Source organism: Lepisosteus oculatus, chromosome 4, assembly GCF_040954835.1.
Source record: "Lepisosteus oculatus isolate fLepOcu1 chromosome 4, fLepOcu1.hap2, whole genome shotgun sequence".
NCBI classification, from domain to species: Eukaryota; Metazoa; Chordata; class Actinopteri; order Semionotiformes; family Lepisosteidae; genus Lepisosteus; species Lepisosteus oculatus.
In genome coordinates, this window is record NC_090699.1 from 63,079,385 (window position 1) to 63,198,186 (window position 118,802).

The 118,802-nt window shown below is 38.5% G+C and overlaps 2 protein-coding genes, 1 long non-coding RNA gene and 1 other non-coding gene across 5 annotated transcripts; 1 reads left to right on the forward strand and 3 right to left on the reverse strand.

The window, feature by feature from the left end:
- Positions 1-6,523: 6,523 nt before the first annotated feature.
- Positions 6,524-60,266, forward strand: LOC138238445 (uncharacterized). Its single transcript, XR_011189493.1, has 4 exons — positions 6,524-6,600; positions 22,297-22,436; positions 58,449-58,929; positions 59,761-60,266. It is a non-coding gene; the product is annotated as an uncharacterized lncRNA (long non-coding RNA).
- On the reverse strand, positions 52,238-91,704 carry phf2 (PHD finger protein 2). Of its 2 annotated transcripts, none has more exons than XM_015348276.2 (22): positions 91,103-91,704; positions 79,193-79,278; positions 76,470-76,584; positions 73,648-73,808; positions 72,525-72,666; positions 72,112-72,298; positions 70,539-70,701; positions 69,797-69,884; positions 68,678-68,784; positions 66,636-66,727; positions 65,961-66,050; positions 63,821-64,135; positions 63,432-63,551; positions 62,259-62,374; positions 61,806-61,984; positions 61,484-61,551; positions 60,265-60,431; positions 58,653-58,906; positions 56,881-56,976; positions 56,583-56,692; positions 55,813-56,059; positions 52,238-55,207 (listed from the first exon to the last, which is right to left on the reverse strand). In XM_015348276.2, exons 1-22 carry the CDS (start codon positions 91,198-91,200, stop codon positions 55,119-55,121), a joined length of 3,090 nt encoding a protein of 1,029 aa, XP_015203762.1. In that variant the 5' UTR covers positions 91,201-91,704; the 3' UTR covers positions 52,238-55,118. The 2 variants fall into 2 exon arrangements, with proteins under 2 accessions (XP_015203762.1, XP_006631107.1); XM_006631044.3 differs by having other exon boundaries at positions 58,653-58,927.
- On the reverse strand, positions 86,403-86,473 carry trnag-ccc (transfer RNA glycine (anticodon CCC)). Its single transcript has one exon. It is a non-coding gene; the product is annotated as a tRNA-Gly (tRNA).
- A 3,325-nt stretch (positions 91,705-95,029) lies between the features above and the next one.
- On the reverse strand, positions 95,030-117,405 carry LOC102694743 (constitutive coactivator of PPAR-gamma-like protein 1). The gene is made up of 17 exons (XM_015348261.2): positions 116,450-117,405; positions 113,642-113,888; positions 109,895-109,977; positions 107,930-108,058; positions 107,005-107,095; positions 105,699-105,796; positions 104,590-104,858; positions 103,736-103,823; positions 103,396-103,617; positions 102,876-103,047; positions 102,159-102,408; positions 101,450-101,564; positions 100,775-100,984; positions 99,442-99,616; positions 98,696-98,834; positions 98,167-98,263; positions 95,030-96,934 (listed from the first exon to the last, which is right to left on the reverse strand). The coding sequence occupies exons 1-17, from the start codon at positions 116,921-116,923 to the stop codon at positions 96,626-96,628; spliced, it is 3,168 nt and encodes a 1,055-aa protein (XP_015203747.1). The 5' UTR covers positions 116,924-117,405; the 3' UTR covers positions 95,030-96,625.
- Positions 117,406-118,802: the final 1,397 nt, after the last annotated feature.

A 118,802-nucleotide genomic window follows, 5' to 3' on the forward strand; every position in this document is an offset into this window, starting at 1 on the left:
TGTGCTCTCTCTTAAAATTACTGAGAGGCCACATTGCAATTAGTGGTTTGTTTCTTTTAGACTGAAATATGGCCATAATTCATTGCTTTCAAACCATTTTGCTGAAAAAATATATAGGTTGGCCAGACTGGAGAAATAATTGTAACAAGTGATATGGCAATTTATTGCTCACGTATCTAGTGCGCAAGTTATTTGAATTATATTGAATAAAACAGGAACGACCATTTTCTCCTCTGTTTTAATAGCCCATGTGAATTTGAATGTAAGTCTTTTCCAGTTTCTTCAGTTATTTATTAGAGAAAGAAAAACAGACTTTTTCTGTATTCCTGTTTTCTACAAGGTAATATATTCTACGGAAATATCTCAAACTATAATACTATTCAAAGTGTTTCTGGTTGGAAGGAAAATTCTAATCACACTAGAGACTTCGGCATTCTGAAATAGTCAGCCTGAGGCTGTATTAAACATATATTATTTCACAGGTGTTATCATTACATAATTCCTGTTAATGGCATTCAAATCTATGCATGTTTTATTCTTAATGATGATGTATCTAGAACGAAACCATATGGAAAGAATTCATTAGTAGCCATAGTACCTATGACATCCGAGGTTTGATAACTCAGGGTTTTTTGGGTTAATTAGGTTAACTACTATAGGTTATGAAAACCATGAGGTTTTCATAACCCTGAAATATGTTATTGTGTTCTTCATCTAAGAATTAAAAATGGGAAGATTTATTTTCTGGGTAACAGTACTTCCATTCATACAAAAGAGGAAAACTGTTTTAATTTCTAGAATGTTTATAAGGACAATGATACAGCCCTATGGCATGCAGAAGATGAGAGAGAGTTCCATTGTAGTGATGTCTGCTCTTGAGCCCAAAGAGGAGATTTCAACAGTAGTGTCTAACTATCATCACTAGCAATGGTGTTCTGCAAATCCAAATCTGCAAATTTAAGTGTCAGGTTCTAGACTGTCAGGAATGTTAACGGCTCTCTGGAATTTGGCAGCTGAAGGAGGAATTTAAGGTTTTCCACCCTGGCAACGGGATCTGACAGAAGTACTGACCTCATGTGGTAAAACTTGAAGCTGCCTTGGTGTGTTCCTTACTGTTCACAGAGCAGCCACACTCCTGGAATTTTGTTGGCACAGCCTCTGGGTTTCTGTTAGGACAAAACCCGTGGGGTAACTCCATTTGAGGGGGCTACTGAAAAAAATCAGAAACTCGTTCAAAGTCTGAGCTTTCTTTGGAAAGAAAAAAAAATGGCATACAAATTAGACATGAATGACATGAAGGTTCACGAGTCCAAAGATGTTTTAATATCGGGGGGACAATAGTGAATTCATTAAATTAAAATTGATACCGCACTTATAAAATTTCTTGGCTAATATCTGTGTGTTCTGTTGCTTTAGAATTCATATCTGATACACAATAGTAAACTGCACAAAATGCTTTGAAAAAAAAGTTTTTGAGTGAGAGTTCCTGCATTCTCTTCCTTTTCAGAACCTCTAACTGTAGCAGGCATAAGGAAACAAATTTGCTTCTAAATAACTAAAGTATGTTTTTGGAGTCAAGCAAATGTCTCAAAGTTACCACTATGTTAAGTTCACTATTTAGCATAGTTTAACACTCTTGGGATTTTGCCCTTTGCTTCATGCTACAGGCCAAATATAGTTTTAATTTGACAGAAAATTAACAACCTCATTTATAAGATGCTATTAATTGTAATGGAAGCAAATCTGTATTATTTGTTGGATTATGGGTTTTATGTCAACTTTGTAATAACCCACTTTTGTCTTGAGATCTGGGTCATTGATATTTTGTTGATGGGATCTTAGCCTCTCAAACCCCATCTATCACATTTCCTATTTACTAAATTAACTAAATGTGAGTTACTGTAAGTATGTTTTGGTTAGCTACTCTTATTAATGCTGCAACACCAAGTGACTAATAGAAAGTGTCAGCTGAAATGTACACCTATAGGAAACTGAGTCCAGAAAAACAGCCAATCAGTGATGAACTAACAGGCTGGATACGTACCAACTGTACCAACTCTGAACTAGACTTAACGTGATTAATACAGCTAGATTCATGGCACTAGAAAGTAGTCTCTAAATAATTCTGCATTTGAAAATATTAAATCATATCATCTTGGGCTATAGGACGTCAAAAACGACAATGTCAGTAATATGGTTAATGTAGGAAATTGTTGCCCTGTATTTGGTTTTATTAAATTAAACTACATTATAAAAACAATCAAATGTATAGTTTTAACAGATGAAGCCTCATTCTCTAAAGGACACGGAACAATTTATTATGAATTTACTGTATTTATAAACTCCTTAGTTTTCAAACAAAAAACTCCTTAGTTTAAAATTTTTATGCAACGCATTTGCAACAACAGATTCCTCCTTGGCTGTTGCAACTTGGTGTAAGACAATGTATACAAGGTTTCCAGATTTGTCAAATCAAGATTCCAATATGGAACTAGTTAGGATGATAAGCAGATTAGCAATTAGTCGCGTCATTGAATTTCTAAAGGATGAGTATACTTTCTAACTGTATAACATTAACATCTCTTAAAAGACTTGGCAAAAACTATCTTCCTGAGCATCTGGCAGGCTTTACTGTTACCAGTGATAAATGGAAAACTACACTTAACGTTTTCAATAGAAGTTCATAAGGTTTTCATACCAAGGCAGAGTTTACAAGTGGTCTGCAATAAATAAGGACCCAAAAGCACTTAGGATGACAGAGGAGTCTATTTAAATGCTTGTATGGCAACCTGAAATGTTGGTAACTGCTGAATAATAACCACATCTTCTAACAGTAATTTTAGGAGGGTTTAAACTTACAAAGCGCAATGCTTCACAGATGCCCTAGAAAGGCAAAAATTATCTCATACAATGTACAGTTACAGTATCATGTCTTTTTTATAATGCTTGTTTAAGCAATTATGGGACGGTTGGCAAATTGAAATGCTTTTCATCAAATTAATTAGCTATTTTTGAAGTGTGGTCTATTTAAAGTGACAATGTTTTGTACGCTTTGGTAGTTCTTAAAAGAAGCGGTCTTTTATGTTGTAGTGTTTTTTTTTAGTTTTAATGTTTTAATTCGACTTCAAGAAAGGTTACAAAGAAGAGGAGGAAATTTGGCCTTGTCAGCTCATTTAGTTGACAATAACTAATTAATCCGGAGATCTCGTCCAGCTGTTTCTTGAAGGAAGCCAAGGTATCAATGTGTTGTCTTGACAACATGGCTGGCTATCTTGCTCCAGGCTCCCACAACCCTTTGTGTAAGAAAGTGCCTCATGTTCTCCTTTTTCAAGTCACTTACCCATGACTTTTATTTGGGCTGACTTTTCCAGGGTCTTTGAGGATTTGTGACACTTCTGGTTTCTGTAAATCTAGTTGTCCTTTACTGATCTGATTCCAGAGGAGGCATACCTGTTTCAAAAGGGTAATATAAAACACACATAATATTTGAATCAAGTATTTACTACACCCATAAAATCCCTTTAATTAAATTCTGCTATTGTACACTTTTAACATATATACCTAAATTGAACTTCTGGGTCTTTTAGAAATGCCACCTAAAAATTTGTTTACTGCTTTTTGCTTCCCCAATTTGTCTGTAAGATGAAACATAAAGTACATTTCTCTCCAGTTTTAGATTTCTAGCTTATGTTTATGCTTCTACCTGCCCCTAACACTCTGCAGCGGTCTACATTTAAACGACATCTTCCAGGTCTGTGTCCAGTCCTGATGTTTGTCTAACTCCTTTGGGTTTCCATTGCAATTCCCACATTATTTGCTGATCGCGGCATACCAGTTTTCAGAAAAAAAATCTGTAACTTATATAAACGCATTTATTTCTTTAGATGTCTTAATTCGGTTTTTGGTATCATACCTTGAATAGATGGGAACCTAGAGTGCTGTCTACAGGGAACACAAATGACACTATTCCTCTTTAATTGTTACTGCACAGCATCAAATGAAATGACCATTTTAAAATATTTTTATTTATCAATGTGAGTACATGCAGGTGAAAAGAGTAAAGAAGTTCTAACGTTCTTGCCATCAATCATCAATAGACAAGAACAAAAAGGTCCATTGAGAATTGAGGGCTCTCTTGTCGTAATCTTTGGTTGGCACCTGGTGTGTTCTTGAGTCACTTGTTTTATTTGAGTGGTACTGTACCTCTGAGCAAACTTTGCGCTGCTGACACACTCAATGGTGTTTCTGCACCAGTTATTCCTGACAAAGGACATTCAGATCCTCATCTGGGGATGTCTATTTAAGTACAAAATCCCACATCCCTCTGAAATACTCTTCAACATTCTCGAAAATAATTACACACAGCTTTTCCTTTCCTTTGAAGCTGGATAAAATGGCTTTTAAAAAAGTCTCAGCATGAGGAAATGCAGACACCTTGATGAAATATGTATTGTGTACATAAGAGATGTTATCATTTGGTCATTCTGTAAATCCTTTCTCATATTGCTGTTTGCAATTTCTCAGCTAATGCAAGTTCCTTTGGCATCAGTGTTTATAGTTCTATAGAAGGCAATTAATTAAATTACAGCAAAAGTGTTTCATATTGGAGAAAATAAGTTGTGCAAATTATTTTTTATTTTATCCATGTGGTAAAGAAAACAAAGATGCAAATAAGTGCATTTATTTAATATATTCTCAAAATTTCCCTGGTTGCAGTAGACATTATATACAGTAATCACCCATTATTTAGTCAGCATTTCATTGAAAAGCAAACTCACTTTTCATACTCATTTACATGAACAAACATCAGTCTTCTGTAGCAGTGAAATATAGAGGTAAGACAATGAGATATTTAATCAATGATAATAAAGCACTTTGCACATACAGTACCTGTTCCATAAAGGCCTGGACTGCTTAGCAAAGAACCTGACCTTCCTTGTTTGACTTTTTGGACTCTGTTGGCAATTTGAACTAGCTGCCTGACACTTGACCCTCCTGTTAAGTGTCAAAGGCAACTACATCTTGCTCTTACCATTTAAAGACAGGTTAGAAATTAACTCCAAATGAATTTCATTTTGATGAATGAATATTTGAGTATGCATACCCTAATCAGCATTAGTTGAGGTACAATTACGGATACAGCATGTATATTAGCCATTTTAAGAAATATGATTACTTTATTATGTACTGTAGTTCTAAAATTGTGTTAATATATCAGTGGTTTTGTGTGTTGACTTACTGCTCTACTGACTGTAAAAAAACAAATTCATGCTTAAAAATAATGAATGTGCATTCCTTCATAAGTTCGAACCAGTGAGAACTGTCCCTTGGGGTACAGTGCATAATGTTGTAACAGTATCGCGCCGTGTCACTAAGAGGGCAAGGTATTGGAATAATAATGTGCAAAGCCAGTTTACCAGCATAGACCAAGCAGTGTCTAATAAAGGATGACAATAGGCTGTTGAAAGATGACTGGAATGCTAATTTCCAAACTCTAAAACTGAAATGTAGCAGAACGGGTATGCTGAATCTTAGTAGGTCAGCTGTGTCTCTAGGAGACATCTACAGCGAAGCAAAATAACATCTGATCTTTACAAGCATTTGACAGGCCTGACATATTTGGACCTTAATTGCTTTTCCGTAAAGACATTTTAACACCTATTCAGAGACAGAATAACAGCGTGCCATTCTACCATCAACACTCACACATTCATTAGCATACTGGATTGAAAGTGCAAAATAGATCTTTTATTATTTATGTAAACACTTCTCCAATGAGCTTTAAAAAATCCATGCAGATGCTAAACAGGTTGATTGTCCGCAGAGAATTATTAATTGCTCTCCTCCTTTATCATTGTTGTGTGTTTGGAGTGTCCGATGTTAATCAGTACCTGGTAAAGATTTTAAACACTATTGCTGCTGAAACTGTAACAGGTAGATGTGAGAAAATATTTACAGATAACGGCTTCGCAAATGCAATAAGTAGATTTTGAATGGAGCATGATAATTGTTGTTATCACTATGGCAAATAGGGCACAAATATTTCCTTTTCTTGCTGGTTAAGTGACCCATTTACTGTGAGTCTACATACTACTGTGGTCAATGCCAAAGCAGACGTGGTAGAGGGCACACTTGGGAGAGTGCCTCTTTTACATGTACTTTTCTTTGATAATAGTTTGAAACTACTTTTTAACTGCAGCAATCAAAGATCATTGAATATAATTTATTTTTTAAATGCGCTAACTGGGAAAGAGATGATAATCATTTAACTGCCGTTCATCTAGAACTGTGATTTAAAACGGAAGTGACTAAGACATTCAGTTAAGCTCCAGGATCGTGTTTTAACGAAATCGCGGGTTTGGAAAAGGTGTTATCTCGCTAGCCGACTAGGACCGCATGCAAATCAACACTGTTAGTGAAGGACGCGCCTCTCCTCCAATCGGCGCTGAAGCTTTCGAGCGTCGACGAATAATCTGTGACGTTTCAAATCATGAGTGGTCCAAAAGTGGGCGGGCCAGAGGTAGCGGTTTATACTTCCTTATTCTTTGTCACGCATGTGGTTACAGCCTGCCAAACTCTGGATTTAGGATTTTAACTCGGGTAGGTATGCAATCCAAAAATGGCCATTCAGATTCTTAGATGAATAATAGGCTTGCAGTAATTGTGTGATTAGTGAGTAGGTCGATGTTTAGGTTCAAACGTAAGGCAAGATATTTTTAATTATCTTTTCATTTTGTATCTTTTTTTTTTCCAGCGGCGGCATTGAAGCAAACATATGGACTCACTTGTTTGTTCTTTGACTAGGCTCTGACAAACAGAAATAAGCAACAATGAAAGAAAGTATTTTATGTTCACCTAGTCGCCATGTGCAAACCTAATTACTGTACATTAAGCCGGGCCAAAGCCCATTTTCATTGTTTTTCTCTTAGACAAGTAAATATTCTTTTATGATCTGACTCACAGACATTGTACAGTGGAGAACCCACTGATAATTAAATTATTTTGTTCCCTTTGCCTTAAAAATTTTGCAATCACTTTTGGACTTTTACAAAAACAAGATAACCTTGAGCCCTGCTTTGTCTAAGCAATGATATAAATTTGTGTAACTCCCTTAAGTTCAAGTAAAAATACATTCTGCTTACAATTCTACCCACCAGGCTACATGTTAGAATATTCTAGAGGAATTGTGGGGGATTTCATATATATATATAAACACAGTAAATGGTTGTTACTAATATATCACGTAATTTGATGAAGAAAAAAAACTCAAGGATCTTCATGTCCTTAAATGGAAGTTATGAATGAAATTAATTTAGACGTCTTTCTGGTCATGTTTTTTCACCTACATTGGGTTAAGAAGGTTACAAATGAGAGGAAGCCGTTTGGTAGTTTGCAGTTTATCGATCCAAGGACCACATTTAACTGTTTGTTTATCGAAGAAAGTCAGGTTGTCAACTTCAACAACATGGTTTGGTAGCTTGTTTCATGTAGTAAACAGCCTTTTGTGTAAAGAAGTGCCTCCTGATAAGAACATCATTGCATTTATTCTTCAGTTAATGTGGTAGCAACTTCAGTCTTTTCTAAAATGGTTTAAGTAAACATAATGTAGAAGTAGAGGAGTAAACTTAAAACATCTCTTTTTTTCTTTTTCTTAACAATGCAGTACGCGTACTGTAACTGGGATCGGCTCAAACCAAGGTCTTTGACAGCTGTGTGAAATGCTCTTGATTCCCTATTCTGCAGTTGTATCTGTATTCTGTTAACCCACATGCTGTTGCATTACTGCTGCTGCTGATAAGTGAACTTATGCTGAGAACTGTCAACAATATGTTAAAAAAACGTATAATCAGCACGCAGACAAGAGGATGGGAAGCTCTTAATGTACTAAAACAAGACAAATCACCCAAGTTGCCCAAAATGCCAAGAGTTTTCCAGGAACTGAAAATTGGAGTGTCTTTAGAAATCTCTTATAGTAATTATGTATATTTATATATAAATTATACAGAATTCCATAAATCCCTGATTTTGGTTCCTTATAAGATGACTCAGAATTTAAACTTACCTCAAAGAGTGTTTTTAATTTAGTTTGAACTGTTGGAACCATGCATCCTTTCTTGTGTTTTCACAAGACAAGCTGATTTGCTTTCATCAATCATATTTATGCATTTTGATTTGCTTTCTGGATTGCTTTATTTGGATTGGTAGAACTACCCAAATGCATGAGCAGATACACATTTTGAGAACAATATTTTAATGAAAAATAATAGAGGGATCTGATGTTTTTTGATTAAGTTTGGTTACAGTCTTCAGGTCCTAGCACTGAAACATAATAGATTTGCTACAATGGAGTTTTTGAGAATTAGAGGAACATTTTAAAGAGATGCCATTTACCACAATACAGCTATATGATAGCTGCCCAGCTATGTTATCAAAGCCAATTGCTTGTTCCAAGAAACAGCCAGAAGAGATCCTTCAGTCAATTAGATACTGGCAACCAAATGACCTACTGTAGATAGGACAGACTCTTGCATAAGAGCATAAGAAAAGATGCAAACAAGGGAAAGCTATTTTGCCCATTTAGTTCATGTGGAAGGAGCAAAGTGAAATTAAATTTTGTTCAGTCATTTTTTAAAGGTTTGGACCTCAGCAATCTGATTGCAAAGCCTGTTCTGGGTAACCAGTACTCTTTGTGTAAAAAGTGCTTGTAAACTTTGACCTGTTGATTATGTGACCAATGGGCAGTCCTTTTGCATTCGAGATCTGATTCTGTCCCTGTCTGAGGAGCAGAAGGATTTTCACAGATGAGCATTGTGATTAATCCATGAATAAACTTCATTGTGTGCTCTAAAATGTGCAAGCGTTTGGCATATCACAGAACCCATCAGGAGCATCTTCAGGTTAAATAAATGTCTCAAGCTCTTGGTACTCGGCTTAAAGGATCCACTCATGTCTGCAATTAAGCACTCCAGGTAAAATGTAAACCTGCAAGTGGACTGGTCTTTAAAAAGGAGAGTGCAAAGAGAAGCTTCTGCTGTAAGCATTTGTGAAATAATCCAGAGAGATAAAAGTGATCTGTGGCTGCTCATTTGGGTTGATATTTAAATAATTTAGGAACAAAACAATGCTGTAGATCCCACAAGTGTACTTGCAAGACTATGGAATACAGTATCCTGTGCCCAATCTCAGGTTGTTGAATTACAGCCATGCTCATCAAAACCAAAAAAATATGTGTCTTTATTTTTAATGTGTTAATAGAGCTGTAGCCCAGTTCCCAGGGATTCTAAAAATGAAACTTGAATACTGCTGAGGACTAATATGCACTCATTTTGAAGTACGTTTTGCAGTACATTTTCTGGAAGTTGGTTCCATTGTTCTTTAATTAATGTATGCATATTAAACAAAAATGTAATCTAAAATTTCTCATGTAATGCCTGTGTTTTTTAAGTTTTGTATTGCAAAACACTGGAGTTTCAAAAACTTTGGTCATAGTAAATTAATTACCCTGACAATCAAGACACCTTTTATGTTTGACATTAAAGATCTACATTTTTTCAGGTTCAGCTGTACTTATAGATTTAAAGGGGTAGAAAGATCTTTATCAATAAATCAGCTCATGTCAGGCATTCAAAAGCTGTCTCTGAAAATTGTATCCTGCAATCAAGATGGGTTCTGAGTTTTGGAAAATTAAAAATGACTAATTGTGGAATCTTATAGCTATGTAGGAAAAACTAATGCCTAAGAGCAATCTGTAGAAATATTTATGTGTATCATGTTCTTTAAAATCCATGCAGTGCCAAAATATTTGCAGTCACTTGATCTTTTTCAGGGCCATACAATTTTCCCACTTTCTCACAAGATCGGCTGTTTCGGTATCTTTCATAATAAATAAGAAAAACTACTGGACTTCATATTTGATGTAGTTATAATTAACAGAAATGCTAAAAGTGTAAGAAAATAATGCATGCTCGTGAATCCCAGAGTTCTGATTGATCTTCAAATAAGTGATTCTTATAAAGACTGTTTTTAGAGAGCTCTGTGGGCGCGCTTATTCAGTTTCAAAAAGCTGCAAAACGTTATGACTATCTTTTTAGTGGTGAACTGTTTAATCTTATTTATTCTTTGTATCATTTAGCTCCAGTAACTCATACCTATTGTATGAATCAAGCGTATATAATCCGATTATACTTGAGGTCTGTAAGTAGTATCATAGATCATACAAGGCCTGCTAAAGGGAGGAAAATTCTTGGGAATGTCTTGTGTTGTGCTGCAATCTTACGGAAAGCAGAAGATTGAACACTGAAGAGGGTTAGTTGTATATGGCAAATGGCCCACAGCAAAGCTTGAACACCAGTGTGTGCATTAAATTAGTTTGTACTGTATATCTTCAAGATCTGAGATGCCACACTCTGTGAAAGTGCATTCATAGTTCACATTCAAATTCTAACTTCTGTTTTCAGACACAAAATAACTGGCAGTTATCTGACCAGTGTGGTTGATCAATACACAGCTGACTGTCTTTAGAAAGGCTTTGGAAAAGGCAATTCCTTTGCAAACTGCAATAATGTTTTACCTAACAGCATCTTCTTCAAAAAGATAATTGTTTTGCAGACACTTTTCTTTCTGTATATCATGCTGTTTGATTATTCAATGAGGTATCTCAAAGAGAGAGGTTATGATGATTATTAGAAAAGGGAGAAAGTAAAAAAGCCAAAAACTCACATTATTCAGTATGCTGAGCCGTTCCAGACTATTACATATGTAAATACAACCACAATTGGTACCATTAAAACAAAGCTCATTTTGAAAACTATCTGCATTAGGAATGAAAGCTATGCTCATTTTAAACAGATACACAGTGAGGTGTTAGCTAGATAATCCACTGTTATCCCATTTTCTATGCCTATAGGTATATCTAGGAAGAAATCACTAATCAAAAGTAATAATTAATAAATCCAATAAGTTATGAAATTAAAATTGTAATCAAAATTGAAAATAATTTTCGCTTTTCAGAAACAAAGTAGTTGTGATTTTTTAAAAAGTTGTGTTGTTTGATTTTCATTCTTATCTGCGGGTGTTCTATAGGCAAACAATTGTTTTACCACACATAGTCTTAAAAAAACATTTGTAGGTTGTAGGAAGGAAATGTTTTTAAGATCATGCCATATGTCTTTAATTGCCTGTCTGCAATTCTTTTACACTAATAAGTGTAACGATCATAAAACTGTTAAAAAATAAAAATAATCAGCTGTTAAAAATTGAGTGCCACAGCAGTATGTAATGCGCTTTTCATAAAAAGGCAAAAAAAATGTAACCAAGGGGGTGGGAAAAAATGTGAAACCTTTTCTGTGTTTATCTCCAGTGGAATTTCAGATTTTCGTCTCTTAAGCTGAGGTGTCAACTGTGTTACTGCAGCTTTGTCGAAGTCTTAAAGGCTGTTTGTAACTAGTTTTACGGGCAGGTGTGTGGCTCCTATTGATTGAAATCGCTTAAGAGCTCGAATGACATTGGTATCCTAGAGCATTCAAAAGGAGAAAGTGTCATCAGTCATTGCAGAGCTAATGCCATAATAACATTTTTTTTAATTCCATTTCTTAGCAAGTGGCAAAACAGCTCGAATGTTTTGAAGCAGAATTTGCACAGTTCAGAAGCCGGAGCACTGAAACAGAAATACTTAACTCCATGTTCTAAGTAGGTGGCCATTCATCACCCTGATGTGGAAAGTGAAATAGCTCAGAGCCAATTATGCCAAAGAACTGGAAACATTTTTTACCTTCCAAGATTTTGCTTAATATAGAGATGTAATAACACACTTCAAGCTTTTGGAGTGTTGTTTTATCAAATAACTTATAACTGACAATTATTACCCATTAGAGCTAATGGTTAGGCTAATTACTATAATTCTATAAATGTCACGGAATATAGCTGAAACTATTGAAGAACATTAGCTTAATTATGAGACTGTTCTCCAACACTGCTAACCTAATGTGTGACATCAGTCATTTTCCATTCGCATTGTCACAAGTTATAAATACACAGGACTAAATATTTAGTAAAGAATGTAAGCCCGAGAAGTAGTCACAACAGTATTTTTTCCTGTTCCTCAAGTATAGTCTATTGAGAGTTAGGTATTAGGCTGTTTTGAAATGTTAAATATCTTATACCTACTATAAATGTTGGAGTCCAGCTAATGTATATAAATAACTGGAGTGGCTGACCTTTGAAAAATGTCATATATCTGTTCAGGTTTTGGGCAAAAATGGATATTCCATAAAATATTTTTAAAATACTAATATATTTTCAAGAGTGTTTGTCGCCATTTGTGCAGAAAAGTAAACTGGGATGACTGGGTTTGCTGTAAGGTTGAACAATTGTTGATTTTTGAATAACTCCTGTCCTATGTTTGCTGTTAACCAGGGATTCTTCCATTCAGCAGCCAGTTTTCAGCTCGGCACATTCTCTTGGAATGGGTTGTGAAGTCTTTAAATGCCGTGATGGTATTTAAGAAGCTCTCGGTACTTATACAAAGATATATCGTATCTATTCACTCATACGATAAGATGATTAGAGACCAGCTAGCTTATTTTGTTCCTTTTAACTACGTGATCTAAAGGTTATCCATCTGTTTCTTGAAGGGGTTTCAGTTTCAAAAGACTGAAGTGGTAGTTTGTTCCATATAGCCTCAACCTTCTGTGCAAAGAACTCGAACTGCGCTTTCCTCTAGTTGTGTTCCACTGTTGATTCTGAAGTGTATTGGGTTGAGTAGGTCAGTGCTATAGAAGATGTAGAATACTTGTATCCAGTCCCCCTATGGTCCTCTCTATTCAAGGCTAAAAAAATCTAGTTATTTTTATCTGTTGCTCACCAGATGTACTTTTCTCACACTCTGTAAACATACAGAGTTTTGTGAAGCATGTTGTCTCTTGATATCTGGCTGTAATAAGTTGTGTCGAGAGTAATTTGGACTTGTTTCATGTAGGGCACTGAAACATACATGAGCTGGACAACTGCCTTAAAGGAATAGTGTCATCATTGAGTGCTCATTTTCACCCGCTCCGTTCAAGCTCCGTTCATGTGTTTAAATTTCTGTTTAAGCTGTGCGTTCTGCCTCTTTAATAACACAGTTCTTCTGAGGCTCTGTGGTTTTCACATAAGGGCTTCTCATGGGCTGAAACAAGCGCTGGATCTTTGAGACTGTAAACGTCTTTTCCCTTTAGAGTGCAACTGCAAACTTGACACCAAAGGAATGCCTTAAGAATTAAAGTAAATGTTGTTTGGCTATGGTTTACTGCCTGATCGTCTCAGTGTATACAGTAAGAATCTGTTTGGCGAATGAGATAGAATATGATTACAGCTGTACCTGTGCCAATCTCTGGCTTTCGGGCATGTTCTCAGTTCAGTATGTAAAGGCTCCGCAGTATTTTGGAGCTCTCGCCTGGCACCGTTGTGAAATACTGGGCGTTGGAAAGTGTGGCCAAGGCTAAATGAGATTTCAGATGGTGTGGCAAAATCTGTCAGCTTGGAATCACCTTGTTTTTCACAATTATCTAATCCTCCTGAAATCAGTCTGGAATCTTCATTCATGGAATCTGTCACTCGAAAAGTACAGCTTCACTGTGACATTTGCCTGTAATACAGCCAGATAACTCCCTGAGCATTTTTGTTTTTATTGGAAAGTGTATGAAATTGTATTTTTTGCATAAAATCAGCATAAAATAAAGCAGAACATTAAGTAGTTTATTATTACCAGTAATTAGCATAAGTAGTAAAATGGGTAGTGTTGTATTATTCTAAGAACATAAGATAGCTTGCAATATTATTATAAGAACATTAGAGGCAATGATCTCCTCTCATTGGTAAACTATCTTTCTCATTTGGGAGTTGCTAAGTGAATCTAAAATTGTATTAAGCAACTTATTGAAGAAGCCCAGAGTTTGGAAAGCCTGTCCCAGATATCCACACCACTGCATAAAGAAGGGTTGGATCTTCTCTGTCCGTTTCCCTTGCAGTTTGTAAAAGTAGCCTCATGTCCTTGTTTCATTACTGAGTGCAAATTGAAAATACACTTCCCTGTTGTCTATGCCCCGTTATGCTGTGTAAAATAATTTATCAGTTGTGCTGGATCTTAAAATAAACCATAATTGATCTTTTGGGGGGCTTTTCAGATTCTCTCAGAGAAAAAGCCATGCAGAACTACATGGAATTTTTTAGTGATGTGTAATTAGTCATTTTTAGTAATTGTGTCTTTACTGAATGTGAAAGTTTCCTGGTGGGATCCTATTTTTTTACCAGTTAGAATTTTATATACCTTGGTCTCCCCTCAATCTCCGTTGTTTGAGATGGAATAGACTTAGCTCTCTTATATGATAATTCCCTGATACAAAGAGGATTCCACATATTAAAGTATTAGCAACTTATTAACTTAAGTTATATGGCATATCAGAAGAATTATACTGCTGATTTCATTTTCATTTAATTTTTAAGTTGCAGTTATATGGACACTCACATCAATTAAAAAAGAGGGGTGGACAGAAAAATTGAAACTTACTGTAAATGCCATAATTTTTTCAGTACCGTGGCTAAAAGGAATTGAAGATGGGAACTTGTTCCAATAATTACATGACAACGTGTCTTCCTCCCCTTTAAAGGCTATTTAAAGTTGCCCACAATCATTTGTTGAGCACAGCTCTCTCATCTGTATCATTACCCAGACCCATCGAGAAGTAGCCATATAATTTTGAAACGTATATATGTTTTATGTATAGATTTTGAAGGCAAGTACTGGTGTTTATGTTGAATATATTTCCTAAATGACTGGCTTTTAAAATGTTTCATATGGCTCTTGCCTTCTGACTGGTGATTTGTTGAGAAAAAGGGTATTTCTACTTGTAACAGACGCAGACCTTCATAATAGACTGTGTCATTGTAGTTGATCAGGGAACATTCTGTAATGTGGTACCATGTTTATTTTTATTCTACTGTTATTTAATTTCTTACATTTCCTATTCTGAGTTCAAAGCTGAAAGGTTCTTAGGCAATAATGAACACATACAGCCTGTATAATATGTTTTCCCTCCTTCACTATCTCTCTTTACGATTTTTGGAATTTGTGTATATTTATTATTATTTCTGTTTTTCATTGTCTTCACACGGTGTTAGTTTTCTAATAGTTCAGGTGCGTCAGCATGCGTAGGCTGCAAAGGAACAAGTTTCAGGTTTATTCCCTGCTGTGGGTTAGTTAGTTAGTTTTCTATTTCCCTTCTATACTTCAACATTTTCACTTTGGGAATATTTTTAAGTGGAATTATCATTGTAAGCAATGACTTAACAGAAAACATACAGAATTATGCAGCACACGTTTCAGGAGGTCTGTAACAACATGAAAGGAAAGGCACTGGTGACACACTCTACTGTAAATATAGCTGATGATGATGTTTTTCCATGAAATAATTTTCACGCTGTCCACAGACTGCCAGCGTACTGCTTAAGAAAGATTTAAGGAGTAATTTGAAAATACACTTCCCCGTTTCAATGCCCCATTGTGCATTATAATAGACTTTATCAGTTCTGCTGGATTTTAGAGAAAACCATAGTTGTTATTTTTCAGGTTGTTCATTCCCTTGGAGAAAAGGCCACACAGAAATGCATGGACTTGCTTTTTAGTAATGTGTAATTACTAATTTTTAGTAAATGTTTACAATAATTTTAAAACAAATTTACATTTATAGTAAAATAAGTTGTAAATATAAATGACAGCAATTCAAAATTTACAACAAAAGCTGTTTTCTAGCCTGTCTAGAAGAGCTATGTTAGTCTATAAGAAAATAATTATTGACCAGAATCCTCCTCCTAAGGAGCTTATTTAAAAAAATAATACCACTTTCAACAAATGACTCAGAAACATAGTTATGTTTGTTTTAAGAGCAGTTACAACTTTTTCAATTATGTGGCTTGCCAGGGTTTTTTAAACACCCTATATATCTTGCCATTACCACTAATGTTCACTCCATGATACATTTTCTAAGGTTGATTCTGAGTTACAGCAGACACGCTTGTAAACAAGTAGTTGAGCTAAATTTCTCAGTTGATCATCCTGGCATTAAATTCAGAAAGTATGACGGTTTTAAAGAGTTCATTACATTCCTCCTCCTTGTGATTTTTTTACAGTTTTACAGTTTTTTGAAGACGTGTGTCGCAACAAATAGGATTAAATGTATAGCTGTGTCTGATTTATATGCTGGATGTACTGATACAATAAATCACTTTGTGCTACAGTGCCGTGAAAGCTGTTTGGTTTAGTCATATGGTGATCTATGCACTTATCGTATATACAGTAAGTGGCTATATATACGGCAACATAAGTGACAGACTACCAACATTTTACGTAGTATCTCATATGATGAATCTCTTTAAGTGTATCTGTATGATCGGCTTTGTTGATTAGATACTTTTGCCATAGGGTGTTATTTTTGTATTTGAATTTATGAATGCATTATATTGACACTTTTTGTTCCTGATCATCTGGAGTTGGAACTACTTTGTATCTACTTTTTGTGAGGTACAGTTGAAGATTTAAGGTGTGAAGTCATCAGTAGTAAAAGCCGGTACTAAGCTTATAACTAAATATTTTTGTGTAGCCCTTTACAAATTCTTCTGCAGTCCTTCAGGTAATTAAAGGGACTTTCTCAAACTGTAATGCAAGCCTTTTACTCACGTTTCAGTGACTACATAACTGTTTTAAGTTCTATAATGTACCATGTTAAAGACCAGCCCATTCTGATATTGATCGTATTCATACAAGAGAGGCCATTGGCAAGAATGCATGGCTGCTGATTAATACCCCACTTGGAACATAATATGTGGTCCCAGGTGCACAATGTTTAAAAAGAGCAGTGTTCCAATACCACATATTTCTCAGAAGAAATCTCTAAAACGGGGGAGTGAAGATTTAACCTTTTTTAGTGTTGTTGTTTATTTATTGACGATAATCACAGCAACAGAATGGTTGCAAATCAACAAAGGGGCCCTCCACAAAGAATTAAACTCTTACGGCACTTCAGCAATCATCATTATTTTTGTTTAGTATTGCTCATCCGTCTGTAAGAGCTTAATTTCTAGAATTTATATTCATGGTTTACTTGACTGAACTTTTGATAATACAAGATTCAGCTGTTAGTTGTCAGTCCGGTGAATGAAAGTACAGACTTTTAACCAGACCCCCATAATACACTATTGTCACTAAAGGGTTTCTCTGGTCTCAACTAATAGTAATTGATACAGACAAAAGTTAATAGTCTATACATGGTTTTCAGGAGTATAGCCAACAACTAGTTAAACGACAACTAAAACATTAGAGTTAAAAGAAATTAAGGCTTGAGGACATCTGACTTTAATCAGCTTGGTCTAAGGGCAATGGCCTGCCTCATGCAGATGAGGCAATCAGAGCCAAAGCAATGCTTTAACAAAGAAAGCTGGAAAGGAAAGTCTGCAGTCTTGCATTTGTACGCTAATGAGCATCTTATTGGCAGGAGATGCACTATTGTTTTTTATCACAATCTGCTGATATGAACATTATTTATTAATTAAATGAAATGTAAATGCAAATCATGCTTGTGCAAGGTTTGTGTAAACCTGGCCGTTATTTTTTATTTTCATCCTTTATCCTGTTGTATGTTTTGTGACCAAAGTCTTGCTCTTCAGGATATGACACAGTTTGAATTAATTTGGCATGAAATTAGAGGTGTGAGTTATCTTTTAGACTGGTGGGTATTTGGCCTTCAAAAATGATCTTTTCACAATTTCCATCTGGACTGCAGTCAGGATTTTAATGAAATTGGCACTAATCCATTGGCATAATTTAAAATGAATGTGATCATCCTGGACTGTGGATTTATAAATGGCTAACAGTAAAAATCAAGTGGTCTTGAGTTAACTGAATATTCAGCTACAGTATCTAGGTTGAGCTATCTGGGGTATATTAAATGGTGTTGATTAAGGCAATTTAGGTATTCAGGAGGGGAACAGCTGCTTCAATTTCAACTGATTGCCTTAAGCGGGAAGAAATTAGGAAAAGTAATCATTGTCAAGAACTGTTTGGCCCTTTTCACATTCATATAAGCAAAGATTTATATCCAGATATTTTTTTAATGTTACAGTCGAAAGAAGACTAAGTGAGTAATACCCGCGCTCAGATGAGTCCTTTTTTCAGCTCCTATAATACCACTGCTGGTGATCTGCCACCTAGTCAATCACCCGATGGGCCATCTTGTACTTCCTACTTCTCCAGAAAACTTTCCCCGGAGGAGAGAAGCCACGACTTAGGCAAATGGAAACTCTTGGTGGTGAAACTGGCTTTGGAAGTATAGAGGCATCTCCTGGAAGGAGCAATACATCTGTTTCTTGTGCTCACTGATCCTAAGAACTTGGCATACATTGAGAAAGCCCAACGTTTCGTTTGAACCAAATTCATGCATGTTGGGCCCTATTCTTCTCCCACTTTGACTTTGTCATATCCTGCAGGCCTGGGTTAAAGACTGCCAAAGCCAGCACTCTGTCTAGGATCCGTGCCAACAAGCTCTGGTGATAAATGATGAGGGATGAAGTTCCCTACTTTTTTGTAGCCTGTCACACATACAACTGGGCCAAGGATTCTTGCTCTCTCTTTGCAGTCCTGTTGCAGCCTCTCCCAATTCCCCTATACCCCTGGACGTCTAGATCTACAGAGTTCGTCACGGGCATTTCACACTCTTGAAGGGTGTTCAGTGATCCTAGTTACTGTGGACCATTTTTCGAAGGCTGCCCTTTTCGTCCTCCTGCTCAAACTACCATACGCTTCCTGGATGGCAGATCCTTTGTCTTCATGAAGGAAGTATTCAGACTCCTTCTGGTATCCAGACTGGTTTTCCATCTGACATTACTTCTGACTGGGGGTCCCATTTCATCGCCAGATTTTGGCAGGTGTTTTGCAGATGACTGGGGATCAAGGTGAACCTCTCCTCTGGACACCACCTGGAAAGTAATGAGCAGACTGAGTGTGTCAACCAGGACCTGGAAACCCACCTTCTTCACCTTTCAAGAAGAATGGGCTCAGCTGCTTCCTTGGGGTGCAGCTTTCGAAAACCACCCTACTCAATACATCTACGGGAACATCACCCTTTAAGGAGGTATATGGCTACCAACCTCCTCTCCTGACCCTACAGACTTGAGCTACTGACGTCTCTGCCCCTGGAGCCACTCGTAACTTTCAGGAAGTCTGGAATATGCCGTAACTAAGTGAATGCTACCCAAGGGCACAAGTTTGTGGGTCGCCGCAGATGCACCATACCTCCTTTCTTGCTGGGGCAGAAGTTGTGGTTATTGTCCATGTACCAGAACCTATGGGTTTTATTGTTGAAGCTGGCTCCTCTCTGCTCTCCCCCTAGTCCTGAAAGGATTCAGCGCAGTAACCTAACAGCCATAGGTTGCATTGGAAGGTACCTCTCCATTACTTACCATGTGTCTCTCCTCAAGCCCATTGCATGGAAGCCATGCTCCTTGTCACCCTCTCAGCAAGACCATGAGTTCCCCCTCTGGATGTTTTTCGGGAGCCAGTTCCCCAGTGGATCCTGGATTCTTGCCGGGGTCAGGGCAATGTGCAGTACCTGACCCACTGGAAGGGCCTTTAAATCTAAGAAAGATCCTGGGCGCCTGGCTGAGCGCTCAGACCCCCTTCTCGGTGCTGCCGTTCCCCAAGCAAGCCACGTCCAGCACCCTGAGGTCCCCCTTTGAAGGCGGACACTGTAATGCCTGAGCTTGGCAACATGGCCGGGGAGGTTGTCAATACATTTGGCTTATAATTAAAGATACAGGTTTGCCTCTTTATCACTGTGATGGAGTGTACCTTGCCTTGCACTTGTTGCTTGCCAGGTAGGATCTGGCTTCCTGCAACACTGCCGGTATTTCAATGCTTGGTCTCATCCTTTGGTCTATGACCCAGTTTTTCTCCCTCCCTTGCTTGTGCGGAAGAGATTTTCTCTCCCATGTTTTGTACGTGATTTCCTGCTTGTTCTCTCGGCCCCGGGTTCCCGGATCTCCCTCTGGCCTTGCTGAAATGTTCGGACCTCTTGCCTGCCTGACCATTCTGCTTGGATTTCTCTTTGTGCACCTTTGCCTGTCATTGCCGTGGTGTGGCCCAGGGATGGCTGTTTCACTGACTGGCTGCACAACTGCGTCCTGCCTTCTGTACGTCTCTGCTAGCCTGCCTTCCTGCAGGTCCGTCTGTCATGGCCTTCCCTGAGCTCAGCACCTGTTTTCTCCTGCACTAGTTCCCTCTTCCAACACGGACTGCTGCCCCTTCAGGTGCATTCAATGGTCCATTACAAAGTGATGTTGAAATAATTGGAATCGGTTTTTAGTTCTTGACTTATTCTTTAATAATGTGATTACTAATGTTTGAATCAGACTTAAGATAATTTGATAGTTTGCGTTGCACTTTTTATTGTGAATTAATAGAATTTACACTTTAAAATGAAATTTACACTTTAAATTGAAAATACTTTCTAGGAAAAAAAGAACTGCTTTACATATATTTTAGGGAACAGTAATTAGTAAATTAAGACATTTTATCCAACCAACTGTGACCTTCTGTTGGTCTAAATGGTTATTGGAAGGATGGCTGTCTAATCATTTCGTCATCAAAACAGATGTAAAGTACTGTATAAGGCTGTTATGTTTGATATTTATGAAATGATCATATTCACATACATCTTGCACAGCAGTTTCTGCTGAGATGTAAATGGTTTTAACAATTTGGTAAATCGTGCTCCTAATATTTTCTTAGGAGCCTTGTCCTTCAGTCTGGTAAGATTGTGCAGAAATTGGTGGTAACCTCAGAAAGGTTGCTGGGTACAAACTGTTAAACCATTCAGAACTGACATTTTCTCCCGGTTTAGCCGTATCGGTAATTAATGAGAAACATTAATAGCTGTAATTAGGAAATTCCGTCGTTTGAAAATTTAATGGAAGATTCAGAATTTAAAATGAAAAAGGCGGTCATTTGAAGCAATACTTAATTTATTTAATTTTTCTGAAAAAAAGTTCTTTGAGGCTTGGCAAATTGGCCACAGGGGCTATTTTCTCATGGCTTTTAATAACAGGCTTCCTATCCTTGTACATATTTGCAAAACTATGAAAATCTGTAATAAGCAGAACCAGCTGCTTGTTGGTAGAAGTGAACGGGATGTTTAGAAAGGAAAGCAGCTGGATTGAACATGAAGCTCGCACACCTCATTTTTCTGGTTTTCGTCTGCCATGCTTTGGGCTGAGCACTGCTGAATGAGTGACACAAGTCAGGGCTGTGGGCTGTGAGTATCTCTTAGTCTGTGGTTTTTTGTGACTGGCCAGAAAGAAAATTCATCCAGTTCTTTTTTTTCTCCTCTTCTTCTCTCATTTATTTTTTCTTTTGCTTAAGTGATGATTGATTGGTTTCCATTAGGCCAGCTATAACAGAGCACAGTCTGTGAACTTGCACATGAAATGGCACTAAAATGTTATTCTTAAAGTGTGATAAATCATAAGCTGAAGTTAATTTGCAGAGCTACTTTAAAACAGTATAGATTCATCTTTCGTGGCTGTTAAAATATAGATAAGGAGCATCATCTATAAATTGGGATTTTCTGAATCTTAGCTCAGGAACATTTTAATGCGATACCCCCCAAAACAAAAAGCTTTTTGACTGTTCCATAAGGATGTTAATGCAAATGTAATGGATTTTTATGTATATACAGTGCATGAAATCCATAGCCGAGGGGGTTAAAGTGGATATTCTTACAATCAGCCCACAGATTTAAGTAGGCTATAGAATGCCACTTTCTTGCACAGATACACCACAAGCATTACCAAGTATAAACACATGTCCACTGTGTTCTGAAGGCTACTGGCGATCCACTCACTGCCCCTCACTGGTGTTGAAGTATGAATGATCTGTAAATGTACTTTAGGCCACGTTCCAAAAATATACTTTCGTCCTTCAGGCCCAGTTGCAGCTCATTGTGCATCACTTACAGTAACGGACAGCAAAACAAGCCATATTTATTCCAGTTTACTAACAGTACACGGAGCAATATTTACTGGTAGGATGGGGGAAAAAAAGCCTGATGTGAGCTGTAGTCCAGAGGGCAGACAAACTGAGTGTTGAGGATCCAAGCTGCACAAACAAGTTAAAGAACCGTGTGTGACTGTATAATGCTTAATTGTTTTTTTAATATTTTCTGAAATGGAAAAAGGAAGCAGCATTTTCTCACTTCTGTTCCTCCCGTTCAGTAGGTAATGCTGTGAGTCAGATATCAGGCTGGGAAAGGTGCAGGAGAAACTGGAACACATGACAAGAAGGGTGATGAGCAGAGATCACGTGAGAGGAGGCAGGAGGAGAGAAGACGTGGAGAAGAGTCATGGATTTAGAGGTTTGTCATCACAAAAATTCTTACACAGATGTGATTGCGCGATATTCTCCCATTTTGGTCTAAAAATGATAAACCTTACATAGAGTATGTAGACTGATGTTTTGAATCATTACAATAGTGTATATTTATACAGGATTAATACTGATTTTTCAATTCATTATTTTAATAATTCAAAGAGCGGTTGATAAAGCTTTTAAACTATGCCTGTGGGTCAGCTAAAATCGCATCTTGACTTGTGTTTGAGATGAACACAGAGAAGCAATGCTGTTATCCATGCAGCTGCCTTTTGTTCTCGGTAATTTCCAGAATGCAAAGCTTAGTTTTAGGATTTAACGATACAGAAATGAACTATCAATTTTGTCTGAAAAAGGGGAAAAAGTGCTGACTTGGCTACAGATTTTAAAAAGAATGTATATTTATATACTGAATGCAGTATCATGAAACATGTTTAAATCTTTCCCAGTATGGGCAGTTTTCCTTTCAAATGTGGAAACAGTTTTAGTATCAATCCAAAAGCAGGCTAAAGAAAATTGTTCTATAGAAATCGATAATATAATTATATGATACTATTATTTCTATATACAAATATCAATAATGTCTTTTCTTGGACTGAATTGGGAGGAGGCTTTAAAAGGATCCTTATAGATAGGTGGTGATTGTCAGTCTATTCTGTGTGCCAAGCAGCATTAAGTTAAAGGTTTCCTTCTCTTCGGTTATTACATACATATCAAGTACATAGTAACAGTTGTAATTTATGCAATTAAGGACAACTTTATTGCTTCCTTCACTCAAATTAGGAATCTAAACTACTAGCCTAAATGCAACCACGACTTGCTTCCAGAACATTTGGAACTGATCTGCAAGGAAGGCCTATTAAGCTAACAGCTGAATGTATGTTTTGTAGCTGAACACTAGTAGGATTACATACACTGCAATGTCTTATACGTGTCTTTATATTGTCCATGGTGTGTTTAGCTGAGTTCTTGTCAGATATTTAAAGCAGGACCGCATAGGTTAAGCAACACATGAGTGACAAATGATGTATTTTCTATCTAAACACAGTTGGCTAGCCACATGTGAAGAGATTGTTTTTCAGTGCATTGTTAAAATCCTGTATGTCTTGGTTTGCTTGTGTCCATTAGAGTTCTAGGTCTATACATAATGCAAACATGATGTATGATAAAAACAGAATAATCCAGTGCTGGGTGATGCACATGATGGCATTTTGTGCCAGAGTAGCTCACTGTGTTCAGTTTAATGCTTTTATTCATACTTGTAATAATATTTCTGAGACAGTAATGTCTTGTCAGGTAGCTATGCCTTATGAAACAGCACCCTCTGTGGGCACAACATATATTTTTAGCATGAATACATACCTTTATGTCATCCATCCCTATAATTTCAGGCTTCACAGATTAGAAAAATGCTGTTTTTGTTGTTTATTAGAGCCTTGAATCCTTCAAATATCCCCATCTTGAATTTTTTGTAAAGGGTCTGTTGTGTTGATAGAATATCCTTGAATCCTAGGATTCCATAGTATTTGATTTAGATTCACATTGTGAAATGTAATGTGCTTGCATGTCTAATTTATGGTTTACAACGGAGGGGGGGAAATGGTTTTAAGAAATGCACTCGAATGTCTGACCCAAAGTAATTCTGCTCATCCACTTTTTTTTTAATACTTTAAAGCTCTTAGTAACCACAAGTGGTTTATAAAGATCTTTGTGTCAGACACTAAGGCATAATAATTCTACTGTGAATCAGTGCTTGCCTGCCATGATGCATCAGCTTGTGGAGAAACTCTGATAAACTTGTCCAGTTAAGTAAAGGAATGAAAAGGGGCACTGGAGTGCCAGCAGAGGAGGAGAAACATATGAGAGCAATCCAACTGCATGACAAAGTGCAGACATAACAGTCTGCTCAGGCACTTGTTACAAGCACATAAACACTTGCCTTGCTGAGATACGAGAGCAGGGCAACAGCAGCTGAAAGCCAGCTAATTCATCGGGCTTGTGCAGATCTGTCATTTATCAACCACTAATTAACTGTTAATTTGCCAGCCTTTGGGTTAAAGCATACAGCCAATTTATCACTCACAACAAACATGCTGTCAAATTCTCCTGAGGGCGTGTTGTCAATGAGCTTACCTTGGAGCAGTTTAAATATCTTGAGTTTGCGCTGATAACTTACCTGGTGCTTATTTGTATTGTTTAATTTGTGTAGGTCCAAGGAAACCTGAGTTCCTGTCCCTAGGTTACTGAAGCAGGTTGATTTTTGGATTTGTTTCCAGCTTGAGCGGTATTAATTGAAGAACAGCTTCCGAAAATCTGATTTAAATTGCAACACTGCTATTTCTCATCTCAAAGAGAATAAATGGGATTTTCTTGTATCATGATTGTAATGTAACTTAGTTATACTCTATGTATATGACACGGTTTGGGGTTGAAAACCTTCGGCACACATCTAACAAAGTCAAACAAGTTTTCACACATTTCTCTAGTACTCATTTGATGTTATCAGATTTTACAACCTTAGAAATAGAGTTGGGTAGCCAGTTGTGGAAGAATAATTCTGCGTTACATGCTTGTGTAATATCCTATAATTACTGCTCGTCTGATGTGCTAATTAAAACAAGTGATCTCCTTTAGAACAGTGGATACTTTACTTAAGAGGGGGTCCAAGCCATTGTACTGTATCTGCTAGATGCCCTTCTGTGAAAGTGAGGGGCTGGGGATGAGCTGTAGACAGAGAACAACAGTTTTCATGGCCAGACAGGTTTCCCTTATGTGCTGATAACAGTAGCTGTCACTTGAAAGGGAGGAGTTCATGTAAAATGGGATTGCTGACAGCTGAAAGCCTGTGATTTTGACACAAAACAACTATCTCTGTGTTTAAATGCTCAGTATCTGCTAACAGATTTATCACATTGCTCTTTGTTCAGATCAACTCATCTGGGTTTAAATGGCTGGAAATTTAACAAGAGACGTTAATGGGAGGAAAAAAAGAAAAATATACAATATACATTGTTTTCATAACACAATATCTGCCACCTTTACACATAGAGAAAAATATGCAGCATGAAGTCACTGGAATCAGTGCCCAGACAGGCAATGGTTTTCTAAGGAATAAAAGAATTAGCGGGTCAGAGCTGTTAAGTGGTTCACACTGGGTTTAACGTAATCTCTTTCATAATGGAAATATTGAAAAATGAAGTGATACTGTTCAAATAAGAAGGTGACTAAGAAATCAGGAGGTTTTTAACATTCCAAAAGAACAAAAAAATACTTTATCAAAAATTACACTTTGGGTGAACTGGCGAAAACCTGACTTGTTACCTATTGCTACCATGGGCCATACGATGTCAATTAAAAGTATTTTATCAAAAGAGAAAGAATTTTAGTATTGCTTATATATTTCATTTACATACTCAATAATGCTTTAAAATCATTAGACATCCAAAGCATTAGATGATTCAAGGCACACTTTAATCTTGATAAATGTACTAAAAGAAAGTTAATAGTGGAAATTACAGAAACAGAAAATGAGTGGGAGGCCAATTTCCTCTTAACAGATCTATAATCTTGAGTAATGCTAGTGTCAGTACTTCTTTATGAAATATAAGTGCTTTATTTTTTAAAACTCACGACTCAAGAATAAACTCTGATGTCCTGGAAATGAATATTATCTGATGTCTATGACACATGGCAAAGTCTGAGGCATTGTTCTCTTTTCATTATGATCTTAAACATTCACCCCAGGCTACAGGCAGTCTTTTATAGAAACAGAAAACATTGTCTTGACAAGTATATAGAATGAATCAAGGTAGTGATACTGCACAAAATCACAAATTATATACTAATTTTTTCCATGTCATCTGCCAGAAATAAAAGGAACCCTCTGACCATTTTGCTTTTTTTTTTGGCACTCTTCTGTTTTGTACCATTGCACAAAACCTGAACGCAGCTAATCCCCACAAAATCGTCATCAATTTCACAATAAATCAGAAACAAATGTAAATAACACTTTTGCAATTATGGCTGTTTAAATTCCAAATTTCTCAGGCTAATCACTTTAAGAAACAAACAAGAGATTGAATTTATATCGCCTCCAGTTGTTGCTAGAAAAGGTATGTCCAAAGATTGCTAAATGAAGTCAGGTCCCACTGCAATTATGATCACTCAAGCATACATTCAATGTATCATGCCAAATTAGGTAGTTCTGGAGCAATTTGACTTCCTTGAGCAAATCTCAGGGGGACTTTTGAGAAAGTACAGACTGTTTACAAACATTCTCAGATTTCACGTGTAACTCTGTGGAGCAGAATGCCACCAGCACACAACTGCACACCTGTCAAATCAGTTCCTTAGTTTAAGCTTTTTATTCCACATTCATCAGTTAAAACTGTGATTTACTGCAATGGGGAAAATGAAGCAAAGTGTTTTTATATCGTTGTCATGCAGAAGTAGATACTGCGATATTGTAGTCTGTCAAACGTTTCCACGTATTATACCATTGAAAAAATAAATAGCAAACGAACAGGAAACGATGATGTAAGGTGTCTGATATAAATGGGAAGCTTTGACACAATAAAAAGTAAATATCCTGATATGCTAAATTAATATTTTACTTGGAAAGATAAAATTCCATCTTAAATGGTATTAATGTAGACGTGTTACAGATACTAGAAGCACTTAAGGTAAACATTTTTTCCGGGGTTTGATGGTATTCTACTAATTGTACTAAAAAAAAAAGCTAGAGATGATTTTGACAGGCCATCAGCAGAACTCCTCCACCAGTCTGGGGTAAAAATCTGGGGTAATGCATTCGCAGTCAATAGGTATCACCCATCCATCAAAAAGGTGACAAAACCAAAGTCAAAACAAAATGAGACTTACTTTGGTTACATGTAAGGTGTAGGTGGAAAAGAGAATTAGAACTAAACTAGAGGCTCATCTGTATGGAAATAGACTGCCAGGGAATGGGCTGCATGAATTTAGAATTCTTTGAACAAACAGCAGTGATGATTTTTTAAGTACTTGCTTTAAAGGTGTTATATAAAAATTGTTTATTGTTATTAATACAATCAGAGCACAGGATAAGGTATAGGGTACAAGATTTCTCAAGGCGTTAAAGAAAATGCATGTCTTTGGATAGAGAACTGGTTAAAGGATTTTAAAAAGGCTAGTGGTGCCTCAGGGCTCTGTATTAGGACCACTGCTCTTTCTAATTTATATCTAGGTTCTTCATCTAGCTTCTGGCATAATCAGTAAATAATACCAAAACAGTGGGATAAACAAACATTGTGAAGCTACAGCACCATATGAGGATATGTAGTTAAAAGTGTATATTTTTTAAGTGTGCAGTGTTAAAATTGTGCAGCGCACTAGTAAGATCTCATTAACTTTGTACTGTTTGTAATTTTGGTCACCAAAACAAAATACTGTTGCTCATAGCTGTGTCTGGAGGACATTTACAAGTTACGTTTCTGGACTTAAATGTCCTACTCTAACTAAAAAATAGTAAATATTTTTAGTCTCAAACAAAGATGAGTGTTAGTGGACTTGGTTCTAATATTCATTATCCTCAAAGGCTATTGTCCCATGTAATTTAATTTGTTCTTACAGTATGTACTAGGCTGTACATCAGGCAGATTATTCTCTATTTGGACCCCACTGATCATACTTCATGTATTTTTGTCAACATTGTCTTCTTTTTTAATGTACTGTATTAATTTGAGCTGAACATGGTGGAGGGGGTGTGCACTGCATTAAATCATTTAGGGTATTTGCATGTCAGATGTAGTAAATGGGTTTCTTTGAACACAAAATAGTTATTTCCAGGTTTTTATACATTGAAAAAAGGCATTAAGATTTTAAGTAGTTGCTCAAATATGGACCCTCCTAGAATTTGCCTGACAACACGCTCTCATTTTCTAGATGAACAGGGTTGCTGATATAAGGTAATTATAAATACACGGTTAGCTGCTCAAATATCTTAGTGATCCACACTGAAATGGAACCATTAACATATTCCCCAGATTCTCTGTAGGTATAGTTTCCACACCTTTATAATAAGAAGAATAAGTTAACTGTATTTGCACAAAGCACATTCGTATCCTAATAATCTTAATTATGCTATTGTATCTTATTTGGTGACACACATACCCTCTCCAGTCGTATCATTTTTGTAGTTAAAAGAGGTGTGTTGCCTTCAGATCACCTCTATATCCATGTCCATAGACATTTGTGTTATATTATAAAAGAGAAGACATTTATGAGTTTTGCCATTGCATTTTCAAACTGTAAAAGGAGTAGCTTAAGATCATGCTTTCCCACTGATGAGTTTCCAATAATGATTTTAAAAGTTAGTTATTTTATGACAACAGTATTGTATCGAATATATATTTTGGGATTCACATTTCATATATTTGGGTTTTGATATTTCATACCAATGAATCTAGAGCCCCAGAAAAGTGAGAAAGTGATATGGTTTCTGCATTGTTAAGTGTCTAATCCCCCAAAGTCCCCTGCTTCCCTTGAAAATCATTTTAAAGCCTTGGTAATCTTTTTTCAACGGTGATACAATATTTATATTTTGTAGGATTAAACTAAAACACTTTGGTCCTGTGAAGTACAGCATTGCATATTGCTAAAGCAGCTGTTTGTCTATGGGCTGGTGTTGGTCAGCATAATGCGTTCTGATCGTCCCAGCAGAGTATTTCCTTACACTACCCAAGGCTCCGAGCATTTGATCAGACCCAGGACTACGTGTGTTCATTCATCCGTTGCCCTGCACACGTGTGTCAGTGTGTGTGGGTCCATGTGTGTGAGTTTAGCCTACGCTAAAAGGAGTCCTCAGGACGGCGAGACCTAGACCAATGTCTGTTACTGCAATCTTTTCAAGATGCCTGCAATCAAGAACGCCTGGCCATTCTTCCCGTTTGCTCTCGTGCCCTAGTTCAGGTTTGAAAGAATGGGCTGCGTTTCTTCACAGAGTGCTTGGCTAACACTTCCTCCACTTCCAAACCATGAAGTGGGATTGGAAATTCTTGAGTGAAGAGTGAAAAAATGAGCTAACGGCATCTAAAAATGTATATCGGCGCTGGTACATTTATTCCAAATGTCTAAGATATCCCTTACAAAAATAACCTACAATTCACCTATAGGTTATTTTCATAAAGGCAATAGATTTTTTTTATTGCTTCAAGCTGCAGATAGTGTGGGGGTTTTAGGTTGTTATTGATGGCGGCGTTTTATAGATTAACATGTCTTTGTAAGTTTTATACTTTCTGCAGACTTAATAAAACCATTTATTTTTATGCCGGTGGTTTCTAATATTTCTCAAGTTCGTGCTGTAATACACGGTCTTTTGCAAAGTAAAAATCAGGAGTGAAAGATCATTAAAATTATTGCATAAATGTGTTCTGAGTTTGAATCAGGCTAAGAAATATGAATACAATTCTTTGATATATATTATAATAACAGTTGGAACTGACTTGCAGACTGGAATAGAAAAGTTTTCCTGTTTTTTAATGAAATCTGCTAAAGACAGTAAGATATTCAGTTCTCATGATGTGCTAGGAAACAAATAATTTATAACCCCCCGTTACAAGCAGGTCTGTGTAATCACAGGACAGAGAACAAACTGTAATGTTTATGCCAAATGTTGGAAAAACACCATTCAATCAAGCACTTTAATTTTAATTATTCTGGTTTCCTTTTAAGTCTGGTGCCCAGGCTTTGAAATTGAAGAAACAAAAAATAAACACTGCTCCTGGTAAAGAAAACATCAGGGCTTTTTCTGTTTGAGGAATGCATTTGGTCTGCATTGTAGTGCAAAGCAGATGAAGCAGTCTTAAAGGTGTCGAGCTGAAAAACGAATGTACATGAAACATTAATATACCTATGCAAATCAAAACAGCGCAGGCTGATGTCTGTTCTCGCCAAAAAGTGTTCCTTTCATATTATCACAGCTGTAAGCGTGCCAGGAGAGTAAATGTGTCTGCAATTCACCTGAATTAGAATTGCTTAACTGCGTCACCTCCCAGTTCCTACTATAATGGCCTGTTTATTTTTACATTTTTGCCTCTAGCAAATCATTCCTTATCTGTCATCCAGCTATTGTCCCTTTGGGTCACTGTTAAAGAAATTAACCACATGTTCCTGCAATTGCAAAGTTCTCCAGCAAACTTAAAAAAACAGCAAGTCTTTGTAATAATGCAGTATAAACCTGCCATTCTTTATTACTTTTTGTTATGTGTATTTATGTTCTATTAATTATTTCTTAACACCTATTAACCTCTCTGTTATTTTGAATGAAAGATGGCTTTGTAATTAGAGTATTATTTGTACATGTGAACAACAGTGGCTAAGTGGCTAACATACTAATATGGCCTTTCATCACTGAGAGATAAAATATTTAAGCATTCCACTCTGTAAAGCTGGTGTGTTTTTGGCATGGAATTAACCTCCATTTGTTCTAATATATGAATACAGTTTTAGATGGTTGGTATCTGAAATGCCTATTAATCTGTTCTATTCACTATATTAAGATTTAGTAATGTCATAAAGAGGACCCTCATCTTCATTTGCCTTTGAGGTTAGACTTATGTTTTCTAGCACTAATTGTAACATTTTCAAATGTTAACAAGTCAAGATGTTATCTTGAAAATATAGAAAGCATTCTGCCCAAGAAACAAATTGTAGATGTTTGGAGAAGAATAATGAAGTAGAGCGATTTTGCATTATTTAAGATAATGTTCTGTATTCAGCTTTTGTGTTATATTATTTAACTTTCTGTATTATAGGAGCACAAAAAAAGAGATGCACGCAGAATCAAGAACTTACATAATGGTTAGCTTCAGATCTAAATTGTCAAAGTCTCTTTGTCTTTTCTGTCAGTAAAATAGAATTGCCTTTTGTTTTCTAAACTGCCTTGATAGTCTTGGTAGTCTTCAGAGATGGCTAAAAAACAGACATTCTGCCATTTAAAATCAGCATGTTACACTGAAATTGGCCTCTGCTAGAATTGTATCTGCTACCACTTACCCAGAAATGCAACAAATTTTGTTATAATTAGTTTAATTTTCCATGCTTGTAAATACTTGAGCTACAATCCAGGATCCTGACAGTTAATTTATTTTATTTGATTGCTGCAGACTATTTATAGAAAGAAGTGGCAATGAATGCCACAAATATGAAAAATGTGTGCCATTCATATTCAGCACTAAGACAAAAGAGCTGAGATTAGAATTCGTCTGTTTATTTACAAAGCTTGTGAAGAATGAACATAGAACTGTGCTGTTTTAAAAGTGGTGCCAGTCTGTATGTACTTCTTGGGCATAGTCTTGTCAACTGGCATCAGGAAAGAGCTAATTACTTTTAATTACCTTAAATGTATTTAGACCTTTACTTTTATTGAAAAGCACTCTTAAATTGCAGTTATAGTATTATATACTATTCTTTTGCCCACAAAATAATTTTCTTCTTTTTAAATAGAACATTTATATATTTCATATCTTTAATTTCTTTGATTTAAAATCTGCTTGGTCGGTGTTCGGTTTTGATGTTTAGTAGTTTAATATCATATGCCTCACAAGCAAAAGTGTTTTTTATTTTATGGAAAACTGAGAAAAGAGAAATTTGAAGGTTTGCATGAAGTCTTTTGTTTTATATTATACTGTAGCAACCTGTGCTGGAAAGACACATACCTGCAAACGTGTTAATTAATTGAGACTGCTGAGACATAGGTTTTAGAAAGGAATAGGCTGTAACAAACCGAAGCAATTCCAAAACCTATTATGATGATGTGCTATCTGAAGGGGATTTTTTAGAGCCAAACTTAAGCCCTTGATAAATTAGTAAAGTAAAAAAAAAAATCAGTCCTGAGTGCAGCTATGGAAGAGACCACTCAGCAAAACTAGGCAGCCAGCAGCTCGGTGGAAACCCAACACTGCAGACTGGAGCAATAGAGTTATGTGACCAAGAAGGATTGGCTTTGTGCTTGCTGTCAAAATTTTAAATCATTCTGGGTTCATTTCTGCTCAAAGATGGATCTGTTTATTTTACTGGAGCCGGCAGGTGGTACCAGGAGGGAGCACACAGCTCCGGGACATGTGCTGTTTGTTCTGCCAGTATCGGCCCAAGTTGACCACACAGACAGTAATTACACACCATCCCTCACCTCTGCCCGATAACATCTGTATAATTAAATACAATGGGTGACAATGCACCCATCATCTGTTTTCTGGCTTCTCTTTTTTCAAGTGCTGGCATCACTGGTCATGCTCCATTTAATTTTAACAATCGCCAAGGGATGTTTTCTTGATTAAAGGCATGATAACATGACTTGGATAAATGCACCATTAAGAGCCAGTTGGTCACAGGTTGTTAAATCCTCTTTGTAACAAGTGTTGAAAAGATTCTATTTTTTTAAGCAAATGGCAGCATTTTTTGTTTCCTTTTCTGCTGCGTATCTGTGAAGAACTTCATGCAGGTACATAAGCCTTCTCCTACACTTTTTTCTTTAGCAGTTTTTTTTTTTAAAAAGGGTGGAAGATGATGGACTTGTGTGTAGCACAATGATTAGATCTTGAGTCTGATTTTCATATTCAAAGTAAAGGCACCGTAAATGTAAAATAAACCATATTAATCAAGGCTGATCAGAGGCTTTAGAAACATTTATCAGAACGGATTCTCAATAACCAACGAGCAGGGGATTTTTAATTCATTAGCATTACCCTTTGTGATGTGACAAGCCATGGGGTGCCTCATGTCTTCACCAGGTCACATTCATGCAGGCGTGTTCCTGCATGCTGTGTGAGTGCGGCTGTGAAGACTGACAGATTTAGCAAACACACTGCACAGCAATTATCCACAAAAGAGTAGGAGGTGAAACCGATACTTTGTAATCAGAGCTGCGGTCAGCTGCAGTTACCCGTACTAATTAATATTATATTTACCAACGGCTGGCCATTTTAATTGAAATTAATTACCTGTCAGAGTAATATACTTGACAATAACCATGCTTGCAGGATTCAACATTGGCTCAAGAGCTGGTCAAGTTCTCCGAACTGCCAGCGTCTTCGGTACGCCGAATGGCTCGTGTCAGCAGAGGGCACTGTGAGCAGCAGGACTGTGAGTATGAAGGGGCAATCAGAGCTGAAAGACAACAGATGTCCCAACAAGTTTCACAGTTGATCTTGAAGCAGTCCGCTGGATTGACTTTCTCAGTACCTTCCAGGACCTGAATACTTTTCTCAAGTTCCCTTTAGATTCTAAATCGTAAGTGATTCGTAAGAATTAAACTTATTTGAACTGGAACAGAACAGCAATATCGTTTTTGTAAAGTGTTTACCAGAATTCTGTACAATATTCTAAACAGGGTCTGGCATAGGAACTGTATAACAGATTAATAGGGTATATTTCAAGATATATTCCAGCATTTTGCTGGTTTTTTAGCATTTACCTGTTTTGTCTGAATGAAGGCAATGATTAGTCCTCATAAACACCTGAATTTCTTGCATTTACGGTGCACATTCTTGCTATATAGTACTTCTCTGCCCAGTTCTAAATAGAATTGTGAAATTAGTCCTCTATTCTTATTTCCAGCTAGGCTCTAGCCATGAAGCAAAGTAACGCTGGTCACTTCCTGGATCAGTACGCTAAAAGCCACCAGATCCAATGGCCTCGTCTCATTTTTAACTTTCTTCTTTCCTAAGAATTTTTGTAAAAAAAAAAAAAGTTTGTCCTTCATCGGGACCATGAACAAGTGATCAATGGAAGGTTTTTTTTTTTTTTAAATTCCCCAGGAAAAACAAATCTGCACCAAGTCACACACACTGAAAAGTAATTCCGAAGTAATTCAGGAAATACGCTTTGCATGTAGGTCTGATGAAATGCAATTAAGGGCATGGAATTTGGCTCACTCTTACTTGAAGAGTTAAGTTATAAAAGAATTAATGTGCATATTAAGAGGCCCCACTATACGTGGCACAAGAAACTTGAAGCTCCTGATTTTCCTTATGTGGGAGCCAAAGTAGAAAAATGAAGCACAGAAGAGAGAAATGGGAGATGAAGAGTCAATAGAGATTTATCCCACAGATTCAATTTATAAAGTATATTCCCGAAACATTTTGAATGTGTTTTATATTCTTTTAAATTTTAAATACACTTAAACTGTCTTTGACATTATAATGCTGTACAGTTTGTATTAATTTAATTAAGCATGCAACAGACACTGCAGTATGTCCAACTGATATCTAAAATATATGTATATATTTTCTTTCAAAATGCATTTTAGGACTTTTTCAATTATATATTAATGGTTAACCTTAAAGCAATCTATAATGCACTGTCAGTATGAGTGTATGTTCAGTGGTGGTCTGTCCACTTTCCTGTGTGCGTTCATGCATCATGCAAGGTGTAAATAATAATAAATAATTAATATTGTGTAAATGATTGTGTTTAGTAAAGTAGTAGAAACTTTATAGTCGAATTGCTTAATGTCTGTTTTCCCTGGGTAGTGGATACTCCTTCGGTTCAGGGAGCTGAGTAATGATGACAGGAGCCAAAGGCAGTTTCCTCTTTTTTTTCCATGCTTTGTTTAAAGAAAAAGGTCCCCAATTAATTATGCTTACAGAGGTCAAATGTCAAATGGTTGGGATCCACAAGTGGGCACCTTGCGCTTGGTGCACAGTCCTGGGTGGAGTTGTTGACATTTGTGATTTTTCCCACACGCTAACTGTTGGTACTAGATAAAATCAGGGCAGGCTATAGGGGCATAGTGTTTGCAAAAAGTTAGTCCCGAGAGGCCTTCAGTTGCAGAAAGCCTAGCAAGGTGCTGCAGATAGCCACACATGGAAGCCAGCAGGCTGAATCCTTCATCTATACTTTCTAGTTCTGAGCTTTACTAAAGACGGTGTGTGCAGTAAATTTAGTGACTGATCCTCCTCCACTGAAAATGTACACTCAATCTCTGATATCAAACATTAGCTCCCATAAGTAAGTGTTCAGTCTGTTATCTGATACTTTAACTTTTAGCTTTGCAAAAATCAGTCTTTATAAACAGAAAATGTAGTGCTGGTTGCTCTTTTACAGCGCATTAAGAATGTAAATCAGCTCATTAATTCCAGAAATAAGTGTACCCAGACTGTTTGTTTAACGTTAAGATCAAAAGCCTGCTTCCCAACAGGGGTATTTTTTCCATGTGAAAGGTTTCACTGTGGATCGTTTCTGTACTCAGTGTATTATTTCTTTACACTTTATTGGGGGTTTAGCGCTTAGAGGTTCAGTAGAATTTAATTTTCACAGTTCTGCATCAATGCATCTTGGCTCCGAACTTCAGAAAATCCCTTTTAATGGCAAAAACTGTCTTAACATGTTAAAATGTTCTCCTTTGCAACACTGTTTTCTTCTAAAATGTAATCCTTACATCTCTATCCTGTAAGAAGTAAGAACGTGATGTAGAAGGGTTTAGGAAAGCATTAAATCTAGCAAGCATGTGACCACATAATTTCTGTCAGGAAAGCATGTGTTTCCTATACACTGTCATTACACTCTCAGCAGGCCACATAAAAAGCCCCACCATCTTTTAAAGATCATTGCACACTTCAGTGTTTGGGCTGATTGGCTATTATCTAAATGAATACATGTTCTATATCAGGACTTTTGACTACATAACTACCCTGTTAATATTCAGAGGAAGTGCTCTGGGTCAAGGAGCTTTCAGCCAGTTGACCCCTGGGTCGTATGAAATTGAACTGAGAGGTGGCATATGGCAATGAATAAGCTCTAATGATTTAGATGGTATCTATTACACACCCAGGAGAAAGGTAATCTTTCAGGGTAATCTTAAAACAGAGAAAAAGCAGAATACCACCTCTCAAAATAAATATACCTGTTTCTGTGCAGAGAAAATGAGCACATTACTTAAAAAACAAGAACCTGCCTATGTTCTTTTTTAAAAAGCCAAATTGTAGTTTAAAAAAACAGATGGCTTTATGACAATATTAACGTTTTTGTTTATAATTGTTAGAAATTAGACTTTTTTTTTTAGCAGACTTCACTTTTTTTAGTGCCATCTTGTTTTTATCTCCACTTACATCTAGCAGGGATTTGAGCCGTCACAGAAGCCTTGTTACCATGGGGATTAGCCAGCCATTTGGTTTAGTTTTGCTGCAAATGTGTCTTTTGTGTAGTCATCTAAGACACTTGCTGATGCGTAGCATAGCTTTGAATTTCCTTCAGATGCCCTGTAAACTTCAGGCTTATGTACTGCAACAAACACCATTCCCTTAAAGAACACTTTCAAAAGCAATTTCCTTTCTTGACTACTGCATGCAAACATAGTAATTGTACTTGGGTCACTCCCAGTCCCATCTGAACACAATTTATTCTCACAGTTTATCAAGTATGAAAAGAACAATGCTATGGTTTGAAACTAGGTTAACTAGGCCAAATCCTAACCATTTTGTTCCACAAAAAATAGTTTGTTAAGTCCGATAATGTTAGTTACTGTATGATTTTTTTTTACATTTCCTTTTAAAATTAGTATTAAGGGATTGTTTTTTTTCCCCAATTAAAGCAGCACTGAAAAGACATTTTCAATGCTTTCTACTATCTGGTTTAAGCATTAGATAAACTAATGGGTCTAATTCAGAAAATTCTGCATTGATGCATAGGCACTCATATAAGGTAATTAACTGTTCTTTTCAGAATTCTTTGCTCATCCTAAAATATTAATTCCATGTGTGCAATTCCAGAGAGTGATTTGGAACTTCTTGCATTATTAGATGTGGCTATTTCACTATTGTTAAACTTAATCTTTTGTTTCTAATTTATAAATGAATTTAAACAATGCATTTATTATGAACTAAGCCACAGTATGCTAAGACCCTTAAACACTAAGAAAACTTGAAATAGCACAAATAAAGATGCCGAACCTGGGAATTACAGTATGTTTTCATATTGTAAATCAAATTCTGATTAATTCTAATGAGCTTGGTTCAATCAATGCAAGATCTGGAAAAAGAGCAAATCCCAGTAACTGATAGTAACATAGTTTGATTAGCTACAGGTTAGTTTCTTTTCACAATGATCGTCTTTGCACTGTACACTGAGGAGAGCATATTCCAAAATGGCAGACTGAAAAGGGTTTATAGCAAAGTGAATTTGAATATTCTTTCCCCGTTATTGTGTTGTCACTGAGCATCTGAAAAAAGATGGTCAAGATCACTAAGCAGTAAGATAACTGCAGAGCAGCAGAGTTAATCGGTTACAAACATTTCTACTTCCCCACAAATCTAAATATGTTTTAAAGTAGTACATTTGGTTAGTGTTTCCAAGTGATTGCTGAATATAATAAAGCTGTCAAAAACACATTTTAACACAGTCTCAAGTTTAAACAATTGAGGACTGTGAAATTTAATGTTTTTGTTATTTTAAATGCCTAACTTTAAATTTGTGAGTAAATATTTTTTGCAAGACTTGAAGTTTAGCATGCCTTGATAAGTATTTTTGCCACTATTTCAAGTATGTTGCTTTTTTTTATTCAGATTGGCTATATTTAGCAAACCTTGAACCATGACTTTAAAGTTATTGCTTTACTGTTTCCCTGAGGAAATTATAGTCACATATCCAGAAAACAGCCTGTTTGTGATATCTATGTTAATATGCCAGATGTGTTCATACAGTATGCGTGCCTTGTAACATGTAAAATATGTTACATCTGTTGCTTACTCTCAGTATATGTAGAGCAAGCCAATAAAAAATAACTATTACACCAAGTTATTTATGCAGAAGATCATGAATATTTGATTTTTCTGCGGCATGAAACTACTTACGAAATAACTCAATCAGCACATGGCTACTGTTTTTAACTCTGCAGCTGTACTATTTTCGTTCCTTGTCATGTTTTTGTTTAAATTTGGGGTCTGGTTAAAGTAGGGTAGAGGGGATATAACTGCACACATTATGTGTGTTATACTTTAGTAAAAATAACATCTCTTTGGGATTATCCTTTTTTTAAAACACACTAAGTGCAGAAAAAGAGAACTTGACATTTGCCATTAGATCCTGACAACTAAGCAACTTTTCATTTACAAAAAAGACATTAACATGTTTCTTGAGCTATTGCATTTGGGTGCCATCTCAAATGTTTTGCTAAAAATGAATGAATAAAATCAATCATAGGCAGATGTATCTTTAAGAGTCACTGGTTGCTAATTAGTACAGCCAAGTGATTGATTTTAAAGTTGATTACTAGAATGCTTAGTGAAATGGAACCCTCAAATAAGATACTTTAATAAATTAAAAAAGTAAACGTCTGTAATAAAGTTCTAAGTGAGGATTATTGATCCTGAATTTTGAAATAAACTTTCCAAAATACTGCTGACTTTATGTTCAAAGAGTCATGCCACATAATCGTTTTTTTTTTTGTTTGAAAATTTGAGAGTATTACATATATACAAAGGTTTCTCGGATCTCATTTTGTTACTAGTTTCCTGCGTACTTACAGTGTGATCTGCAACTGGATAGCTGCACACATACTGTAGACCCATAGATTTGTTCATGCTCCAAGGTACAAAAACAGACTTATGCTTTTAATAAGTACTATAATCAACAAAGGTGTTGCTACAGCCAATACTTTGTTCATTTTAGTGACTAGTAAAACAGTAATGTTAAACAAAATTCATTCTCCAACAGCTTCAAAGATTCTTGAATGATTAAAGGCTGTTTTGTATTAAGAGGCAAATTGTAAAAAAAAAGGCAGTGGCAGCTGGTTCTTGCTAAATTATTTCATGTTCTCTTTCCTCAAAAATAAAATGTTACAGGCTTAGTTTTGCAATGTCATTTATATTTGTTCAGAAGCAGGCCTATTTAACAATTTGAATTTATTACTATAGAGTACACAGGAAATTATGGGACATGCACTCTGTAAGTAAACTGTGTAAAAAAGGAAGGTCAATATACAGCCTACAAAAGCATACAAATCAGGAAAAAAATCTGTGTATGTTTTCAGAAAACTAACATTAAGAAATTCTTGGGGAAAAATAGGCATTCATGGAAGATCAAGTTAAATAAACATTATGGTGTAACATGTTTAAAAGGATATAGTGATTTCAGGGATATAAGCACATATACTAAAAAAATCAGATAGCTTTTTTAACAGTTCTGCGTGTCAAGAGTCCTGTTTTTCCAAGTGTTTGAATCTAAGCGCAACAATGGATAGCAGCCTAATCCCTACCAGATATAGAGAGAGACAGAGACTGAATATCGCATTTCAGTAGTCTCAGTTTCGCCATTGTTAAAACGTTGACAGATTTTTTTATTTTTTGAAGAAGTGTGAGTTCTCTTCACATTGAACATTTTAGGTATAGTGGTCGTACTGTCTGCAGTCTTGAAAACTATTTCTAAAAGCAATCTGTGGTAATGTTACATCATTTAAAGTAAAATTCAAAACACCTATCCGTATTTAATTTTTAATTCCATATTGGATTATATCATAATATTATTTATTTTGTCCGAAAATTATTATACTAAAACAGACTGATTTGATTTATGTAGAACACGTGTCTTGTCTTTTTTTAGGATGCTTTCCTGCATTCTTTTCTAAAATATCTGCAGAAATTCTGAAAACATGGCTGCACAAGTGATTATCCTCCTCTCCAAGTCAGGCTGTCAGACAGTTAAATGTGCTGTAAGATCTAGGGAACACTTAAACCAACTTTATTCCACTTGTAATTAAATGGTAATTATTACTGTACATTCCCCACAGTGATGAACCTGTTAATGGTGTCCAAAATAAAATACAAAAGGCTCCACTTCCGAGATCTATTATTAGCAACCGGAGTGTTCAGTGTCAGATAGTTCACAGTCTCACCAGTTTATTTGCTGAGCATGCAGGCAACCAGAGTAAAACTGCTAGTAATTAAAATAATGTGACATTCTCTGCTTTTCTCATCTGGCATTACAGAAAAGAAAATGAGGTTTCCATACTTGAGAAGTGAATCATTTCCTGGAATGTCTCCACTCAAAGCGTTATGCCATACCATACACAAATAATAATACTAACAATAATAATTATAATTGGTATATTCTACTCTGAATTGAACACCGTTTTCATTAGGATTCTTATTCAATAGGCATTCGTTAGATTTTAGAAAGCTAAATTGTGTTTGATCTTTTTTAAAGCAGTGCCTTCCCACAAGGACCTCCAAACTATGCTAATGGCTGCACATGTTTTCTTCCTACATGGACTCACAGCATAGCTTTAGCTTTTCATTATTCCAATGAAAAACAAATTCCTGTATCTGCTGTTACTTATCCTTCTGTAATGAATGAAATCAGATGATTGGTTGCAGTCCTTCCTCTACTATTGTAATGAAATCTGCCTTTTCAGTGGGTCTTAAGGACTAATGCGCATAAAGACACAGACAGTAGGAGATTGGAGACTTAGGGTGTGTAACACAAGCAGGCAATGTATGAGGGGGGTAGTGCACTACACAGAAAGATCACCTACACACATTCCACACCTACGGCAACAAGGAAGGCCAGCCATCCCTTTTATCTCCACTGTGGGAGTGGTGACACCAGAGAAGAGAGCGTGAGAGATCACCCATTTGTTAAAGGCCCATCAGCCCACTGGGGACCCATCCACTCATGTGCTGCATGATCACAACTCCATAGCTTGTGTGCTGACAGCAGAGTGGAGTGGCCACGCCCACCCACCCTGCACTGCTTCAGACACACAGCGAGAGGAGAGGAAACAGGGAGAACAAACACAGGCAGTGAACTATGTGCAAAAAGCAGTGAAACGACAAAGACTGTTTTTATGTATTCTGGGCTCTATATCCGTTACACAGCTCCTGCCTGACATGCAATCAGCCCCAGCTGCCCTGCTCCCCAGAGCATCTCGCAGACATGGAGCTTAGTCTTTTCTTTCTTTCCTTCTTCTCTCCTGCTGCTGGGTGGGGAGTCTCTCAGTGGGGAGACCAGTGGACCTAATTCCCGAATGGCTTTCTTTCAGAGCCCTTGTTTGAAGCCAGAATGTTCCTGCTGGGCCCACAAACAAGGTTCTGTCCAAGTCCAAAGTTCCTGATGGGCCAGTCAGCCTTCAGGAGACCAGGTGGAGGCAGGAGACCGCCTGTTCACTTGTTCACTTGCACGTGTTTAGTTTCCTCCAAACCCTCTGGACTCCCTGGCTCTCCTTCAGCAGCCTTGAAGACCTGCATGCCTTCTCCAGCCAGGGTGCTGTACCTGCCTTACCACTCATGCACCAGTAGTGAAACTTTGCATCCTTGCCCCCCCCCTTCACCCAAGGTTTGTGATCTGAGCTCAACGTGTGGCTCTTGTCACCCCCAAGCTCAAGCTCAACCCCACCCTCCAGCTGAGACTCGGTGCTACGTGTCCTGTTGTTGCTCCACCCCGATGACTTTGGCCACTCTTCTCGGGCTGTCAGAGCTGGAGACGCAGGTTGCTAGGTACTGCACCCCAACAGCACATGCTGCCAGCTCCCTTCCAGACGTTGCCACGTCAGGGCCCAGCCCACCTGTTCTCCAAAGCGGTCTCCGCGATCTCCTTGCACGCTTGCCTCCCCTGGACAAGTCATCCACCAAACAAATTGGGCTCCAGGGAGTTCTCACATACCTTAGCCTGCCCATGCTCAAGTCCTGCCTCTCTGCTCACCGTTCCTGGGTCATGACTCCCATTGGGGCGTAGGATTGGGGTCCTTACTGGATCTGCCTAGCCCGACTGCTCCTGCTGCTGGGGCCTCTCCTTAATGTCTCAGAGTAGGGCACAGGCATCCTCCAGCCTTTCCAGCACGGTTCCTTGAAACCTGACTGGTTGGTTTTCCCTTCCCATCGACTTTAATAAACACACCCTGCCTTCATGTTTTGTTCAGGTCCAGGATTGTTGTGTGTTCTCTTCAGCCTCACACGTGAATTCCTTGTACGCTTTCCTGTCTGCATGGAACCTGTGGCATCGCCGGAAGATAAGGAAATAATAAAACTGGCCTTCGATCACGATACGTAGATGTGTCGAAATATGGGGTAGAGGCTATCCTCTACTGATTTAGCGTCAGGCAGCCAATTACCGATTTAAACATGAATGTCATTTGTAATATCGAATCGTTGGCAACCCTATGCAATATAAGTGTAAGGTTGCCGCTTTATTAATAATGGCAATACTTGAATTGTAATGTATTATTTGATCTAATGTGCATCACTCTATTAATAAAGGGAGTATTTGAATTATAATATATTGATGTTACATATAAGATGTTACATATATTTTTGTATAAACACAATATATGCACAATACAGAAAGAAAGCACTAACAAGCCCCCCCTCCCATTGTATCTCCCCTATGGGGGCTTGCTCACAAGCCATTGGTCTACAACAGTGGAGGAGGGGCTCCCTTCACCTGTCCTTTTCCTACCATAGGTGCTCCATGACCTCTGTGTGACATCACGCTGACAGAGTGCTGCAGTGGGCACACCCACCAGCCCTCGGTGCTCCTGACTCTGCGAGTGGTGTGGAAATGGGAAGGACAAACGCAGGCAGTGAACCGTGTGCTCATAAAGCAGTGGGGCAGGTTAGCTTTACCCTAATCATGATGTGCTGTCGCAGTAGTAATCCTGCTCAGTGCGAGGGGATCCGCAGGTTCAGACGCATGGTGTCTGTGCTTGGATGGAAAGCCAATCTTGCAAAGCTCCCATTTGTAGGATGAGGACTGAACACCACCTACTGTACGGTAAATTAGAATCCCTTGAAAAGTGGAGCAACATACAGTATCTTACTTCCCCTCTACAATTCAGTAGTAAATATGTTAATAAATAAGTATGGTCGCCGAAATGTTCTTTATTCATTGTAAAAAGCATAATGAAAACAAAAAACAACCCAGTGACACACACTGCAGAAGTTCTCATTTAAACGGCCCTGCCGTTACTTACTTTTTTGTGGGTCTTAATGTAAATGACTTCTGCAGTGTTTAACAATGATTTATCACTCCGTTAATGTGTTTATAGTTGCCAAACTGTGCTTCTTACTGAAACTGGGATGTAAATCAATCAGACTTAAAAGAAAGTAAATTTATGTACGATATGCATTAAATTTTAATTGCACAATTATTTAATCAAGTTTTTCTTCTTTAAAATATACCATATGGGTCCCATTAAATCTAAACCGCTTATTTTAAGGAACTCCCTAACAGTATCTTGACTTGCAAACATTTCTACCTACAGAAAGTTAAAACATGGATTTTTTGTCATCTACACCAATAAATCCAGTGTTTCAGTATTAGGCTGTATATACAGTGAGGAGAAGGAACAGTATTGCTCTGTAGCTGGGCAGCTTTATTTATATTGTAATCAATGTACACTTGTATAATTATGCTTGATTTTTTTTTAAATAAAGCATTAATTTGAATCAGGCAACCACGAATATATTTAGCAATAAATTGGAAGGTTCAAAGGTCATTTTGTAAAGTAGAAAGAGACGTTGTATCTGTCAAACTAGTGCAGAAAACAATCCGCGAATCCTCCTTATAATCAAGTGTTTCCTTTATAATTATACCACTTCAGCCCTTTCATAAATTTATGCTCCTCAAAGCGAGGCCTTCTGTTAGTTAAAATTATTTCAAACAAGTATTTAGCAGCATTTAAGGTCACTCATCTGTACTTAAGGACATTACAAACAAATGCTATAGCTGTAGCTGTCTGCTATAATTGGGTTTTCCTAGAAATGTTCTGTCAAGAAAATGGCAGTTTTGTTTTGTGGACTGAAAACCGTTCTTAACTTGCAGTTCTGCAGCTAATACATTCATGATCTGTTGTTCATGTTTGTCTTCAACATTAAGAGAAGTGGGAGCTGTGCAATGGTTCTAGATTCGTTTGTAAAGAGTAAATGTTTTTAGCGCTTTGGAGTCGATAAGAAAAAAGACTGAAAAGCCATATTGTTTCTGAGAGAAAAGCTTTTGATTTATCTAAGTTACTGCTGAGGTGCTCCAGCAGATATGGTTTTTTTTTTAAGGTGGACCGAAACGCTGAATTCCCGCATTTTGCTGGCATCTCTGCCGAAAGTTCCATTTGTCGCAGTAGGAGGGCCTGGAGCTGTCACTGCACGTCACTTCTGGACATGCAGGGAAAATTAGGATTAAAGTGGAGTTTTCCACTTCAACTTTTCAGTCCTGACAAAGGTTAAAGTAACAGGGCAGCAGGGAACAATCTGCTTGTATTTGTGTTACAGAGGAAACAAACTCACAGTTTTCTTTCGCGTCCAGGCTGGTGTGCCGAGAAGTTCCTTCAGTTTTTCCCACTGGCTAATCCTCACAGATGGTCTGAAGCCACAGCAGCTCGCAAAGAAGCATCTGCCGAAATCTTTTCATCACCAGTACTGACACTGAATGGAGAGCGAAACAAATTCTCCTAAAAACTGTTAGGGGCTATAATAGCTTACGCTTAGTTTGAATGGGCAGCAACATTCTGTCCTTGACAATCTGCTTTCAATGGAATCAACGAGCATTATCAGCAGTGACAGCCAAGAATCAAAAGAATTTTTTTGAATAAAAGCTTTGGTCAACACACTGGAAAAAAAATATTTAAGCTATAGTAAAGCTTGCATCATTTAAAGGCCACACAAAGATAATGCTTACACTCACATTCCTTTGTAATTAAGACTTCTTTCTTACTGCACGTTTCATCTGACCACAAGGGAACTGTTAATAAGCAAGAGGGCGATTTTTAAGGATCTACAGTATGAGTCAACCAGCAGGCTTACATTTTCAGTCCACCATTTAATCTGGACTAGGCGTGATGTGGTCCTATAGTAGATGTCACTTGACATGTTAAAATACACTTCTTTACCATTTATTAAAGTAACCATTGCTAGGTTGCAAAGAAAGTTCACTGTGGTATAGAGATGTGACACTGTTATACTATGTATGATATGGTAATGTTAGTTTATGCACCCTGAGAAAAATATATTTTACTGCCTTTTGGGCCCTTTCCATAAAATCATTATTCCCCATGTTTCATTATCATACTGTTTGATTTGGAAAAGAGTAAAAAGAGTCCAAATGTCACAAAATCAAATAAAGGAAACTGAAATAAGACAAATTGCTTTAACTTCATGTAATTGCAAAAGGCAGGTGTAAATTTAATTCTGTAGTAAATCTGATATGAGTACAGCCTTCTGTCCTGGGGAAAAAATCCATCTGAAAATCCAGTCTCATTCAGTTTGCACTGTTAACTCAAAACCTATTCAGTTCTGCTGTTAACTCTCCGATGTTGTTGTGCTCGGTCTTCTTTGTGGGTCAGTTTCTCTCAGTTTAACCTTGTCTTGGTATTAATGATAGGGCATTACATCTGCCTGCATGAGGTGCCTGTAGGAAAAGTGCTCTGAAGTGGTCAGTAAATAATGCATTAAGGTTTGTCTACTGAAGAATAATAAAGACAGCAGGTTTGTCTACTGAAGAATAATAAAGACACCAGCTGCAAACCAGGTTACACAAAGCCAAGCCAAGCGGAGTAAGAGAGATATACTGTAGGGCTGGGTTGTTGATGTTGGACAGTAAGATTGGACAGGGCACAGTTAGATTGCTTCATATGAGTGCAGAGAAGGATTTGGTGGCTTGTGGTACTGTTAAAAGAGAAGACCTGCTCCATAGTCTTTCTACAATCCCATGATAAGCTTCCATTTCATATAGTATGATTCAGTACGATTAAACCTGACAGACAAGTGTAAATATTTATCATTACTTTTAATCTTGAGAGTGAACTAAACAGCTTTGCTCCCTCAGAACTCAAGCATGCTTATGTACTGAATATCTCCATAAAGTATTGCACTTAAGTTTATACTCTTCACTGTATGAGTGAAAGATAGAATACAGCAACAAAAGAACAACATTTTTCTTTGAAAGATAACATAATTGAGAGCTATAAGTGTTATAGTTATATATGTTATTAATGGGAATTTTACTGTGTGGAAAATCTTTAATTTGCCCTTTTTTAAAATCACAGCACAAATAAAGCATATAAGCACCCCATCCAGGTGACGTTAGAATGAAGAGCTATTTACACAAAGGAAGGTTTATCTGCATTATTTCCCCATCTGCTGACCAGACTCAGTTAGCACACAAGAATTCCTCTGTTACCTTTTGAAAGTCCAACACAAATCACTGTAAACTAACAAAAACGCATGGCAATAATTCTATAATTAATAATAATAATAATAATAATAATAATAATTGCTTACACTTATATAGCGCTTTTTCTGGACACTCCACTCAAAGCGCTTTACAGGTAATGGGGACTCCCCTCCACCACCACCAATGTGCAGCATCCACCTGGATGATGCGACGGCAGCCATAGTGCGCCAGAACGCTCACCACACATCAGCTATCAGTGGGGAGGAGAGCAGAGTAATGAAGCCAATTCACAATTCACATAATTGTCTTTTATTTCAGATTGCTTTGTTTTACCTCTGATAATAAATGTATGTTATGTATGAATGATACAGAAGCAGCTCAGCAGACTTCAACAAGGCTCATCAGTGGGGCATAGCTAACTTTGACCTGTGAAACAAGTAACACTTGACAGTGTTCTGGTGTAATTTGAGAACAAAAATGTAATATTCAGGTATGTTTTGGTATGATACTAAAAGATCTCAAGCAAATTGTTGAGAAGTACATTTTGTCCTCTTAGTATTCGTAATGTACAAAATACAACAAATCCTTATACCTGAAGAAGGCCGAAACGTTGTGTTTTCTTTCTTCTCTTTTCAGCAGGGAATAAACCTATTCCTTGTTCCTTTGCAGCTTACGCATGCTGACACAACTACCCACCTGAACTACTGTACTTTAAACTATATATAGCCTAGTTAGTATATTTTCATTTCATAGTCCTATACCCCATGTTGAAAGCAAGAGAAGGTTCAAAGGTTACAAGCGTGCAGTGTTCACCTTGTGGTGACCAAAAGCCTAGATCTGACAGGACTGGCATGCAGACCTGAAACACTGACCCAGCTGGCCAAACAAACGCCCTACTGAGCCTTACTGTCTAGTATCTACCTTCTTGTACTTTTACCTCATATTTATTTTAAATAAGTTGTATTTTACATATATATAAGTAATAAGTAAGTTGGATTTTCATTTTTAAAATACATTTTAAGTTATGGTCAACTTCTTCATTGAATAAGACATGAATGGAGTGCAAAGGGGTCAGGAAACATTAAATGTCTCCCATCATCTCCCCAGAATAAAAATAAATGTCTCACCTGTTTACAAGTCACTTTACGACAATAAAAAAAACTTTATATGTCTGCTAAATAAATACAAGATCTAAATAGGATCTTGATTGATATAAATTATTACAAAAGCAATGTTTGGTAAATACTGCTCGGCAAAAGCAAACAACTTGAAGTTATGAGCAACTTGTGCCTGATATATTGGCTGTGTTATAACCATGTGCTTTATTTTACTGGACAGATCTTTACAATAAAGATAATTAATATGCTTTCTAAAGGATTTAGCAGAAAGACATAATAATATTATGAGTACTGGAAGGATCTACAGTATGTTTACTGTTATGTTGTGAATTCTGCTATTTTCTTTCTGTAGCAGATCCAAGTCAGATGTTAATGGAAATAACATCATTTTTATGTCACAGTGGCACTGTGCCATTGTTTGAAACAATAACAAACATTTTTTTTGGAACCTTAATTGATTCGGGATGGATGTGATGCCTGAGAGATTTATGTGGGACTGTGCCAAATGTCACTGGCTGAGGGGTGCCGATTGGTGGAGAACCAGATCAAGCTATTTTTTTATCCTTTTTTTACATAACAGTTGACCACCTCAGTGCATAGAATTCTTTCAATAATTACTCTCTTATGGAAGTTAAAGCAGTCTGTATTTGGAAATCTGGAGGTTTACAGCAGAGTGTTTCCAGTTGCTATTATAAGCAAAATACATGCTTGTCCTTAAAGGAAATAAATTATGAAATAGCAATTAATGCAGTTGTACATATATGTGGATGAAAACTGTTTCCTTTTCAGCGAGAGGACCTCAGTGATCAGTATTATTAAAGACATTTGCATGCATAGAAATAATCCAGTGGAACAATAGGTTTATTCCATGCTGAAAAGAGAAGAAAGAAAATGAAACGTGTTTTCTTTCTTCTCTTTTCAGCATGGAATAAACCTATTACATGTTCCTTTGCAGCCTACGCATGCTGACGCAGCTACCCACCTGAACTATATAATGCAATGAGCTGCTGAAAATATTTTTCATAGTCTGTCCTGATACAATTCATTCACTGGTTATTTTAACTACCACTTGGTAGGAAGTACAAGGGAGTTTAATAAACGTGGAAGAAAAAATTGTCAATTAACTACAGTTAGACCAAGCTAAACCAAAATTGGTAAATTAAGTTGGAGGCATGGTGAAATACCTATGTTTTATTCCATCTAGATGACCCATAAAATGCTGCCATTACACCAAAAGGACACATGAAACATTTGTAAAAATTCTAATACTAGTAATCTACATTGTCATTCCATCTATTAATTCCCTGCAGTTCTTAAAGCAGACGAGGGAGCTCTCATTTAATGCCTTAAAGTCAAAATTAAATGTCATAACCTCTCTTAATCCTAAATGTACAAGTGTCTCGTGTCATTCTGATTACAGTTAGCCCTATTGCTACTAATAATAAAAAAAACTATTCAGTTCCTTTGTAATCAATACATTGTTCAATACATTTTCCCATTAAGTCCAGATAAACGGGGGAGAAAATTAATTAAGCAAACACTTGGTGTATTTTAAATCGGTAGAATAAATTTAAAAGAGGTTTTTTTTTCCCTAAAACGTTACGCGAAAGTGAAGTGTTATGGGGATCTTCGTTTTAAATGCGCAGAATTAAAAACGTCTTTGAAACAGTAATGCGCGTTTCTGGCTTTTTTTTTAAACTTTCCCATTTTAATGTGCTCTTTAATAGCCAGCTGCACAGTAACCCAGCTGCAGTGCATGTCACTATGCTGGTATCCATCATTTAGGCTAGTATCCTATCATCCAGGGTGGCCAGGAATGCCAGTCATTTCCAGGAATTCTTCTGTATCCATGATGGGCAACAGCAGTCAGCCATCACTCGTATGAAAAAAGAAGCACATTCAGCCAAGCCGCTTTAATTAGGAAAAACAGTAAAACAAACAAATACTTTAATTTTAATAACCCCATATTTTAAAGGAGCAGTTCTGAAATAACAGACCTTCTCATTAACTCAGAATTTATTGGATGAAAAACAAAACAAAATTAAATTCTTTGCCGGTGTATTTTAGAAGTGTTGTTTCATGAAACGTGGTGATTTGTACTGCTTGATAAATAGCATGGTAATAGCTGAATCCCTTGAAAGTGTGTTTCTGTTAAATGTTAAATGGACCTTCAAGGGTAATCTCCAGTTATGAGAAAGTTATGCAGATAGTTTAAGCCTTCGTGTTTCGTAGCTGCTGAAGAATTTTGTCATGCGACAAATTTATTACACTAGCATGAAACCGAAGACTTTTTTTTTGTAAATGAAACTAAAGCTTGGCTCTCCCATTTAGCTGAAAAAAAAAATCAAATCCAATATGAATAAAATAAAAGCGGTGTTTGTTGAGAAATGAAGACTGCCGGTTCATTATTTTGCGGAGTTTTTTTTGGTTGCTCTGCTGTGGAAGAGCATGTCAAGAACGTTCAGTGTTTAAATATTAAAAATCACCATAGTTTGGTGGCTTTTGTTCAAATTCATAGCATGAGAGGACCAGGATTAGAAAAAGAAATGTCAAAGTTTTACGCTGTTTCTAAAAAGACCGATTTTTTTTTAAATTATAGTGTGAAACAGAGGGACTCAAGACGAGTTGGACCTTTTTTGTGATTCGAGCTCCACCTAGTGGTTCGAAAAGTAGACTTGAGTCGTACTGAAAAGCAACTGTATTTGTGGCGTTTTTAATGCTCCGTATATAGTATAGTTATTCCTCACTTGAGGAGTTTATTATTCACACGATGGAATTGAGCTGGGCTCTACATTACAACTCGTGGTTAAATAACTTTGAGAACCTTGTCATGCCTTTTCAAATAAAATATAATTTCAAAAGCAATCTGCATTTTTCTTCAAAAAGAAGAGTGTTGTCTATCCAAAGGGTGACTACAAAGAAACTGGATACTGCTGTTCCACTGGGCTCAGTAAGCTTTTGGTTTTTACTTGCTGACATTAACTTAGGATGTAACAAAACGCAGAAGGTGGCAAACTTTTCAATTTGAATGTTTGGATGCTGTGTTTTTTTTTCCCCTAGTGTACCATCTGGGGTGATTACAGGAAAACATGAAATGCTATAGTTTGAGACGTTTATAGTTGTGACCTTTTTCGAGGAATAGAGCCATTGTTTAAAACAGGCATATGCCTCAAGAATTTACAAAATGTTGAAATAAAAAGGAAACAACTAACAAACTCTTAAAATATGCTTTTCTAAAACACAGTATTTCTTATGGATTCCAGGTGTAAAAACTTTTGTTATGTTCAAAGAAATATCGCAAACAACAGGCATTCTTTCCTGAGAGCTAATGGCAAAATCATTTTTATCAATTAAGTTATGTTTTATTATGAAATGTGCCATATCCAGAGTTTACCGATTCGAGAAATCTGATACCCGATTAATTTACTATTATTATACTTTATATTTAGAATGACCGTGGGAACTCTCCTGGTTGTTCTTGGAATTATCCACTTCAAGAAAAAGTAAAATTTGTGATTACAGCATCTCTAGGACAGTAAAGCAATCAATCAATGTCTTAAAAATCAGATGAAATCTGATAATTGCTAAGGTTCGGAAGAATGTATCCCACTTGTGCTTAATATCTGGCTTTAATGACTTTGGAGTTGAGGATGCACAACGTGGTTGCAGTTCTACAATCATAGAGGATTTATAGCACTACAACAAACATTTACTTGTATGCGTTTTCTTTTAAGATTAATTTATATTTGTATTATATCCCCAACAATCACACTATGCTAATATTGCATTAACAGTAGGTTAATTCAGTAGAGCATAAAGGCTATCATTTCAAGAGACATTTGAATTCGCCCTGAAACAGTGCAATTGTAAAACTGTAAAACCTCTCCGTACTCCAAATGTAGCTCCCTGTGAACATGAAACTGAGGGTGAATTATGTACAGTTTGTCTTTTGAGCTAGTCCTGGTACTCCTTGCATAGTTGAAAGATAGCTGTAAAGCACTGTGTGAATTGTCACATGGTTTGTTGTGCCTGTGTTGGGAATCCAAGTGTAAGTCAGTTAGGGAAGTGAATTAGCAAATTCTCCATGGAAATAAGCTTCACAGGTGGCAAAGACTGGTTTTGCTCTTAAGCGGCGCCCCCTGTGCACAATCATTGGCTTCCATCACCAGTTCGCAAGATGCTCTTAGCTGGTCTCTGCACAGTTCCTGCATGGAGCTTACTGTCACCACTGAACCCCCCGTCCTGGGGTGCTCTCTTCACACAGGCTTAATCTCAAGGCATTATTCCAGCTCTCACATGTTTTTGGGACTCTGGCCTGGTACGGGAAACTAAGGGCTTATGTTGAAAAACAGGTCTTTCCCACCTGTAAAAAATATTTCCTGACTGGGTTATAATACACATACTATTATGCATTGTGCGTTTCCATTTCTCTAGGATCTAGTAGAAGAGGTGTGTACAGTATTTTCTTTTAACTGGGCAGGGGTATATTGTTTTTTGACAGTGAGGGAAGACAGTTAGGTACAGTATCTTACACTGCTACAATACAGCGGATAAATTTAATGAATTGAACATATAAAAATAAACCACAACAAAGCAACACACATTTTGTACAAAAAACCTGAAATAGTTCAATTGTTAAAATTTGATCTGTGTGTATTTAAATTCTGAGGAGCTGATACAAGATTTCCATTGGTAACTAAAACACTGCAATAGATACCCGCAGTAAACCTGGTTAGAAATGTACATTTTACCGAAATAAAAGGCATGATGGCAGGGTTATACCACATAGCTGCTTAATAATAATAACAACAATAATTATAACAGTAACAATAATCATAATTATAATAACATGTCGTAAGTGAACATTTCTAACTGTGGCCCTGTAAAATAACTGGCAGGGCCTTAAAAACAAAACAAAAATAACATAAAGAAGAGTGTATTTCGGTCCTAAAACCAATTTCCGAGCGCCTGAGAAAAATAAACAAGGCCTCAGACCTCCATTATTGTAGTTAATGTTACAGATTCCTAAAAGAAGACTTTCACAGGCTGATAAAATATTTAAAAACAAAGCTCTTAAGAAATGTACAAATATAAAAAGCTACAAACATTAATAAATTACATCACGGACACAGAAAACACTTCACAAGGTGCTAGTAAAATAATTTTGAATCCCATCAGGTTACGAGAACTTGAACAAGAAGCTGGTTGTAAAAACAGATTTTTTTTTCTTCAAAAGCTTCATCTCTTGTCATCAGTGAATATGTACACTTGTTTTTTTTTGTGTGTAAGGCCATACTAAGTTTCATGTTTTGTTTTTCAGGCAACACCTCAATCTAAAAAACAAAACTAAAAAAAAAAATATTCCTAAAGTGTAGCTAACAAATTGAAAAAGTAAAGACTATATATATAGAGATTTTGTTATTAAATAGCAAAAAACTTGTAAAAATGTAGAATGAAGTATCAATAAGAAAAGAAAACTTTTGTTACAAAAAGTAGTAATTTAAAAAGCTATTTACAAGCTACATTCTACATACTGCAATGCAATAAAAATGCATATTTAAATCTATACTTTTGGTGTTGCCTGAGAAACAACTTTTGAATTAGAAAGTATCCCTGTATAGCACTAAAAGCCAAAGGCTGCAGAATGAGGCTTGTCAGTAAAACTATGTCCCAGTGAAAAACTTACAAGCATCTAGTGTTTTCATAGTGAGAAATATTTTCTGGAAATTCTCATACTGTCAGCATTTATAAAAAATATGCAAATCTGCTCTTTCTTAACACCCATTCTAAGGGTGACTTACCTGTAATACTGATATCAAAAAGCATGTAACAGTCCCTCATCAAGGGAAACGTGTAACATCAACACTATAAATGAGTATGAAATACAGACACAGCTGACATCTATTAAAATTGTACATTATTAAAAACATAATTCACTTCTTTGCTTTAGTATTAAAGCATCACACCACAGTCCTTTTTTAACATTTCTATCAAGCGCCACATTGCTATTTAACAACTGCTCATGGCACATCAATTAAACCACACAACTGTGAGACTGGGGTAGGCTTTTTTTTTCCTGCTGTCAGTTTTATTTTTTGTGCAAATTCATAAGTGGTTGTGTTAGGTTACTGTTGATGTTTTTCTTTTTCCTGTTCTTTTTGCTTCTGCGAGAGAGATGATGAAGATGCCCAATTGTCAAGTCTCGTTTTAAATAGTCACAGCAACTGCTGTGATTTTCCTTTAAAGGAAACCTACATCCTATGTTTTGGGGGCTCTATGTAGTTTTACGAACAATATTTACTGTAGAATTACAGGTTCTTCATGATTGTATTTGAAATATGCTAATATAAAATATTATATTTACAGAACAAAAGATATTTGGCTTTATGAGTCATATTAATCCTAGAAATGACATGAGTGTTAATTAAAAGCCTACTGTACCATGTTTTTTTACAAAGGTCTCCATGGTATTTTTTCTTCTCAGTTACCAATTATATATATATATATTTTTACTTGTTCATCATTAATGGCTCCATGACTCAAGAGGTACTCTTAACTGTGCAGAAAGTTTCTTAACCTCTACTGAGCTGTTTTAGCCTGAGTACCATGGTCATCATGATCATGACAAATAATTTCATCCTAATCTTATCTAAAGGGCCACCCTATACTGACACTGACCACTTGTGAACTGAACCGTTCTCTGTTTTACAAACCGCCAAAGCGTCTCAATTTCCTCCCCTTAGTGCTTTATAGTAATCTAAATAAGTGCATTTTTAGTCTCATAAGTACATCTTAAATATATATAACAATATGTTCTCAGTGACAGTGCTTTGTAAAAAAGAAATAATTATCGTTTTAATGCTTTCAAGTTGAATAACGTAGGAGGAGAGGATGATTCTGCAGTAATTGCTTGTGTGTGTGTAGGGGGGGGCATTCATTACCAATTTAAACATCCCCATTCCCAACACCAAACTATATTTTCTAAGACACTGTAAGATGATGACAAGCCAAGAGTGTGTGAATTCCAGAAACCACCAATATTTTTTTTTTTAACAAACATGCGACAATATGAACGCAAGGGATACTTTCTAGATCTTGGAATGATCTGCAATGCTGGATAGCAATCCTTGGTAGACTGACAAGTTCAGTAAAATGAGACGCACATCGTTTTCTTAAAAAATATTTATAGCACATATCCTGTACACTTTAATATCTGAAAGTTATAAAGTATATGTAGAGGCAAAAACCTATCTGATCTATATTTTTCTTAGAAACTGAAAATAAAAATGAAACCTGTTCTCTTCCTCATATGTTTCAGGTTGCTGTTGAAGTCTGTAATCAGTGAATAGGAACGGTGTCAGGATTAGGTCAATATGCCTGGTATACCATGAATTAGTCCCAGCCTTGAGCTGTAGAAGCTACAGAAGAAGTTTTCCATTCCGATGAATCTTTAAAATCTTTCCAAGTCTCTGTTTGGCAGTAGCCATGCCTTTCTTTAGCCGTTTGGCTGTAAATAAAACAAACAAACATTTTTAATTGTAAATAATAACAGCAAGTTCATCGCTGTGTCCAGTTAATGCTGAATTTATGAACTGACATCAGGCACACTGTTACTATTACTAAGAAACTAAAGAGCTAAAATTCATGGCATATTTTGAAAATAACGCCACTTTGAAAATAAAATGAGTCATTTTTGTGCAGTACGTTTTCTTTATATGCACATATGATAAGTTGTATTGGTTATATATATTTTTGAGTAATTTCCTTTATAAATGTACAAACTGTAAAAAAAAAAGTACTTATTGACAGAGCATCCCATATATCAATAAATCTTATCCATTAAAAAACGTTTTATGTTCAGTATTGATTGGTGTTTGATTATATGACTATGGTTGGGCCCTAGGCAATAGGCTTGTATAGTTCTTGTACAATTTAAAGTCTTATTTTTTCTATATCTTATTTCAACAGCATTTTAACTGTTTTAATATGCAGTGTTTTGCGAAGGATGTTTACTTTGAAATGCATTATAAAATAATGCAAAATGACACACCCCTCCTTTGTGAAGGATGCTTTCCTTAAAGGCGCTATATACAATAGCCTGGCCGCTGTTACCTTTGGCTGAGGCGTTGTTCTGAGATGAAGTAGAGGGCCGCCTCTGTGTGAGGAATACTCCTGGGGCCATTGGCTGGGGGCCTCCTGGAGTCTTGGCTGTCCCAGCTGTGTACTCGTGATCTGCCAGGCTGCTGGGGTGGGAGTCCAACTTCTGCTCCGGTGAGCTGCTGTCCTGAGAAATTTTACTTGAATCATCTGATGAAGGCTTCTTTTTAGTGCTCTTCTTCTTCTTGGTCTTCTGTTGTTCCTGTAAGACATTGGGAGAAGACGGGACATCTTTGTTCAATTTGTGGTCTTAAACATACAGTACGTCAGGGAGGTCATGTCATGATACAGCAGGGGTTTTTCTAAAATAAGGAGTTGCCAATAATTTTTGATTACCAGGAACCGATATATGAGTCTTGCTTGTTGATAGGTGTAGGTATTTTTACCACTCTAGTATGTAGTATGCGTCTTCCCTACTCTAGCATGTTGTGTGTGTTTTTACATACACTAATTCAGTTAAGTGCTAAGACTACTTCTTAATTAAAAATCTGAAATATCTACAGTATAAAGTAAAATTAATTTCCACCCTGAAGAGTTTCAGTGAGACGCTTGTTCGGACTGGAAGGCCTCTCTGTCCACTAGTTCAAGCTGTGCTCGAGGACAGAAGAGCTCTCCACAAGCAAACAAGGAAAGTGACACTGGACGTGATGTGAGGAGGGGAGGCGGGAGGCGGGGGTGAGCGCTGGCCGGAGGGATGGCGTCAGAGAGCCAGCTGCAGAGCTTACTTGCTGGGAGAGTTTGGCGGCTGCAGCCGCCAGCCCGGTTTCTATGGAAGCCACTCGTGTCCCCTCGCGAACCGGCCTGTCCTGCCTCGGCACTGAAGGCCCAACTCGCGCTGCGGGGCGACCAAAAAACAAAAACAAAAACAAAAAAAAAACTAAATTAAAAACCACTCGGCGATAAACCTCCAGTGAAAACCAAAGAGACATGGGGAAACAAAGAATCTAACCCAAGAGCAAACTGGCTAGGGTTAACGTGACAAGGTTTGAACTGTGTCGACTGTCGCTCGGCTCGTCGGCCTACCTGTTGGGCTGTAGGGAGTGTCATCGGAACTTTTCCTTTTCTTCGATCTGGATTTAAAAACGGGGTTATCTTCATCGGACTCCAGCGACGGGTAAACTAGAATGGAGAGAAAATGTTTCTTTAAGTTATCTTGCGTCCCCTGACAATTTTGGATCATCAATTTATGGAGACAGGCTGCAACTTAAATATATATATCATTTTGTAACATAGCATAATTATAACATCTTATCTACCACACTGTATAACAGCTACCTTTGGTCTTGTTTCACTCCAGATTAAGATCTAAAGAAGATTCCCATGATATGTTTGATCTAAAATGCATTACTTGTACAACTGAAATAAAACTGAACAATCTCCTGTAATTTCAAAATGTATAATAAATGTTAACAATGTCAAGGATATTACTTTATTGAGAAATGTAGTGTTGTTCTACTGCACCTGACTGGATTTGCCATTTTCTTTGTTTCCAGGAACATGGAATGTGTTATGGTATGGCACAAAATGCCAAACTATCAGATCAACCAAAAATAATAATAATAATAATAATAATAATAATTAATAATAATAATTATTATTATTATTTCATCTAGTTTTAATGTACCATATACAGTATACCGGCACACTGTTTTCATTTTATTAGACGACATTATTACCCTTAGGCTTCCTGGTGTTTAAAGAAAATATGCATTTAATTTGTATTTGGTTTCCTTTTATTAAAATAGTAGATATTTTTTACAGCAACAGCACAACTCTGAGCCACTGAGCCCAGCATCTGCTAGACAGCTGCTCAGCAGTCCAGTGCTGCCTTTCTTCACTGGACTGCTTTTGAACAAAACCATTTACGTGCACACATTTTCCTATAATTAAATTATCAAGATTAAAAATGATCTGTTTACAAAAATCAAGGGTTCTTTACGCTAGTGCAATTTGATAAAATGTTGTCTTGGTGAGAATTTGAAATGGAAATGATCTTTACGTTAATGACTAATTAGTGCTTGAGATCAAAAAGCATTTGAAACAACAATCTTCACTTGCATTAATGAAATATTAACAAGCTGAGGGTCAGTTTTGCTATTTTTGGACTTCACTCGCTGAGAGAAGATTGCAGGAGTCTACCAGAAAGAGGCCTTTTGGAAAGACACTAAAGCCAATTGCATAAGACTTTGGAAAGAACCTACAGCTTGTAAATACAAACATATTCATCTGGTTCCCAAAGAGGAATTGCTAAGATTAAAAAAATCTTTCAGTTCTATCCATCATACATTGTTGTAACCCCGTGTTAAACAAACTAAGTGCCAACTGTTTCTAATAAAACCACCAGAAAAACTGACACAACATCAAATATAGCATATCTGCACAGGAGTTGACTGACTTGATAAACCCCTGAACATGATACTGTAGGCAGAGTGAAAAGCCTCATTCTCTGTCCAGTAACACTTCAAAAAGAATGTGATTACCATCTACCTGTACATTTCAAATCAGTTTTGGAGTATTATTAACACTGAGCCCTGTGGACAGCTGTTTTGGAACAGCACAGATTATTGTTGTTAAGCTCTTGTTAATTTCAGGAGATGAAATGGACTCTACAAGCAGCAACATGGTGACCGAAGATCCGTGTGACCGTGTGCCAGTCAGTCATGGGCTTGGATTGAAGTTCTGCACGACTCGAAACAGGCAGCACGCACCTTTGCTTTGCAGCAAGTGGTATTAAAAAAAATCCTAAGGGGAAGCAGAACCCGAAATCCAAAAGCCTGAAGAGCTGTCCCGCTCACCATAATCGGAGTCCTTGAAGCATGCTCCAAGGTTATCCTGCTCGTCGTCAAACATTTCCACACTGTCCACACTGCTGCTCTTCATGCTCTTCTTCATCGGACGCTTGGTGGGACGCTTGTTCCCCGTCTTCTTGGAGGACTGCGCGGAGTGGGAGTTGTTCTTGGACTGGTTGTTGGTCCAGGAAGATTGTAGGCAGGAGTCTGAAGACTGGAGGTTGGCCATTGACAGCATGCCCTGAATGGCTTCCTGTGTGCTGGGGGATGCAGGTGGCTGACTGTAAGTACGTCAATAGAAAATACACACACACACACACATTACTTCAAGCTAATGCTGCACAGGTGGTGAAACTGCGCGATTATTGGTACAGTAGGTGTTCAAAATTCACCATGATAGCGGGCAAAAACCACCTGGTCTATAACAATAAGACTAGAGAGAGGAGGCTTCTAATAAAACTGAAACTTACTCTCCACTGCCAAGATAAAATATGGAAGCTAAAATGTTTGAAGTTTTAGTTGATTAATTTTTTTTTATTTTTTGGGAAATACTTTTCCGACACAGTCTGTTAGCGTGATGATGACTGCTCCTGGAACGGTCCTAAAAAATGTTTGATGGTCCAAAAAAAAAAATGATATTGGAAGGCTCCATGGGAAAAGTATTAATTAATTTTGTATTTGTTCTTGATTGAAATGAATGAAGATGACAATGCTGTTTTTCGTGTGTATAAGATAGCTTGCCAATTATGTTTCTCACCTTCCAGAGCTTACATTTGCAAGGGGAACTAAAGCCAAACCATATTTCTTAGGTATGACCAGCTTTTTCCATTACTGAACATTGCAATGCGATAACTTCAAGCTTGTACAGACTGCATCTAGCTTGTGAAAACTTGCAAGAGTAACCGCAAAAATCAGGATTACTGCCTATTAAGTCATTACACAGTGAGCTGAAACAAAGAGAAAACAGCTTATTCAATGTGGTTATAATTGAGTGTGGTCATTTCCACATCCACAATTATCCAGTCATCTATCAGTTTAGAAAGTACTAAAAACAATCATTGAGAAATTAACATATTTTAGTGCTGTTTTTCTTCTGTTCTTCTCTCATTTGCAGCTTTCAACGAAGTGGAAATGGACCATCAAAAACTGACCAAAACACCAAATGGCAAAATGAACAGAGGAACTGCCTGGAGCAGGCCATGACTTTCACAAATAAACTGGAGAAGGGGATCAAACAAACACTGGCTTTGCATGTAAACAGCTAACAGAATTACTACTTTTTCCAGGGGTTGATTTTCAATACACGTGCTAAATATTTCACATTCTAAAAAAAAAAAAATCTGGTTGCAGCATTAGTTTAGACGTGTCCAATTAATAGCTTCCTTACCTACTACCTCCCAATTCAATCTTATGAAAGGTTACTTTGAGTTCAGTTCACACACTGTTCCTGTTCTTTTTATGAACCAGCTCTACCGTTACAGTATTTCAGCTTATTCTGAACAGGTCAGACTTTTTTTTGTTCTAAGCCACACTTTCAAATCTGACCGCTTGTCTTAATGGACTTAATTCCCGATTCAGATTCACACACAACTGAGCAAAAGCAGCCTGACATCCCTACCTGTTGGCACTGTAGTCAATTCCACCCACTTGCTTGCTAGCCTGCAAAAGGTCCAAAATTCCTGCTGCACTACCGCTCTCCTTCTTGACCTTTGAATTACGACATTTGACTTCTGGCTTTACTTCTGTATCTATGTGAAGGGATTCTTCATCTGATGATTCATCACTCTGCAGTACCAAAATGAAAAATAATGAGCAAAATGTAGTTGTATGGATTGTTTTTAATATGTTTCGGATTTGACAAAATAACACAAAAATCTTCAATGTGAACTAGCCAGCAAAGCTCTTCCCCTCTTCTGAGTCCTCTGCATGACCTTGTAAAGACTGAATCAGAAACCTTAACATGGGGACTATTTATTTCCTGTTAGATAAATATTCATCGAATTAAAATCATATGAGGCTTTCCACTAAATAAACTGTTGATAGACTATGCTTGAATGAAAAAAAAATGTAACATACCACAGTTAAGAGGCATCTTTGCAATATTTTTACTAACAGAAGAAGAAACAGGGAAATATTCCAAAATATACAATATACAGAATGAGTAACACTGAAAGGAAGGAAGTGATTTTTAGACTCTCTACAGCCAGTAACCTAAAATCACTGACCATCTGAAGAACTCAAGTTAAACCAGCTTCTCACTGGAACTGAGTTTTTACCGCAGCTATTTCCCTCATCAGTTTGTGGCAACTTTTGGCTGGATACTCAAGATTCTTTTTTCTTCTTTTCTCCAACGACATTGTGTGTTGTTTTAAGCCCGTCGATGGCTGGGGGAACGAGCACATTCTCCCCATCTATCACAGGGCTGGCTTAAAATGAAGGGTTAGGATAAATGAACTTGGTTGATAATCAGGGAGGCGGGTGGGACATCCAGCCTAATTTAACCCTGGGACGGGCTCTTAAAAAAAGTGGCTTTTAAACCATGCACAAGGAACCTATTAAAAACCTAATGGTAGAGTTAATCCAGTCTTGTCAGTATTTCATTTTCTGCTGCCTATCAGTGTTTTTCAAAGTTAAAAGAACTTTGCAATATATTCCCTAGCAATGATAATGTTTAGTTATGAGAATTAGAAACAATGGCTTAGGGTTCTTTAGCAAAGAGGTTCTGAAGACACTGGTATGGGACACAATGGGACTGAAGCACAGCTCTTGGCAGCCTGCATTTGAACTCTGCCACTTGATACAACGGAGGTCGAGAACCGAAAACAAGATTTACATACCTTGGGAACTGTAGGTAGAAGCTTTGGTTTTTTAGCCTGTTGACTGGGTTCTTTGACATTTGATATAACTGCAGAGGAAAGTACACAGAAGTTAACAATTGTAAGCTATGCTGTTCACAACAGATGTGGTATTATTCACAAATGTAGAGAATTCAAAAATAGTTTATTCCAGCAGAAATAAAATCAATTATTTCCAAAAAACAGGATAAAAATTGGATAAATGAGGATATGGATGTATATGTAGGATATACTGTAAATGATATGTACCGGATGATTTCAATATATCAAAATCCATATTGATGAAAATAAAGGTGAAACTCACATGATAGGTCTCTTTTAGCTACATTCTTTTTTCTTCTGATTGGGAACTCATCGATTTTCAGTTCTCCTTCATCTGAGACATACTCATACTCATCTCTGACTGGTTTGGCTTTATCCTCTTTGAAGTTTTGCAATGATCCAAATACACTTGAATTCATCTGGGGTTTGAGCCCTTTAGAGCTATAAGGAAACCACATTAAAATAAACACTTAACTGATCTGGCCTCCTAAGAAGGCTAAGTCACATAACAAATTTTAAGTACATTTTATAAATAACTCATGGAAAATGTTTCAGGGAACAAAGAATGTCAGAGCAACACACATGATCTCTCGCAGATGTGATCCTGCTTAAAATCTCAAGTTAGCAATACCAAACATCTTTTGTATTAAAAAAAAACATCAATGTAAATTATGCACAAATAGAATTTAAATTGACAGAAAATTCAAAGATATACCTTAGCTTTTTATTTGAAAATGAAAAGGCGAATTTATTGTCTTTATTTCCTGATAGTGGGGTCTTTTCCAATTTTTGTTCTTCTTCCATTTTCAACAAAGAATCTGGTTTGCTGTTCTGTAAGAAACAAAGATAATTATGAGCGAACATTGTGCACAAAATAGGTAGCAGCATACAAGACAATTCTTAGATGTGAAAATGTACTTTTAGAGAATAATTCATAACAGCGAGTCCAATCAAGGTGCACTAAAAAACCTGCTGTTAAACTACATTCAGTTTATTCAACCATGGTTAACCATTGCATTTGGTTTATATGTTTAGTGGTACTGAAAAAATTGTTATAATTCCAAATTTAAAAAATCTATAGATATTTGATGCTTACTATTCACAGCCGCCTTTGTAGTGCAGTTAAATTATGTGCAAAAAGTGAGCACTTTCACATGGTTTTGTGCTAGCATTTTAAGTAACAAAAGAAACAGCAAAATGTTTTTTCTTACAGTGTGAGAGAGGGCAATTTATGTTGCATGTTATATTTTACTCATTTATACTGTGATTCACTATGAAAGGTAAATTTTTTTTAAAAAAAACTTGTCTCTGATGACCTTTGTGAATGTTTGACAGAGCTTCTCATCCATCTGCTAACGTTTGAGATTCTGGTAAAAAACCTTGGACAAGGATACTTGGAGCAACTAAAAACATTCCAGAACACTTTGGCATATAATTTTCCATGAAACTAAATCCTTCTAATGTCTTCCGTTTCTTCAGAAGTATGCTCTCCTACACATTTGTTATTATTCAGTGATAATAACAAAACAACCTTTTTTATATGAGGAGGCATATGTAAATACTTATGTAGAGTGTAGTTAACAGAAAATAGTATAACAGTATTAGGTAAACACTAGCATAACAAGATATTGGCAGATGTGAGGAGTTATGAGCAGAATACTCCTTTGGATTTTATGACAGAGCTACAAATTGAATTCACCGATTTCTCTAATCTGAAAATTGTAAACCCACTGACTTAATTTTTTTTAAGTGTTACTCTCCAATGTTTCAAATTTGTACAATGTTTAAAATACATGTTGTATAATGTGTAAAATGCGATTCTCTACAGTTAATATCATGCTACTTATATATGATATCCCGATGAATATTCCTCAATCATTTATTTTACCTTGTACTTCCATTTTGCTTCCGTTTTATTCTTGTTTTGTTCTCGGATTTCAAACTTATCGACATCGTTTTGCTTATTTAAGACGTCTTTCTCAGGCAAGCCTATTACATTCTTTGAGGCCTGTTTGTAAAGAGAAACAACAACATCCCCACATGTTACAATTCCAGAAGCACTGGAACGTACTTTTCGACATTGTGATCAGCAGGTCTTATATAGGTTTTTTTTACAGGACATGAAATAAATGTGCGCGAGTACCAAAAATGGCCTGTATTTTAATGTTTGCATTTAAAAAATAAGTAAATTAGCGCGGGACCTTCTAGAATACCTTCTAACTGTAGTTCTAATGAGCTACTTTACAGACATAAAAAAGACCAGCAGGTCACACCTACCTTCCCTTTCTTTGGCGTTTCCACTTTCATTAAGGTCTCCTTCGTGTGTGTCTCCAGGACATCCAAGCTAGGCGCTGTGGGTGGGGTCGGGCTCTCTTTCAATTTTTTCCCTCTCTTCTTTCCTCCTTCCTTCGCTTTGGGGGTCTTTGGGGGTCTGGGGGTCTTGTTGGTTTTTGGGGCCTTTTTCCTGGAGGGTTTCTCCCTGGGTGGAGTGGGAATGTGCACAGGAGAAACGGGCTCCTCTGGCTCCACAGGAAGAGCCTCTTCTGCAGGTATGTTGGTGCTCGGTTCCAGCTTGATGGCTTTAGACACGTTCTGCAAGAAACAAATTTTCACTTGGTAAATTACCAAAAAGCAGGAAGCAAGAAAGGTACCTTCTGTTCGACCGGCTGTCAAGATCCAACGATCGCTGATCAAGAGCAAAACACAACTGTGTCCAGTGATTGAATGCCCAGAGTAGACTAATACTCCGATCAATAAGTGCTAACTAAATCTAACAGTAGCACACTGAAGGATTGGCAGCCCTTGATTTGTTCACACATCTCAATAGATTAAGCACAGGCTGTGCGTGTAATTAAATACAGCAAGGGGATACAGAAAATGTGAGGTGCACAAGACACAGAAAGAAATTGTTTGATCACAGTTCTCCATTGGAGTGTAATCATGCTTTTGATCAAACATTAGAGGGCAACCAAGAGCATTCCGAAAACCCCTCTAGGTTGTTTAAGCACAAATGATTATGACATACCTGCACAGTCCTTAATTCCTGGGTTTGTTACTGGTAAATCAAAGGAGCCAATCTTTGTGTGCAAATATACATTACTACACACTATATGTATAACCGGTGTGTCAGACTACACCAGCATTTATAGGATAGGGCACACCCAACACATGCAGTAAAAAGAGTGGTCAACTCACTGGGCTGTGCCTGCTAGCTCTGTTCTTGGTGTTTTGTTGATCCACGTTGAGTGGTCCAGCAAACCACCTTGGAAGACAAATGATGCACACAGTATGGTGCTTTCTTTTAAAGGTGAACTCCACTTTCCTAGTATGATACAGAGAATATAAGTCCTGCTGCTGTTAAAATTGGCCAGTCAACAGCAAGGTGCAGATATACTGTAGCTTATGCTCTTTGTGACTCTATTTGTGATGTAATTATCACAAAGGCACACCACACATTCCGGCTGCCTGCTTAAGACTTGTAGGCTGTGTGAAAGATGTCTTCCTACGTGTACTATAATGCACTGACAGGACCTAAAGAAGCATGACTTTGACTCGGATGTCAAGGAAAGAGATTTACATCATTCTTGATCCTCCTTGTGGCTTCATAAAGCCTGAATATGATCAAATGATTGAATTATTTACATTGTTATGGTATTTTATTTAAATTTCTGCAAATGTATCTTAAGTCTGTATTTTTTCAGAATATCCCTGAACTTTCAAGGTATCTCTGAGGTGATCAGAGCATGGAAACAGAAAGAAGCCCAACAGTGATACTGCAGACATCAGGGTTCGGATTCTCACCCAAGAAAAATAACTGCGACTGTTTTTTTTTAATGAAGCAGTATTTCTCCATTTGTCATAAACTAAATATTTTAGCGGTATTTGGATAGCGCCAGCTCTGTAAACAGCCTTACAATTTTTCCACGCTACCTTCGTATTAACAAATTGAAGGTATTTGATCTGCATTCAAGTACTGGAAGAGATCAAATGTGGCAGGCGAGGCAAAGGCCAAAAACCACAATAAACAGAATGTAATCAGGCAGAAACCTGAAACAAGATTCTTTACTGTATTCTCCTCAGTACAATACTAGGAAAGTGGTATGCTTTTTTTTCTATTACAATTTTAGATACTTCTCTAATGCAGGTCACACGTCTTAAACATACTGTAATAATAGAACACACTTGTTTTAGGGTCAAAAACTACAAACCCTGTTTGGAAGGCTTTTTATTAATGTATAAGTTGACTTTGACATGCCAAAGTCTATTTTTAATGAATCAAACACTTGGTAATATTCAGCCCACTTCCAAACACCTGCTCTGTGAATGAGGGCAGTCTTAGCTCTGGGCTTTGGACACTCCGATTGAACAGAAGCATGAACTGGGAGGAGAAACCGTGGACTATGAAATGAAATCCCACCTCTGAAATTCTTATCTCTTTGGCAAGGTCCTTTATGAGTTGTGCTGGCTTCATATTTTCCGGGAGTTCATCCTCATGTTCAAGAAGGGCCTGTTGTTATGTACATTACAATACAAAAGCAAAGGTTAACTGGTAGGAGAACAGGACAGCTAATTACTGAGAAAGTGGAAACTGTGTAAGTATTTTAGGCTCGGCAAGTGTTAATAGCACAACAATTTTTAAGTGTGATACTTTTTCATCTCTTAACACAACAGCTATGACCATTACTATGACTTGCCCAGAGATGAAAATAATGACATCAGGTGATGTCATCTAACATTAGCAAAATAAGTCATGTATGACCTCACTGCATGCCAGGTACATCACTGATTTACAGCCTGAACACTTGATTCTTGCAAGTTATTTCATGTTAGATTACAATGGGCATCTTGGCTATGTAAACTAATGGCTATAAAAACTTAAAAAGAGAAAGTTACTTAATTAAATACTTTGGGGGGCCGGGGAATTATCCTCATCTGAGGATATAACCTCATTCTACTTTTACTTTTAAGAGTACAAATCTGAAAGCAGGTCAGGTACAAGAGAGTAGAAGCTACTCTGAAGGACTGTTTCACTTTGTTTATTCGTGTCCTTTCTATGGAAAGAGGAATTTCGAGTTACAAAAATATCACTTACCTGTTTTCTTGTCCACGATCTAAAAGCTCCATTGAGGATTTTGGCACCATGTACTAAGTAAGGAGCAGGCTGCTTTCCAGCTTTGTGTAAACCTGCAGAAAAGATTTCAACACGTCACCTAATGCTTCCAAAGATCAAACTACCCTGAAAAACAGCACAGTGATCTTTTATATATGTTCCAGAAAGTTCAAGGTTTTAGATTCAATTTGTCATGAAATGACATGTGATCTTTTAAAGACCTGAGGGTTAAACTATTGAGCGATTAAACATCAGAGCATAATCCTAACCTTTGCCAATGAAATATATCCTCTGGGAACTATGAGGCAGCTTTTGCATGTATGAATGCTGGAAGTTATTTGCCTGAAGCCTAAATTAGTTGGAATAAGAATGTTTTTACTCAGCCCTAAACAGTCAAACATACTGTATTGTCTTCTGCACTTTTAAATAATTGTTCCTATAAGTTCATTCATTAAGATCGCAGCAAGGCAGTATATCACTTAGATAACTAATGGGAGTATTTTGCTATTGGAAAGAGCTTCATGCAAACAGAAGTAAATATCAAAAGTTTCTGTAAAGATGAATAAGTAAAAAAAGTGTTGAGAAATAAGCAAACCTCCTACTGTATTTCAGTGAAGGATAAAAAAAAACTGAAATTTTATACAAAATAAATTTGAGTGATGGAGGGGAAATTTCTGTAACATTTAGGAGTATGATTAAACTGGGACACAAAGAATACACATACAAGCCAAATCTGAAAACCAAATGTTAATGAAGTCATATGCACCATATACTGTATAGTGTGCCCTAATTATGATTAAACCAAAGTGAGCATGTAGTACCTACAATAGATATATTCTGCACTGCAGTAAAATTAAGACCCTGGAGAAAGTCTAACTTAAAGCAGAGATTAAAAACTTCAGATTTAGATCCATAACCCAGTCGGTCCTGCTTGTGGTCCAGCTAGACTTTAATCAGAGCAGAGACAAGAACCTTATCCCTAAGTACCACAGAAGAGTGTTGCGAGCAGAGATGTGGAGGGCATATTAAGGCCTCCTAATTAGGCAACTGATTGATCCACTTAAGGCTTTCTAGGATTGTGGTTGCAGACCGCTTGGCTAGCAGAAAATACCCTAACCATGTGTCAGACTACAGCAGACACTGAAAGATACTGTATATTAAGATGAGGTTTAAGGACACTGCAAACAATACTGTATTTGTTTTTCAAGAAAGCACAGATAATAGAAAAATGATGTCAATAAAAAGGATAAAAGTCTGTTTAGGTATCTTCTAAAATGTAAGAGGAAAATAGGACATCCCTTTAGCTTTGTCTGTGCGAGAATCAAAGTAATTGAATGAAATCAAACACATCCCAAAAACATATACTTAGCCGACACTAAACAGAAACAATGACCTTGTTTCAAGTGACAAGGGTTAAAAAAGGGCTTAATATCCATCTGTAATGGAGCAAGTGATTTTAGCTTCAGCTAAGTCTTTTAAGGCTAATCACCTGTGTATTTAGTGATGCAACAATTTAGTGACCGTGATAATATTAGAAAATCAGAGGCCAGCTTTACATCCATTCCGGAGGCTCAAGCCAGGAATGGCAGACTGGAACGATGATCAGGAAGTTACAGTTATGCAGCCGAGCAGGAAAATCCTATATTTCTTTCCAGTTCTTGTTTATTGGAAACATGTCCAGCAAAGATTATGAGCATGTCAATTAAAAGTAAATTGCCGTCATTAAGAACCTTCGGGGATGATTTGTTGCATATGTGCATTATCAGAAAGGTCTTGGTGAGGGCAGTGGCCCATCCCAGAACCAGGAGCTGTCCATTCTGGATGAGACATGTGTCTTTGAAAGCTGGGAAGAAACCCACAAGGACACAGGAAGAACATGCAAACTCTACACTCTAATATTCAACTCAGAACCCACGAACCACCATGTCATTGTCGCCTGTTGTTCCTAAAAGCCAGTCCATGTCACGGTTCTAAAAACAGGTCTTTTCAGTGTAACAGCCAGCAATGCTTGGTCTCACATTTACCTTTAAATCTCTCCAGCAGATGCCTGCCCACATACCAGCACGCAGTTTCAAAGTTTGGAAACGGGGTCAGGCTGCCAATCTTTAGTCGTTTTTCCACTTCATAAGCTCTGCGATGCAAAACAAATTGCTCTTTAAAATAATGAGCTGCAGACATCAACTAATTGAAACAACACAAAAAAATGGGCAATCAGTGATTTTAACAGCTACAGAAATAAATCATTTTAGATAATGCAGGCAATATTTACAAGAAATGCAATTTCTTGTGTCTTAACAGAAATGTCCAAATGAATTTAATCGTGAAATGGGGAAGTTGTTTTTTATACACTCCTGAGACTGGGCGATAGTGTGTGAATGGTTGATCATGTGGCTCTGCGGTCATTTGCTTTGCTTTGGTTCATCATCCCATAAACACGTGATTGGGACGGATACTGTGACTAGAAATTAAATCACAGCAGCTATTTCTGAGCACAGCACTGTGTGGCAATCGTTTACATCTGTCGTCACTCAAAGCAAACACACCAATGAATAAAAAGATTTTCTCATTACATTGAGAACATGTGAAACAGAAAATTAAGAATTGTGAAAATGACGTCATATATTTCAACACCCCAGGGTAAATAAATAAACCTAAAAAACTTAACCATCAGCACTGTATATTTGAATATTTTAACAGAATTTTATGAAAGGGCTCTGAACTTCCAATGACTTAATTTTCTACTTTCTCTCATATGTAAGCAGATGTTTGATAGAGTTTGTGCGAGGTCCCTGTTAAGCTTTTAAACTTGGAACAGGACACATTATTCATGTTTTTATATCCTCCCAAATCACTGTGTTGTAAGTCACATATATTGCCAATACAGCTGTTCTGATAGGAAACAAAGTATGGATAGCAGGCAGGGGCAATGTTTAAGTTAGATTTCTTCTCTCAGACCCCTGACTTCATGCACGTTTTGGAATTACATAACTCACTTGGCAAATCAACAATCCACCATTGACAATAAACTGGAAATCTCCAAATACTATTTAAAGTTTACAAGACCTAGAATCGCAGTGCTGTATTTTGTATTATCTGAATGAGATTTATATTAAAACCACTGAGTAGAAACGTAAATATCAGACCTCATCTGCATTTCAATACTCAGGTTATGAAGAAAGTGACCAGAAAAGGCCAAGCAGTCCACTGGGGCCAATGTAGCAGAAATCCAGCCTGACAAGGACAAACAAGAATAAAAAAAAGTAAAAAGAGAATTATTACAGAACTTTTATCAACTGAAGTCATTATTATTCATCAGCTTTTAACATGGCATGATATAGTCAGCCTTTGAGGGTCTGATGAAAATATATACTTTTAATTATTAAAAAGAATTTATATACGAATATCATTTTGCAAAATCATTTTGCATAACCCTGCCTAACGGGGAGTGAAACTTCATTTAAGCTATTTTTTGTGATTTATAAAAGTTCCTCCAATAAGCAAACTTGTTAGGCTCAGTGTGTCCCGAAAATGTGGCACCACTTTCATTTGAATAGTAGTGAAACTTGACATCTTTTCCAACAATAAGAGAAACATGTTGGAACACCCCATTTTATCATTATTCAATAAACGTTAGACTGCAACCAAAAGCTCAATTTACATGTTTTTTGAGACCTGTCATTCATAAAGATACTAAAAAAAAACAGCAAATAACAAACATTAAAATATATTTAGTGTTATGAGCAGTGATAGAGAAATTTGATACTGTTTTGCATTTTTAAACACTTTTGGACCCAGAGGTAAGATACTTTTAAAAGAAGAATTAGAACAAACTATCTAAAAGGCACATTCATATAAATAAATAATCCAATAAATCACAAACCTTACCTGAAGGAATAAATAGCGTCTGACCTTGTTTGAGTATGCACTTGTAACACTTGTCTACTTGATCGGCAAAAAACATTTCACTGTGGTTCGAAGAGGACTGCCAATGTTCGTACAAGGACATGTTGGCAGATGTGGGTTTGATCAGAAAGAATATTTTCTCCCCCTGCACAGGACCACATGCACATAAAACAATGAAAACGAATCAACAAGACTAATGTTATTGTCTGACAAATTGGAGAGTTCATAAATTATGCCAAAACACATTAAACACATCAAGCAAAAGCATGATTTGGATGACTGGCACGTGCTGTTTTACGATTTAGGACATGAGGCTGATGTAAGAAAATCCTAATTTGGACCAAGTCAGACGGCAGGAGGCCTTTTTGTGAGAGTATTACTTGGTCAGAGGCCAACACATAATATCTCATTAATCATAAAAGCCCTAAAGAAATACCTCACAGTAATGCATTTTAGGAAATGCTGAAACTTTCATAATGTTCATTTAAGCATGATGATGATGGATCCTGTTTGACAGCATACATCTTATTAATGTAAAGAAAAAGTGGACCATCAACTTAACGTAAAGTAACCTTTGTCATCTAATAACATTCACGTCCCCAGTTCCTTCCTTGATCTGTTGTGATCTATATTAATCAAACAATCTTATATCCATCACAGCTGAGTTATACAAATATCAAGAAATAGCCATGAACCTTTGATTTCACTTCTGTAACATAATTTGCCAGTTTGTGTCTCAAATACACAAACATTCTTGAACAACTGCTTCCCTATGCGTGCTCGGGTTTTTTTTACGCAAACTAAAAACGACCCCACTTTTGAAAACCTTGAGAAAAGCTCAAGCAGCACGTGAACTGGCATGTCTTGTTCTGTGAAAGAAGTTACGTCTCTGCGCGAGTCTTTCCTTTTTTTTCAATCACATATTTTAGCTTGTCGCTTAACGGAGGTCAAATTGAATCATGAAGAAAGATGAAGTCAGATCACTTCTGTAGGGTCCCAGGTGGCTCCACCAGTACTGCTGCTCATTCGGAGAGCAAGGCGAGCTCTCTAGTCCACATGTCCCAAGCCTGAGCCTATGTCACTAGCCAGCTGTGCTCAGTTCCAAAGGTGATGGAGCACAAGTGGCAGCAATAGTGGCATTTTCTGACCTCGTGACTTTCAGCAAAACAGTCTGTCCTGGGACCTGCTGGGCACTGCAGGCTTGTACAGCCAACAGTGAGAAATGTGCCACTCCTCTGACTGGCACAGCCTCTCCTGTGAGGCACAGCTTCTGCCTGTCGTAACAGGAACAGCTCTAACAGGTGCAGAGCTTCAGAAGAACACATTCTACATGTCCTCATGCTCTCTCTGTATGGATACAGGACTCGCTGCTATAAAGCTGGGTCTTATAGTCACCTGGTCATCCCAGTTTGGGTGTGTACATAATAATAAATAACCAGCAATTCCAAATTAAAAAAACACAGCTTCCAGTGTGTCATATACGAACCCATGGTGCTCAGGAACTGGGGGTATCAATTCTAACCACATATCAAATAATGGAAGCTCAGTTGCTTACTTTGAGTACGTGGTACCAAGCTGAAGATCCCCCTGAGTCTATGTGGAAGTCTGTGTAGCTGTCCTTCACACAGATCAAGCAGTATTTTGTCACTTTGGGTTTTCCCAACAGTGCATCATCTGGCCAGTAATTTTCCACCCAGGACAGTTTCCTGACAATCTGTGGACTTTCCACGATACTGGACATCCTTGACAGATAACAAAAATAAATGACACAGTCAGTCATTCTGGTATTTCATATTTCTAATCAAAAACTTAAACGTGACTTAGAGCTTTTAAAGCAAGAAGTTTGATAGATTAATAAAAACTGCTATATCCTAGTAAAATGATTTCAACAATTCATCTGAAAAGTATGCTCTTGAAACCCCTTATCTTTTGTCAGGCAAAATTCTTTGAACATTTGTGGGTGCTCACCTTGTGTCTGAAAACTCCAGGTTGATCACGTTTAATACTCGTTTCCTGTTTGTGCTGTAGTAGTAATCAACAAATTCCTTGAGCTTCATCTTGCTGTCTGTCTGTTTGGTAACATCAATGACATCTACAGCTCTTTCTGGGCCTAGGAAATGAAGTGTAAAATCAGTCAAATACATGTCCTGGAATTCAGGTCAGAAGGTTTCAGAATACCCCACAGTAAAAATTGCTTTTAAAATACCAGACATTTTATTTCTGAAGCAGAAAGTGAAACACAATTTTGTTAATTTATTCCACACCTTTTAAAATTTATTTTAACTTTTAACATTTCATTGATGATTACAAAAACTCCTTGACAGCAGTAAAAGTGACGCTAAACTTAGAACTACAAATTAATGAGAGCGCATTAACAATGGAAACTAAAAAAAATTAAATCATACAATTTAAAAGCAATCAATTGTTTTCAAATGTGTCAAAGAGAAAAAAACTGACTTTCCTTCAGTGGGTTTAAAGTTTTTGTTTTCTATAATATTTATAAATATAAGTTTTCAAAGGCACAGTTTATTTATTTTTACAACATGTCTTGTTAATATATCTTTAAACATTTAGAGACAATGGCTTTGTGGCACAGCAAGGGGAAAACATTTTTAAATACTGAGCCATGCAAAGATAATGTGTTTTGATGCATGTACTGTATGAGCTGTGCTAAAGAAATGTTATTTTTACAGCCAAAAAAATACTGACAGACAGATGGCGCTGTTTTATACACAGAATGCATATAAAACTTTCCATTAAAGGCATTTTCCCAGTGCTGTACAGGATGGTTTGCTTCCATTAGAAACCCTTAGAATTTAACAAGAGCATTATACTATGTCAATGTGTGGACATGCTTTTGCTTTTTGTGTGCTTTTCATATATTGTAAAGCACAGTGAGATGATTGCTTTCAAAGGTGTTAAAATAAATGTTTATTATATTACATTTATTATAATATGAAGTTAAAAGGCAAGGAAATTAAACAGTTTGTGTTTTGTGTTTTTTACAGAATATACCAGTAAATATTGCACTATTTATTTAACCCTTTGTATAAGGTAAAGTATTGATATTATACCAACGGAGGATACATACCAACATAGTTCTCTACATCACTGACGTAAAACGTCGGTGGAGGTACAGACATTCCAAGACCGTCTTTTTTTGGAACCAGTATAGGTTCTGTGAATCCGTTCTCCTCCAGATATTCTACCGTCAACTGACTTCCACTCAGTTTCGTGAGCACATCATCAGAACTACCGAAGAGACCACAATAAAGATGAATGTGAATACAAAAAAAAAATTCACATGCATCCCGAGTACACTACAAAAACGTCATAGTCTGGAAGCAAAAAAAAAAGGTCAAGTCACAAAAATGTTGTCTGAATATCTTTGTATACAATAACCTCCTCCTTGGAATAACAGCTTTTTTTAAAAAATAAAATTGAGTGTAAAACGGCTTACTGCTTTCAGCTGAGATGTTTTTTTTATTCAAGATAATGATTTACTGAACACTTTAGCTCATACCAAAGACCGATTAAAAACAATGCCTTAGTAGTTTCCATCATGCCTTATGCCTGATGTCCGTGTTACAAAATTTCTGTGCCTCTCTTTCCTTAAACTGGTGTGTGAGCACCATCTACTGACACTGTTATGAACTGTGGAGCCTGGGTTAACACTTTCTTTAGTTAAAATACCTATCAAACTGTTTAAAAACATTTTCCAGTTATCAACATTTACATTAATGATCATCATAATTCTTTGCATCAATAAACTGATTTCACACAAAGGATTCCTAAAAACTTTTTCGTAGTGGAAGAGAGCAGCCTTATCTACACTCAAGTGCAGCTCTAATATGGTGACGATTGGCAGACGTTCCCTCTGTCCAGCAGATCAGGTGGAGCTGTAATAATTGCTTTTACAGATTATTTTTGGGAGGAACTTTAGGGAGGCCATACTGTATATGCCCAGAGTGTAATTTAGCCTGGACCCTGGAGTTAAAACCACAAATAGCCAAGTTATACTATTATATTAGGTATAGGTAACTCTGCAGTCAACATTCAGACATGTTCTCTGAAACGCCACAGGCAGCCAAATGTATCAAAAAAGCCTTTAGACTAATAATAAATAAAATTGAAATAAATGTCACTGAAATATGGGCTCAGACTGTATTTAACTGATTTTAAGAATTTAAGGTTTAATAACTTCATAAGTAAAACAACCTATAACTGGCATTATAATGTTAAAGACTCTAATAATCTTGTCTGCTTACTGAGGTTATCACTGAAAATCCCTTTGCAGTGTTATTCGGGGAGTTGCCAAGGTTTCTGCCACTATCAGCTAAAACTGTGAGATCTCTGCTGCTGTTTTCTTAACATAAACATCTTTCAAATAGTTCATAAAAGTTCATAAAAACTCATCATCATTTGATCTCTGAACATTCAGATCTGTGCTACAAGACACGGGAACCATGTTATTCATATTTAGACATCCGTTATTAAAGCAATTTGAAGCAAAAGCTAATTGCTAGGTATGTTGAACAAAGGAAGTGACATAATCCAAAACTAGCACAGCAGGCAGTAAGTCAGTGTGAAGGAACAGCTGCTCTGAGCCTGCAAGTCTCTAGGAGATAATTGGATATCACTTCCTTTTGCCCAGTCGATAAAATCCATACATTTCCAAATAGAAAAATCCATCCAGTTTCTAATCTCCTTATCCAGTGGGGGAGCCGGAGCCTATCCCAGCCAGCAAAGGCAGGGCACACCCCGGACAGGAAGCCAGTCCATCGCAGAGCACACACTCACACCAGGAGCAGTTTTCCAAGAAGCCAGTTAACCTACCACTATGTCGTTGGACTTGGGGAGGAAACCAGTGCACCCAGTGGAAACCCACGTGAGCATGGGGAGAACATACAAACTCCAGGCACGTACTGGAGCACTCCGGGAACTGAACCCAGACTCCCTGTACTGCAGGCCGATGCTAACCCCTGTGTCACCATGCCACCCCCAGTCTAAACAACTGTTTGATGACTAAATCAATCAATTTGGGATGTTGTTGCTGCTGCACAGTGAAATCTAAACCAAGGTGGCAAACAATCTGACTAACATGCAAAATATGTACAAATTATGAAAGCTCCCAGCACAGAAACAATCCTGAGACAATGGGACAACATTACAATTTAAAAGAAACAGTATTTAAAAATTAGAAGCCTAATTACAGTATAGATCATCTCTAAATAAAGCTACATACAATCAATACAGTAAAATACCTTGACTGATTAAAATGATTGAAATCTGCATATTATGTCCAGAAAGAGCAGAATATTAAGTGACTCAAAGTCAGAACCCACCAGCATGTCATAAGCTTAACAATGTTTGTAACAGTAGTAAGTCTTTACTGGTGTGAGCTCTGCTGGTGTGAGCCTGGCCAGTACCTGGATGGGAGACCTCCTGGGAAAACTAAGGTTGCTGCTGGAAGAGGTGTTAGTGGGACAAGTAGGGGGCGCTCACCCTCCAGTCTATGTGGATCCTAATGCCCCAGTATAGAGATGGGGACACTATCACTGTAAAAAAAGTGTCGTTCTTCTGATGAGATGTCAAACAAAGGTCCTGATCATTACAAATTCCAGGCATCTCTCGAAATAATTTATGCAAATTAAGGCACGATGAAAACAGCACAGCAGTTATAAAGCACTTTAGTCTCCAGATCAGATGTTTTTGACATGGGTATGATAGCAGAAGCCTACAGGTGCATGACCAGATCTCTAGGATTCAATGATGGAGTCCATTGAAAATAGATGAATAGGCCCCTATTCCAAAGATTATTAAGATATCAGAAAGTATACACTCTGTAAGTAAATCAATTTAGAGCAGTTTAAAAGTGCTAAAACAAGGTTTTAAAGGAAAGGTTGTTCTTACCTTGGGAATGTCCTACTTCGAAGCTCCTTTATGAACACTTGACTGCCATTCTGAACTGGCTTGACGTCTGTACTTTGCCCCGTGTCATGTTTGTGCCAGTTCCTTTTCTTTTTCACTGGAATAAATAATACTCTGTTAAATGACTCGGTTCCTCTGGGATTGAAATAATTCCCCTATATTGGTAGAAGAGCAGTGAACTTAATTACCCACATTGACAATGCAGCTCTAGACTCTGTCAAGTCACTCAATGATTCTGAAATAGGCTAAACAAACCATCCTACTTCAGGAGCAATTATGACATCCAATCAGATAATGTGGCGCACACACCCTTAGCGGAGTGCTGACTATGTACTTGCAGGCCGAGGAAGTCAGCACCCCTACACACAGTGAAACTAACCACCTAACCAAGCACAGACTTTGGGGAATCTGGTTCCCATCATTCCTCACCAACATTCATTACAATTTAAATCAAAGCTGCACAAAACAAGAACTGAGCAAACAATATTCCCATAATTACTGCAATACAGTCCTCCCCCCAGATACTTTGATATGAAACTTTTCCGAGTAACAGAAACATCTAAAACTATATTTAGTACATTGAGAATAAATTGAAGGTTTGCCGCATACAACAGAGCTGTATGAAAACCTGCCTCTTTTGTCATGATGCTGATTTTCATGTGATATAATTAGACAGGAATATATTCACAAGTCCTGTCCACAATAATGGTGCCGGCAGCCTTCTAGACTCTCCAGTGCAATATAAAAAACAGACAGGATTGAAAAACTGTTCATGCTATTCGACACCTCTGCTTTCTGTTGGAACAGAAATATTTATGATTACCAAAAGGAACCAGGGCAGTTCCCTTTTGTTTATGTTAGAGTACAGGTCATCTTGCCTGTGTTTTACATTGGTTGGCTTATGTACAGTATATAAGATTGGTTGAGAATCCCTGTTTTGTGCTGTAACGCCGACGGAATTTAATTTGACAGTCAGTAGGGGTCCTTAATGAGCGAGTGCTTTTGGTGTGTTTAACTTCAAGGTAAACGTGGTAAAACACAAGCCACCTGAACACAATAAAGCTCTTCTGATAAAGCCCTATTGACACACATCTATTCCCAACCCATTTTCCTTAACTTTTTGAATGGTGGAGTTCATCCTTCACAGGACAGTTTTCGAATTTTTACCTGTAGCAAATCTTCCCCAAATGGTGAGCCCCAGAGCAGTGGTGTGAATGAACAGGTATGCCACTGATGTGTGTAAATGCCACATTTGACAATGAAATCAACCTTTAATTTATTAACATCAGAACAATATCACATTCTCGCCTATTGTTGTCAATTTGTATACTCAGGAAAAACTATGACCACCAAGACCAACTCAGATTATTAATCAAGCATGAAGATTTCTCTTAAATGGCCATTAGTCTGAAGAGCTAGTGTTGACACTTCAGCTAAGAATGGGTCTCAGGTTTGGTAAACACATTGGTATACAGTATTATTAAACTAAATGTTAAAAAGCAAGTACACACAGCTTTTAAAGAAGCTGTTTACAACAGTTTAGTAGAATTTGTTTCATTGATAATGCTTCTTTTTTAGATAATCATTATCTGATGATTTTAGACATGAATACAGCAAACTGATCTATTACTCTTACAACATCTGATGCAAAGCTTACCTTTAAGAAATGTACATTCTGAAAAACTCTCATGCGACAACACACATAATAATAATATTAATAATTATACATTTTATAGGTATACAACAGAACAGTTCTGTTACTGAAGTACACCTAGCTGAAGGCTAGAGATACACCTGTCACTGTTATTTGAAATCCCTTTCAAATAGTCATGCATTTTTTACATTTCTTTAAAGCCATAACTCAGTTGCTAATGAATATATCTTGAGGCTGACCAATCGGTAAGAAATGAATAAGAGCCCAAAACTTTGCTTTGACCACAAGGACAGTTTTTCACCTAGAGATTGAAAAAACATTTCCCATCTTCCCTCCATCCTCCCTTTCCAGCTGTTCCTTGTACAAACACAAATCTTCCAACCAGCCCTCGCTTAAATAACCAGTTTAACAAGGCCTCTATGCCTGTCTGGCATGTTTTCTTAAGTTAAGTGTCAACTGCCTGCTTGAGTCTTTTGTTTCCTGCTAAAATTGGAGTGGGTTATTTTGAGACTCACGTCAGTTCACAACAAGCTTTTATTTTAATTTACAAGCTGCAGCACTCCATTGCAATAGCTAATAACTGTCCATTTTATATCATTTTACAATGCTGGGGCATCCTGACATTTTTTTTACTTGTTTCCTTTAACACCAGATCTACATGAGCAATCAAAACTCCTGTAAAGTTATATTGCGATCTCAGACACCCACATTATGCACAGAAAGCGCAGGTTCTGATCATTTTTCTTCTCAGCTCCAAGTGAGACCTGAAGTGTTAAACAATGAACAATGATGCTAATTTCCTATGCCAACAGGAATCTGAAACATGAGACCAATGTCACTGACCAGAGGTGAAACCAACCACTAGTGATATTCGTGGTTCAGGGGGCTGAAAGATTACTTCCTCTCCTGTTATTTTAAGCTGAATGTCAATCAAGTGAAATGGGGACAGCAAAGATATAACAAAATCACAATACCAGTTCGGCACACCCTACTTAAGTAACATTCAACATATTCCACATTTTAAACATTTTGAGCCAGATACTCTACTTACAAGTGGATTTGCCATGGGTTTTCTCACAGTTTGGACAGTGATAGATGTCAATGTCTGGTGCTTCGTCTTCTTCCACATCAACGCAGCTGTGAAAAAGGTCAACATAGACATATGTAAGATTTAAGAAACTCTCTACCGTCATGGTACATGGATTGGAGTGGTAACTCAAAAAAAAAAAAGGTTTTCTCTTCAGAATCCTCAGCAAATGTAAAAGATTAACACCCAGCACCTGTGGGCAGCCTGCTGAAGTTTCCTCTCAGCACTGTTACTTCAGGGTAGCATTCTGTATGACAGTAAAGTATACTCTTGAAAAGAAAAAACACTTATTTTTAATATTCCCACCCAATTCGGCTCACAGCTACGGACCCAGTAACCGCACACAGGGAAGGAAGAGGAAGCGCAGGCCAACTCCTTCTCCTGCCCACCACACAAGCCCCCTGTCTCTCCATACGTCACAAGAATCACCGCCCTGTACTGGACTTTCAGCGCTGGTCGGAAAAGAGGCAGGTCCCCCACCATCACTACTGAATGACTACAAGCACCCGGGAGACCGCAGGGGTGGCTGAGAGCTGAAGGGCACTCCTGGTCACAGTTGGCTAGTAACACGGACCATATTCATACCCACAATCATAGAACTCAACATGTGCTCAGCTGAGTACCTTTTCCAATTGAGGTTAAGGTTAGAAGATACGGAATATTCTAAGGTAAGAGTATTTTACATAACTAATATAGTTTAGTTGTTTTTTAGTTTTTATTCTTTACATAGAAAACATGTCAATAACAACAGCAAAAAAAAAGTTAAAATTAAGTCCCACAAACAGCTGTAAAAGCCTCTGATCTGATTGTGTCTTTATCGTCCCTCGTTAAAATATGCAACCGCAGCACCAGGTTCATTGACAGACTGCCAGGTGCTCTCGACACCACCTGCCTTTCACACAAAGATGCATGCTGCCACGGCAACATCCCCTGTCATCGCGAGCTACGCTCTGCGCAGGAAGTATCAGGGTTAGACACTTTCTCTCATTCAGGAACCCAAGTCGCAGGCTAGCCACAACAATGAGCCTCAAGGAACAGCAAGATAACAAATCCAGTTACACTTTCTAAATGCCCCTCAAACCCATCACCTTGATGTGAACAAATGTCACAAAAAGTAAGTGGCCACAGAAGCTTAAAAATGACTGTTTTCGAAAACTGAAAAACATAAAGTAGCAGAGAGAATCATGCAATGTGAAATTGAAAACCCCCATCCCCTGTTTTTTTTTGCTCTGAAAAACGATCACACAGAGCCTCTCTCTGTATATCAAAGCAGTAGTATGAGGATATTATGAAGGTGGCCCTTTCTGTCAGTTATCTGATTGGAGACCCGTGTTCTCTATTGTTTTTATCTCTGCATACCAGTTGAATGTTGCAATATGATGTCTTTGACAGTGGCCCATTATTCACACACAGAGAACCAATAATATGGTGAACTGTCCTGATTCAAATCAAAATTGGCTGGATTATCTTCACTCTTGAACCCACAGGTAAGCCTGCTAGCAAAACCCACATTCTGCGATTCAGAGCATTTTCCTGAGCAAAGACTGTAAGTCACAAAAGAGAGACATACAGAAACTGGGTGTTTCCGGAAATTCAAAGTTCACTCCAGGGCAGTCTTACTGTCCTTTGTGTGCTGTGAATAAATAGCCTGAATTAAGTCTAATTGGGCTGTGGGTGGTACAAAATGTTAGTGGTAGCCAAAAGCTCAAACATGCCTTTGCTGTATATTGTACATGCAGAAAAAGAAGCCTCACTTAAATATATTGCCAAAACCTCATCTCATCTGGCACCATTTGTATACTCAAACACTTTTAAAAATTTCCAAAAAGACTGTCTTTCTTCCAGTTGCATCACCCATTACAGTCAGAGCTACTTATTCTTGGTTTTCTGAAGGCCAGTGCAACGTTTCAGTCAATCTTATACAAATGAGATTTGGAATCTCCCAGATACAAAAGATCCACACAACTCAAGCTCAATATGAAAGTAACATCCCTGGACACAGAGAATACGGCCTTCCTGACTTTCTGTAGGTCCATGCTTATTGCTCTCAAGTCTCTCAAGTCAGATCCACTTGTCCAGATGAGGGACACAGCTTTTGACATACATGTGCATTAAAAAAGAAAGAGTTTCACAAAATCACTTAGCAAAGAGATTAACGTCATGAGATAGAAAGTACAAGTCATTGCCTGAAGTGTTCAGTAAATTGTGTTACCTATATAGCTGTGACACATTTCACTTTAAAAAAAGCTTTTAAAAGAAATGAATGCTGAAATGTAAAAGAATATGTGCCTGTTTCCCATTTTTCCTTGACCATTGTGATGCTCAAGCATTGGATAAATCTGCTTCAGTGAAATAGAAAAGTCTCAGCATACTCCTTAATGTAATGCAAAAGTATTAAAGGCATTAAACACTATAACTGTTTACCTAGCTTGGGTGTCTATAATGTTAAATGATTGTAATACGCTCCTTTTGTCCAGGAGTAATTCCATACTGGTAATTTGTTTCACAGTTCATTAGTTATTCAGAATGCAAGTCACTTAGGTAAGACTTCCATTAAATAAAGTAATAATAACAATTATGTCAGTGTGATGTTCTTGTCTCACACCCCATCTGTCTTGAGAAGACAGATCAAAGGCAATGCAATACCGGGCTTCTCCAGAGCTCCAGCGTGGCACATTCAGAGCAGAGGCTGAGACCTACATTGTCTGAAGTTCCTGCTTCGGTCCTGGGTCATGTCACTTGCCAACTATGACTGGGATTCCTACCCTAAGGGGTAAGCTAGATATTGGTCAGTCATGGTCTTCCCAACTTCCAGCAAAACAGCACCTCCTGTGACTTGTTGAGCGCCTGCAAGTTTGCGGTGAGGTCAGTGACAGACTCATCACTCCTCCAATCAGGGTTAACTCTGTGTGAAGCACTATGGAATTCACAGCATGTCAGTTGAAAGGCTCCTTATTTCTCCCTTTGAGTACAGGTGTTGTAACCACAACTGGTGATTGCTAATCAGGTCTATATACAATGAAGCAAACAACTGGAGTCTCCACTTTTATTTTAAAATGTTAATGAATTCTAATGCCACACAATTTAAAATAGCCTTTACTAAACATTTTTGATGGCCAAAATGGTATTTTCCTTGAATTCGGAGAATTCAGATTCTCACTGAGACACCAGTTTGCATTGAATCTAAAAACAACTCATTAGCTGAGCAATTGCTATTTTTAGAGCCTTATTCATAGTTAGGAGAATGTAAAACTTGAAACACTTGTTGTTTTACTCCTGCTGGTGCAAAGATGTAGTCTTACAAAACCGTGAAAGACCTGATCACAAAGATCTCCATTTGCTTTCATTATCTTGTTCTTTGAACTGAAAAACGCAGTTTTGCTGACTTTAACTAACAAGGACCCTCAATTTGCCAAATGTACGTTAGCAAGAGGCAGTCTGGGCTTAGGGACAACTGGAATCTAGAAAACCTCTGGTAAGCATTCAGGCACAGGGTAAGATTCTACTAACATTACCTACAAAGTCAACACCATTCAGCACAGGTCTCTAACAAATCTTACCAGTGGTGGAAGGGCCTTTCAAAAGCATTATGCAGTTCCTGCATGGAATGATCAAAAATACTTTAAAGGTTTAAAGAAGGACAGAACTTTTTATTTACAGCTTTTATGCACCAAAGGCAATCACTCTACTACTCTACTCTACAGACACTCACGTCTACTGAGAGAAGTTCTCAACTTGTGGTGACTTAAAACCAATAGAAAGAATACAGCTGTTGGTCTATTGCCAGCTTATATTTAATCTTTTAAGATAAAAGAGGCTTAATATTCCATCTGCAATGCATTCACAAAATCCTGTCTGTGATAAACTTAATTTAGGGCTCACAAGGCAACAATTGGGACAAGCTGCAAGCTCACCGGTTGATAGCAATGGCTGATGATGACATCAGCAGTTAATTGGGCACAGAAGTAATGTTATTTCCATTTCAAAAAGTCAGCAAACTATTTTTTGATTGTTTGAGAACTATTTTCCTTGGAACAACAAATATCTAAGCTCAAGTCATACAATTTGGTCAAAAATGGGAGGAATAAGAATTTGTATAAACAGCCAAAAATGTCCAGAAAGTCATGATTTAAATTAATGCAAGAACAGCAAAACTATGACCAGGACCAGGACCTGCTTCAGTAGTGAAAATCTCCTGGTTGCTACTGGCATGATAGAAGGTTTTGTTCTGCTAGAGACTCTGCCTGCAGAGTGAGATGTTCTGCTGCAACAATCAGCAGACGAGTGCAGAGAAACTAGCTCTCTGAGGGCCTGTCTACATCCTGAGAGTCACCACACCAGCCCAGGAGGATCTTCCCCTCTGCCTACGTAGTTATTTTCACAGCATGTAATCTCGCTCACAACAGCAGGATGACTGCAGCGCAGCGCACCATGTGCGTGCTCGGGGGACACTCGGGGACAGGAAGTTGCCCATCTTCTACGGGCCAGCAGGTATGTGAGATGGAGTGTTTTATTCACCTTTGAAACGCAGGTGTGGACGCCATGCAGCCCGCTGGATTGTTCAAGCCAGCTGGAGCTGGCCAAGCTTCGCCAGCTGGGTGGAATGGCACAAGAAGACTGGCATGAGGGGCGCAGGCTGACTGGAGTGCCACACCATTGCTGCCAGAACTGTTCATACCCAGGAAGGTCATACGAGAAATATTCATTTCACAAGGTTTTTATTTGGACAATATATCACGTTTTACGTAAAACACGTGACAAGACTCTTTGCCATTTAGTTTCGTTTGATATTTATGTTTAAAATTTAAATTACATAAGTCATGAGTGTTGCATTCTTTTTCTGCACCGGTATATAATCCCCAAGCAAACCGGTGTGGAATACAAACTGTGAGATAAATGAGAGATAGAAGCACAAGGACAATTGTGGTGCTGTATTTTCAGCAACACGGTATTCCACAAAAGAAATACCCACAAATTTCTGCAAGCATTCTGACACGCAGCTTGTCATATTTCATCCTGAAAGATCTGGTTGTCTTGAATTAGGTACACTGCTAGCCTTCAGATTATAATAAATCTAATGTCTCTGAGCAAGTATGTTCTTAACTGTAGTTCAGCAATGCAGTATCTTAAGTGGGTCCCTGAAAAATTCAAAAGTGTCATTAAACAGAAGAACAATAACTTAGACACCCTTAAAGTGTAAAGTGATGTGGCCAGCAGCCATATCACCCTGCAACTCACAACTGGCAGCCGACTGAAGCTAAGCAGGTGTGAGCCTGGTCAGTACCCAGATGTGAGACTTCCTTGAAAAAACTAAGGTTGCTGCTGGAAGAGGTGTTAGTGGGACCAGCAGGGGGTGCTCATCCTGCAGTCCATGTGGGTCCTAATGCCCCAGTATAGCGACGGGGACAATAAACTGTAAAAAGGTGCCGTCCTTCGGCTGAGATGAAAAACTGAGGTCCTGACTCTCTGTGGTCATTAAAAACCCCAGGATGTTTCTCAAAAAGAGTAGGGGTGTTACTCTGAAGTCCTGGCTTCTTAATAATCCCCATCTATGAATTGGCTTCACCACTCTGCTCTCCTCCCCACTGAGAGCTGATGAGGGGTGGGGCTGCACATTGGTGGTGGTGGAGGGGAGTCCCCATTACCTGTAAAGCGCTTTGAGTGGAGTGTCCAGAAAAGCGCTATATAAGTGTAAGACATTATTATTATTAAAGTGCCCCTAAAGGTTAAATGTAAAACTAAACCTGTCTCCAAATGACTTCACTGATGATTAATTCCAATCAGACTTTAAATGGTCTGAAAGAAATGTAAGGAAATTGTGGGTATCATATTGTTTCCAAACACTATGGCAATGCAGAATGGAAATAATTGTTTACAATCTCAACAAATATGGCAGTATTAAATTGGTAGCTCTCAGACCATACTGGCACTGACCAGGCCAGAATAGTGTAAGGCAGGGGTGTCCTACTCCATTCCTGGAGAGCCCAAAATCCATCTTTTATACATAATCAATATCATCAATTTCTAAAGAAAATGAACACTTTAGTTGTGATCAAGCGGGTCTGTTGTTAAATGAAATCACTGACATATCACCTGGAACAGAAATCTCAATACTTTTCATCCCTCATAAACCATGACTACTTTTGTTTTCTCACTTCTCACTTTTTTTTCAAATAAATACTAGATATAAAACTAACAATGGTCAATAAACAATATTTTTATTGTGCTTATTCATGCAAGCACTTTCCTTCAATTATCTAAACTTCAGTAGAAACCATTTCTCTGTTGAGATGGAACCTGACAGATGCAAAATAATTTTACCATGTCCATACGTGAGTCTTTAAATCTCACACAGCTTGCCACACAGATCCTCCAGATTTGCAAAACAACTATCTAGAATGTATATTTAGTAAAACTAGAGAACAACCAAACTATGACCATACAGCACGGTTTTGCACGAATGAACAAACAAGACCTGTGGTTGTGATAAGGCTAAACAAAAACAAGATGCACGCTTGAGCGAAAATGGCAAACAAGACAAAGAAGGTGGAACTAACCTAAATAATAACCAAAAGGGAGCTGAATTCAATCCATTTTCAATCCCTGCAGGCTGAGATGACATAAATGAGAACAGGCACGTGTTAGGATAAACTCCTCTATCACACATCAACATGTAGGATGAGCATCAAAAGGACAGACTGAAAAGCCATGCTTCTTATTTTTCCATTTTGCTGGTATTTAGATTTACAAGTTTAGTTCTAAAACAACTTATTTACAGAAGTGGTGTGCACCAAAAACTGCCTATGCAAACCAAAGGTGAGGTCGCAGCTTTCACATTGCAATTAAGAAAAACAATAATAATAATAATGTTTCTTTATTAGCCCTATACAATTTCTTGCATTAGGAATTCGTCTTTTCGCATACCCCAGCTTTTCTCCAAGGAGACACAGACACACAGACAGGGAGAGAAGCTGGGGGTCAGAGCGCAGGGTCAGCCATTATACGGCGCCCCAGGAGCAGTTGGGGTTAAGGGCTTTGCTCAGGGGCCCAACGGAGTAGGATTCCTCTGCCGGCCGCGGAATTTGAACCGGCAACCTTCCAGTCACAGACGCAGATCCTTAGCCACAGAGCCACCGCTCCGCCCCTAGAAGAAGAGGGAGCAGGAACGCCCTTCTGCGCCAGCCGGGAATCGAACCCGGGTCACAAGAATGGGAATCTTGCATGATACCACTACACCACTGAGGAAAGGAAGAAAACCTTTAATAACTGATAGATTTTATTGATGGCATATCGTGTCCTGTTACTAACAGCATTCCTCCTAAACAAGATTCACTTTGAACTCTCCTGGCAAAAACCAAGCAACACAATCTGACCAGACAGTATAACTGACATACAGTAGATTTGGAAGTTTAAAGTAGACAGCACAAAGTAGAGTCACGTTGACAAAGCAGGGGAATGTAAAAAATGGTAGAAAAACGATACTGTAATGTACTAAAGTAAAAGATTAATTTGAATGTTTTCAAACATTGTGAGATATTTAATTTCTCATCTTCTGGTGCTGCATCAGGAAAAATTGCTTGCATCAACTTCAACCACGGGACTGAACTTTAAGAAGAATGGTGGAAACAACATTGAAAAGTAAAGGTCGTTTAAAAACTGACTCAGAGTGCAGCTGACATCCAAAAGACGGCTGAAAAAAACAAATCTTGTTTTCGGAAATCTATAACTTCCTCCTCAGGCCTCGTCATTCTACGACTATTATTCATTCTGCAAACGCTTAAAAGGGCATCAGGTTAAATCACAGTAAAACAGAAAGTATTAAAGACAAGAACTTTGGTTTTCAGAGGTACACCCTAAGCAAATGTCATGAATCACATCTAAAATAGAAAACATCATTCTATAGGGCCAAATTAGACACCTCGGTTTCAAAGAAAATGAATTTCCCATTGCAGGCTAGCACCTAATTAGGCACAAGTCAGAACCCCAGCTGACGTGATTTTATTCTGGTTTTATTAAATCGCCGTCAAGAATTATTGGTTGTTAAAATACGTGATACAAGTTTAACAGCACAGATATTCTCAATTAAGAACAGATAAAGCATTAGGGATTTACAGCTTGCAGATAGAGGAGATGATGTACAGGAAGTTCTGTTTTTCAATTCAAGAAGGGTACTTTGGATGCAAGAGGCAGTGCAGCTACCTACCATTTACACTAACTACTATATAACATCTGTCTAGATGAGTTTGACTCAGTCAGCTCATTAATTAGTTAATTGATAAACAGCTGTGTTGTTTCATTAAATGGCTGGTTGTAGCAAAGCCATACACAGGACCTGAGGAAGTATGAAATCCAGGAATTTGGCATGCCTGACCTGTGCGGTTTTCGAAGAAGGGATTTCCCCTTTTGGATCATTTCAGACTTCAAAGAACATGCCAGAGATCAGGTTATCCTGAACAGTATCTCATGAGTTGAATAAATAATGAAATGTATCACCGTTTGTCCTTGTTATGACATTCAAATACCACAATTCCTGTAATTATCCTGTTTTATGCTATTCTGTCAATTCTGCCACTGCAGTGACACATATTTCAAGATGTGACTAATCTATCTGCTATTTTGCTGCTTTTCTTTGTAATTTAACTGCACTTCCCGTCACTTTTTTTTTTCCACTGGATACATATGAATGGGATTTTATGCCAGAAGAATATTTTAAAGCCCTGCGTTCAAAACAGAAAAATTGTAAGGGGGAAAAAAAACAGATAGTTTCCTTCTATCTCATCTGACCTTTACCTCACTGAGCTCGGACGTGACGCTGCTGCTGGCATGAATTCATTGGACAGGGAAAACCGGCCGCACAGAGTGACACCCTCATGGAAGTGCAAGGAAAACGATCCAAATGGAAGGAACACCAACTCAGGCTGACAATGTTAGTACAAGAAGAACAATACTGCGAGCCATAACAGTCCCACCCACCTTAGCGAGCTCACTACCTCACACTGTGATTGCAGCAGCGAGAATATGCGAAGGCTGTGACACAGAACTGCTGAAGGAGGGATTCCCCCACACTCTAAATAAGGGCATTGACAACAGCAGCACAGGAACGTCTGAAATTTGGAAAGCCCACTGTAGAAACTATTAAAGGCGTTGCGGTCCAGAAAAGTTGTGTTCTGAACTCCTCTTCTACTCTTGCTACGGACGACCAAAAGACTTACAAGGAATTTTCAGCACAAAATTTGACAGGGCAAACTGTCAAATACTCTATTTCGCTTCACCTGCAGCTAGAAGGGCTGTGCAGGGCCTGTCTCTTTCGACTGCAAGGGTTATTTTATTATAATGGAGAATGTTCTCCCACTGGGTTCTGGGTACAACTGTGGCTAGAGGGAAGTCCAGTCAGCGTGATCTGCCATGCACACTCAATACTGGAGCCTGAAAGATGGATTGTAATGATTATATCAGGGTTCTGCTATTTACAATCAGTAAATACTCAGCTCCGGCCACTTGGTAAGTTAAACAGTCACATAGATTTTGGCTGTTATAAAAAAAATATTCAGAGTTAAAATGCAGACACATGCCCTTTGTCACGTGCCCACCAGGCCCCTTGGCATCAGCAGAAGACAGGGGAATCAGGACAGCAGTGTGGAGGAAGGGTTAGGGCTCTAGCTACAACACACAACCAGATTTTTCATTTCTGCCCCGACAGAAGGTAGAGAGAAAATTATTTTGGACCGTCTATGACTTTCTGCAATAACACTGCAGCAGCAAGAGGTGCTCCTATCTTCCACCACTGAACAAATAAAGGCTCGAACCTTACACCTGCATACAGACCTAAAACTCCCTCCCTGCCATGTTTTCTATGATTCCTAGTAGGAATTACACACAGCTAAGCATCCTGGAGTAGCAGGCAGTGCTTGGCACTTATCTGTATTTGAGCTGAGTGGAAGTTAATTAGATCAGAGTTTTCACATAGTTACAGTACCATAACTACAGGTCAGGCAGTTGAGTACAAATTGGATTTTTTAAGTTTTAAAAGCTGTGCTTGCCCCCACCCCAGACGTTTTGACTTGCTTGACGATTCAACTTCCAGGATGCTTGCTGTCAGCCCATTTCCTTTCAAAAACCCTCCCATAAACTCCCGTGGAAGCAGCATGAAGAAATTCTTTTAAAATATCACGGATACAAGTTTTGTCTTTTTACAACAGGCTAAGCTCTTACTTGCTTTTGTAGCAGGTAGATGCCGCTGCTTAAGAGCTTTTCGCAACGACGCCGTTTAGCTCAAATGTCACACGCCAGGCAACAAAGCAACAAAACCACTTCACGGCGATTTTCCAAAGTTGTATCAAGTTCTCAAAAAAACGTGAAAGTAACCGAATAAGTTTGTTCTAAGCTGCTTTAAAAAACCAGTGCAGTCGACTACGGTTCAGGGTAAGTTATCTGAATCACTGTAAGCATTCACTTTATTAAGAATGTAGCTTTTACACAAATGTATCCTTTTATGAGAAAATAAGAATATATATTATAACAAGGCCTGAACAGTTCTTGGCATTCGATACTGGAAAACGAATTTCCCCTTGTATAAGACATCAATCCAGAAACTGCCATCACAAAACATCACAACCCCACGCCTTGTGCGGGTCAGACAGCACCGTTTTTTGTGAAATGATTTCGTTCACAGCTCCCCGCGTCACTGTGTCGACAGCCACGACACAATGGAAGGGGCGCGGGACAGTTCCTCGACAAATCATACCGATATCGTCCACAAATGCCAACATGAGCAGCACTTTCTTTAGATAAGGACAATCAGAAACGGCGTGCTGAAAACTCTTTAACATCTTCCCCCCCCAAAAAAATACAACAACAACAACAACGACGATGTGTACAGACAACGGAGAGACACGCAGTTATAATCATGCCTAACGCGTCCCGAGTTTGCAGCATTTAAGAAAAACAAGATCAATCAATAATAGCGGAAAAAAAATAAAACACGATTAACGCTTCCTATAAATATTAATTTACACCTAAACAGATCTTCCCCCCCAATTACAATCTTACTGTAGAGCCGTATTAGCAAAGGGTTAATCATAAACGCGCGTAAATATCACGGAGTCGGTGAACTGGAACAGAATAAGACAGTGCTTCCTTCACTTTTATGACTTGTATCCAAACGAATTTAATATTACTAAAGTCTCCTATCCGAAACGGAATATAGACACGAGATTTGAGAATACAAATACGTTTCAATGTATTGTTATCGTACAGTTCACATTTGAAAAAGTACAGAAACGAAAGGACAGATTCTCAATTTTCACAACCTATATGTGGCGGAAACTGCGTTTTCTGCGACGTCTAGCACTCTTATTTTTTAACAGCTGAAAAATCACTTACTTTCACTAACAAAGGCAAAGACAAACATGAACGAGCTCAACTGCCTGCGTGTTATTTACAGAAACGTAAATGCATGCAGGAAATAACTGCGTATAACACTTTATGTTTTAAAAATAATGAGCTCCCTCAAAATTAAGGCTGTGCTTATCGTTACCCACTACACTAACAGCCTACAAATACGACAACGAATAAATGTTAAGAAGGGGCTTGAGGTCTGACAAAACGAACATCTCAAATACATAAACATTACAGTAACTAAAAATACAATAACGAACGCAAATAGTGGCTGAAAAACTACCCTGTTGTCAAAATGTTTTTGTGCTATTCACAAAAAAATGTCACAAACCTAAATATAACTCCGCCTTCTTCTTCAACGGCCTCGCTCTTTTGGCCAGCAGAAATTTCATGCACAACCATCAGCAAAGACAAAAACAGATTTCGAAAGACTGTGCAAAACAAGGAAAAGGAAATCAAGGCGTTCTAGGTTTTTACCTGCCGTGAAACCAGTCCTTACAGGCATCGCATTCGATCATAAATCGGGTTACGTCGTAAGGTAATCTACAGATGCAATAGACTGGTACCGTCGCCATGTTAGATCAATTCACAACAACGCTGGAGAGAGCAGGGCTGCAGATATGCTGCAACCAAATTGCACTCCGAAATCCCTCAAAATAGCTTGCCGTTTCAGTGCTGTTCAGAAGACATGGACATGAAGCGACACCCCAAAAACTCCCCCGAACGATTCCGGTTGCATTTGAATTGCACTCCTAAAAAAAAAAAATGCTAAACTAATAATGTTTCCTGAAGTGTATTACTGTATGCATGCCCCCTGGTGACAGTACAGTATTGAGACTTTCATAAACCGTAAGAAAATGTATCCTTTCATTGTAATATTGTTACGTCAGCTTGTAAAACGGTATAATCTTCAAATCAGATGAATGATTCTCAGAAATAATAGATGATTCAAATTGATCCCAAGGTATTCTCTATCGTATTTTACGGAATACTCCGCCAGCATATTTCAGCATATTGTTTGCCTTTTAATTCTGTCGGTAGGAAAAAAGTATTACAGCGCGAATCATGTACATGCGTTCATCTCGGAGACGTTTACAGTGAATTCCGTGGCCACACGTCAGATGCGCCCTACGCTACAAATCCTAAATCTCTAAATTACAGTGTGGGGGTTAAATATACCTGAATTATCTCGAAATATTTTAAGACATATGTACATGTGTGTGTTAACGTTCCTCGAATTATTAAACTGAGTCAAATATCACCTTTGAATTCTGTGATTTTTTTCCTCTGTCTGAATATGAGTATAATCCTACAGTGTACTATGAAATTACAGAACCACAAAAATAGTTTAAAATATTTCTAGCCGTGTAATGATCACAGTAAAACCAACTTGAAGGCGCTTCATATTAAATGAAAACGAAATATTGCTGTTTTCTCCAGGAGGTTGATATTTATGTAACATTATTTTTCTAAATACACAATATATGAGCTTAATGAGAAAAGTTGTTTATAAATTAATACTAAGTGCGCTGAAAAGTTCTTCTTGTTCTACTGTTTGTTTTCCACTTAGTGCGGAAAATAGTGTGGACAGATGTTAAGAGATAAGGTTTAAACAAAAAGGAAGATTGAATATTTATTAATCAAAGTACTGAAAAAAAAAAAAACTACTCCTTTTAAAAACAGACCTCTGGAAGCGTCTCCGTCTCGTTACTGTGGAGTCAACCCCAGCCAGTCAACGTTAAAAGTGACATTACTATTAAAAAGTTATTAAAAAAAACCCAAAAGGTTCTGTTGTAGCCTCCCCCAACCTTTTCGTTCAGAAATCACCTGCTTCTCAAATACCCCGAGGTGACAGAAATGAATGCAACAACGATTACATTATAAAGGAGTCAAACATCTGCAATAACCCCAATAACCCCTAGTCTCGTTTTAAAAGGTGCAACATGTTTCAGCCACCATCACAAAACACAAAATGACAAAAAAAAAACAGTTGAAGGATTTGTCTGGGAGGTTCATACACGGTTGCTGTTAAATAAAAACAAAGTAAACAGATAAATCCCCTTTCTTACAAACAACCCGAGTACATAACGTGCAAAGCAGAATAACTACATGGAAAAAAAGAGAGCAATAACCAGTCAACCCGGCTCAAGAATGCAAGCTTCTTCCACCAGGGAACCTAGGAGTTACTTAAAATACATGACGTGCCCTCGGTTTAACAACTTTCAAATTGCGAAAGCTTCTGCAGAATAGACATCGTCATTGCTCGTTCAGAAAAAAAAGAATGACCAATGAACAAACTTAAGTACAGCTTACACCTGAAAGAAAAATGACAATTATCTTCTCATTGCAAAATAAAAGTACACCTGTAGCTCGGATTAAAATGCACACATGTATTACTTCTATTGAACTATTGAAATGACTGCTTGACAGAGAAAGCTCATCTTCGTCTTTCACACCACAAACAGGAACATTGGATATATTTTTCTAGAATTGCCCGTCAGAATATGCCTTTAAAATTTCAAATGCATTGAGGTGTATAGTGTTCCCCATCCTGTTACCTGAAAAAGTTTCTAAAAAGAATCTTTGTATTTCTAACGCTGTGTTAACTTAATTGCGACACCAGGAGTCTTTCCAGATCTCCCATGCCTTTCTTCACTGGAAACTGTAGAGAGCAGTATAACAGAAGGAAGGAAAAAAAAACTCACAACAGTTTAAACAAAGGCTTTTATTCATCCAGAATCAGAATGCAGCAAAGATAGTTGCTTTTTTGCTTATAATGTCTAGTTACAAATAAAATTCACGATCGTGAGTAAAGAACTTACTGTTAACTTCAACTATCTGGTACACGCCTGCAGTATAATATTTCTGATTACCTAGGGTTACATTCGGTAATAGAAGCACTCATTTTAGTAAAGAGGGGTTAAAGGTCAATGGTTCTTTTTCCAATTGGACCAGTGAATGTCAAAACTGATCTAGCCATTTTCACTCCTTTATCCTTAAAGAGGGTTACGGTGAGCCAATGTCTTACCTGGCTGGTACAGGTACACCCTGGACAGAATGCCAGTCCAGTGCACTCAAGCTTGATATGGGGGTGGGGAGATCTAGGAATACCAGTTCTTTAGACTGTGGAGGCAAACCCAAGGGCCTGAATAAAGTCAGCTCGTGCTCCCCACAGAGAGAGCCAGACCTCAGCCCAGGACCTCGGGGCTGTGAAGCAAGCGTGTTCGCCCCCATGTCAAAATCAAGAAAATGTATCAACTTCTGAAAAGCAAACATAACCTATTAAATTAACCCGAGTCTTGCATAGTGGTTTCAGAATATGCATGGATACACAGAATACACTGCAACACAATGATCTACTGTCTGAACTGAACTATTAAAAGCACAGTATACAAATTCTTGGATTTGTATCCTTTTAAAACAGTATCTGAGAGCTGCAGATGGCTAACTTGGTGTTGCATACAGTAACTTACAACTTACAGGTACAAGTGTGATAACTGTGGTTAGAATGCTGTAGTTCACATTGATCTTGGGTTACCCCTTTTAAACTTTTGCTCATATTTATACATCCAAGACATTTAAGGACTGTCTACAAACATCTATTTTCCACAGCTCTTGCTTTATAAAAACCCCAGTTCGTTTCGGGCCGATTCCATATCGAACTCCACACATGTATATTAGAACTGAAGGAAGGAGGAAGACATTGTAAAAGTGATCACTTTTTGTGTCATCGAGTATCACCTCTCTAGGCCATCAATGGTTTCAGCAGCCTTATCTGAGCTTTAACATCCTGCCCTGCTATTCTGCCATGGTGGCAGGAGTGCACGTTTGTGTGTATGGATAAATATGTGGATTTGGAGCATTTTTTTTAATGGAAAATTTGGTCATGGAAAAAGTGCCAAGACTATTTTCCTACTACCTTTGACAGGCGACACCCCCTTGAAGGTTAAACAACTGTACTGCTCCTAGTTTGAAACTAAATTGTAATATATAAATGCCACTCCAAATATTAAAATGCATGCAAGATTCTAGTAGATATGAACATAGGGGAAAGATGATTAATGCAAACCAATCTGTCAGCAAATTATCCTTTGTAAGAAATGTATTTTTTATAGAAATATTCCTCTTTCCCAGATGCACAGTAAAAGGACAGAAGGAAGCCTCGTATAGCAACAGATCCTAAATACAACAGACATGAATTTTAATGAAGAGCTTAGCTGTTAAAAACAAAGTACGTCTTGGTATGTCTAATTCAGCTACATTGGACAGCATTTGAGATTTACCAGCTTCTTTTAAGTACAGTGTTTGTACCATTGCCTACTAAAAAAACTCTTGAGGGTGGTAACAAACCATGCAGGAAAAAATGTAAAATATGCACTTTCAAAAATACACAGGGGAATCCAGTTTTATACTAAAAGAATAAAGACTTTTATTAAGCATTGTAAGTTGCATTCAATTGCCTTCAAATACACCACACCACAATCCATCAACAGTCAGTCAAACCCAACAGTAGTTCATTCTTTTACAATTCACGAGTTAGGTAAAACTCCTTTCAACTTACATCAAGGTAACCTATTTAGCTCTTGCGGGCAGGGGACTGGGGATTACACCGTATTTCTGATCACTAATGTGTGATGAAAAGCATCAGGAGAATTAGATGAAAAAAAGATTTAAGTTATGATTCCGATTCAGAAGTACAGTAAGTTTGAAAACACTAACGTAAACATCAAAATGATTACAAGTTTACTTGCTTATGCTAAACTCTTGATGGGAAGGTCAAGCGTCTTGTTGACTTATTTCCAGCTACAAAAAGGGGGTAATTTAAGATCCAAGCTTTTTTTTAACGTTTTTCTTTTTTTCAGAGATGTTTTGCTAATATGAATGCATAAAACAGCAACAGAGAATAATAATGTATACAGTAATGAATACACCAGGGTTAACAATATTTAAAGTGGCTAGATATTTTTTTTGTAAGTTTTCTTTATTAAATGCAACAGAGGTCAATAATCACAAAAATTTAAGGTTAGAGCAAATCAGTTACTGACTAAACAGTTAACACCTTTTATAGGACTATTACTGATTATTAGCCTTTTAAAATTTTGCAAATGGGCACAGTAATTGTAAGGATGGAAGAAAAAGGACAACATGCATAATAACTACACACCTTTTAAAATTATGAACCATGCAGAAAGTTTAGCTGAAACAGTAGTACTAATGTTCTACATCTGATTCAAGAAACCACATTGTTCATTGATCACGGATGCATGGCAATTTATGACACAAAATGTACCGGAATTTCTCGTTTTATCTTTGCAAGGTCATTTGCATCTTCAGTGATTTTAACTTGTTTCTTGACGTTACTTAAATAGCTAAGAGTATGACGTATACTTAGATCATCAGAACTTAAGCTGCTGTTTTTATTCTACAGTTATTTGATTTTGAAAAAATTCTGCACATTTCAACACAATAAAACCACAAACGGCGATGAATCATATGAGAAATGTGGTTGTGTTTCTTTTTTTCATATCTGTGATTTAAATTCTCAAAAAAAGCATTTACTGTGACACAACACAAAATCAATTACAATGGCTAATATATGGTGCCAGGTACTGAAAGAGTATCTCAACCTATAAGTACTTAAAAGACTGCCAAATGAAAGCATTTCTCAGCTTTTGTATTTCAAGAACAGAAAATAACATTCTGCGTAACCAGTTTGAAACTTGTAAAGATCATTTATGTGGGAGTGAAGTGTCCTACTCCTTTATTGGTACTATCGTACGTGTCACTGGTTTAAAAGTCTTTTGAACCAAAATAAAAAAAGAAAACAAGACATTATTCTTGTATAGACTCGCTGACATCAAAGAGGGATCCGAATTTCAAAAGTCCTCATTTTCTCTTACGGAGAGGAAAAAATGTACTTCAACTGTAGGCTTTCCTTCTTCCCAGATATTCCTAACCCTAAACCTTCCATCATCCTTCACCCTCTCTATAAAAATAGGTTTACTCTTCTTTTTTTAAGACAGAGGCACCCAGAGCTTCGTCTCTGTGGCAGTCATTGTCTGCATTTAGTGCATTTAAATGAGGATTCGTATTGCACATTTTAGAGTCACTGCTCAAGGCACTTTCAGGCTGGTTGGGAGCCCTGCCATCCCCTTTGTTCCTATTCAGCGGGAAAGCTGGTTTACCCTCAACTCCGTTCTCAGCCAGGGACCCGTCTGAAGACGGCGGGGGAGATTTCGATTCCTGTGGCTTCGGCTTCTTTTTCTCTTTAACCACCTCGTTTGCAGAAGCAGCATATGCAGGTTTGCTCTGGTGGGGGAAGGAGGAAAAAAAAAAGAAGAAATATAGAGAAAGGACGCCGCTGAAACCGAAAGATTGCCCGGGAGGGGGAAGGAAAAAAAAAAGAAGAGAAAACTAATCACAATCCCCGACTGATGCCAAGAACGCACTGAATGTATTTGAATAATTCTGTCAGCAGGCTGCCCTGTGTAATCTTCAGGATTGAGTGTTTTCCAATTTCCTTTTCTCCTCGCTGCAGAAGCCTGAATTCAAACTTTACCTTTCGGTGCTCCACGGCAGCTTTCTAAAGGATGTCCCCGGGATCTCTTTCTAACCCCTTTTCACCTGCTGTCTTCCTCGGCTGATCACATTACGGCTTCGGCGGCGCGGCGGCTCAGCAGGAGCGAATGTGCCGCAGGAGACGGGGGCACTCTCGAGCTGCCCCCCCCCGGCACACAGGAGCCCGAGCGCAGCCCCTGCAGCCAAACCCGGCAGCGCCGGGTGACCTGGACTCGAACCAGTCGCATTGCAGCAGCATGACACACTGCCCATTCGAATTCGATCGTCGAAATAGTTCTACCATTTCAGAGCCCCCTGAGCTTTTAAGCTCATAAGCCCTTCCAGGAGAAAGAGGATTGTTTCACAAATAAGCTCCCTTATATCAATCAGGTTTTGAAATTTTACTTTCAGTTTCCTTGAAAAGTTTCCTCTCATATTTGGCAGCTCATTACTAATCTAAACATTACTCTTGTATCATTTCTGCATTTCTAAAAAAAACAAGAGCATTTGTTTTGTATGTATTATAGGTGCTTTGTTTACTTTGACATCAGTGAGCCATTTTGAACTAACTTTACAAATCCTGTCAGAGAGCCGTTTCCACGTGGTTACTGGAGAATACCATGGCAACGTAATACCATTAGTCCAGCAAACGTGCTGTTGCAGACTACCCTGTCCAACGTGTTTACAGATCAAAGATTTCTGTGTGCTGTGTGTTTGTACGGAACAGTGAACTGTCAGAAACCCGTACGTCGCTGAAACTGCCAGATTAACACAAAAGAACAAGCGTCAAGTGTTTCGGCTCGTTTTAGGCGTGTGTGAACTAGTACAACCCCAGAGGCGACTGTGTTGTGAAAACATACCGGGAATATGGGTTTCAACGTCTTTCTCTCATTGTGAATTTCAGATAAGTGACAGCACTTTTCAGTGATATTCTCAGTTTTACTGAACGATGCTATTCCTACCCACAACCTCAGGCGTCTTACCTGGTATGATCCCTGACTCTTGGAACCTCTGCTGTGATACTTGATTCCTCTCCCAAAGGTCCTTATAACTGGAGTTGAAATGACCCCCCTTGGGCGCCTGGTGAATAGAGATCAAATTAAAATAACGTGGGCCTTAGATTGTTGTAAAGAAACATGGTTTTAAACACCCATTTTCCTTTTAAACTTTACAAAAGGAAGAAGACCGAGATCGATACAACCTCCGATATTAACTTCATACCAATCGTTCCATCACCTCGCAAATCATATGTTCTTGGAAAAAAGACCGCGGGATTCGCATCCATGAGGACACACCTCATCGACGCGAGGAATAACTAAAAAAAACTCGAGTAAGCAGAGGCGCCACATCAAACTACGGGACAACTGACGGAAATATCCCTACAGAAGCAAAAGGAAGGCATGGCGGAGAGAGCTCCGTTTTACGTTCGGAAGGGAAGAGGGTTGGGCTCCGTTAGCACAGCAGTTAAAACGCGGGATGGTTTGGGAGCGGGCGTTTTTCCGGCGTGCTTACCCTCTGGCTGGTCCACCAACTGAAACCACCTGGAGAGGGAAGGAACCCCTGCCCCGGCCGCGTCTGCTCCCCGCCCACTGGCCGACCACGGTCCCCGCAATCTCCAGCTTCCCACCCTGGGAAGGGATCGCCTGGAGCCCTGAGGGTGCAGAGTCGCAAAGAAAAAAAAAACAGCTCGATCACAATTCAGGCCTGCCGGGTCCCTGGGCCGCAGCGTGGCACAACCAGTAAAGGTACTTGCTCAAGGTGTGGGTTGAGTTCTACGGGCCTGGGTCTTGCCACTAGCTGACCGTAGCAAGGATCCCCCCCCCATGCAGAAGTTCACAGTGGGCAGAGCGCCGCTGGCTGGCCGGGGCTGGGCGCTTGCTTGCCAGCAAACGGCGACTCCTGCAACTTGGAAGTTACACCGGTAAGAGACACGCCACCCCCTCCAGTCAGGGCCAGCTCATGGTGTGCTAGAGCAGCATGCCAGCCCCGCGTCGACGTACGGTGCCGCCCGGGCCTTACAAACGACTGCGGTCGTCTTGCTTTTCTTGGGCTGGGCTGCCGTAACGCCTCCATTTCCCTTCGGGATCAATAAAGTCTTATCTTATTCATGAAACTAGTCGATATAAAAAAAAAATACAATTAAAAAGAAAGATTCCAGATAAAAAAAAAAAGAAAGATACCTTTAGGAAGAAAGACAAAGCAACGGTACGGATAGCTGTTCCGTTTCCGGAAGACGGATAACGGACGCAAGGACTCACCAGGCAATCCTCTTCCTCTGCCCTGAGGGGGTGGCATCGGAGGCGGGGGGTAGATGTTAGTGGGGTAGAACGGCATGCCGTGTGGCGGGAACGGCAGAGGGTGAGCCGGGCGGGAGAGATTCAGCCCTTCCAAGATACTCTGGCGCATCTTCTCAACCTTCGCAACCTGTTCGGCCTGGTCAAACACAACGAGAGGCTGAGCACAGCTCCCAAGGCTCTGAAGCGTCTCCGGGATGAATACGCAAATGTTCCTGTGTCCCCCTTTCAGGACATTACAGAACCTCTACAATTTAATGTGCACAAATCGGAACCGTGGACGCCGAGCCGAAATGAAACAGGTTCCGACGCAAACACGAGAATGTTATTAAAAACACATTCAAATGTCCTGGACAAACTGAGCTATTTCCTTGTGCCCAGCAAAAGAAAACCTGACATCTGAAAGGTAACAAAATATGTGGCATTCTTCATCTGCTCGTAAAACAGGATTAAAAACAAATAAATCAAGAAAATGGCTTTTTTTAATCTAGAATGGCCAATCCTTTACTACACTCACTCGATTTGTGATCACCAAATTCCCCTTTTCATGGTGCGGCATGTCTGAATAGCATGTCTGAGAATGCAGAACTGCAGGGAGACCCCTCCAACGTGCTCACCTTTCAGCTACGCGGTTTTAAACCCATCACAGGCAGCGCGGCCTCGTACAGCACGTTTACCGCTGAACAGAGGAGGGGCCTGTCCCTCACTGACCCCACAGCGAGCTGCCTGTTGCCAGGAGCTGAGAGAGCCCCGGCGACTAATCCCAACCCCTCTCTACAGGGAAACTCGGCCAACTGTGCACCACTGCTCGGAGAATCCGGGCCACAGTCGGCCAGTGACAGGTTCCAAACCTTAACCCGGGGATCAGAGCGCAGCCCACACTCGGGTGCCCAACCAGAACGCCAAACCTTTCAATGCTCAAGCCTCACTTTGCACAAAATGAAACAGATTGCAAAACAAACACCTTTGTCTTTAGGGATCTCCAATATTTCACGTGCCAAAAGACATGTAAGGAAGACGATATCAGCAAAACTCCGGACAAAGTTAAGCTGTACCAGCAACTCTCAAATGCACAAGACACTTGCATCAAAAACCTATCACTAAAAGGTTGCAAAATGCAACCTGGTACCCTCTACAGCATGCTTTGTGTGTGAACCTTTCACAACCTAAAACTAGACTTTAATTATTTGATACAAACTTTACCTTATGAGGACAATGATATGGCATAACGTAACTGTGAAACTTATATGAAGGGATGCAAGAACTCTCTACAGGCAAAAAGATCTGGATCACGTACCTGACCATCACAGAGGTCAATTAACGGAGCTTTGTCCCTGTTGGCTCTGATGAGTTTACTTTGGAGAAGTTTGCCGTCAAAGTACATCCAGGGACAGCAGTGCTCCCAGGGGACTGGCTGCCCACAGACGTCGTTGGCAAAAAGAGCCATATCTACACCGCTCATAAACAGAGCGGCCAGCTGGACACCTCGAGGATCAAGGCTGTCAATCTGGGAGGGGGAAGGACACCAATTAGTGACAAGGACACCCAGATGTCAGACCTGAATTTTAATTACACAAAACAAAAGGGATATTATATCCGCCCTCTAGCCAAGGTAAAAACAAATACATAAGCATTTACATTAACAGTAATTTAAGGTAACCTGCAGATACAGATTTAATGAGGACTGAGTGGAGAAGTAAAAAGGAACAAGCAGGAGTGAGCTGCACTCTGAAAAGTGTACAAAAAAAACAGCTTTCAGTTGGGGAGCCTCTTTGGGTCTGTGGATCTGAAGAAACCCTCAATAAGGCTCCCCAGATATGTTTCTTTTTTTTAACTTGTCAGCAAAGAATTCACTCCCTACCTGCTCCTATACAAGTTTACCCCTTCGGTTGCCAGGTAGGGACTGAAGAAAATTCAAGAGAAGAGTACAGTTCTTTAACCAGCTAAGGCATCAAAAATAATCCAAACTCACCTTAAGTTCCTGCAGCTGGTCAGGTTCATATAGTTTAGGAGAAAGTGCTTGGGCTAAGAATGCGTCAAGTTCATTGCGACGCAAAATTCGTACTCCTGGCCATTGTAGCATAAACCTGGAATAAAACATATATGGGAACTCGAACTTTATTTTGATAGCTAAGAGTTTTTAGGGTGCTTTTTGGCGGCAAATCAAGTAATACTATGTCAGGTATTTGCTGCTGGTTTATGAATGACTAAAATAATTCAAATAATTGTATTTCTATATCGACCACCTGCCATCTGTGCCATTCATCACGTATTCTTATGTACAGTATTTTAAAATTAAGAATGTATTGAAACAAAACTTATTTCATTACCACCTACAAAATTACACAAAGTTGTTTTTTTACATTTTTGAGGAATAAACCTATATTCCCTCCAAGAGAGCATTTACTCTTTCCTTGAGTGTTAAAAAGTGTACTCCAGTTTATCACTAGCCTGTCCAATAGAAAATACTGTCAACGTGCAAGAGAGAAAAACTTACAGTACAAGATTGGGATGTTAAGGCACATGATGCAACCCATAATGGGCTTTGAAAGCAGGAGACAAATATACATGCAATTATATTCATCTCCGCCAATCTTTCTGCACAGTCCTGTCTGAAAGCCTTTGGCTCGTTTTACAGCCAAAAAAAAGGGGGAAGAAAGACACTTCTCAAAATCGCTTACCGCAACACGCAGCACAGCACCATGAGAGGAGTGGGGACATTGGCTGGATTCAACATGGCTGGAGTATCAGATCTCATGCAGGCCAGGAAAGCCCTCATCCTCCTGTTTTTGTCCTCCACCGCCTTCCCCAGCCACAGCTTCTTCAGGTTGGGACAGGTCCACTCCCGGAAAGGCAGAGCCTCCACAAGTTCTGGGGTGTGGGGAGACTTGCCTTTGTATGCAGCCCATTCCTTTATGATAACTGCGGGATCTAATGTCAAAGATTGGGGAATGTTTAAAGAAAATCATGCATATGTGACTCCCAAGAACAAACCAAGCACATTCTCCCATCCTATTTCAAGCCCAGTTTATGAAGCATGCACCTGTGCTAAATAATGCTTAATAATATAATTGCATGCACAATGCCTTGTTCACATACTTAGCTTGACACCTGTGTAATCTAAGAGCTGGAAAGTCTTCCAAGTTCAGTTTCTTTGGCCTCAGACAGAAGCTCCATAACACTGGTTTTCGTAGGAAAACCCAGACGTATCACACAGATCTCCCTCAGCTCCTGAAAAGCCCGTGTAGATCGCCTGGTTATTTGCCCTCGGTGGGAATAAGGTCTAAGGTTTGCAGGGCACTGAACTTATTCCGACTAAACCCACATGTAATCTCTTGGTTTTTAGGGCTACAAGACGTTCACTCCTAGATTATTGTTCCATGAGGAAGCCCACTTACACTCCGGAAGTCTGTTCCGCCTCAGAGCAAGTCTCTCAGCTTTCTTCTTGGCCTCAGCCAGGCTGAATAAAACACCGTAAACATACTGTCGGATAGGCCTGTACAGCTGAACAGCCGAAGGCAGGTCTTTATTGGCTTCGTCCTCGATGGTGATGGGTATTTTTATCTCACCCTGCAATGTAAACAACAAAAAATGTAAACAACAAAAATATCTGTGCTCAGATCTGAAGTACTGCACTTCAAATGGTGGCTTAAGCTCTTAATTACATATACTTTTTTTGGGGAGGAAAACAACTATATGGTCAGGTGGGTGGGAAAATTCGATATATGTTTTTTTCGTGATGCCTTTTCAGCTTCCTTAATTGCTCAAGTCAACCCAAAGAAACACTTCAATTTATCTGTTCAGCATGCAACTCAATCTGTTGATACATTTCCCTTCACAGTGAGCTAACAGCCATAGGGCAAGTCCAAAGAATATGGAGCACATGCTTCTCTGGGAAGATGCCTTTACTTCCCCAACCTTTGTAAGGACGTGGTAGATATAGGGGTACATCAGGCCCTTCCTGTGTCTGTGTTCAGCCACACGCAGGACCTCTGGGGCCACCACTGGCAAAGGAGGGGTTGTAATGTCCATGTGGTTCCTGGTTGGCATTGACAGGAGAGAGGGGATCTGGGAATTTCCACCATGACTTCCTCTGCCTTCGCCTCCCTGGCCTGCAGATGACACAGACGAATCTTCGGCCTTAAAAGAAAAAACATAGCACAGAATCCTTGTTAAACGGAAAGCATGTGGAAACTTATTTTTTTAAAGACAGCAAAATTGCAACCTCTTCCTTTTTTTTAAAAAAAAAAAACAATACCTTTGCTTGGTCTCCCAGGTCTCTCGCTGGTATACTTTCCGACTGACTTCCTTGTTTTTCCCATCCTCCCTTATGGTCACTTATATGGCTAAAAAATACAAGTCATTTATAATTCATTGACAATGTATTACTCTGTAAACACGATTTTTCCCCACCTTCTTAAAACACAGAACACTGATGGAAACGAACACAGAAGCTTTTGTAATCACCACAGCGTGTGCACAATAAAATTCTTAGACGTTTTCAGATTTAGAAAAATCTCAGGGCAGCCCATAAATGCTTCCAGTGTTTAGGGAATGAATGATGGTGTGTTAACTGTAACAACAGCATAACAAGACACTGGGGCTCTGCAACATCAAGTAAGGGGTAAAACAGGGCAGGTCTACATGCATTCAGTTGTCTTGAAGAATCCTGGATGTTTTCTGCCAAGGCAGAAATGCATTAGGTCACAGGATGTTTGTTTGTTTTTTTGCTGCATGTACACAGCCTTGAAATTTGTCAGCACGAAAACAGAGAAACTAAAAAATGACAAGAAACACAAAGAGCTGGCAAAGCCCAGTGAAAACTAGCTTGCTCTGGCAGCGTGCCAGGAAGGAAGCCATGAACCTGGTTAGCTAATCTGTGGCACGGCACTTGCGACAGCGCTTCTTCACTTTTCAGATGGAATCCATTGCCCACTTGCCGCTTTCTCTCATCACTTTATTTTGCAACCAGGCTGCCCTGTTGCAAAATAATACAGGAGGGCACGGGATAAGAGAGGGGGAGGAGGAATACGCCACCAGTGCTGTGGAGCTGCCATTAAAAACGGTGCGCACAAGCAAAGAATTTAAACAAAAAAACGGCGATCCGCTTACTTGGCAGTGGTGCCGCTGTTTTCGTCGTTTTCTGAAGAGGAGGACGTGGAAGAGGTGTTAAAACAGGCAGGCTCCACGTGGTTCGGACTGGTGCCCTGGGCAGGGTTGATGGGAGAAGACCTCTCATACAGCGGAGTATGTTTCCCTTCATGAGGAATGTTGCTGAAGCTGTTTTGCTCGGGTAGACCTTTCCCCATTGGAGAGTCCAGGTTGAGGCCAGGCTCTGCAAGCGAGGACTGATAGGCATTCTGGCCCGGCAGCTGCTGGACCTGCGAGATCAGGAGCACAGGGAAGCTGACCACACTGTTTTTGATGTCCACGTACGAGGAGAGGCAAGTGGATAAAAACGAAACTTGACAAAACTGGAAAAACGTTGGGGAAAATCTGGACTACAGTAAATGCAAAGACCAGTTTATCAGACATCTACAGTTCGACACAGAAGCCTTGAACCGACAAGTGATGTTGTCTGCAAAACTTATTACACAGTGATGTTTTTTTCGGTTATAATGCCAGAATAAACTCCGACAAACATGTTATTTTAAATGTCAGTGGGGGGAAAAAAATCCGATTTCAACATCAAGGGTATCCACCCTTGGTCCTGGAGAGCTACACACATTTACAAGTTTAAAAAACATACATTTCTAAACACTTACATTCTGAGCACGTGAACAAATGAATTGTTCAATAAAGCATCTCAGAGATTACTGGAATTGGAAACACCAGCCCTGCAGCACTCAAAAATCAGCTGGACAAACATGGACCCAAGTGGACAAACTCACCAAAGCAATGACATAATCCAAGTCCTCACAAATGGATGAATAAAGGGTGAGCTACCGGGACACAGACCTGCTGGACTGTGGCTTTCCAGGGCTATGACCAGACACCACTGAAACACTAGTTCTAAATATACCCACAACCCACCACAGAAAGTTGTCGCATTTAAAGATTTTTTTTATGATAAAATGAGTTCTCTGATCCGCGCCGAATAACGGCTTCCCTCCAACTTAAATTCGGCTGCCCCCCAAAGCATCCACCCCGGAGATTGTAACTGTTCATCACGTTCCAGAGATTTATTGCCGTATCTGCGGCGAGGCACCTCGAGTACTTACTCCAGGCTTTGCAGGAAGAGCCGTCTGTGGAATGTTAAACATCTGAGGAGGTACATATGGTGGCATGGCAGCAGGCACTCCAAACTGATTTGGTCTGACTGTACAGAAAAACAGAAAACTTAATAACTGAGCGCCTTCTTTCCGTACTCAAGAGGAACGCCCACCAGCACAGCTTGAAACACTCCATGCTCTCAGAACCATACAGTCTGGAATCTTTGCCGGTGTCCTGAATGTGATCCTGTATTAAAGACTCCCTGATCAATTAACACGGGGGGGAAAAAAATGACATACCAAACTGTAATTAAGAGCAAATACTTAAGTTCTAAAATAATTTGAAATTCCACGTTCTGTTTCAGAATGGAGTCTTTTCTTCCGCAAATAGTTGGACTAAGTGTCAGGAAAACTAAGAATCTTCTTGTTGCCAAGTACACATTACTTAAAAGCAGCATGCAGTTGGTCTAAAATAAAAATCAGGAGGTAGGGGTTTGGGGACTGGGTCTTCCCTATAAACCCAGCTAGAGTCATTATCCAATGTTCCATTTTTTTTTTCCTTCTTAACAAGAAGTTCTTTTGAAAAAGCACTCTGCTGTTGATGTAATGATTACACTGGGGAGTTTTTCTCAACTTCAATCTGAGGAACATGCAGGCTGTGTAAGAGTCCTTTCTAAAGAAGCCTATTTGTATGCACAGCACATACCAGCCATTCCAAATTGTACAGAAAGTCTCGGGGCAACTCAGAACATTTCACACATCGCTCTGAAAGGGGGGCTGGGTCCTACAAGCTAAAAACTCGCTTTGCTCATCTTAAAAATGCGCAAAACGTACAGAAAGGTTTTCATTTTCAGCCGGAATAAAAAAAAAAGAAAAAGAGGATGAAACGGAGAGATCCCTGCTTTCATCGCCTTCCTTGTTTAACAGGCACTTCTAACTCTTACACAAAAAGCAAACGAGCACTTGGGGATGCCATGGAAACCAGGAAAACTGCTACGAAGACTGATTACAGAAAGCCCTGTTAAGACAGAGGTAACCAGCAGGCAAATTTAAGGTTATAATTAGGAGAATAGTGGGAAACAGGTCTGACTGCCATGCTCTGCCACGATAAGCAGTAAATCAGAACCGTGGCCTCAACAGCTAAGGAGCAAACCATGTCTTAGAATACATCTGCTCTTATTACCTACAACTTTAAAACAAATCACAGCCCTGGTTGCTGTCCTTGAGTATTTTAAACCAGTCATATATCAGGTGAAGGGATAGTGTTTAATCACCAACATTATGCACGGTTAACAACCTCGTGCATCAAACTTACCTAAATAAGGAGAGAACTGTAGGGGTTTGCTGGCGGCAGAGTAGTACTCAACCGCCTTCTTAAATCGGATAACTTTGTCATCAGTTCTGGACTGGAATACAAAATAAGCCAGTTAAAATACAAACCTCCAACCACTTGGCAAAAGCAAGTAACTTCATCCCCCCCAAAAAAATGAGTAAAAACATCTGAATCATGAAAAAGCAGTTAAAGCATCATATCACTGCAATGAAGTTACTTTATGCCCCTTGTTACACATCGCCATATCACTGATTTTCACTGATAAAATGACAGCTTGGTCTATCTTTCCATCAACTTCTTAATTTGAGAACAGTACTACCGGTGGCAAACAAAGGGACGAAAACACAGAAGAGAAAGTCATTTACAAAGTTGAAGATAAAGGTCTTCTAATTTTAGATTTGTCATGACCAAGACAGCATTACTGAAATTCCCATGTTTTGGGAACAGTGCCACAGATAATGGAAGAATAGCTTCAGAAATGCCCTGTGTGACATTTTACTGAACCACACAAGAGTGTTTCAAAGCCTTTGGTTTCCGGGGGGTAAGGAAACACAGACCCAGTCATATGTTTGAAGCTCATATCGAGCTATTCCCTGAAAGAAACCAGGGTGCGATACATGGATCAATAAGCTGCTAACTACCAAAACAAGCTTAATGGGTCTAATGGCATCCTCTTGTTTCTGACTATTCATTATATACTAGATTACAAGTTTTACTCCAAAAAAGTTTTCTTGGAGCTGTTAATATATCACTAGGTAAAAAATAAAATGTGTTCTGCACAAAAAAAGTACAAAAGGCTTAACAAGGCTCAAACCAAGTAGCTTCAAAATACTAGTGTAGGAGAAAGACCCATGATAACTTTCCCAGAATAAAATGTTAACCTTTGCACCTTTTCGAAAAGCCTTACCTGCGAGTGTTTGAAGATGTCTTTGGCGATGACTTCCAAATCATTGACATCATTAATGTTGCGGACATAATCGGCTACTGCCTTAATAACCACATCACAAGGAGGCAGGACTAGCTGGTGTGCACGTACCTGTCACAAAGTGCAGAAGCCAAAAGTTATTTTCTGGAAACATGAATTTAATAGTTCTAAATTTTGGTCAACACTTTAAATTCACATAGTTCATTCCTTAAAATTTAGAACATTTAGAACAGCCAGGTGCAGAGTTGCACTCCAACGGCAGTTGATGTAACAAAGGAATATGATTTAACCCGCTGGAAAAAAAAGCAGACAAAGCATTTGAACACTGCTGTAAAAACGATGGAGTCATCAAAGAAAAATAACAGAGCAGGTGAACAAGCCCTATAACCAGTGCTGCCTCTGCAGAAACAGTTACCTGTCACAAAACAACTAGTCTGAAGTAGACTACATCTGAAACTTTTCAGGTGGGACAGTACAAGAGGTAAAAAGCAAACAAGGAATATCACTTTGAGAAGCTAGCTGCTTCTACAGATAAAGATTTCACACAAACCTTGGATTTTAATCCAAACTGGACAAGATAAAGAGGGATTCATCTCCTGGAATTATTTAACATAGGTATCTTTGCTCTTAAAATGGATTAGGGAGCTGGATTATTAAACCAATGCTTTAGAGCAGTACAGCTGTGAAGGCTCAAGTACAGTTTTCACCAAAAATGTATTAATAAAACTACTACTTGTTTTCTGATTTCTGATAAAATGTAATATTAGAAGATCAATTACTGCTAATGCACTTAAGGCATGTTATTCTTATTAGTGGTTAAATATTCAAAGACCCGATTACAGAAATACAATACCAGAATACCTGCTCAAAATTCCCATTAAATGCAATGTGTGCGATGCCCAGGAAGTCACAGGAGGTCACCGTTTCAACGGGAAGGAGGACTTTTCCTAATCCTAGCCTAAAACGTGCTGCCCTTCGCTTAACCACCCTGGGGGCACTTCACCATTTTCTAATGGATACTGGATAAATCTCTCTCTTACACAAGGGCACAAACCACAAATGCCGCCCCTCCACACAGAGAAAAATGCAGACTCACTAACCACCAAAGCTCCTCAACAAACAAAACCATCTGTCGAGTAATAATGTTGCGCAACAGGCTGCTGCAATGTATTTCCAGGTGAAGTCATTTCTGACGTTACTTCAGCATCTTGCATTTTTTCGACCATATTACATTTCCTAGCTACAACAAAGGATAGATTGTCTCCAACCATTCCACACAGTGATGATAAAGTCTCTCTTTATTCCAGGTTGGCAGGGTAACAATGTCCACTGCGATCAGACAATGAACTGAGTAGAAACAGAAAGGTTTCATGTACTGTAAAGACCCTCCCATCAGCTCCTGACCAGGAAGGAATGGTCAAATCTAACTTGACACTCCAAAAAAATGCAAACCTACCGAGTTTTAATTTCAGAAGGAGAAATATACCAACGCTCCACGAAATGCATATATTTCTTCGATAATCCCTCCATCCAGGTTTTGAAAACTTTTTTAATAGAGACACAAATCACAGCATGTACCTTCGTGTTACAAGAACTATCCTTCACAGTTAAATGACAGACTGTTTCAAAACGGCAGGCTAATAGACTCACAGCCTGCTGTTGTATGAATATTTGATCACCCTGAAAGTCTTGTCAGGAAGGAACCGAGGTGAGACAGCACTGCAATCTGCTTGGTCTTGAATTAGTTTGTAACCCCTAGGCTGTAGTTACTGAAAACCTGCACCTGTTAATGAAATTTAACATTCGTTTAATCTCCTGCTTGTTAGCAAGGCTTAAGCTGACAAAAAACGTCATTTCAGCTGTTGGAAACAATTTGAAAAAAACCCAACCGTATTAAAATGTGTTTTCTGCATTACAGCATTTTCAGTCTGCAAGTTGCCACATTACCTTTAATGATGCTAAAGGATGCTCAGGACCAAGTAAACTCCAGTGAAAGGCAGCTAAATCTTCATCAGGCAGAATGTGATTACCTACAGGCAAAGAAAGAAGCGCTCAGTTTTCAATATGATATAAAGGCATGATTTGGCATTTTCCCATTCCTCCTCTAGAAACATGGCAAAATGTGTACAGGGTGTAAAGATAAGTATTTTGGTGAATGTTTATTTCAGAGCTCCGTACGAGTCGACAAACACTGCCACATTACCATGAACGAGACCGGTTTAGAACGTCTTTAAAGTGGAAGACAAACGGAAAAGAACAACGCTACATCCACTCAACCCGCTGTGAGAAAGCTGTGAACATCTGACATTTACCTGAAACCCCACTTCCCCCACATCTCTGTACACATTAAAACATCTACAGCGCTTGCCACAATAAAGAACCCATGACACAAACCACAACTGCAAATGCAACACGCTGAAACATGCCCGCCAGTCTTCCACGTCCCAGACTGCTTTATTAACACAACTCTGGTTACAAAAACCAATTCAAACAGGGGAAAAAAAAACTTTGAAACGTGATCTTTTGACTTTTGCTCAATTGCACCGATTCACTATTACCTGAATTGTTACAATGAATTGTTGGGTGCCGTATTGCGAAAGTTGCTTCTTTTGATCATTGGTAGCGATTTGTTGCTTTTCCATTTTTCATTATGAGTGGGCATCTGCGTCAGCGAGATGCATAGGAAGAGGTTAAGCTCAATTCCATGATGAGAAGGAAAGAAAAACTTTTTATATATATATACACACTTTGAAGCATGGAAACAACCCTCACATAATAAATTTGGGATAGTTTCCTTAACCATCAGTGGAAAGTGTACAAACTTTTAATGTTTTTATTCAGGTTTGCACAACTAAAAATGTGGTAAGCATTTTGAATACCGCTTCTAAAAGTCTTCTGTGCTTGGATAGTGTAATTCTTCAGGGAAGGAGACAAACAGTATTATCACATTGCCATTCAAGACGGGATACCACAAAGCAGTGATGCAGGAGTGTGGCCTTTAAATTTAGGGATACCATTTTCTTCCTTCAAACCACTGAATTCTGAAGAAAATACACCGATCTGAGGAGTGTAGCGTCAGTATTTGAATTCAACTGGTTATACCAATCCATATTGGCAAGGCTCCGTTTCGGAAGTCGTTAGGTTCTGCAGACAATGCTAAATCTTACAAATGCCTGCTTGGCCAAAGGAGTAATTGCTAAGCACTGTTCAATATCAACAATGTAAAACTGCCACAACCTGAAATTCAACTGGAATTACAGGCTACAAATATTTGTTACAAGCTCACAATTTCACAAATCATTTTACCTTAATGTAAAGCAAGCAAGTCTTTTTTGGATTCAATATTTTTAATCAAACCAAAGTATGCATCCAGACTTTTCTATGGCTTAATACTTAATTTCTGTTCAAATGTCTGATAATTTTCATCATACAAAGGACTTCAATGACAATAGTTAATTTGCTACACAAACCTAACTTATTGCTTTGAAAATTAAATTGAGATGCAGAACTGCTACACAAATGAAAATCCTGTTTCTATTCCCGTCTTTAAGATGACACTTAATGCAATTTGAAAAGTGACAGATCACAACTTTAAGCCAACACAAGGCTCTATTCCTGGCCTTAAATCCTTTGATACAACGTTACACCTTAAAACCAGATTTCCAATACAGGTGTACACACATTTGTATTCCTCTTCCGTTTCTGACTACTGAAAAAATGAATTGCTCTTACAAGATGAAATTTCAAAATAAACACTCAATGGAGCTCGGCTGAAAAGAAAATAGTTTCTTATACAATGTAAAAAAAAAGTATTTTTTTGTTCTCTAGCTTTTAAACACAACAAATATGCAAAAAAAAACTGATTTTCTAGCAGTTGTGGCTAATTTTGTTTAATTACTATAATAAAGCTTGACTGGATTAATGTCATGATCCTAACAGTGCTGTTATTTTATACCATCACAGCCCTTATGGACACTGTGGATCTTTCCTTTCGGGCTATGATTAACGTTAGCAGTAGGAGATCACATGGGAGAAGAAAAATCAATATGCAATGTCATAACAGGTGGAGCCAAATTCAACCAAGAGGTAAAAAAATAAGGATTCACATTTATGTGATGAAAATTGTTCCCAATAACCTTTCTATTGAATACTCTGCTACAAAATTAATTCCAAGACAAAGAAAGAGTATTCTATTTACTCTTAAGTTAAATGCAAATGTAGAAAAATGGGTTTAGCGCTAAACAAAATACAATTTACACACACCAGTGTCTGAGACAGCCAGATGAACATGAGAACAACCGAGCAAACAAATCATGGCAATTTTTTTTGAGACCCAGAGTGACTGGTGTTCTTTAGTAATATGTCGATTGAAGTTCAAACTTGAAAAATAAATCCTAGAAATATTAAACCGGCAATAAGCTAGAATGCATACCATCCACTCAAATATGAAATTGCTGGCTCACACATAAAGGCTTCAGCAAAATCCACAAATCCCCATAATAACTAGAAATAATGTTTTAATTACTGAATCTGCAGTCTACTTTTTTTCCTCCCTCTCTACTAACAGATTCGACTATAAAATGAATTTAGGTTACAAAGATCAGGTTAAAACCTGCTAATCCAGTCAAGAGTTGTGCCTTTAATAGCCTTAAGTTACAAAATCCGTGTGATATTTAACCAAGATTGTCTCCTCTTTCAAAGTCTTTCAGATATTTTTATCTTTATAGCCTTTAGTACACCTGTTATATCACTAAAAATAAATTACATTGTTTGATAGTAACCAAATCTGTTAACTTTTAAATGTGATAAAGCCTGGACAGTTAGGTGATCACATCATCAATCTCCAAAGCTTTCTACATGGAGGATCTTTAATTATATCTGTAAAAAACAGGATTTTTGGTGAGGCTCAAAAGCACCAAAAATAAAATCATGGGGAGTGTTGAACAGATATTAGGATGTTCTGGTGTGTGCTACATTTATAACCTTTTACTAATTTTTGAATAACTTCAGGACTATGGAGCTGTTGGTTTCATGGCTTCTTAAAAAAATTCTTGTTCTTAGTTTGACTGCTATCAGCACTGTAATGTACCATCCGATCTCAACACGCTTCACCTGGTGGAAGAAAACTGATCCGATTTTCTCTTTGAAGCAAGAACAAACAGAGGAAAGTATTCAAGAACAAATATAAAGACAGAAGAAAATGGGCACAAAACACTGAATGAGGGCACAGAACAATGCCACTAGTGTACAAATATCCTTCAGTAAAACAGCTTAAAAGTGCCCCTTGCCATGCCAACATCAAAGACCAACACCAAGGGGATATTAGTGTCACACATTGAGGAACTAATATTCTGAATCTGGAGCCCTTTTGGTGTCTCCTTCCATAATAAAAAGCGTTTCGAATGCTGCTACAGAATATTAAAGGTATTCATAGAAAAGGAAACCAGGCGAAACAATGAGGCTGCTAGGCCAACAAACTATTTTCCAACAAACATATTTAGTGTGAAAGTAACAAGGAGAGGCCTCAGAATTAACTCGTCTTTCCTTAGCACTAGTACAATAGGCCAGATACGCAAATAAATGCCTTCATACATGGCTTAATCAAAACAGCAACCAGCTAAAACTCCATGTTCTAGCCGATGGCATGCTTTCTTGCACTGGAAAACGATATCGAAGAAGGAATTAGTCACCCACCTAACAGTGCGGCGAAGATTACAAAGCGATTTGGATGCAGGTCGAGCTGCTTGGCAACTTCGTGCATCAGATACTGGCTGGTGGTGAGGCTCTTCCCATTCCTGCTCAGTTTCAGGGCATGGGCACTGAAGTAGTAGGGGATGTTACACAAGGCGTAATCGGAGTCGTACGCCACCAAACCATGGAAACCGTTCTCCCGGCATAATGCAATCACTTCCTGATGGTGATCCTCAATACTCTGGGCAACCTGCAATATTAAGAGAGAAATCAAGGTGAAACGACTAACAAATACGACACACCAGGCTGCGAGCTCCAGACAACAAGCTCTACTGTTAAAAACAATTAATGAAATAACAGATTGGGAGGATTCATTAAGAACACCCGGACTGACTTCTACATGCTTGCAATCCGAGAGTTTAGCAGGGCCGAATTGACCTGCCTAGGTGTAATTGGAGCTTAATATATACTGGTGTTAAAACTCTTAAGCACATATATGTTTCTTGGTAGCTGGCTAACAGGAGAAGCAAAGGTTGCTACAGTTAAGTGTAACTCCACCTCAGGTATTCTACAAGAAAAAAAAAAGACAGCCAAAACTGTTATCCTTTAAATGTAGTGAAAAGACCAAGTTGTGTTTTGAGAACTGAAGTCATGTAAATGCTAGGTGGATTGTAAGATGATCCAAGATAAAGGAAATCGGGTTAAATTCAGCGATTAGGACGTTTTTAGAAAATATTGACCTACTTAATTTAAACCTGATCATGGCTGAATTAATACTTCCAATATTTTTTGTATTGCAACTTCTCCTTCAGTAGATCACTACGCTTACACTTGTACATCAAGAGAATAAAAGCAGACATGAACAGAGGGAGGGCATGCTTTTAAAAGCAAAAACAAAAACGTTTTGGCTGGAGCCTTCTTCCAGTGTGCGAAAAATTACACAGACCCTTGATCAAAACAAATCTGAATAATGATCAGGCTGATCGGAGAAGGTCTGTAGCTTCTCCACAGCCTTTTCATGACAATACCCTAGACGATCTATTTTTAAAAGCTGCACATTGTTCAGCCACAAAGTGGGTCAGGCAATTCATGAATCGTTTTTTCAGAAACTGTAACAGTTTCTCCATTCCGAAGTGAGGCCTGCATGCCCATTCTAGGCCTGCCTGCTATACTTAACAGCAGAAGTGACGTGTAAAAACAGCACGGAGCCAATCGGCAGACTGCGCTTCCAACATAACTATACCCAAGGCATCCCATGAACAGCCTATTGGAGTAGGCAGAAGGTGGGACTTCCAGCATCATACCAGATTTTTCTGCAGTCCTCCCCGATCATAAAAAGGTGACTTGAAAGCTTCTCAAACCGGCATGTTTTGGACTGCACACGTAACTGGCACGCTGACAGCAGGTCAATAAATTATTCTGTACGAATGAACGGCACCTACAATGATCCCTTTCCCTTTGCCAAGCTTCTGAACGTGATTATCACATCCATCTCTGAAATATACATTTAGCTCAGAGCACTGGGATTTAAACTCTGCCTGGGTGTAATGCTAAACAAATCTGCTGTACAAACACGTCAACTGGCTCAGGGAAGGGGGCTGTTTCGAGAAGAATAGGTGTGCAGAAACCCACTAGTCAAAGTCTTAGTAAAACCCTGGAAAAGGGCTTAAAACTCAAAAATATTCTGATAGCTATGCCATCCAATCTGGCATAATAGAATTACAACTTTCAGAGCAAGAGAAATAGATGGGAGCTATTTTTAAAGGCAAGCTACAAGCAACAACGCTGTCAGACCATACAGATATTACAGTTCAGGAACATACAGCAGAGAAATAGTGTAGTTATTTAAATACTAGTTTTTATCATCTTCCCGTGAAGAGCTTTTCCCGAACTTTGTGAGCAAGGTAGACACGAAACAGTGTTTTAGTGAACCTATACACGAGTCTGCAGAAGTTCATTCATCTCTGACAGTACACACAAGGCTTCCACGTTATAGGAAATTCACTTTCCACCCTGTTGTGTTACTACAGCTCTGTCGTGGTTTGGGATGCCTCAGTTATTAAAGGTAGTCTTTGCTCGTGTGCAATGAAGGCTGATATGCAAACTGTATAAATATGAAGGCTCACTCTATCTGAGGAGGATTGAAAAGGCTAGACAGCGTGCATGATCTTTATACTTTTCCGGATACTGAAAACGGTGGATGACCACTGAAGACACGTCGTCAAGGGTGGCGAAAACAGCTGGTGTCCTTCATCGCACCCTTTCAGAGATGTCTCTTCCTCCAAGACGTCACACGCAATGTTGTCAATACAGGGGTTGGGGAGGAGGGGGGTAAGAGGTCAAGACGTGGCCGGGTCACCAACGACCTTCCTCATCATATCGATCAGCAATAAAAGCGAAGAGCGGAAGAAAAAAAAAAACCCAGCGACCGGCCTCTGCATGCCTTCCGTCGGGCGATCAATCTGGTCTTCCTGACTTCTCTGAAAGACGCTGCTATCTCTTGTTGTTTGCCCCTCGGGGTGGGTAAGGGAGGAGGAGGAGGGGGGGTAGTTTTAATAAGATGCACAGGCAGGGGCAAGAACAGAATCGGGAGTTTTTTTTAAAAAAATACGTGTCCGGATGAACACTTCAGACTGACACCTTGGATTCTTTTTTTTTTAATATATATATACACCGACCTCGCCTTTGGAGGCCCGACAGGCGACTCTTTTCCCTACGACCGTCTTAAACGACCCTCCACCTCCACCCCCCCCCTCGCCGCCGTAACGCGTTAAAACTCGGGGCCGCCGGGGACCCCCCCCTTCCACTTACCCCGATGTGAAACCGGAGCAGTGCCAGCCGGATGCAGTGGGCCATGCACACCGGCGGCAGGAACCAGACCTTGGGCGGCGGGGTGCCCTTATTCTGGACGTGGCTGACGATCTGCTGCGCCGTCTGCCTCTCGTTCACCTGCCGCTTGACCCACTCGTGAAGCCGGCCCTTCTCCAGGGCGCCATTGAAGCACACCAGCAGCTCGATGTTGCCGTTGAAGCAGGCCTTGGCCAGGGCGGCCAGGTAGCCGAGCATGTGATTCCACTGCCCCCCGCTCACCCAGTCGGTGTAAAAGCCGCCGTAAAGTCGGTGGAGGCAGTTTTCGGCGTCCACCAGCAGCCGGAGGGGGCTCTGGGGTGGTCTCTGGCGGCCGCCGCCGACCAGGCTACCCCGAGCCAGTTTCTGAAGCTCCACCGGCACCACGGCGGTCGGGCAGTGCTTTTCGATATATTCTTGGAAACCCTGCACGCCCATAATGGCTGCCTGTAGGGAGGAAAGGAGGAAAAAAAAATCAAAATCGATTTAAAATTGGAAGGAAAAAAAAAAAAGCGGTGGGGATGTTTTGTCCTCCGGTTCGTTGGTCGGTTTGTTTGTTTTGTTTCTTTGCTTTTTGTCAGAAAAAAAGAAAAAAAATCACCAAACGGGGGGTGGGGGGGGGAATTTAAATGAGTAAACAAATTCCCTCGTTATTCCTGAACGGATTAAAACGTTGCCGCTGTGGTTGTTGTTGTTTTTTTTTTTTTTGGAAGAGAGAAGAGAGAGGAGGAGGAAAAAAAAAAAAGAATCCTGTGTGGGGAAAGCAAAAAAAAAAAATCAAATCGGGTTGTTACAGATGCATTTGTTAAATTTTGTTGGTTTTTTTTTGGTGAGTTATTTTTTTTGGTTCATGGCCGCTGGCCGCCATGTGCTGTCTCACGGAGCCATGTCTCTGGATGTGTCTGGAGTGCGGGGAGAAAGAGCCTCAGTGACGCAGGGCACGTACGGTGCGCAGGGGGCGGGGCCAGCGCGCCGGGGCAGCGCAGAGCCCAGATGTGCCGAGCGCGTGTGCTGCGCCCTGGAGTCGCCAGCCGGGCGAAGAATGGTCTCATTATACTGTATATATATATGTCCATATACACATGATATGTGCACACACACGCTGTATAATTCTAGGATGCGGTAAGTAATATAATGCATAAATAGTGTGATATTCCATTCTGGGTAAAATAAAAGAAGCTGGGTAAAGTCCATTTTAAAAAATAAAAAAAGCTGGGTAAAACGCATTGCTGCTGCTCCAGCGTTTTTTTCCTAAAGATAATGAATATTTCTGGGTTGTTGTTTTTTTTTTTTGGGGGGGGGGAGGGAGGCCGAGGGAAATAAAACTTCTTTGGAGATGCCGGATGGCTTTCGCGTCTGCTCGTGTTTTGTACGTTGTGGGTTTTTTTCCCCTGACATAAGCAAAAAAAAAAAAAGGAATCGCCCGCTTTTTATAGTCATCCTGCTGTTCACCACCAGTCCCGTGCAAGGTGATCAAAACAGGTCTGTGGGAACTGGAATACTGTTAAGTCACTTTAGAAGATTTTGTATGGCTTTGGCGAGATTGTCTAATTACTAAACGTCTCTGAATCCAATTCTGTCCTTTAACAAGGTTTTTCATTAACTACTCCCTAATCCTTGCGATACTCCATCGACTAGATTCTGGTACTGTAGACCTGTAGTTTCAAAACACAGTATGTGAAAGTGCCTTAAAATTACTAGTGCTGTCTCTTATACATTACGTTTGACACCGATGCTGTACACGGCTCTCCAGACCTATCCAAACACAATGTATCAAGTTAATTTAACGTTTAAACTAATACTAGTATCAACGTGCTATTATTATTGAATTGAATAACACAATCAATCTCACTTTGGGATCAATAAAGTCTTTTCTAATGTAAGTAGCGTGACATTGTGAAAAAATTTAATTTGAAATTTTGTCCGCGTCTTTTTCACCTCTGGAGAAGAAAAAAAAAATCAAGTCAGGATAATACAGTACCACCTAGTGGAAGTTTAGCATAAAGCAGAAGTTCTAATTAAACTTACCTTGAACACAATCAAAGTCATCAATCATCAATAAGAAGGAATCCGTCTTGTCCGATTTCCCTCTATTATTGCTGTTTGGTCAGATGTTTATTGCTTAAAGGAAAACCACATTGATATGCACTATCTTTAAGTGAATTGAAAAAGACAACCCACTGCAGTACAAACTATGCAATCCCCAAATAAAATATTAATGAAATAATTATTAACATCACCAATATTTTTTCTTTTCCTTATTGGAGTTGCAACAAAAGCAAATTTATGGAATAAAACATACTAGAAGGTAAACTTG

What these genes read in the sequence shown, in the direction of transcription:
- phf2 (XM_006631044.3), bottom strand. Translation starts at nt 91,200, where the DNA reads ATGGCGACGGTACCAGTCTATTGCATCTGTAGATTACCTTACGACGTA. An exon ending in CTGGAGTTTTCAGACACAAG is followed by an intron (nt 72,299 to 72,524) that starts GTGAGCACCCAC and finishes TTATCTGTCAAG; the next exon opens with GATGTCCAGTATCGTGGAAA. An exon ending in GATCGTGGACAAGAAAACAG is followed by an intron (nt 66,051 to 66,635) that starts GTAAGTGATATT and finishes ACATAACAACAG; the next exon opens with GCCCTTCTTGAACATGAGGA.
- LOC102694743 (XM_015348261.2), bottom strand. Translation starts at nt 116,923, where the DNA reads ATGGGCGTGCAGGGTTTCCAAGAATATATCGAAAAGCACTGCCCGACC. An exon ending in CTCTTCCTGCAAAGCCTGGA is followed by an intron (nt 104,859 to 105,698) that starts GTAAGTACTCGA and finishes CTGATCTCGCAG; the next exon opens with GTCCAGCAGCTGCCGGGCCA. An exon ending in GCGGAACAGACTTCCGGAGT is followed by an intron (nt 102,409 to 102,875) that starts GTAAGTGGGCTT and finishes CTTTGACATTAG; the next exon opens with ATCCCGCAGTTATCATAAAG.